The sequence below is a fragment of the Antechinus flavipes genome, chromosome 4 (genome assembly GCF_016432865.1).
Source record: "Antechinus flavipes isolate AdamAnt ecotype Samford, QLD, Australia chromosome 4, AdamAnt_v2, whole genome shotgun sequence".
Classification (NCBI taxonomy): domain Eukaryota; kingdom Metazoa; phylum Chordata; class Mammalia; order Dasyuromorphia; family Dasyuridae; genus Antechinus; species Antechinus flavipes.
This window is the reverse complement of record NC_067401.1, coordinates 191057806-191199145: the sequence shown is the minus strand read 5'-3', so window position 1 is coordinate 191199145 and position 141340 is coordinate 191057806. Positions and strand designations below refer to the sequence as shown.

General features: G+C 42.0%; 6 protein-coding genes across 13 annotated transcripts; 2 read left to right on the top strand and 4 right to left on the bottom strand.

The window, feature by feature from the left end:
- Positions 1 to 26767: 26767 nt before the first annotated feature.
- On the bottom strand, positions 26768 to 39560 carry LOC127561125 (zinc finger protein 501-like). Of its 3 annotated transcripts, none has more exons than XM_051996365.1 (4): positions 39161 to 39560; positions 37629 to 37977; positions 37041 to 37154; positions 26768 to 36462 (listed from the first exon to the last, which is right to left on the bottom strand). In XM_051996365.1, exons 2-4 carry the CDS (start codon positions 37807 to 37809, stop codon positions 35168 to 35170), a joined length of 1590 nt encoding a protein of 529 aa, XP_051852325.1. In that variant the 5' UTR covers positions 37810 to 37977; positions 39161 to 39560; the 3' UTR covers positions 26768 to 35167. The 3 variants fall into 3 exon arrangements, with proteins under 3 accessions (XP_051852325.1, XP_051852327.1, XP_051852326.1); XM_051996367.1 differs by having other exon boundaries at positions 26768 to 36165; XM_051996366.1 differs by having other exon boundaries at positions 37629 to 37700.
- A 287-nt stretch (positions 39561 to 39847) lies between these two features.
- RING1 (ring finger protein 1) lies at positions 39848 to 42964 on the bottom strand. 2 transcript variants are annotated; one of them, XM_051996369.1, is made up of 7 exons: positions 42849 to 42964; positions 42451 to 42601; positions 42112 to 42272; positions 41723 to 41938; positions 41151 to 41546; positions 40584 to 40857; positions 39848 to 40247 (listed from the first exon to the last, which is right to left on the bottom strand). In XM_051996369.1, the coding sequence occupies exons 2-7, from the start codon at positions 42526 to 42528 to the stop codon at positions 40146 to 40148; spliced, it is 1227 nt and encodes a 408-aa protein (XP_051852329.1). In that variant the 5' UTR covers positions 42529 to 42601; positions 42849 to 42964; the 3' UTR covers positions 39848 to 40145. The 2 variants fall into 2 exon arrangements, with proteins under 2 accessions (XP_051852329.1, XP_051852330.1); XM_051996370.1 differs by having other exon boundaries at positions 42803 to 42940.
- Positions 42965 to 44632: 1668 nt separating this feature from the next.
- Positions 44633 to 47127, bottom strand: HSD17B8 (hydroxysteroid 17-beta dehydrogenase 8). 4 transcript variants are annotated; one of them, XM_051996373.1, is made up of 9 exons: positions 46911 to 47127; positions 46424 to 46641; positions 46179 to 46295; positions 45932 to 46024; positions 45774 to 45859; positions 45498 to 45582; positions 45315 to 45370; positions 44984 to 45058; positions 44633 to 44811 (listed from the first exon to the last, which is right to left on the bottom strand). In XM_051996373.1, exons 1-8 carry the CDS (start codon positions 46954 to 46956, stop codon positions 45022 to 45024), a joined length of 738 nt encoding a protein of 245 aa, XP_051852333.1. In that variant the 5' UTR covers positions 46957 to 47127; the 3' UTR covers positions 44633 to 44811; positions 44984 to 45021. The 4 variants fall into 4 exon arrangements, with proteins under 4 accessions (XP_051852333.1, XP_051852332.1, XP_051852334.1 ...); XM_051996372.1 differs by having other exon boundaries at positions 45328 to 45370; XM_051996374.1 differs by lacking the exon at positions 44984 to 45058 and having other exon boundaries at positions 45328 to 45370.
- A 627-nt stretch (positions 47128 to 47754) lies between these two features.
- Positions 47755 to 51201, bottom strand: SLC39A7 (solute carrier family 39 member 7). The gene is made up of 8 exons (XM_051996364.1): positions 50852 to 51201; positions 49951 to 50574; positions 49660 to 49828; positions 49467 to 49538; positions 49152 to 49301; positions 48874 to 49017; positions 48483 to 48679; positions 47755 to 48034 (listed from the first exon to the last, which is right to left on the bottom strand). The coding sequence occupies exons 2-8, from the start codon at positions 50563 to 50565 to the stop codon at positions 47762 to 47764; spliced, it is 1620 nt and encodes a 539-aa protein (XP_051852324.1). The 5' UTR covers positions 50566 to 50574; positions 50852 to 51201; the 3' UTR covers positions 47755 to 47761.
- A 48-nt stretch (positions 51202 to 51249) lies between these two features.
- RXRB (retinoid X receptor beta) lies at positions 51250 to 59228 on the top strand. Its single transcript, XM_051996368.1, has 10 exons — positions 51250 to 51480; positions 52511 to 52758; positions 53146 to 53302; positions 53828 to 54007; positions 55236 to 55408; positions 55819 to 55948; positions 56145 to 56277; positions 56403 to 56494; positions 57535 to 57640; positions 57892 to 59228. The coding sequence occupies exons 1-10, from the start codon at positions 51462 to 51464 to the stop codon at positions 58037 to 58039; spliced, it is 1386 nt and encodes a 461-aa protein (XP_051852328.1). The 5' UTR covers positions 51250 to 51461; the 3' UTR covers positions 58040 to 59228.
- A 1070-nt stretch (positions 59229 to 60298) lies between these two features.
- Positions 60299 to 95823, top strand: COL11A2 (collagen type XI alpha 2 chain). 2 transcript variants are annotated; one of them, XM_051996378.1, is made up of 66 exons: positions 60299 to 60528; positions 63703 to 63852; positions 64026 to 64236; positions 64446 to 64608; positions 67214 to 67405; positions 68208 to 68285; positions 68915 to 68977; positions 69563 to 69742; positions 72006 to 72065; positions 72188 to 72229; positions 72749 to 72811; positions 73162 to 73236; positions 73734 to 73820; positions 74160 to 74216; positions 74448 to 74501; positions 74628 to 74681; positions 74885 to 74938; positions 75147 to 75200; positions 75789 to 75842; positions 75970 to 76014; positions 76160 to 76213; positions 76658 to 76702; positions 77176 to 77229; positions 77542 to 77586; positions 77803 to 77856; positions 78161 to 78205; positions 78393 to 78446; positions 78581 to 78625; positions 78879 to 78932; positions 79336 to 79443; positions 81018 to 81071; positions 81444 to 81497; positions 81913 to 81957; positions 82051 to 82104; positions 82273 to 82317; positions 82499 to 82552; positions 82736 to 82789; positions 83003 to 83056; positions 83589 to 83696; positions 83860 to 83949; positions 84173 to 84226; positions 84515 to 84622; positions 84873 to 84980; positions 85163 to 85216; positions 86037 to 86090; positions 86338 to 86445; positions 86771 to 86824; positions 87085 to 87138; positions 87391 to 87444; positions 87642 to 87695; positions 88152 to 88259; positions 88580 to 88633; positions 88940 to 88993; positions 89152 to 89205; positions 89673 to 89726; positions 90008 to 90115; positions 90275 to 90328; positions 90474 to 90527; positions 90832 to 90939; positions 91169 to 91222; positions 91544 to 91579; positions 91887 to 91940; positions 92082 to 92349; positions 93042 to 93154; positions 93443 to 93649; positions 93858 to 95823. In XM_051996378.1, exons 1-66 carry the CDS (start codon positions 60447 to 60449, stop codon positions 93996 to 93998), a joined length of 5211 nt encoding a protein of 1736 aa, XP_051852338.1. In that variant the 5' UTR covers positions 60299 to 60446; the 3' UTR covers positions 93999 to 95823. The 2 variants fall into 2 exon arrangements, with proteins under 2 accessions (XP_051852338.1, XP_051852339.1); XM_051996379.1 differs by lacking the exons at positions 68208 to 68285; positions 69563 to 69742 and having other exon boundaries at positions 60374 to 60528.
- The last annotated feature ends 45517 nt before the right edge of the window (positions 95824 to 141340 follow it).

The following is a 141340-nucleotide window of genomic DNA, read 5'->3' as shown; positions in this document are numbered from 1 at the left end:
TTCGGAGGGAGCTCTTGGAACCAAGCAGAGAGATAGGCCTCTAAGCTAACCGGGCTATATTGGAAATAATAAAAGATCTGAACTTTTATCACCTGGCTGCGTTTTAAGAAGAAAAAGCTCACCACACCTATCCTTGCTGACTCTTCTGCTTTATTTCTGCTTCTTAACTTACCTTGCTATTATTTAACCTCTCCCTACCCATGGACTCCTCCCTTGTCTTTTTCCTCCATACTTTGTTTCTCCCTCCACTATCCCTTCCCACCTTATTTCTTTATAGATTTTGGAGAGTACTATACTCTTTATGGTATATATGTAGTATTGCCTATTTAATCCATTCCTGGTGAGATTAGGTTTTCAGAACTACAAGTCCTTTTTCCCCCTCTAATGCCTCTGTGTCTTTCTTACTTTGAACCTCGTTTGTGTAATGTAATAACTATTTTTACCATTTCCTAGGCAGTTTTGCTTTTTAAAGTTAGATCATGCTCAATTTTGCCCCAATTTTTCTTTTGAGTTTCCCATTTGCTGATATCAATCTTAAACACTTGGTATAAATTTCCATGTAAAAAACATAAATAATTTGTCAAAGTTAAGTTCCTTGAAATTGATATTGCCTCTTATATGTTAAATTTTCAATTGAGTTTGGATTTGGTTAAAAGAAAGTCCTGAAAATTTGCAAGTTTGTTGAATGTCCATTTTTAAAAATTCATTATGGATAATTTTGTTGGACATGATATTTTTGGCCTAGTTCTTTTCATTACTGTTATGTTTCTAGAACACATGGTCTTTTATTGTGGCTGCTGATAAGTCTTGTTCAATTCTAACTGTAACTACTTCCATTTTCTATAAATATACTTATATATGTATATAATTGTATATTGTGATGTGTGAAAAGTTTGAGAGATATAATTTCTGGGTAATTAATCATTTTATTAATTATGGAGAGGAAATAATTAATAAAAGGATGGTCATGGTCTTACTCTCAGTAAACCAAAGATGGAGGCTTGTTGATGCTTATATGTCCTTGGAAGAGTGGGTGTTTCTGACAACTGGCAATCAGTTCTGATTGTTTAATAATTAGTGAGAAAATGAATATTATAAAGGAAGGTGGAAACTATTCTAATAAGGGACTGAATATGTGACTGATCATATCCTCATTGACAAAGATTTATCTCAAGCCAGACTACTTTTACATAGGATAACCAATTGGTGAATAATGTATGATGGTGGGATATGGATTCTACCTAGATTAAATTCTCCTTGAAAAAGGGATGGGATAAGAAGGATGAAGCCAGAGCATTTGGGTAATCTCATCTATCATCAAAGTCCTTCATGAAGATTGGCTATATAACCTAAAAAGGTTTATTTCAGAGTAAGGAAATTGAAAAGGGACAATCTTAATTAATAATTATTAATGTGAGAAAAATAATCCTTATTATAGATGTTTGTACATTTATACAGGGCTAGTGAATATTTGGATGGCTCAGTGAATAGAGTGCTAGGCCTAAAATAAAAAAGACAAGTTTGAATCCAGCCTTAAATACTTGCTGTATGATACTGGGCAAGTCAACTTTTGTCTGCCTCAGTTTCCTCAATGTAAAATGGGATTAATGATAGATTACCTTGTAGGGTTGCTTTAAAGCTCAAATGGGATGATATTTGTAAGGACTTAATAAACCTTAAAGTACAATACAAATGTTAGTTATTGTTACATGTATATATATATATATATATATATATTACATAGTTATTATATATAATCCACATGAATGAGTGAATAAAAAAATAATTTATTACATGCTTACTGCATGGTAGGGCCTGTGCTAAGTATTGGAGCTACAAGAACTATAAGGTATAAGAACAAGGGAGTGTGGTAGCTAGGAAGGAGGGATCATCTGATTTATCAATCTGGTTTGAGATAATAATTCTATAGTTTTGGATATGGAGCCTTCCATGTTAAGGAGTTGTAATCAAGTTTAAATTATTTATCTAGACTAACAATAGATGGGAGGGATAGATTGATATGGTTCTGACCTGGAAATCCCTCTTTCTGAGAAAAACAGAATGGCTATGCTTTGGCTCCAATCTCATGCTTTCCATTAGGCGAGAATCAAAATCTGCTTTGGAAAAGGGTAGGTGGATGAGACTTTAAAGCTTAGTGATATTCATGCCTCCCTGAGAGCCACATCTAGACACAGTCTATATGGACACACACACACACACATTCCTTTTTCCTTAAATTAATGATCTAGAACATTTTTTCATATGATTATTGATAGTTTGTATTTCTTCTTTTAAAAACTGCCTGTAGGTATGTGTATATATGTACGTGTGTATATGCATATATATGTATGTGTGTATAGATATATCTTTTGTCCATTTAACTATTGAAGAATGGCTCTTAGTCTTATAAATTTTAATTACTTTATATATCTTGGACATGAGTCCTTTATTAAAAATTTGTTACAAAAAAGTTTTCCTCAGTTACCCTATTACCTTCTAATTTTTATTACATTGGGTTTGTTTGGGCAAAACCTTTTCAATTTCACATAATTAAATTTTTCCTTTTTTTGTCATCTATTGATTATTTACTCATGAACTCTTCTTCCTTTATTCATGAATCTAAAAAGCAATTTCTTCCTTGCTTCTCTTTTGATGTGATTTTTTAATATCTCTCATAGATTCATTTAGATCTTACTTTGGTACATGATGCAAGCTACCTTATTGTTTTGTGATAGTAGGGGAAATCACCCTCAATGGCCAAAAGGGAAATTGAGGCAGAACTCTTAGCCAATAATACTTTATTAGAGGGATCCAGTTCTGCTCCAAAGAAGTTAATGCCAGTGGGTCTGAAGTGCCCACCTCCTTCTAGGGCCCTATTTTTATAAGACTAAATATCTAGACATTCAAGAACAGTTATACCAAATACAAAACAATTCCATTGGTTGACATACATAGACTAAAATAAAAAAAAAACCATCAGGGTCACAAGATTGTGAATTGGGCGAGGCAAAAAATATTTTCAGACTAGAAGGTCACAAGACAGATGAGCTGTCTCTTAGGTTGGGCAAGCAGAGATGGCACATGTCACAAGAACATTTTTGGGGGAAACTGGGGAACTCTCCATCATGTCACAATTGAATGAGTGAATTTAATTGGGTGTATTTGAACAAAACAAAATAAGAGATATTTCATGTCAGCAAGCTTATGGTCTTGTGGTTGCACAAGTAAGTTCCATAGCTGGTAAACAGGTAATATCTGTTATATTAAAGTATGAGGTCTAGTTATAAGGGTTTTAAAAATTAAAATCTATAATCCTATGTAACTTATACACAATATGAATTGCTTATTCTTTCACATAATATTAGATGATAAACTAAATATGTATTACTAGATTAATGAATTAACAATCATTACCTCTAATAAAGTCATTATGAACTGTCTCATACTGATTAGAGTTTGATCAGGGGTCATTAAGGAATCAACTTTCTCAATTTTTTTTTTCAATTTAGTGTTCTATGAACAATTGTACAGGTAGATAAAATATGGTTTCATTTAATTGAATAAAAGTATGAAAATATAAATTCATCTTCTGTAGATTCACCAAAAACATTTCTGGGACAATTTCATTAGCAAATGAGATGATAGAAATAACCTGGACCTCATTCTATTCTCACGACTGATTTATTCTTTGAAACTCTCTGTATTTTCAAATATTTTCATTCTATGGAATTTGGACATGATGGCATAGTGTGTATTTGGTATGGCAACTATCCAAGCAATTGTGGACAACAGTTGTGTCTGTGATAATACCTTAATTCTAGTTAATTGGTTGAATTCTTTTTAAAAAATATTTTTTTTTGAGAGGATTCTGGGAAGATGACAAAGTAGATCATAAACTACCAAGCCCTTCAAATTTCCCCCCAAAACAAGACAGAATTATCATCTCAAAGTGAATGTAAAGTAGCAAAAATTAACAAAAGTCAGGATAAAACAGTTGTCTTCCTAAAACACTCAGGAAAGTCACAGGAAAGACAGTCCCCAGAGGTGGAGGCCTGATCCTGGTGAAATGTAAACACTTCTGGGCTGACTCTGTTGAGTCAACAAAGAACGAGCCTTGGGGGATGGGGCCTTGTGAGCCCGGGCAGCAGAAATTTTCACCTTATGGATTGTGTAGGGGTTAGATAGCTGATTAGGAGAAGACTGAGGATTCCCTCACATCCTGCTGTCCTGGCATGTCAAGGCCAATTGGTCAGACTTGGTCAGGGTTTCTGCTATGGGTAAGAAGGAGCAAGTATATACCTGATGACTATGGTAGTAGAGAGGCATGTACTTTACTGGCTGTGGACACTTTCAGGAGACTGGAATCTCTAGTTTGGCTTTAGTTCCAGGAAAAAGGGGTGAATCAAAATTCACAGCCAAGAGACAGACCACAGGGAATAACATTTGTAAAACAGCATCCTGGAGGCCTACCCATGGCTTAGTGGGAAGAGGAATGCCTAAGGTTCGCCTTGGCTGGAGTCCAGAGAATAATAGTAAGGAAGGTTACCCACTCACATCATGGGTAATAACTTGACTGCAATAATAAGTTGCTAAGAACCCAATCATAGAAATTTACTATGGGGATAGAGAAGATTTGAATTGATATTGTAAGGAAGAAAGTGAACCAAAAAAACCTATTCCTACATTAAAGAGTAATATCAAATAATTAAAAGTCCAAAAAGAATTCTTGGAAAAACTTAAAAAGGAATTCAAAAATTATATAAGAGAGATCAAGGAAAAATTAGGGAAAAAATAAGTGGAATTCAAGAAAATCATGAAAAGAAAATCAAAACCAAAAATATAAAGAAGAAAATAACTCCTTGAAAACTAGAATTGGGCAAAGGATGTGAATGACATTATAAAACACCAAGCATAGTGGAACATTATGTTTCTTTTACATATATGTGTGTATGTATATATGTATGAAAACCTTGTAGACAGTCTGTCAGATAAATGTCTCGTTTCTCAAATATATAAAGAATTTTGTCTAATGTATAATAATGTGAGTAAATCCTCAATTGATAATCAAAGAATATGAACAGGCAGTTTTTCACTGAAGAAATCAAAACTATATAATGTCTTGTGGAAAAATGTTCTAATTCATTAATGATTAGAGAAATGCAAATTAAAACAACTTTGAGATATTATTTTATATGATATGTATGTGATATGCTTGTGCATGCGTGTGTGTGTGTGTGTGTGTGTGTGTGTGTGTGTCTGTGATTGTAGCCTTTTTTAGGATGGGGTAGGGAGGGAGGAAAAAAAAAAGCACAGCAGAGAACAAAAGAAAACTTAGAAGGAAGTACTGAAAAGCTGCTGTACTGGTACTTGAAAACTGGTACTGTACTGGTAGCTTGAAAACAATGTAGAGTTTTTATTACATAGTTTTTCCCAAAAAAAGTCAACAGTCTGAAATGGAACTTCATGGTTATATAGTGAATCCTCTATTTATGTCATGCCATATACACTGGAAGTGTTTTTTTCTTGTTTTTCTGTTTTTGTCTTTTTGTATTTGGATTCAAGTTGAATACAAAAAATTTGTTTTCTTCCCAATTACATGTAAAACAATTTTCAACATTCTTTTTTTTTTTTAAAATTTCAAGTTCTAAACTTATTTGTTGAGTTGTAAAGTATATATTAAGAACTGTATTTGTATTATAAAGGGTTTTTTAAAAAATCAGTTATATAGTTTCTAAGGCATAAATCTAGCCACCAGCTTCTTTCTTGACAATTATTTCAGACACCAATTTTTTTAATACTATGCAGAGATGTGTTGTACAGTTTCTACAATTTCTTTTCATAATCTGTATAAATTAGTAATTCCGACTCCAGTGTTCTGACAACATTGATCTGATCTGACCCTGAAGTCACACAATAAACCCCACTATCTTTATGTGGAGTGTAAAAAGACACTTTCAAGGTTTTTCTGAAGAATTTTAGTATCACTTCTGAAACATGGGAGACGCTGGCACAGAACCTCCCAGCACTCTTATCAAAGAAGATGTTGTGTTCCATAAGTGAAGCAGAATCTCAGTTAGCAAAGGAAACATAAGATTCAAAAATCTGGAGACATCTATATCCCATATGTTCTTGTGGTCTATTAGTGTCTTATTTGTATCTTTACTCCAATACCATGACGTCACTGATCCTTTTCAGGTACTGAGGATAAACAATAAGAACAGTGAGTATTCCTTGGCTCACTTTCTCAGAATTGGGCCTTGTAAATCACACCTCAGGTTTCCAGAAGGATATCCTTTGTTAAAGTTACCAGCACTCCCAGTTCCATTACACTTAAAATTGATTGGCTTGAACAAAAGACTATTTATTTAAAAAATATAGAAAGAACAAATGTCCAGATATTTACCTTAATATCTCAGGCCATACTATCCCTATGCCACCTCAGTCTTTAGGAAGAGGCAAACTCACAACTTTATTCAGTTGCCACATAACTGGTCCCACTAAGTTCATGTCCAGATGTGGCGTGACTCCTGGATGAGTCCTTATTTCAGTTGCAAAAGTAATTTCTTGCTTTTTGGGGCACTGATGCTGCACTGGCTTTGGATCCTAGACCCTAGAAATTGGGGTGCCAAAGAACCTTCAAGACCTTTTGAACTTATTAGGTAATAGAGGCTCCACTTTCTACACCTAAAACAGAAAAGAATAAATGCCAGAGGCCAAGAAACAAGGCCCTTTTACTGAGTCAAATGTCCATAAGACAAAAATTAGAGCCTTGACGGTGAAACTAAATTTAAAGAGATTGCAGGTGATAAGGAAGCTAAATCTCATAGCAGTTAAGTGAATTACTGAGAGCCACACATCTAAATAAGAAATTGTAGATATCCCTCCTACTATATTAATTCCTATTTAAAGATATTTTAAAATATCTTTATGCGAATTTTGCAGCCTGCCATGAAGCAGGCTCAAAAATCTCAATCTTGATCAGTATGGATACTGGGAGGTAAATTATTAACAGATACATTTTTCTTAGAATGTTTTGGCTATCATGGGGGTGAGGGGAAAGGCTTATTCCTGGTTGGGTATGTGTATGGATATAGGTAAAGTGGTCAGTCACAACCAGATTGCTATTTCTAGGCTCCTACCTTCTACCTTTCTAGAACTCTTTCCTTCTTTTCTATCTTCTACTCCTTTCTAGCACCAAAAAACATCTCTCCACACCATCTCCAAAGGCTGGCTATGGTTTATGTTCTCTAAATATGCTATTTGAGCCATATCTTAGACCAATACTATAGAGTACAGGCTAGCTCCCTGGAGGCTTCAAGATCAGCCAGAATCAGGATGAATTAAAGTCCTTGGTCTTTAGCGGGAGAAGTGAAGGAGTCAGGCAAGCAGAATCCTGGATTCGGGAGTCCAGAGTCACCAACTTCTCTCCACCTTGTTCTGCCACCAAGTGACTCTGCCAATTTCCCTTCCCCTCCAATCCTTGCCTCTGATTATCTTAACACCCAACATTCAGCAAGCAAAGAAGAGCCATTTATCCAAATATATGCTAATAGAGTCATTGTCTCACATTGAATGGGTAATTAGTCTTAAGGGCTTGGTTATTTAATTCAAACACACCTTTTTGGAGTTTCAGCCCTCCATACCAGGAGTCCTCAAACTTTTTACATAGGGGGCCAGTTCACTGTCCCTCAGACTGTTGGAGGGCCGGACTATAGTAAAAACAAAAACTATGAACAAATTCCTATGCATGCTGCATATATCTTATTTTGAAGTGAAGAAACAAAATGGGAACAAATACAATATTTAAAATGAAGTAAAGTTAAATCAACAAACTTACCAGTATTTCAATGGGAACTATGGGCCTGCTTTTGGCTAATGAGATGGTCAATGTCTGGTTCCATATTTGTCACTGCTGGTCGTAACAAGTGATGCAAGTGTGCATCCGTTAGTCTTGATCTGGTCGGAGATTTCAAATGTTTCATTCTAGAAAAAGTCTGTTCACAGACATAAGTGCTGCCAAAGATGGTTGCCATTTTGAGTGCATGGTTCCTGAGATGAGGCTATGTCTCAGAAGGGAGAGATGCATAGAAATTATGAAGGCTGCTTGACTTGAATGCATCTTTCAGAGAGTCACAATTCTGCAGTTCAGCCAGTTCCATTTGGTAAATTGTATCCACGTTTTCAATGTCAATAGAAAATGGGTTACAGAAAAGCTGCATGTCATCTCCATGATGAAGCTCTTTAAATCTAAATTGGAACTCCTTTTGCAATTTTTCCAGTGAATCCACACATGTTTTGTTTGGGAATGCAATCAGTGGTTTTTCCACTAACAGATTTTGAGTTGTGGGGAGATGGCAGAAGTTTTCCTCCTTCACTTGTTTGATGAGGAGGCCTAATTTTACTTCAAATGCTTTGACATGTGATTGCATATCACAGATGAGCTTCCCCTTACCTTGAAGTTGCATATGGAAATTGTTGAGTAGCTCTGTTACATCTGTCAGAAAGGCAAGGTGCCATTTCCATTCTGCGTCATTGAGCTCTGGTACTTCTTTGTTTTTTGAAAGCAGAAAAGTTGTAATCTGTGGAAGTAAGTCATAGAAACGTTTCAAACCTCTCCCTCAACTCAGCCAATGGACTTCTGTGTGATATAGAACATCTTCATACTCAACACTTAGCTCAGACAGAAATTCCTGAAATTGTCTGTGATTTAGTGCATTAGCTCTAATGAAGTTACACAATAATGGAGTCCCACTTCAGTGATTTACTACACAGCGCTTGTCAGTGGATGAAGCAGTGTGTGGCTATTGGATGAGAATGGTTATGTTTGTCCATCTCTTGGTTAATATGAGCAATTACTGCTTTCTTAGACTTCACCATGCTAGGAGCACCATCAATTGTCACGCTGGCTAGTTTAGCCCAGTCCAGCTCCAAACCATTCATAGTTTGGCAAACTTTTTCATAGATATCCTCTCCTGTAGTTGTTCCTTTGATGCTTTGTAGTGCAGCAAGCTCTTCTATGACTTCTAAATAATCATTCGTCCCACGAATAAACATTAGAAGTTGTGCAGAATCACAAACATCATTGCTTTCATCAAGTGCCAAGGAAAAATATGAAATTTTTTTTATGGAGTTTTGCAAATGCTGATGCAGATTGTCTCCCATTTCTTCAATCCTCCGTGTAATTGTAGGTCTTGAAAGACTCACTGTACTAAATAAATCGGCCTTCTCTGGACATATTTCTTTGGCAACAGAAAGAAGGCATTCTTTAACAAATTCTCCCTCCACGAATGGTCTGCCAGTGCGTGCTATTAGCTTGGCAACTTGAAAACTTGCTCGCAGTGATGAAATATTTAGCTGCTTCTGCTTCACAAAAGTATTTTGCTGAGTTGTCAATGTGTTTTTCAGTTTTAATATTTATCTTTTCTCATTTCTCCAACCAAACAATCATATTAATCTTTATGTTGAGTTTCATAGTGGCCACGCAAATTATATTCTTTGAACACAGAATATAGTATCTGGCATATCAGACACCCAGATCTTTCCTTGTCCTGCATGAAAAAGTAATCCTAAATCCACTGTTCTTTGAATATCCTACACTCTGAGTCAATTTTTCTTTTTTTTGACATCATTATTTCCTAGGGATTCCAAATTACTATTAATAAAATACCAATATGTGTATACAGCGCTACAAAAACAACATACCAGCAGTAACTTTGCCCACACAGAGACATACAGACTACGTGCCCAAGTTCCTCCAAGCTGCCTCTGCACTGTGACGCCTCTGTTTCCTGCACTCTCTCTCCCCCTCTTCGAGTTCCCGCTTCCAACCTTCACTGCTGCAGTGAATTCCCCCTGCAGCGGCAGTGACATGTGCAGCATGCACTGTACATCCCCTACGGGCCCTCAGTTCTCTGTCTTCTGCATCTCTCCCCCTTCCCCCCCCCACACACCCCGGCCTGGGAACTCACCTCACCTCGATACTGCCTCACACTCTATCTCCACCACCGCAGCCCAGTGCCAGGAGTGTGTGTTGCTAATGCAAGTTTAGATCAAACGTCACTTCTGGTCTAATTTTGCCATAACCCGGCGGGCCGCATAAATGTCCTCAGTGGGCCGTATCTGGCCCACAGGCCATAGTTTGAGGATCCCTGCTCTACACAATAGCACTTGCTCAGCTCCAGAGGGTTTGGGAGGCCTTTTTTTGTCCAAATGCCAGAAGTGGAGCCAAGATGGAGAGAAACCACAAAGTTTCCTGAACTCTCCAGTTTCTTTCAGAAACAACTTTAAATAAAGTTTCTGAACAGATTCTGAGCAACAGAACCTACAAAGAAATGGATTGAAACAATTCTCTAACTTAAGATAGTTTGAAAGGACTTTAAGAAAGAGCAATCTCACTGAAAGGGGAATGCAGCCCAGTGAAGACAATGTCCTGCAGGAGGATCTTACCACAGCATAAATTAGCAACAAAAACCTACTCAGACCTGGCTCAATAGGACATTAGCATAGAAGATCATCAGTGGAGCCTTCATTCCCAGTTCAGAAGGCAACTTTCTGGCCCCAGAAACCAGGCAACAACAGGTGAAACTTGGTTTCATAGTGAGCAAGTCACCAAACACCAGAGGTCTTAGCACTCAAAACCAATGACTCCACAAGCCTGGGATACGTCCTTTTGTACCCCAGGAGCAGAGTTCAATTTTAAAAGCTATGAAAAAGAAGAAAAATGAGTAAGAAACAAAAAAAAAAAAAGAACTTTGACCATAGAAATCTACTATGGGAACAGGGAAGATTAAAACAATGACTCAGAAGAGAACAAAATGTCTTCTTGGAAGGGCTCTAAAAGGATTTTAAAAGTCAAATAAGAACAGTAGAAGAAAAATTGGGAAAATAAACATGCAAGAGAGAGTCAACAGCTTGAAAAAGGAAGGACAAAAATTAACTGAAGAAAACAATTGCTTAAAAAATACAATTGATAGGGGCAACTAGATGGCACAGTGGATAGAGTGCCAGCCCTGAAGTCAGAAGGACCTGTGTTCAAATCTGACCTCAGACACTTAATACTTCTTAGCTGTGTGGCCTTGGGCAAGTCACTTAGCTCCAATTGCCTCAGCAAAAAATAAACAAACAAAAAAACTCAGTTGATTAAATGCAAAAAATATCCATTGAAGAAAACAACACATTTAAAAGTAGAATTAGCTAAATAGAAAAGGAAGTAAGAAAGTTAGCTCAAGAAAATCATACCCTGAGACACTAATACATTGTTGGTGAAACTGTGAATAGATCCAGCCATTCTGGAGAGCAATTAGGAATTATACTAAAGAAATTATCAAACTGTGCATATCCTTTGATTCAGCAGTATTTCTACTGGGCCTATATCCCAAAGAGATCTTAAAGGAGGGAAAGGGACCTTTATGTGCAAAAATGTTTGTGATAGCCCTGTTTGTAGTGGCAAGAAACTGGAAACTGAGTGGATGCCCCTCAGTTGGAAAATGGCTTAATAAATTATGATATATGAATGTTATGGAATATGATTGTTCTATAAGAAAAAATCAGCAGGATGATTTTAGAGAGGTCTGGAGAGACTTACATGAACATGCTAAGTGAAATGAGCAGAATCAGGAGATCATTGTATACAGCAACAACGATATTATATGACAATCAATTCTGATGAACATGACTCTTTCCAACAATGGGATGATTGAGGCCCGTTTCAATGACCTCATGATGAAGAGAGCCATCTACACCCAGAGAGGACTGTGGGAACTGAATGTGGATCATAACATAACATTCTCATTCTTTTTGTTGTTGTTCATTTGCATTTTGTTTTCTAATTCATTTTCTTTCCTTTTTGACCTGATGTTTCTTGTGTAGTAAGATAATTGTACAAATATGTTTACATATATTGGATTTAACATATATTTTAACATGTATAATATATATTGGATTACTTGCCATCTAGGGGGGAAGGAGGGGAAAATTTGAAACACAAAACTATGCAAGGATCAATGTTGGAAAATTATCCATGCATATGTTTTGAAAATAAAAAGCTTTAATAGTAATTTTTTAAAAATCATAATCTGAAAACTAGAATTGGGCAAATGGAAGCTAACAACTCCATGAGACATCAACAATCAATCAAACAAAATAAAAAGAATGAAAAAAAATAAGAAAATGTAAAATATCTCATTAGAAAAACAGCTGATCTGGAAAATAGAACCCAGAGTAATATTTTTTTAAATAGTTTTTTATTAATAATTAAAATATTTTTTCCTGAGGCAATTGGGGTTAAGTGCCTTGCCCAAGGTCACACAGCCAGGAAGTGTTAAATGTCTGAGGCCAGATTTGAATTTAGGTCCTCCTGACTTCAGGGATGGTGCTTTAAGCATTGTGCCACCTAGCTGCCCCCAGAGTAACAATTGAAGAATTATGTGAAAACCATAATAAAAAAAAAAAAAATTCTGGACAGCATCTTTCAAGAAATCTTCAAAGAAAACTACTCTGGTATCTTAGAAGCAGAGGGTAAAATAGTCATTGAAAGAATCCAATGATCACTTCCTGAAAGAGATCCTAAAATGAAAACTTCAAGGAATATTGTAGCTAAATTCCAGAATTTCAGTCATTTCACTCATGAAAAGGTCAGAACGAACCAGAAATTTCATCTTCAAATACAAGACTCAAGAGAAGCGTAAAAAAAGTAAATAGTAAAGAAAAAAAATGTTTTTTAAAGGTTAAACGGTTTACATCTTTACATGGGAAGATGATATTTGTAGTTTTTGAAAACTGTATCTTTATTAGGGCAGTTAGAAGGGACATATATATAGACAGATGATGTGGCTATAAATTGATGTGATGTGATGTGATATCAAAAAAAGATACTGAAGGGTGGAAAAGGGATTGGGGAAATAAAATGGGATAAATTAGATCATACAAAGAGACACAAAACATCTATTAGGATGGAAAGAAGGGAGGGATATGAGCATTGTCTTGGTGAGGTATGGATCGTGGCAGGAAAATGGGTTGGTCTCCTAGTTCTCCAGAACACCAAGTTAGGGCGGGTTTGCTGCGAGAAACGCTACACAAAAGGCTGTGATAAGAAAAGGCACTTTATGAAAGAGAGAGACACCAAGATGTTCTCTTAGTGGGCAATGTCAAAGAATTGCCAAGAGACATTTTCTCAGGGCTTACTCTTATAAAGAAACAAAACAATTTGGGTTTTGCAACCAAAAGGAACACACTTGAGATAGGGTGTGGGAAAAGAGTCTTTCTCAAGGAATGTAGGTTTTGCATCCAAAAGGTGCATAATGTGTGGGAAGAGAATCTTTCTCAGGGAATGCAGATGCTCTTCCGGGTGAGGCTGCATTGTCCTCATCATCTCCCCCCTCAAGCAATAAACACAAAATCTTTTGGAAAAGGGTTGGCGGTGATGGACAGAAGCAGCTATACTCAAGGAAAGAACACTGGGAAATGAATGTGAACTATTTGCATTTTTGTTTTTCTTCCCGGGTTATTTTTACCTTCTGAATCCAATTCTCCTTGTGCAACAAGAGAACTGTTCAGTTCTGCAAACATATATTGTATCTAGGATATACTGCAACATATCTAACATATACAGAAATGCTTGCCATCTAGGGGAGGGGGTGGAGGGAGGGAGGGGAAAAATCGGAACAGAAGCGAGTGCAAGGGATAATGTTGTAAAAAAATTACCCTGGCATGGATTCTGTCAATATAAAGTTATTATTAAATAAAATAAAATATTTTTTAAAATGATTAAATAAATAAATAAAATAAAAAATAAAGGAAAAGGGTCGTCTCAAATCTTCTGTATCTACTTCCTGCTGGAAATGGTCGTAGAGCTCAACCTAAAGGGGGGAAGAAGGGGAAGTGGTGCTTGGGGGAGAGAAGCAAGATCTGAAAGTGGTAGCCAGTGTCCAGTGGATGCAGAGTTTGCCTATCAGTTATTTCAGGGTTCCCGGGTCGCAGGAGAAGTTGGAAGTTTGTAGCTTGTAGCCTAGAAGAAACAAATCTCATGAGCAATCTGAAAATGCAAGGACCGAATATGAGCAGAATGATAATAATCAGAAGAGGGGTTTGTATAGGGGCCAGTAGGGACCATGTCCAGGAATCCCATTCAGAAGAGGACTTGGAGGGTGAGAAACTGCTCATGGATATCTTGCATCCAGGCAGCCTTCTTTCTTTCTTTCTTTCTTTTTTTTTAATATTTTATTTTATTTTATAATAACTTTATATTGACAGAACCCATGCCAGGGTAATTTTTTTTTACAACATTATCCCTTGCACTCGTTTCTGTTCCGATTTTTCCCCTCCCTGCCTCCACCCCCTCCCCTAGATGGCAAGCAGTCCTATACATGTTAGATATGTTGCAGTATATTCCAGGCAGCCTTCTGTAAGATTCTCTCTGTGCGCAGCTCAACTTTCCTTGAGTTGTTAATGTACATGCAGCAAGAGGTGTTTACCAGAGCACAGACACCTCCGCTGGAGGCTAGAAGATAATCTAAACCATGCGATTATCCAAAACCATATTAGCCAACGAGTCAAGAGATTCCTGAATCTCCCTCAATGAATGAGCTGTTTATTGGCTCATTGGCAAATTGGTGGACTGTGGCTGTCAGGTTGGAGAGAACACTTTCATGTTCTAAATATCCAACCCAAGGAAATAGCATCCCAGCCCCTTTCTTCAAGTACCACAGAGTGTTCTCCCAGAATCCCCGCTTATGTCTCCTCAGAGGAGTTGGGGCTGCATCTGGGGCACTGGCATTGTATACAGTGAAAGGGGTAATCAAGTGGCCCAAGATGCAAGACCCATAGTGTTTGAAGGGCGTCAAGCACTGGGTGGAGAGAGTCACAGGTGGGAGTGGGTTCCAATCAGAGGCATTTCTCTTAATAGGCCTCTGAGAGGTGCTGGAGGGGAATGGGGAACTTACTTTGCAGAGGGAGGCATATCCCTTAGGTGCACAGACGGTACCTGAGGTTAGATTCTGAAGCAGTCTCCTGGTTGCTCGGCCCCATGGATGAATGTAGTCGCAAAGCATTCTATCAGTTGGGAGGTTAGTAGCAACAAATACCAAAAGCAACTTAAAATCTCTACAAGGGGGGATGTGGGGGAAGTCTAGCTGCCAATCCTCGCCAGGGCACGTGCCTCCCCTCGGGACTGGCTTCGGGAGAGGTGGGGGCTTAACAGCTCCCTCGGGATTTACCTGGGCACAGACTGGGCAGGCCTGGCACACCTGTTTGAATGTTTCCCCCAGCTTGTGGTCCATGAGAATGCGTTTCCCCAGGGAATGGAGAGCATTTCTCCCCAGGTGCGTGGCCTGGTGGAGACCAGAGATCAAGTTTCCACTGACTTGCCTCCGGAATTAAGAAGTGTCTGAGGGCGTTTGAAACCAACCGGAGGGAGAAAGGGTGAACCCCCGTTCCTTTGCTAGAGCTGTTTAGGAAGGAACAAAAGACTCGGGCAGTTAGGGAATTAAAGGAGACACAGTCAGTGGTGAAAGGGCAGCAGACTTAGCAGCAAGGTCTGCCAGCCTGTTTCCGTTGGCCTGAAATGAATCCCCCCTTTGGTGCCCGTTACAGAATATGACCGAGACCTTTCTGGGTTCACGGACAGCGTGCAATAGGTGCATAATTTCTCCCGCATGTTTAATGGGAGAGTTTTTTGCTGTCAACAAGCCCCTTTCTTTCCAAATTGCTCCATGAGCATGTAAAATATAGAAAGCATATTTGGATTCAGTGTAGATGTTGCCTCTCATCCCCTTCCCAAGTTCTAACACTCTGGTTAATACAATGAGCTCCGATTTCGGTGCAGAGGACCAGGAGGCAATGGCTTGGCCTTCAGGGTGCTGTGAAGGGACACCACAGCATAGCCGGCCTTTCTCTCCCCATTCTCGAGAAAGCTCGACCCATCTGTGACCCACTCCCCATCGGCGTTCTCAAGGGGGGTGTCCTTTAAGTCAGATCTGCTGGAGTGGACAGAGTCTATAACTTCCTCACAATTATGGACAATCTCTTCTGATTGAGAGACGTCAGGGAGGAGATGGCAGGATTTAAAGTGCTCCAGCTGAAGTAAATAAATATGTCATACTTCAAAGCAAAAATAAAAAATAGATCTAATTAAAAGAGATAAGGAAGAAAACTACATCTTACTAAAAGGTACCATAGATAATGAAAAAAATATTGATATCAAACATATATACACAAGTGGTATAACATCCAAACTCTTTTTTTTTTTTAAATCCAAACTCTTAGAGAAGTTAAGTCAGTTATAGGAAGAAATAATAAAACTATATTAGTGGGGGACACCTCAGTAAAATGATGCTAAAGTTACTTCATATGAAATTTTCTGAGTTGTTCCTTGTAGGGCACCAATAAAAACATATTTTGAGTTAGATGCACAGCCTGACCATTTGCTAACCTTTCCTTCTCAGAATTAGATAAATCTAACCACAAAATAAACAAAAAAGAAGTTAAGGAGATGAATAGAATTTTAGAAACGTTAAGTATGATATATCTCTGAAGAAAATTGGATGGGGATAGAAAGGAATATAATTTTTTTTCTCAGTAGTACACGGCACCAACACAAAAACTGACCATGTATTAATATATAAAAATTTCATAATTAAATGCAGAAAGGCCGAAATATTAAATCCAATTCTTTTCAGATATGATGCAATAAAAATTACATTCAATAAAGATAGACTAAAAATCAATTGGCATTTGAGTAATCTAATCCTAAAATATGAGTGAGTCAAATAACAAATCATAAAAACAATCAACAATTTCATCCAGGAAAAGGACAATAATGAGATAACAACCAAAACTTATGAGAAAGATGCAGCCAAATAAGTTACTAGGGAAAATTTTATATCTTTAAATGCTTATATGAATAAAATAAAGAGGAGATCAGTGAATTGGGCATGAAATTTTAAAAGCTAGGAAAAATTTAAAATCCACAATTAAATATCAAATTCAAAAAATCAAAGGAGACAGATTAATGAAACTGAAAGTAAAAAACAAAACAAAACAATTTTACTAATAAAATAACTAAGAGCTGGTTTTATGGAAAAAAAAATCAACAAAATAGATAAATGGTTGGTTAATTTGATTTAAAACAGAAGAAAGGGGCAGCTAGGTGGTGCAATAGATAGAGCATGAGCTCTGAAGTCAGGAGGACCTGGTCTCAGACACTTAAACACTTCCTAGCTGTGTGACTCTGGGCAAGTCACTTAACCCCAATTGCCTCTGGGGGAGGGACGTGTGTAGGGGGGTGGGACCCAGAAGAAAACCAAATTACCAATATCAAAAATGAAAAGGGTGAAACCACCACTAATGAAGAGGAAATTAAAGCAATATTTAGGAACTATTTTGTTTGCTTTACTGTATGCCAATAAATCCGATGGTCTAATTAAAACAAATTATATATAATTTATATATAAAATAAATTTCTCACATTAACAGAAGAGGGAATAAAATACTTCAACAGTCACATTTTAGAAAAAGAAAGTAAATGAACCATCATTGAATTCTCTAAGAAAAAATCTCTAGGGCCAGATGCATTTACAAGTGAATTCTACCAAACATTTAAAGAACAACTAATTCCAAAACTATATAAATTATTATATAAAATATTCCAGTACTATTAAAGAATCTTTTCATGGCATGCTAAAGGGTCAAATCAGAAGAAAATTACAGATCCTATTTCCCTAATGAATATTGATGCAAAAAAATTGAATAAAATATTAGCAAAGTGATTATAATGATTTATCACTAGAATAATGCATTATGAGCAGATGGGATTTATACCAGCATTTAGGACTGGTTCAGTATTAGAAAAATTATCAGCATAATGAATCATATCATTAACAAAACCAACAGAAATCATATGATTATAGCAATAGATGAAGAAAAAATCCTTGACAAAATACAGCACCCATTCCTATACAACTCCCATATCCAGTTCCTATTAGAAACACTAGAGCTAGAATAATAATAAGATTCACTGGGAAGAACAAAAGATCAAGAATGTCAAGCGAATCAATGGGAAAAAAACTGCAAAAGAAGGTGGCCTAGCCTTCTATAAAACTATATTATAAGACAGCAATCTTCAAAACTAGTTGGTTCTGATTAAGAAATAGTTTGGTAGATCAGTGGAATCGATTACACTGTTTGATAAGTTCCAAGACTTCAGCTTCTGGGATAAGAACTCACTTTTCAACAAAAACTGCTGAGGAACTGGAAAGCAGTGTAGCAGAAAATAGGCATAGACTGACATTTCACACCATATACCAAGATAATGTCAAAATAGGTACATGATTTAGACATAAAGCAAATTAGGAGAGCAAGGAAAAGTTTACCTGTCAGATCTATATAGAAGGAAAGAATTTATGACCAAACAGGAGATAAAGAACATTATGAAATGTAAGATTTCGACAATTAAAAAGGTTTTGCACAAAAATGTTTGGTAGGGAAATGGCTGAGTAAGTTATGGTATATGAATATAATGGAATATTACTGTTCTGTGAGAAATGATAAGCATTTCACAAAAGCCTGGAAAGACCTACATGAATTGATGCTGAGTGAAGTGAGCAGAACCAAAAGAACATTATACACAGTAACAAGATTGTGTGATGATCAGCTGTGATGGCTGTGACTCTTCTCAACATTGCAATTCAATTCAACTCGAGACAATTCAATAGACTTGGGGTGGAAAATGTTATTGGCATCCAAAGAGAGAACTATAGAGACTGAATGTAGAACAAAGCATAGCATTTTCACCTTTTGGGTTTTTTTTTTTTTTCTGTTTTATTTTTCTCTTTCTTTTTTTCCTTTTGGTCTGATTTTTTCTTTACACATTGTAATAAATATGGAAATATGTTAGAGTTCAAATGTTGGAGTTTGTTCTTCTCAGAGCACAGCCGGTTTAGAGGCTTGGAGCCCTTTGGATGTCTCCAAATCCAAAGATTCTGTCCTTCAGCCTCTGCCTCTGCTTTCTTCTGCCTCCAACCAAGACAGAGATGGAAAGTCTCTCTTATCTCCCTCTGGGGAGCCCAGCCACCAACTTGCCGCGGAGAGAGGGCTTCTGGCGTAGCTCCCCTGAAATCCGTCAAAAGTGTTCTCTGCACCAGAGTCGTTCCTCTCGAGTCCAGTGCGATCAGCCAGCCAAGAGGAAAAAGTGTATTCTGGAATGGCTGTCTCGCCTTATATCTGAAACTTCTGAGAGAATGGGATTATGGGTTTTCTCCCATAGTGCTCTCTGGCCCAAAGAGCTTTAAGGTGTGGACTCCCTTGAAGTTAGAAAGTGTACTTTGTGAAGCTAGCATACTTGTGGACTCCAATGAGTAAAGGTGGGAACACAAGCCTTGTCTTGATTAGTTCTACTTAGTACCTTGTTTCAAGTTCTGGCCAAAACAACTTCTTGTAAGATTAGATCAACTCTAATTACTTAGCAGTTAGTAAGGATTCCAACAGAAATTTGATTGCACATAGCAGATTTGCTTGCTGTTTGGGGAAGGAAGGAAAGAAAGGAAGAAGAAAGCCACTACAACCAAAATTAGAAGGGATGCAGAAAGACACATTGGTCCTTAAGCTGAGTTTCTTTTTCAAATAATTCTTCTACTTTTCAAGCACTGAGAAAATCTCCAAATTTGAACTTCTCTGAATCTATTATTCCTAAAATATCTGGAACATAGTTGTTACTGCAGAGTCACTGTTTAAAATAGCAGAAAACATTGATTCTTCAATTCTCAGTAATGTGATAAACATGAATAATTTTTAACTGAAATATTGCCTGGTGTCACTTAGGCAAAGAATCCAATTATCTGTATTGTACATAAAGTGTAGTTCTACTATTGTAGAGGGCCAGGAGATAAGAATTCATTCCAGGTCTTGAATCTTACAGTAATTTGGCTCATCAAAACTCCCTTTTCTTAGTGAAATAGCAGAGACAGCTTGTCAATATAATAAATTAATAATCTGGCGACTGAAGCAAAATGCAAATATGACTTTTTGGATTAAAGGCAAACCTTTGAATTTAGTACAGGAAAAACAGTCCATAATAGAGACTAAAGGCATTTGGGAAAAAGATACTTGAGATAATGGTATGATAAACTTTACACTGATGTATCTCAACTATTTGCATCTCTGTTTAAGTAAAAAAGTAACCAAGTTCTGGGGCTTAATCATTTACAGTTTAGTAGATTTTGTTTGTTAGAGAAAACTATAGGAACTTCAAAGACTATGAGTATATATGTATATTTGTCTCTCTGATCAATAAACTTTGAAGAGTTCATAATTCGAACTTCTCTGCCTAGTCCCGGAATGTTTTCACAACCTTAAATCAGTACAGGAGCTGGACTCCAATATACTATAGTTATTTCTCTTAAGACTGGAGAAATGAAATGTGAAGGGGAAAGAAAATAGGGGTGAGAGGGATAGTCTCACCCTAGATAGTGGGGAGGATAAGGTTTTTGTTTTTTTAAACATGCTTGTTGGCCACTAGAAAGTGCTCAAAGCTCAGCCAGCCTCCTTCTGCAAAATTCTTAAGGTTTTTCCATCTTCAATAGGGTGCCTTTGCCAGTTTTCCCTTCTTCTCAGTCTTAAAACTGAAGATCAAATATTAAAATGTATAACATAAGTGTATTTTTTGGATCTATTCCTATGCCCTTGAATTTGTGAATTCTATCTATATCTTTCCCTGTTAATAGATTTAGTCATTCAGCATGGAATCACTGCAACTTTATTTTATCTAGACGAAAATGAAAAGGGAAATGGATAATCTTTCCTCCACCTATGAGGAAATAATTAGTCATTGTTACGCTCATTGTTAATGGTTCTCCTCTTTATAGTCACTTCTTTTCTGAGTTTCATAGAAATAAAATTTTTCAGGCAAGCAAAAACTAGCTCCTAAATAAATGGGAGAAAATGCTCCTTTTCTCTTAGGAACAATGACATGTAGGGAGAAATCTTCTAATTAGATAATGAATGAGATTCTTTAAGTGTTCCTAGTACTCGAAAATTCTGGGTAGAAATGATCTGCCCAGGACAGGTCCCAGTTACTCCAGTATCCTCAGCCCTTTTGCTTAAGGTTCCGTGCTTCCACCATGTGCTCCATTTCCAAGATTCTTTTCTCTCCAAACGCTGGAAATCCAAATGAGACTAGGAAGAAGTCACAAATACAAATAAGATTCTTTTTATCTTGTTCATGCTGCTAGTTGTCTCAAAAAGGATCAGACAAGTGGCAGCTCGGTGGCACAGTGAGCATGAGCCCTGAATTCAAGAGGACCTGAGTTCAAATGTGACCTCAGACACTTAACATTTCCTAGCTGTGTGACCAAGTTACTTAACTCCAATTGCCTCAGCCAAAAACAAAAACAAAAAACAACAACAACAAAAATAAAAATAATAAAAATAAAAATGATCAGACAAGCTCTCAGAACTTGTTCCTAGTGGCTAAAAAGTGCAAGACCACAAGTGGCACCTTTCTTACCCCCATCTCTGCTTCCTCAAGCAGATAAAATTGGCTGTGTGGAAATTAGATTTGTGGATGAATGACTGTACTAAAGAGAGAGAGACCCAGATAAAGACAAACAGCATTTATTAAACACTTATTGTATGCCAGGGATTGTGCTAAGTACTGAAGACAGATAAACAATCAAGCAAGAAAGTACTTGCCTGTTTATATTTCAATGGAAAGAAGATGAAATGTAAAGGAGAACTGAAAATGGGTTGGTGTGAGTACATATGCAATAGTATATACATTTCATTCACATGCCCTTCCAATTCACAACTGTAGGGGGAAAAACCCCAGCAAAATCCTTTTGTCTGACTCTTAACTGTGTGGATCTCTATGATGGTTAGATGACCCCTGGAAGAAATGACCAGGCACTGGTCTAGCAAACAGAAGGCTTGTGCTTTGTGAGCAAGATAAAACTCTGCTTTGGTCTCAGTATTTTTGTTATTGTTGTTGTCTAAAATGCTCTTTCTCTACTTTCAGGATTGATTGGATGTTTTAAGTAAATGAGTTTGTGTTTTTCCCACTGGCCAAGCATAGACACACTAAAGAAAGCAGGATAGTGTGGTGGAAAGGGTTCTGAATTTGGAAGGCTAAACAGTGCCACAGGACTAAAGTGCTGGCTTAGGAGTCAGGACCTTGGCTCAAAAACCATCTGTTAATATTTGGGCTCTTGGGAAAGTCTCTTAATTTTTATGGGCTTCAGTTTCCTCATTTGTCAAATAAAAGGATTGGACCAGATGGTTTCTGAGATCTCTTCCAGCTCTAGGTCTTCTGATAATTATATACAATATCCCTAGCACTTGAGTCAGCTTACTGTCATTTATGCTGTTCCTACAGGATACCATACTCCTGATTTTGACTTTCAGCATCAGTTTCTCCAATATTAAAATAAAGTCAGAGGATACATATTTATCCCATTGGGAGAGAGGAATTTCACATAGGGATCTTTGGTACTCCTGGAACGAACACAATGAGTAGTCAATATCACGAACATTAAAGCCCCATGTTCTCAAGATGTTTTGTTTTTCATGTCTCAATAATGTCTAACGCAGCAAGTCCTCTGAGCTTCCTAATACTTGTTTTTGTTTTACATTGGGTCCCTAGCATGATTGTGGCATGTTCTACGCAGCCAGCAAAGACTTCCTCTTTAGCCAATTGGTCATGTCATAGTGAAAATAACCATAGATGATCAGAGAGCCTCTGCCCCACTGTTCAGTCTACAGCAGTGTAGAGCAGTCTGTAGTACCAGTAGATAATTTCCTCTTCCAAAGAAGGTTATCACTGAGTCCCTGATTTCTGGGGAGAGTGACTCTCTGTAGGATCTCTACACCTTCTTCCATCCATCCTGATGACAATGAGAGTTTTAACTCACTCATCAGTTCCTGGACAACAGTTGGCAAGAAGGGAGAGGATATTACTAATTTCTCCTTATTAGTTTTCTCTTTGAGGTACTAAGAAAGAAAAACTTTGAGATTCAGGCAGCTAACACAGTAAAATACTGCATCTGATTCCTCTTCTTTCTTTTGCCCAATACTTTATATTCTTCCCAAATAGTCTGCAGCAATCTCTTTCTCATCACAATATGTGAGCAAGATGCCTGCCAACTGATAATCTTTAATGAAGATCTGACCTCCCAGTGAACATCATTTCTCCAATATCCAAGTAATTACTAGTGATTCTTCACTTAGCAAAAAGGCAAGTAATATAAAATAGGTCAATTATGTAATTTCAAATTATATATATATATATATTTAGATAGATAGATACACAATTTATACATGAAATTATATCAAATCCTGATCTATGTGTACATACACATGTACATGTATGTAGAGATGTGTGTATACGTGTGTGTACATGCACACACACACACACATATATATATGCTCTGGGTATGTATAAGTTATAGTATATGAATAAAATGGAATATTATTGTTCTATAAGAAACAACCAGCAGGATGATTTCAGAAAAGCCTAGAGATGAATACAGAGAGGACTGGCGAGACTTACATGAACTGATGCTGAGTGAAATGAGCAGAACCAGGAGATCATTATACACTTCGACAACGATATTGTATGAGGACATATTTTGATGGAAGTGGATTTCTTTGACAAAGAGACCTGAGTTTCAATTGATAAATGACGGACAAAAGCAGCTACACCCAAAGAAAGAACACTGGGAAACGAATGTGAACTATCTGCATTTTTGTTTCTCTTCCCGGATTATTTATACCTTCTGAATCCAATTCTCCCTACGCAACAAGAGAACTGTTCGGTTCTGCAAACATATATTGTATCTAGGATATACTGCAACATATCCAACATATAAAGGACTGCTTGCCATCTAGGGGAGGGGGTGGAGGGAGGGAGGGGAAAAAAAAAATCGGAACAGAAATGAGTGTAAATATAATGTAATTATTAAATAAAAAAATTAAAAAAAAAATTAATAATGGAGAATTTGGACTAGCAAAGCCAGACTAGTTGGCTGGATGGGACTCTTGTCTCAGAGCATCCAGCAATCAGCAAGTAATTCCAGAGACTTTTATAGGGCTCCAGCTATCAGGGAAACAAAGGTAAGGGGGAGTAGAGCACTGGGTGAGTGGAAATTCCAGGAAAGGACCATAAAATTTTAATTCTGACAGGTTGGGGGTCAAGAAGATGGTAGAGCAAGAAACAGGAGTCTGAGGCAGAAGATAACCAGGCATTTGAAATAAGCCATCTGGAGTTTTATGACTCACTGGAATGTGAGAGTGGCCAGAGCTTCAGAAACTCTAATTCTCTCAGTCCTAATGGCCAGGAAGGGGTTGGGGGATGGCCACCAGGGAAACTGAGGCAAAACAATTCAGGGAAACTAAGGCAAGGAAACAGATATTTTATAATCTATATTGGATTACTTGGTATCTAGGGAAGGGAAATGGCAGGAAGGGAGGGAGAAAAATTTGGAACACAAGGTTTTGCAAAGGTGAATATTGAAAACTATCTTTGCAAACTCTGGGAGAGGACTAAAAACCATTACATTGAATTCCCAATCCCTATATTTTTGCCTGCCTGCATTTTCGATTTCCTTCAGAGGCTAATTGTACAATATTTCAGAGTCTGATTCTTTTTGTACAGCAAAATAACAGTTTGGTCATGTATACTTATTATGTATCTAATTTATACTTTAATATATTTAACATCTACTGGTCATCCTGCCATTTAGGGGAGGGGGTGGGGGGAAGGAGGGGAAAAATTGGAACAAAAGGTTTGGCAATTGTCAATGTTGTAAATTACTCATACATATAACTTGTAAATAAAAAACTATGAAATGACAAGTCAAAAAATACTTTGCAAGTATTTTGAAAATAGAAAGCTATTATTAAAACAAATAAAATATATTTTGGGGTCTCTATCAAGATTTACAGGAACTATATGAACACAACCATAAGACACTTTTTAAAGAAATAGGAAAGGAACAGAATAATTGGAGAAATATTAATTACTCATTACTAGGTAAGGCCAATATAATAACAATGCCTATTGAAATTAATTTACTTATTTAATCTTTCAACTATTAAAATATCAAAGAATTATTGGATAAAGTTAGGGAAAAAATAAATTCAACTGGAGGAACAAAAGGTCAGTTATTTGAAGGGAAATAATTTTAAAAAGTGATAAAGAAGGAAAACTCGCAGCACCAAAACTCAAATTCTAATACAAAACATAAATCACCAAAATTCTTTGGTAGTGGTTAAAAAAAAATTAAAGTAGTTGATCAGTAGAACAGATTAGGTACATATCATACAGAAGCCAATAGTAGCAAAGTTTTTGATAAATCCAGAGACTTAAGCTACTATGATAAGCACTCAATTTTTTAAAATGCTGAGAAAACTGGAATATAGTTACACAAAAATTGGAATAGACCAAGAACTCACACTATAAATATAAATGTACTTCAAATATGAGGGAGACATTTTCTCTAATCTTTATTAACTCTCAATCCTTCCCCTCAAAAGAGAAAGTATGTGTCAGAACTAGAGCAATTGTGTCTGGCTTTAGGAGTTATTGTAGAAGTCTAAGAAAGTAATAGTCTTATGAATTAACGGTGGGGAATGTTAATTCCTAAATTGCTCATTCAATCAACTTTTTCTCTATATTAGCTTCTATTTTTTATCTGAACACCTGACTCAACACACCAATTTGTGTTCTAGGACTCACTCAAATTTCCCTGCTGATGCTTGAATCTTTGTAAGAATACTTGTTTCTGCTCTAATTCCACCATTCTGTGGCAACAAACTGTGGATTTTAAATCTGTTCATCACTTGCAATATAGGGGGTGATACAGAGGGATAGAACTGTGGTGGTATTGCTCAGCCAGAGGGCTAAAGAACAAAGGGAAATGGGGCATGATTCTAACATTTAAGTTTGCACAAGATCTGGAGTAAAGGATGTCTAAGTCGTACCAGTTCTGTTCTTCTACAAATTGCCTAGGATTGGGAATGAAGCCAGTCAAAAATGAATTCCTCAAAGTGAGAGGAAGTTAGGATAACTTTGAAGTAAAGTTCCACGAGTAAATTTACTATTAACATAAAAAGAATCAAAGAGTAAACAATAGGGGGATTTCAAGGGAGGGGGAGGAGGGAGAGAGTACTAAAGATTTTAAGTGGAAGAAAATTTAGTTAACAATTTAAAGCACAAGCAGATTGATCAACAACTGTGCTACAAAAATTGGAAGAGAAGATGGTAACTGTAGCATCTAAAAGACAGCAAATGTCTTTACAAAATATAATGCAAGACAAAGGAAATTCAACCAATACCTGATGAAACACAGAACCCTGTGGATTCCCAGGAGGATATAGAACAATAATAGGATGGTCCTGAATAATTTGAAAGAAAAAACAAAATCTTAAAGATTTTTTTGGGGGGAGGGTGGGTTTTCAAGGCAATTGGGATTAAGTGATTTACCTGAAATCACACAGTAAGTATTAAGTGTCTGAGGTCACTTTTGAACTCAGGTTTTTCTGATTCCAGGGCCAGTGTTCTATCCATTCCACTATCTAGCTCCTCCTAAAAGAAGTTTTAAGACAATATATGGTATAGTTTATTGCCATAATAGGAAAACTTAAATACATAAAGGCAAATCTCTTAGAAAAAGCAAATGAAAGAATGAAAGTGTTGAAATGGGGAAGAGGGAATCCCAAAAGTTTTGGGTCACAGACTGGTGTCACAAGGTATCTCAAAAGAATTTGCAGGCTTGAACCCATCTCCTAGTCAAGGGGCAAAATTTATTGTAAATAATGCCATTACAAAGTGGATTTGAAGTTCTAAAAATAAATTACCAGAGAAACAGAAGCAAAGAGAGACATTTACCCAGGTTCTATCATTGATGTAAAATACAGATTTCTTGTTTCTCCTCTATTTTTATCTTTGTTTGCCCAACACTTAATTTATTGCTTTCTTTATAGTAAGCATTTATTTAAATGATTGGTAAACTAAATTCACCTTTCCTCAGTGTAAAGTACACTTCTTGCTTGGGGTATTGTGCAACCCATTCCTGGCAATATCTTATGTTCTTCCAGAAGGTAAAAACCTAAAGTATTGGGTAACATATTTTGATATTCTAAGAGTACTCCCTATAGATGGAACAATAGCTATAGTAACCCTTTTTTGTAGTAACAAAAAACTGGGTTCTCAAAAATAGAAAATTGTGGGGATGCCTATCAATTGAGGAATGGCTAAACAAGTTGTATGGAATGTAGTGGAATACTAATGTGATATAAAAAAAGATGAGTAGGTGGATTTCAGAAAAACCTGGAAAGACTTAATGAAAACTGATGCTGGGTGAAGTGAGCAGGACCAAGAGAACATTGTATACAGTAACAGTAACATTATGTGATGATCAACTATGATTGATTTAGCTCTTGTCAATAACACAGAGATCAAAAAGATTCAGGATGGAGAATGCTATCCACATCCAGAGGAAAAAAAATATAAACTCTGAATGCATTTTAAAGTATACTATTTTCACTTTGGGGTTTTTCTTTCTTGGGGTTTTCCCCTTTTGTTCTGATATTTCTTTCCCAACATGCTTAACGCAGAAATATGTCTAATATGATTATTATACATGTATAACCTATATTAGATTGCTTGCTATCTTGGGAAGGGAGGAGGGATGAGGGAGAAAAATTTGAAACTCAAAATCTTACAAAAATGAATGTTGAAAATTACTTTTAGGTGCAATTGGAAAAAATAAAATACCAGTGAGGACGGGGTGGGGGTGGGGGTGAAGAATGTGAGTGTTCATTGACTGGGCTGAACAAAGTGTATATGAAAGCAATGGAATATTATTGACAAGAGCAAATGACAAATCTGAAGAATTCAGAGATACTTATGAAAATTTGCAGAAAGAAGAGAGAAAAACTAGGAAAATGATTTGCATGATCTCACCATAGTAGTGTAAAAGAAAAGAGCCTTGAAAGATTTCACAACTTTAATTAATGTGTTCAGTACTGCCTTCACAGGGTTGAGGGTAAAGCATACTTTTTGGTTCTTAATAGAGGTTAAGTGACATAGCTAGTGTCAGAATCCAGACTCAAACTGACGTCTCCAAAAAGTTCTTGTTCTATTACAAGGAATATATCCAGACAAATCAAAGTGAAACCAAGAGTTGCTCTAGAAGCAGTAACATTTTAAGCAGAAACTGGAAGGAGAGAGTTGATTAATATCTGATTCTTCATACTATAGTTATTGGTTGGGGTGTGAGGTAGGTAAATGTTGAACAAGTGGATCTCTTTAAAAATGTACCTGTCATTTTAAAGTTTGATATGAATTATCAATATTTTCCTTATAATTTTCTTAAGTCTACACCTCAATAATTAACAATAAATCAAACTCTAATCTAATGTTAACTTCTGGGTATAAATATTCACACTGAAAATTTAACAATTTGTTCTCCTTTGACCTGACTCTAACACTTTTAGATGTGACCAGAGACAGGTCAATTTTTTTTTGTTCTGTCCTGACTCATTTTCTTCCTTTGCTTTCAGTCCTATCCAAAGTGATAATGATGGAGTAAATGGACTCCAGCAAAAGACAATGTCTTTGGAAGCAACCCAATATCTGAGAGGCCCCAGTATTGACTCTGTAAAATTATCATGCATAATCTTGTACTGACACCTACAATTACCTTATACAATATGGATATTAAGTTATAGACATCTTGTCTGTCTTGTATAGACAGCCATGACCATTAGTTGATTTATTGATGCACACAACTGGCATAGTTAGCATACCTTGCTTATAATCCTTTCCCATAAAAGGTCCCAAATCTGCCTTTGTTAATTGTAAGTTCATGAGGAATTTTTCCCACCTTATGGCAGTAGAATAAACCTGGAGATGGTTCGAACCTGTGAATTCATTCTGGTTGACTCCCCATCTTTGCGATTTGTTGTAGCTCATCATGACTTGAACATCATCAACAGTACTTCCCTTGATGATAGAACCCTTGTAGCTCCCTACTTGTTCACTAATTTTGATCAGGGTGATATCGAGATAAAAAAACCTGGAGATCAGGAGTTCTAGGAATATCCATGATGCAGGATAGGGAGAAGCTGGGTAAATTTCTCATTGCCAGAATGAATTTCATAGTATTTAGAGTTGAAAGTTATTTATAACTCATTTAATTCAATTTTCTTTTTTTACAGATGAGGGAACTGCGGTCCAGAGAAGGGAAGCAACTTGTTTGAGATTCTAGTTAGTGAGGAGAAGAGATAAGATTTGAGCCCAGGTGGTGGTTGTTCATCCTTCATTCTCAAAGAGGACCACTGACATCATGCGGATGATGTCTTGATTTTCGAGTGGATTAGTGAATGAGAATAAGCACTGTTTCCATTGAGGTAGAATTACCCAAGAATGGGTCTGGACTAACATAGTACTCCAAAACTAAGCCTGGGGAAGTAGAAGTTAAATTTCAGGAACCCCAGCCAAAACTTTTCCTTTTGCCCCTTGAATTCTAAGAATCTACCCTTCTTGAGTTATTCTGCTTCCTTGATGCTTCCCCTGCTTCCTCTCCTCTCCCATCTAATACATATTCAGAGAAGTCTTGGATAGAATATTGACTACTGGAAAACAGGAACTGAAGGGAACCAATGTCCACACCACATGATTCTTGAATTTCTATTCTACTTTCCCCTCTGTACAAGCAGAGACCCTATCCAGGAGACCTGCTAATAATGATAAAAAGTGAGGGAAAGCCTTCTCATTATGAAAAATGTGTTAATATGACTACAATGGTGTTCAAGGATCTTCGTGCCCTCTACATTTGGTGTCTGTACATCCAGATCCAAGTAGTTATCACTTAGGTTTTCAGCTGTTCTAACCTAAAAGCAGCACTGAGTTCATTTCCTTCCAGATCTTATTAGATGATACATTTCTCTCCCTCCCCCCCGATATTTTATTTTTTCAATTACACTTAAAGATAGTTTTCAATATTTTTGTAAGATTTTAAGTTCCAATTTCTTTTCTCCCTCCTTTCTTTCCCTTTCCCAAGATAGCAAACAATCTGATATAGGCTTATTTACAAACATTTAAAACATATTTCCATATTAGTTATACTGTGAAAGAAAAACAAAAAAAAAAGGGGGGGGGAAGCCTGAGAAAGGAAAAAAAAACAAAAAACAAGCTAAAAACAAGTGAAAAATAGTATGCTTCAATCTGCATTCAATCTCCATAGTTCTTTCTCTGGATACAAATGACATTTTCTTGGATCTTAGATCACTGTATTGGTGAGAAGAGCTAAGTTTATTGTAGATGACCATCCCTTAACCTTGTTACTGTGTATAATGTTGTCCTGGTTCTGCTCACTTTACTTAGCCTATTCATCATTCCTTATAGAACAATAATATTCCATGACATCCAAATATTATAACTTATTCAGTCATCCCCCAATTGATGCACATTCTGCTAATTTCCAATAATTTGACACCACAAAAAGAACTGCTACAAATATGTTTCCCTCTTTTATAATCTCTTTGAGATACAAGACCAGTAGTGACACTACTAGGTCAAAGAGTATGAACAGTTTGGTAGCCTTTTTTGGACATAGTAGAAGATACATTTCTTGTTGCCATATCCTTACTCCCTTCTGAACTTCAAATCTTTTTACCTTTAACATTCCTCTTTATTCATAAAATATCAAGTGATTCCCTTCACATGTCCCTACATTTCCTAACCTAATCTGATGCCCTTCAAATCCAAGAAGTTTATGGGGACATAACTCAAGTTGTTTCAAAGATGGATTTGTTCACTGGATTTGGAGGCAGCTCAGTGGCACAGTGAATGGACTTGAATTCAAATCTAGATTTTTATTATGTGATCCTAGGCAAATCACTTAACCTCTGCTTGCTTCAGTTTCCTTATGCGTAAAATGAGGACAATGATAGCAGCCATATCTAAAGTTCAGAGGATCATATAAGATATTCTTTGTAAAGTGCTTTGCAAACTTTAAAGCACTATATAAATGCTAACTATTATTTTAAGTTCATCAGTTACTTTTTCTTGGCCAAATACAATGATTTTTAAGTTTTCATCTTCTTTTCAGATATTATTGAACATGCCTTTCCTAATTCTTCCCTAATTGATCTTACTTTCTGGTTTTCCTAGTTTTCTGGCTAACACTATTAATTCTCATTTTGCTTTTCTTGGTTCCCTGTTTTTCTCCTGCTACATTTATTTCCCATTCCTTCAAATTACATTCTCTGTCATCTGAACATTTAAATTTTTATCCTTTTCTAATTATCCATAACTATCAAATGGATCCTTGCTATTGATCCTTTCTTCAGGAAGAGATCCATATCATCAGGGTGGCGATGCTATGAGATGCAAGTGAATTGGATTTAAATCAGGATAGGCTGGGCAAAGTCACCAGCCTCACTCTCTTCACTGGGTCCAGTGGCAGGATGTAGATCAGAAGCCAGAGTGATTTGGATTTAAGGCATCATTCTAGCCCATAAATCCCAAACTATCTTGCAAGGTTTTACCTATCAAAATTTACATTCATTTGGGCAGAGCACTCATAGGTAAGGGTATGATATCCCAAGTGAATAGAGGGAAAGAAAGGGAAAGAAAAAGAAAGGAGAGAAAAGAGAAAAAAAAGAGCTGTGTTGTCCAACTGGCCAGTTAACAATTGGGTCCCCAGTGGGACAGCTGCTACTATTACTCACAGAGGTTGTTGTTTGTCTTGCATTCTTGAAAAAATTTATGACATCAGGAAGGTGATGCCATAACATGTAAATAAATTGTATTTAAATGAGGGAGGGTCACCAGTCTCACCTTCTCTTCTGGAGCCATCTAGGTCCGGTAGCAAAATATAGATCAGAACTATTAGAAATGGTCCTGAAAGCAGTGGAAGATCTTGTCCTTTTTATTTTAAGGTTTTTAACAGGTCTCAGTTTGCCTCAGACAAAGTCTATGCAGTGATTAAGGCCTATAAATCCCAAGATATCTGGAGAAATTTTAGTGAATATAATGTAAATAGCATCACTATTATTTTATTGACTCACAGATCTATAACCTATAATTTACTTTTTATTTCTTCTCCTTCATTTTCCATACTGCCAAAACCAAACTTTGCCCCCCCTCTGGTTTATTATTCCCTGATGAGCAGGGCTCTCTTATCTGTCCCTACACTATCTTTGATGATCTCATCTGCTTTCATGAATTTAATTGTTGCCTCTATGCAGTTCATTTTCAAATCTACATATTCAACTCTCATATCTCCTGTATTCAGACCTCCAGCTTCCTCCATAGTCATCTCAAACTCAAAAAGAATTTCTTTTCCTATAAACTCATTCTTCCTCTCAACTTTTTCCACTACTTAGACTCCTATGTTCACAACAGGTTTTGCTACTGATTCTTCCCTTTCCCTCAACTCCCATATCCAGTAATGTGATCTTGTCAATTCTACCTCTTTAATCTCTCTTACCAGTTCTCCTTTCATTCATATGGTCACCTCTCTAATTTAAGACCTCAATATCTCTTGCCTTAACTTTTGTAATTGCTTTCCAATTGGTCTCTCTTCTCTCACTCCATCTTTCACCTGCTACCAAAGTGATTATCACTAAAGCACTGCTCTGACCACTCATTCCCCTGCTTAAGAAGCTTCAATTGCTTAGGATAAAGTTGCTCCTTTGTTTGATATTTAAAATTCTTCACAGTTAGGCTCTTAACTATCTCTCCAGAATAATTAAATACACTTCTAGAAATCTAAGTTCCAGGAAAACTGACCTATTTGCTGTTTCCTATATTCAACATTCTATGTCCCCTAGGGGACAACTTATAAAAGACATGGAGGCAGGACATAGAATTTCCTGATGCAGACGTTGCTTTAGAAGGAATGTATGACTCTCTCTTTTCTACTTACCTGTGTCCTTCCTCTCCACCCTTACCTCCTTTAGGAAGCATTTCTTTGATTCAGATCGCTTGATTACTATATATGGTTCATATTATAGCTTGATATTGTATTGCAATATAACTTCTTTCCCCTCTCTAGACCTTCATTTTCTTATTTGCAAAGAAAGAATTTTGGATGCAACTATCTCTAAGCTTAAATATCAGCCATCCCATAGTTCTTTCTTGCACTTATCAAAATAGTCAACCAATAAGCATTTACTAAGTGCTTACTATGTGCCAAGGTCTTGCCCCAATATTGGAGATACAAAGAAAGGTAAATCCCTTTGACACATTCTAGGAGAGATTCCAACTCAAATATTTATTATTTACTGTTAACAACCCAAAAGTTACATTGAGGAAAGATAATAAATTAACTAAAATAACTATTTATACCTTATTATTAACAATAAGCACAAAAGATATTGCAAGTATGGACTTTTCTCATCCTAGTACCTTCTCCAAGGACAGATGGAAATAGTTTCCTCCTTTGGTGTCAACTTTGGCACTAGATCCCATTTTCTCCACTGTGACATGTCTGTATGAGAACTGCATATCCCTCACTGGAAACTTTTATGGAAACCATGGACTGCTTTTCATACAGGGGTAAGAGACCCTGTATGGATAGGAAATGTAGGTTCTGAGGAATGTAAATAAGGGGGCCTCACTGCATAGTGCTTTGTCCTTATATATTGCCTTCTTTTTTTTTTCCCCCTAGATATGTCCTGTTTTCTTAAATACGCTATAAGCTTTCTGGTGACAGGACCAAGCCAGCTAGTGTACTAGAAGTGGTATGGACATAGTGAAACATCCATCGATGTTCAAATCAGAAGATCCAGTTCCAATCCTGGTTTTTCCTTTGGCTGGGTATGTGAGATTGCCCTTTCCTATCCCAGACCCCATCTTAACAAATGAAAATGAGACTATCTACCTCACAGGCCTATATGAGGATCAAATAAAATATGAAAATTTTTGACTATAAAATACAATACTATATGGTGAAATTATTACTTTTTAACAAGTGATACCCTGTCTCATTCCCTTATTTCTATCTTCTAATCTCTCTCCAACTTCCCTTACTCCACCCCCCCCTTTTAGTTTTTTCAACCAGACCCTGCTATTGTACTTTTATCTTGCTTCTGATTTTCCTAATTATATCTCCCAACATTTGTAGGCTTTAATCTAAGGGAACATTCTAATACAGTCTTATTCTGATGCCTTATTTTGGTATGGAGGTGAGGCTAAGTTCTTTTAAGATTTTACTACAAGAGCAATCCATTTAAATTTTGACAGGTTTTACCAAATCAAAAAGATGTTTGAAAGTATAGTCTAACAATCCACTGAGTCTGTTGCACTAGAGGCAATCTAATTAAGTTTGGAAGAGTTCATCAGCTAAAGGTTGGCAACTGGGTGATGCTTTTTTTTGGGGGGGGGGATGGTAATAAGAATTGTCATAGACATGGGCAATGGCAATTTTTGAGCTACATCACTGGAGACAGCATCTACAATATGGAAATCCCAGGTTTTCTATAGAACGTTAGTAATGCAAGGGAATGTAAGCAACTGGAAAGGGATAGCTCGATTTGCCTGTGTTCTTGACTCAATGTGATAAGGAGTTTTAAGATCTGGCACCTTTAGAGAGCTACAGTCAGTGTAGATCACATTGTCAAAGGAAGCTGTGGAAAGTACTTTGGTACCCATAAAAGAAAGGATCCCAGGTAGCCTCCAAAGCATCATGGGATCAGTCAGAAATAAAGAGATGGTGGTTAAGAACCAAGTGCAACTTCTGAAAGTATTAGTGTGATTTTTTTGTATCCCAGGCAGGGGTTATCACAGGGATTCAGTTTATCTTCCTTGAAGTTTCCTGCAGAGACCTGTAATTGCCAGCTATTCCTGAGACAGCCTCAACAAACTCTTTAGATAAAGATGAAGAGAGAAAAGAACAGGGAGCGTACTCTCTTTTGGGAAACACTTTTCCTTAGGCAAAGGGAATCAGCCCCTAGAGGAGGTCTCATAGGCATAGTCTCAGAGAGACAAGGAGGGCACTTAGGAGCTCTCACTCCTGGCATGGGCATGGGGAGTTGGTTACCTGTTCTCTGAGGAAAGACAAGGGAAGAGTAATCATCTGGGTTACAAAAAAGTGGCTGCTTTGGGAGTCACTACAGCCAAAGACTGGGCTGGAGTAAGACTCAGTTGCTCCAACCGCAGGGAACAAATAAATCACTCTGGCTGAGATAGGGTTTCACTCACTTGGACAGTGCCTCCAGAGTCCTTGGGAGATTCCTGGCTTAGGGAAGTTGCCTTAATTGTCAGCACAGGGATCCCTCCGGGCCTACAGTCCTCATCTCCATCCTCCCCACCATGTGTGGCACGGTGTCGTAGCAGGTGAGAGCTACGGGTAAAGCCACGATCACAATGCTCACAGCGGAAGGGGCGGTCCCCAGTGTGGCCCCGGTAATGTTGCGCCAGGTTGGAGCTATAGCGGAATCCACGCCCGCAGTCTGGGCAGCGGAAGGGCTTCTCACCAGTGTGAATGCGCTGGTGCTGGACCAGGCCGGAGCTCTGGCCAAAGCCTTTGCCACACTGACTGCAGCGGTACGGCCGCTCCCCACCATGGCCACGCTGGTGGCGCCTCAGGTTGGAGCGGTGACCAAAACCCTCCCCACACTGGGTGCAGCGGAATGGCTTCTCACCACCATGATGGGCTGCCTGGTGACGGACCAGGGCCAGAGCCTGAGGGAACAGTAGACCACAGTCAGCGCAGGAATGGACAGGAGGGGGTGGGGGTGGGGGTCCTGAGTGGTGGGTCTTCCGGTGTGCCACTAAGCGAGGGTGTTGGCTAAAGCCGCGCCCACACTCCCTACACAGGTATGGTGTCTCTCCAGTGTGTGTCCGAAGATGGCGAGCAAGATTGGCACTCTGAGTGAAGCGCTTGCCACACTCAGGACAGGGGAAAGGACGTTCCCCTGAATGGGACTTTTGGTGGCGGATAAGGCTGGGGTGACGGCCAAAGCCTCTGCCACAAACAGCACAAATATAGGGACGCTCGCCGGTGTGGACAGTGGCGTGCTGTAGGAGCCCAGAGCTCTGGGAGAAACCCTTGCCACACTGGCCACATCGGTAGGGGGGGTCAGGCAGATGTGTGCGTCGGTGCCGGGCCAGATGGGAGCCATGGCGAAAGCTTCGGCCACACTGACCACAAGAATAGGGTCGGTCACCTGTATGGGAACGCAGATGCAAGGCCAGGTGGGCACCCTGGGCAAAGCACTTTCCACATTCAGGGCAGGGGAAGGGGCGCTCACCGGAGTGAATCAGCCTATGGCGGGAAAGGTGGGAGCGTCGTGAGAAGCAGGAACCACATTCAGGGCAGGAAAAGGGTTTTGGGGGTGGGGGTGGGGATGCTGGGGGTGGGGAGATGGTTGAGCCACAGGGTATAGCTGGTAGTGGGGAACTCTCCAAGACAGAAGGAAGGTCAGGGACTGATTCTGCCTCTTCTTCTTCCTTGGTCCTCATGCCTATGAGACAAACAGTGATGAAATGAAGGGAATATAGAGGAAGAAGAGGATCTTGTAGTGAACAGGAGAAAGGTGGTTTCAATCCCTATGGAAATTGTTTTCCTCCCCTCTGTGATAGATAGCATTCCTGAAGGGACATGGAGTGGACCAGGACATCTCATACAGCAATTTGTATCCTTGGAGGCACAAGGAGAAAGGGATGGGGGAGAGGGGCTAAGGTTAGCCCTCTCTACTGATGGCAGGGGTAAGAACTTTGATGATTCCTGCCAATTACTGGAGAACAAGAGTATAGTTTAGGATAGTGAGGGGGTATAGTAGAGTTCCATCCCTGGGGCCATGTGATACAGTGGGAAGATTGATGGTTTTGGCACTGGAGAACCTCAAACTCTTGCTCCTGCCACTTTCTAGTCCTTTGGCCTTGGGCAGATATTTTCCTCTAAATCTCAATTTCCTCCTGTGTAAAATAGGTGACCTCCAAAGTCCTTTCAAGCTCCAAATCTTGGAGCTGATAATTCCCTTTTTGGAACATGAGGAGGTAGAGGGAAGGCAAAAGGATATTTTCCGTGCTGGTTACTCACCTGGATAGGATTCTTTTGGGACTCCCATTTCTTCAGATTCTTGAGATCCCGGACCCCATGGCTCATTCCCTTCCTCCAGGTGAGGGATCAGTTCTGGTTTAGGGAATGGAAATCCTGGGGCAAGAAAGAACAAGATTCACTATTCTATCTAGAAAAATTTCTCCTCCAAGCCCTCCCTGGTGCTGAATCCTAACAATTCTTCAAGGCCCAGTTCAAGTGCTCCATGAAGTGTTTTTTGTTTTTTTTTTTTTCATAAAGTCTTTCTTGACCACTTAGTGTTCTATCGACTTCTGTAACTCATCTCTCCCAAAAGCCAATAAAACACATTTTTTGGTGTATTCTTGTATTCTTTGCATCTGGTACAGATACTTGCAAATTAAAAGTGCTTGAGAAAAATCTGATTGCTGGATTCAGGAAGACTCAAGAGATGGTGAAGTAGGATGCCTGAGGGTGAATCGAGAAGAGAGAGCTAGGGACCTCAAAGACTGAAATGCTGGCAGAGAGTACAGAGAGATCACCTCTCAATTTGACATTTCACTTTAATTCAACACCCCTAATAGAATAAATGTTAGAATGGAAGGTACTCACCTAAGGAGATGAGGTCCCTGTAGCTCTCCCACATGACATCTCCAAAATACACAGCCACGTCTGTGAAAGTCACTGGCATAGGGGGTGGAGGATTAAGATGACCAGTGGAAGACAATGAGAGGGAAGGTGGAGAAAAGTGAGAAGCAGAGAGGAGAGAAGGATGGGAAGATGTAGGTGACATAAGAGCTGGAGGAGAAGGGGAGGGACAAGGACATGGGGAGGAAGGGGAAGGGCAGGGGGAAAGGGGAATTATGGACTGCGCCAGGATGGAGTAAGGGGAACAGGACTGGGAGGAAAGAAAGGACCACTGGGAAGTTAGGTTTAATGAGAAGGGGAAGGAACACTGTCTCTGGAACCAAAACAGAGAAGAGGGGAAATTCCACCATTTTTTTCCTCATGTATATCTATCTAGCCCTTCTCTCCCCCGCGCCCCCCCCCCCCCCCCCTTTCTCCATATCATCTAGCACTTCCTTCTGCCACTATGAAATTAGCAAGCTCAGACCACTGGGAGGCACCAGGTTCAGGTTGAACAAACATCTCAATTCCCAAACTAGTCCCATCTTCCTTTCCCCCAGCATGCCAGAAACACCACACTTCTCAGATCGGGAACAGAGGAAAAGAAGGCAAACTGGGGGAATTAGGAACAGGATGCCCAGAGAGAGAGAGAGAGATTGGCTTCAGGGTTTTGAGAACAGGAATTTGGATGACTTATTAGGAAGCCTGGGAAATGGGGAGGTGCTGCCTGGGTTTGAGGTTGGGGGGTTGGAAAAGTATAGGTGGTCATTAAATGACCCTCAAAACTAGAGAAGACATATATCGAAGGGTGCAAATGGAAATTATTGATATTAGGAAAACACTGGGAGAGTGCACTGGATCATTCCCAGAGGCTACAGAAAGTCTTTGGTTCCGGGGAGATTCCCTAGTTCTGGTACTGTAGGAAGACACAAGAATTCAGGGAGAGATTTATGACATTGAGAGTTCTACTGGGAGAGTTTTGGCACTGGGGGTCTTTAAAAACTGTCTGAAGGTTACAGGAAAGGAGCTCTCCCGTGTTAAAGATGCAGCAATAGAAAAGTCCCTGATACTGAAGCTCCCTGAGGGCTCTGGGGGTGTCTTCGAGCTGCGTAAGAGGCTGGCTGATATCGAATCGGAGGCTGAGAGTTCTGAGTCTGAGATGTCGAGTACGGTAGATGTGTGGGAGAAGGGGCAGGTCTCTGGTATTGGAGGTTTCAGGGACTGGGAAGTTTCTAACACTGAGGTCCGGAGGCTATAGGTTTCAGAGGCATGGGCGAGTCCCTTATTGATTTGGGCAGAGGGATTCACGAAATCGAGGATCCTGGGTCTCGGAAAGGGTCTCTAATATTTAAGGTCCATGGCCTAGTATTGAAAGTCCCGGGGGTGTGGGAGGGTCCCTGGTATGGAAGGTCCACAATATAGGTCTCAAGGTGTGGGAGTCCCTGGTTTTGAGGATCTCGGGGCTGAGGAGGACTGACGGCTGAGATATTAGGGAGAGGACCGGGCGGACCAATTACCTGCACCACCAACTCGACTGCCAGCCAGACAGCGGACTGAGCTCAGACACGGGAATTTGGGGACGGGGAGAAATGAAAGGAGTAGCGGAAACAGGAAGTGAGAGGCAGAGTACCCGAAGAAGGGGCGGGGGCGGGAGGGGCTCGATCCCTCCCAAAGCCATCCAGCTTTCTACTAGATTTCCCGTTGAGCCCTGACGCTTATCAGCCCCTGCAACTCTGTCCCGGGTAAGCTCACATCCCACCCATCTTGCAGCAAGAAAGGCGAACCAATGATTTCCACGACCCCCTCCCCCACTACCTGGGGAAGTAAAAACCACAATCCCCATAGGCCTTCGGGACAGTAGCGTTCTAAGGTCAGCGATGCCCTACTCTGAGGCCTCATGGGAACCGTAGTCCTGGCTACTGCCCCTCTTAGACGTCCAGGGAGGCGGAGCGCCATGAAGCTGTAACTGTGACCAAGGACAAGGGACGCAGAACAAGCAGGGCAGCGACGATATCTGCTAGCCACTCTCGTTTATTGGGGAGATATTTTTATCTCTTCCACTTTGCTCCTTCCGGCTTTCAAACTGTATTAGCGATCTGATTTTTTCCCACGGAGGCAACATTCAAAATTTTTCATGGTCGATACTATTTCCCCTTCCTTCTTTGGTCCATTCCCCCCTCCCCCAACACACAGACAGACACAGATTTGAAAGAAAAAAAGCAAATGCGTTGTTGGCGGGAGGGGAGGTTTTCTTCCCTCCATAACATCCCATTACAGAAGGGAGGTGACTGGTGAATAGAAAAGGAAGGAATTGGGGGTGCACACCCCAATCTGTACAATATAGAAGAATCTGATATAGACACTTTATATAAAAGCCATTTGTCCTCTTCGGTGTCCTCTCTCCGCCGGCCAGGCAGGGTAAGGAGTGGGGTAGGGGGAACACAGACCTGGAGGCAGAGCTAGGACATACACACAGAAGCCCCATGAGCCCCATCCCTTGGGTCACTTGGGGTCCTTAGTTGGGGCATAGCACAGCTCCAGGGGTCTGGACACCTTCCAGAACTTCTCATTCACCAACTCCAGGGTCAGTGAGCCATTCAAAGTCTAGGGATATGAAATAAATCAGAAAGAAGGTAGAGGGAAGGGGAGAACAGTGTTAAAAGGAAGGAGAAAAAAAAAGTGGGATCAGGGGGAAAAAAAAGACATGAGTGATATAAAGAAAAATCTCCAAGTATGAAAAAAGAGGGAGAGGGATGGGAAGGGAAAAAAAAGAATAAAAGAGGAAGGTAATGGGAGATAAATGGAAGGACAAAAAGAAAAGTGGGAGAGAAACAGCATACAGAAAACTGATTAGTGACAAGATGAATGGAGCATGTTTTATCTTAAATTTTTCTCTTGTTCCCAATACCCCCCCACAATTATTCCCTTCCATTTTCTCACCGTGAAAGCTCCTCCCCCAGGTGCAATGTAGATGGTATACTGCTTCTCACTGACACCCTCCAGGCTGGGCAAGGCTGGCTCCTCTGTCCCATCAGTTCCTCCAGTTCTGGGTGCCTCCCCCCCACCTCCCTCAGGTCCTCCAGCTTCTGGGACTCCTCCACCTGGCGCCCCAGGCTCCCCTGCCTCTTGTTGCTGCCTCCGTTCAAGTGCAATCCTTAGAGCCAAGTACTTGGAGAGGTGGTCAACTGTGGCATTCCCTGTTGTCTTCACATATCTGAGGAATTGGGGCAAATGATCAGTGAAAAAAAGCAAATATGCTTTGATACAGCATATATGTGAAACAGGAAATATGTTATATTGAAAGGGCATCTTGGGGGTTTTCAGGAAATTGTTTAAAGTTTGGAAGAAATCATGATTTTGCATTAGGTATGTTTCTGAATTTGGGGGAGTCAAAGTGATAGATGGAATTATCCTCAGGACTGGACAAGGAAGCCCTGTGACTTTGGGGTATCCCTTTTGGTCCCTGGTTCCCCAATTTTTAGACAGTTGCTGAGGGAATTTCCTCACCTAGTCTGACTGTATTCTCCTTTTTCAACCAGCAAAGGATGGGGCCGGAACACAAGCTCGATCTCTCCTCCTGGCTCAGGAGGACTGGGAGCCCCAGGTGGGCTTGGTGGACCCAGGGTCCCTCCACCCAGCGGGGCACCCCGGTCCCCAGAATCCTCAGAACCTGCTCCCCCACCTATACCTCCAGTAGCCCCTCCCCCTGTTCCTCCACTGTTACTTCCCGCCATCCCTGGCCGAGGTCGCTTGGGGGCAGGTCCAGGAGTAGAATCTGGGGCAGAATCTGAACTAACATCTTCCCCATCCCCATCCCCCTCTCCCTCACCAGGGTCTCCCTCCCCACCACTCATTGTTGTTGTCTGGTCTGACTCTGGCATTGGCCTTCTTACACGTTGGGCCCTGTAGAGGCAAAGAACAACAATTAGAAATCAGTATGTAGGAAGGCTAGGCAGTCAGAGGTCAGATGTTAGGAGGCCAAAAAACAAGAAAGTGAAAATCATCAATTTTTGCCTACTACATGCCCAGAAACCTCCTAGAATTTAGTGTCTAGCACTTCAGTATCACCACTTTTATACCTGTGCATTGCCTGCATTCGGAGCCCCTCCTCAATGCTAGAGCTCAGTGCTTGCTGGTTATGCAAGCGGCTAAGCCGAATAAGGACACGATCCTGGTGGGCCTCATATTCCTCTCGACTCGGGTAGATTTTGGAGATTAGCGCATCAAAGTTTGGATCTGGCCGAAGAGACCGCTTTGATACCAGTTTCTTCCTACAAGTAGGGCACTCTTTGTTCCTGCATTGAGTTAGAGGAAAGAAACCACTTACAATGCAAAATGGTAACTGGAGGTTTCTGTTACTTTCACACACTAAAAAGGGATTAGAAGATCATCCACAGGCATGGAACCTCACCATCCTCACACACCCCCACACCCCACCCCTCCAATTCTAGCAAGTATCTCCTGATACCCGCTCCGCAGCGCAGTGACAATGCAGTCTGAGCAGAAGCGATGCAGACACTCCTTGGTGGTCATGGTATTCTTGAGCATGTCCAGACAGATTGGGCACATGAGCTCTGAGTGTAGGGATCGTGGGGAAACAGCAATTTCTGTGCCATCCATGATGGCCTCCTGCAGAAACGGAATTAGTGAGAAAGATCAGGATGGAGAAGCATATAAAATATGCAGTCTTTGGGTCGCCTATAAAGATGAGAAACTGGATACAGGCAAGATAGGGGAAGTTAACAGTAAACAGTATAGGATGCGGTGCGAAGGAGAGATGCGCGTGAATGGGGATCCCCTTCCTCACCTGTGGAGTCCGATGTAGCTCATAGAGACTTAGTTCCCACGTTTTGCTGGCGCTCTGTGCATTTGCTGGGGTCGCCATGGTGACAAGGAGCCGACCACCACTCCGGAGATCTGGGGGCAGACTGGGCCACTAAGGAGCTGCCGGAGTTTTCCTGGGGGTGGGGATGAGAGTGGGAGTGGGGGTTAAGGTCCACCTCTCTTCGCTCCGCCCCTTCTATACGCGCTCCAATCCCCGAGGCCCCGCCCCCTTACATTTCTTTCCCTTCCCCCCTCCTCTTCCCTCCTCCTGCCCCACATCCCGCCCACCAGCCTAGGTTTCTCTTCCAGGGTTCCCTCTGCCGCCGGCGTCCTACCCGATCCCTGTCCCCTATCGTCGTGTATTTTCCGGGCCAAACTCACTCAATCCTCGGTCCCTCCCACTCAGGACCCCGGTCCCACCGCCGCCGATACATCTCCCGGTGCCGCCATGGCTGGGGCGCTCGGGCCCATGCGTCACTTCCGCCTTCCCATTCCCTCCCCTATCTGACTCAGAACCATGGTTACGTCACCGGGCTGATCCGGAACGCGGGTGGAACTTGGATCGAAGGAGGATCTCCCCCCAACCTCTTTCGCACACGTGACACATGCCCTCCACGTGAGGGTACGGGCGAGTGTGCCGCTTTCTTGCTCCACGTGGGGCTCCTTCCCGATGGTCACGCGGGATAGAGACGGGACGGGACGCACCTCCACCGGCTTCCTGCACCTAAAGGCACTGGGAGGAAGGACACACTCCTCCCGGTGAGGCCGCTTCTTTTCGGAGTGGGCTGGAGATGTGACATCGCCTGCCTTCCGTGGGAAGAACGCGGAGTGGCCCCAAGCTGCCTTACACTGGAGACTAGAATGAGAAGGGCCCTCCATCTTTATCCTCCAGCCCTCCTGCCGCTCCTAGCCCACCCTTCTCTGTATCCTCATCTCTAGTTGCTGCACTCAGTACAAGCGTCTCCAGTCCCGAAGGCACGCCACGGAGTCCTCATTCCCACCCGGCTCGCTCCGTTTTAGGGACTCCCTTCTTCTGTGTCAGGCGTCCTGAAGTCCGCGCCCCCTCTGCGAGGCGGGGGCCCGCGGCTCGGGATGTCCAGACCCAATTCTCGAGGGCCGGAGCCACGAGAATTGCGTTTGGACAATCAGGAGCCGCTGCCCGAGCAGGATGGTTACTAGGGGGATAGAGAACCCAACCTATGGAGGGCCAGAGACTGCTGTGGTGGGGTAAGGGGGCCGTCTTGGGGGGAATGAAAAGACTGTAAGATAAAGAGGAGAGCCGATAGAGACCTAGAGGTGTCAGGGGATGGGAAAGAGGAGAGGATGGGGAGGTAAAGACAACGAGGGGATCCCAATTCAAAAAAAGTGGGCGCAGGAATGATACGGGAGTTGGAGAGGAGCCTAGACCTCCTTTCCACTGGAGCAGGTGCACATGGACCAGAGATCAAGTTGGGGACCGAGAGAGGGAAGCTGTGGAGATGGGGGAGTTGTTCTTCCCACACCCCAATTCCCTAGCCCGCCCTTTTTTTGCTCCAGTCCCCCCTCCCTTCCGAACCCACCACTTCCCTGTCCTCTCCGTCGTCCGTGGCCAGTCCTTAAGTGGGCTCCAGAGGCTATTCGCCCCTGGCCCCCTCATTTCCCCTCCCCATTACCCCTCCTTTCTTCTCCCCCTCAGTCCCTCTTTCATCCCCTCTGGCCCCTTTCAATGGCTGGTCCCTTCCCCTAATCCTGGCCACCTCCTCTAATCCCCCACCCCCTACTCTGATCTCCAGGCTGGCAGCACTATTGTGAAGCATCAAGAAGAGGGGGGAGGAATAGAAAGGGGACTGAGAGAAAAAGGATGAAAGTTGAGGCATATATTCCACATTGTCCCCCTTTACACTAAGGCCAGAGTCAGAAATACGCCCTCATCCCAGTACCCCCTTGCGGGACACAGGGATGGGAAAAGTTAGGGGGGAGGATTCTGGACATTGGGGCAATCTAAAGGAGTGGGGACAAGACCCCCTCCTTCTGCAGGCCTTGTATCCCACAACCTTTCCCTCTCACACCCGGTGGCTAGGGTTGCCCTGGGAAACGAGCCAGTGAATAGGAACAATCCCACTAGGAGAAGGGAAGGAGGAAATGGGGAGGAGTCTGAAGGTTTGGACACAAGAAGAAACGAGAGGTGGTACAAAGATTTGAAATTTATTAGGGTTTCAGATACCCTTTTCATATAACTTGTCTCCCCAATATAAAGTTGCTGGTCTCCTGTCCTATATTTGAATCTTCCTTTGCCTGGCTATGATACTTCTTGGGGGAAAGAGGTGTGTCCTGGGACTCTGTGGGGGTTACATGAAGAGACCTCCTGGAAGGGTCAGAAATAGAGAGAAAAGACAAGAGCTTGGAATAGGATTTCTCTAACCTCTCACATCTTCCCCAGTACTTCAAGACTTCCCCAGTCCCTAAGAATTGTTTCAAAGGTATCCGTTAACTTCCCAATTTATTGGGTCCTGTTTCCAATTTTCTTTTCATCATACCAGTGACCTCCAGAGTGGTCCCTGTTATGTATCCACTGTCATCTGATGCCAGGAATGCTACCACATCTGCCACATCTGGGGAAAAGGTTCAGAAGTCTTATCACTGCTGCCCATTGTATCTTGGGAAGTATTACACCCCCCCCCAAAAAAAAAAAAAAAAAAAAAGACAACAACCATAATATTTAACTTCCAACCTTAAGGCCACCATCTCACAAACATCCTAGTCCTTGTGTCTAAAGATATCTTTCAGTCTCCACTTATTTAAACTCCAATTTCTATTTCTCCCTTCCACTCACTCTTTCTCTTTCCATATTTTCTATCTTTTCTTTACCCTTGTTTCTCACCCTCTGGAAGCCCCAGATGGCCCATGGGGATTTGTGGAGTTATCTGAAAGTAGACAAAGTTTTAAAAAATTATGAATAAGTAGTTTCTCTGTCCTGGGTCTTGTCCAAAATTTTCACAATGATAAGGTTTGCTAAGTGGTGAAGAAAGGGAGAGTTTAGGTGACCCCTACCTGGTCCAATACTTTCTGTGGTACTTTCTTTGTCATGGGTGTTATGATGAATCCTGGAAGGATAGAGTTACAGCGGATTCCATGTCTGTGAGGAGGAAGAATTATCACTAACCTCTGATAATAGCTAATTCCCCATTCTGACACTAGTGATTGCCAGGCTGGCATCAATTTATTACTATTAGCTGATCTGGGATCAATCATACTACACAGGTGGCAATTATTTTGCTGATGTAAAAAGTAACCAGCTTAATGATCCCTCTCGTCACCCAAGCTAACCGTCCAAGTTCTCGAGCCACACTTCGGGTCATTCCATCCACTCCAGCTTTGGATGCTGCATAGTTTGCCTGACCCAGGTTCCCCACCTGTGGAAAAGTCATGATCAGAGATCACAGGGGAAGCTGTCTTTCCTCCCATTCGCCTTGTCCCAGGCTGACCTTTCCTATGATACTGCTCATGTTGATAATGGAGCCACCACAGCCACTGGATACCAGAGCTCTAGCTGCAGCCTGCATGACCAAAAAGGTGCCCTGAAAATGAAGGGAAAGGATGACAAAGGTACTGATGGTCACAGTACTCAACACTTCCCTTATTTTGGGGACCCTGTCTCAATCTCTCCTAAACAGATAAATTCGGGTCAGGGTCAGGATGTCCACAGGATATGAAAGAATCGCTGCTCAAGACCTTGAGGTTGACAGCAATGACTTCATCCCAGTAATCCTCAGGCATTCGGAGCAAAAACTCATCCCGAATGATTCCAGCACAAGAGACCACCACTGATGGTGGGCGTGAGAAGCAGCCCTAGGGGAAGCAGGCAGGAGAGATTACTGGCCGCGAAACACAAAAACACACTTAGGGAAATAGATCCACAAAAGCAATTGCTTTTCCTTTTCCCATTGGACAGCGGGGCTGCGCATGCTCTGTCTCACCTGGATTTGCTCAATTACCCCCTGGGCGGCTCCGGCCTCGGCCACATCCACCTGAAAAGCAGCGTGACCCTTGGGGACGGCCCCAGCCTCTTTCCCCATCACCTCCAAAAGCCGTATAGTTTTCTCGGCCGCTGCCCCATCCCGGTCACTTGCAGCTATTAGTGCTCCTTCCTTGGCCAGGCGCAGGCAGACTGCCTGACCGATGCCACTGCCTGCACCTAGGTAGTAGGGATAGGAAAGGAGTACAAACGCATGGTCCTAGCGTACCACGTCAAAAAGACAGACCCCGGCATCGGAGGTGGGAGTACTCGGAGAACGCGCCAGCACCTAACACCGGGCAATGGAGCGGAACACTAGCACTCTAAACACTTTCCTGGGAAACCCACCCTCCCGCGACCCTCGCGTGACATCACCCGCCAGAAAAAGCATCCCCCTCCCCACCCCCAGTCGGGAAGGCGGATGGTGGAGTATGGTTAGGTTCCCTAACCTGTGACCAGAGCTAACGCCGAACGCAGTCGGAGCTGGGCCGCCATGGTAAAGAAAACTTCGGCCCCAAGCCAATGGGAGCAGAGAAAAGGGCGGGGCTGAGAACTTGAAGCCAATCAGAAGAGAACCGAGGCATATTAGTTCTCCGGAGCTACTAACTAGAGTTCCACGGGACCCAAGCCCCAGGGAAGAAGTGTTAAAATTCTCCTGGTACCTGAGGCCAGGGTACACATCCGTTCCTTCCCCGAAATTAAAACAAGAGACCAGATGGGATAAAAGAGCCGATGCCTTTATTTCCGGTCACTTCCTCTTCCCCCCAATTCCCTCCCTCCCCCTCCCCCCCCCACGATATAAAAAAAGCAAAACCTAAACAGTTATAAGTTCAATAACAAGACTTCCCTCTTCCCCACTCCCAATCACTACACACGATTGATCTTAATCCTGACCCCTCCCCTCCCTTCCTCGGTCTAGGGCTCTCAGGCCTTTGAGAAAGGCACACCGTCATGAGAGAGATGGGAGGTGCAGCTGGGGGCAGCTTAGTCCCTTGAGAACAGGTATGGGGAACACAGGTGCTAAGAGTCCTTATTCTGTGGCTCCCTCTTCCTTCTTGGAGTCAATCACAATTAGTTATGCCTCCTAAAACCTAACTCAATTCTCAATACTACAGCCGTTCTTGCCTCTCATTCTCAAGACTATTGCTCCCTGGAACATTCAGCCTTGTAGGGTTAACACAAGTTTGTTGACTTTTTAGACATTTGTCTTTCTAGTACTTGGCTCATTCTCCCTTTGGCTAATGCCCCCCATCCAGATGACCCTATTCTTCAAGGTTTAGGGGAAGGGGTCTCCCACCTCTCATTCAAGGTAGGCAATCAAAACCATCATAGCAACTCCACCTAACAGCCCCAGAACCTCCAGCAAGGACTGCAGGGGAGAAGCCTCTTTCAGTAGTTCAGGCAGTACAGACACAGTTGCCACATAGATGAAGCCACCAGCTGTAAATGGGAGGACCCAACCAGGGCCATTACCACCAGCAGCATTGTTTGCCTGGGATCCTCCTTCAGCCAAGAGGGCACAGGTTGTGCCTGCTAGAGCTCCCAGTGCCGTAAGCAGTTGAAGGCCCATCGCCTAAAGTAGGGATAGGGGTTTGAGGAAGGGAAAGAAAAAAATTAAAACCTTCAAAATCATCCCTGATGAGGAATAAAATGCAAGTTAATGTCCTGGAGCTTGTGGAAAGGCTTGTAGCATAAAAGTAAGAAGAGAGACATGGAGCATTTTGTTTCTAAATGCTAAAGAGATCAAAAGGAAGAAACAATTTCTATACCAGAGAAAAAAGAAAGTACAGAGACTTCTGCTTGAAACAGTAGAGAGAAACAAAGAGAAAAAAGAAAGTACAGAGACTTCTGCTTGAAACAGCAGAGAGAAACAAAGATATAGAGAAGCTAATTTCTCAAGATTATAGGGAGGTAATGTGGGGGGATGGGAGACAGCAGCAAAAATGAAGAGCTAGGGGTTCCAGAGGCACCCTGGAGGAACAGATGTCTATGGAATGTTCTTGATTCCCCCAATCACTGACCTGCCTCTTGCTGCAGCCAGACTGGACAAGGATGGCAAAATCCCCAACTTCATGGGGTACCTCGTGTAGCAGGACAGTTAGTGTGGTCAAAATCCCTAGTCCCCGGCCCCCTCTGAAAGAGGCCCCAATTGCTAGACCATCCGTGAAGTTGTGAGCCAGGTCCGCAGCTAGGTTCAAGTATCCAGATACACGCAAGTCTGGACAGGAGAAGCAGGGAAGGTGAACTGAGTAAGATACTCCAAACTCCCTCAGCCACTTCTATAGCTCCCATGTTCATTCAGACATGACCTTTAGATAAACAAAATCTAAGCATAGTGGTTCATGAAAATACCACTCCTTTCCCCCAAGCATTTTTTTCAGAATGTTTCAGACACCATTCCTGGTCTCTCACCTGAACCCCCTTTCTTCTCTTCAGAGTTAAGCTGTTTTATTGGACCATCATTCAGTTCTTTCCCTGCTCCTCTTCTCTTCCTTGCTTCTCCAATCTCTTTCTTTTTCTCTTCCTCATCTGAGCTCTGTTTTTCCTTTGAGAGTTCTGAGGAAAGAAAAGAGTTCTCCCTGTTTCACTCAGAAACCCTAAACTAGGAAGACTCCTAGATTTCCACCACCATCCTGAAATCCCAAGACAGAAGAATGCATTGTAGAGTATATGTCATTTCTAAATCTTACTATGTTGCCCATGCTTGGGTCCGTGTCCATGTCCATGTCCATGTCCATGTCCATGTCCTCCCTTCACATGTGTTACAAATTTTTCCACCACAAGAAAGGCAACGATTCCACCGAGAACCCAGAGTCCAATAGAGAGAATTGGGCCTTGGTCTGAGGGCAGAAAAACAGAAAAAGGATGCTAAGAGAGAAATAGTTCCCTGAATTCCCCTTCACATCCTTTGGCATGAAGTTGGGGAAAGCGGGAGAGATAGTTAAATACCCTCCACCCTATTTCAAACCCAGTCTTTGCCTCCCTTCCCCCAATTCCCTCCTCACGGCTATGGGATTGTTCGTGTCCTGGCCTTTCCTCAAAGTGATGTTCTACATCCCCATGATGAGAATGAGGTTCTGAGGAAAGATCAGAAATATTACAAATTTGATATAAACATCACAGGTACCAGGGAGACTCAAAATGTGAGGCAGAGTAAGATTGAGAGGAAGTTAAAGCTAAAGGTCAGAAACCACTCACCCAGGGCATGAGGTATGAGATGAAGGAAGGCATCTCCCAGAAGTCCCCCAGAGGCAAAGCTGAGTAAGATCTGCAGGAGTGAGCGGTGCTGGGGGGAATTGGATTCCACAGGTACAAGAAAAAGAATGAAAAATGGAGCCGCTGAGATCAGCACTGTCGCCCCCAGAGCCTGGTAAGTATAAGTTTGGGGTTAAGGAAATAAATCATGAATGTAAGTTAATTATTATATAAGGATGAGAGCCCAACCCCTACAACCCCTTCCACTATCCCCATTGTTTTCTGGGAACTCACATATGCCCAAAGACTGACAGTGTCTAGGTCCTGCACACCGCCTAGAACCTCAGAATCCCCTATGCCTTTGGGGCTTTGTCCATATTCATGAGCATGACTGTGTCCATGGTCATGAGAGTGACCTCTGTGGTGGGGTCCATTTCCTTCATGTGAATGCCTACTGTGCAAGGGGTCAGCCTCATAATAAAAACTCTCATGTGTGTGGCCATGGTGTCCTGGTGTGTGGCTGTGACCATGATGGAAACCATCATGCAAATATTCATGGCCATCATGCTGGAAATCTTCATGACCATGATCACGATGGTAGAAATCTTTGTGCAGGTGACCATGGCCATGATGTTGGAAATCTTCTTGGGAATGTCCATGGTCTGGATGGTGGAAATCATCATGTGAGTGCCCATGGCCTGGATGGTAGAAATCCTCGTGCGAGTGTCCATAGCCAGGATGGTGAAAATCCTTGTGTGAGTGCCCATGGCCAGGATGATGGAAATCTTTATGCATATCTTCATGCAAGTCTGCGTGGCTCCCAAGCCCAAACACCAGGAGCTCTAGGGCAACCGAAGTCACCAACCCCACAGCCCTCCAGCATCTGGCTCCAGGGGCTCCGTGGGCCATCGTGATTACCTAGAAAGAAAGAGACAGTGATTCTTCCGGATCCATCTAACGAATCTATTCACTAGTGTGGCTGTTTTCCTATTCCCCCTAAACCATGGTCCTTAGAATGCCTCTTTTAGACTCCTTCCCCGCCCCCCTTCCCCATCCCTCTCCGGGCTCTCAGATGCCTGGGAAAAGTCTCGTTAGTCTTCAGGTCTTCCGGCTTATTGTTCCCTCTGGGCCACCGTCTCGATGGTACCTGGGAGGATAAGGGAGCTGTGAATGCAAACCGAGGCTGGGGTCTTACCGCTCCCGGGATCTCCTCTCTCCTCGATTCACACAGACGGACGTGGCACTCCCGCGATCCCCGTTGCTGAGAGAAGAGGAAGTTCCACCTTTTCTCCGCCCCTTTCTTTTACCCAAACATCGGCTCTCAGCTGCAGCTACGGGGATACGCGTCCTTTGATACGCATGCGTGTACGGAGGAAGTGAGCCAGCCGGAAAGAACGGAGCGGCCTCCTCCACCTTGGTAAAGGGCGGAAACTAACTCAGCAGCTTCCTGGCCACGGTGCTGCCATCTTGGTTTAGGGCAAAGAGAAGTACCTTGTTCCGCCAGATCTGGCGCCCCATCCCAAGATCCTGACAGTATGTTATCCTTCTCTTCCGATTCCAGAGCTCTGTAGGTATCTTCCCCCAAGTCCTTGCACACCTCCTTCTGGGGACCATGCCATGGGCAGCTTTGCCCTCCCCATCGATCCTTCTCTAGCACCCATGCCGCAGGGCAGTGTGGGCCTGTGGGGGAGCGTGACGCGAAGCATTGTGGGGCCGGGACCCGGTGGTAGCGGCGGCGGGTGGAGGTGGCGGCCGGAGAACAACAAGCCCCGGAGCCGGAGCCGGGGGAAGCGGGACGGGACGGGATGGGCGACAGCGGGCGGGGTGAGTGGTAGGCAGGGTAGAGCCGAGCGGGGATGGGGGGGAGGTGGGGGGCGGGTGAGCGATGGTGTTAACTGCATGTTTTCTTCCCCTTCTACATCCACCCTTGGGTGTCTTTGCCTACCGTCTCCCCTCCCCCTCCCCTGCCGAACGCCCAGTTTCGGGATAATCCAAATGTTGGGAGGATCTTGCTTCCCATTAACTCTAGAGTCTCGAGTGGGATGGAGGAGCCCGGTCAGCACTCTGTTTTACTCGAGAGGGATTGGCGAGAGGGAGGACTGGGGGGCGGAGCAGGTGTCAAGTTGGGGTCAGCATCTTCCAGTCTCCCCCTCTGGGTGAACCTGACCTCCGAGTTCAGGCTGCAGTAGCTGTGATAGAGGGATTGCTTGTGTATTGCACTTAGGATCCCACTCACACTGATAGGCTCCAGGTCACTCCCCACTAAGTTCTGCTCTAAATGGCCAGGTTCATCGTTCTATTACCCACAGACCATTCTTAGTACCGTCTTATGCCTCCAACTCATCTCTGGAGAAAATGGAGCTTGGGAGACCCGAGTTAGAATGTTGGCGTCAACTCTTAGCAGCTTTGGGATCCTGAACAAGTCACTAGTCCTTTCTGGGCCTCAGTTTCTTCACATGTAAAATAGACCTTTAAGCTGAGTTCCAAATCTTTTCCCAGTTCAAGAAAAAGAATTTGTCATTTTATTTCTATTCTCCCTCCCCCCCTCCCCCCAAGAAAATCCAAAGCACTCTGCAACTTCCTAACCAAAAGGAGTGTCTTATCCCTGGTCCTGGTCTGGTTTGGGCAAAACGAAAAAATGATGAAAAGCTAAGTGTCTTCATCTGGGGTGGAGGAAATTTAGTCTTTAATTTTGTATTCCCAATGCCTACTACAGGGACTTGCGCGTAGTAGACTCTAAATAAATGTTGAATTTGAATAGAAGTAGTTGACCAGCTGAAGACTGATTATCTTTTTTTGTTGTTGTTTCTCGCATCTTTGTCTCTGTTTCTCTCTTTCCTCTCTTCCCATCCAGACTGTAGAAGCCCAGACAGCTCCTCCCTGAGCTCATCCCCACAGCCTCCTACCCGGGGGGGCCCTCCCTCTTCTCCTGGGCCCCCCCTGGCTCCCCTACCCTCTGCAGCTTCATCCCTTCTAGGAACAGGAGGCCCGTCCCAACTCCCACTTGGCTCCCCCTTCCCTGTCATCAGCTCCTCAATGGGGTCGCCTGGGCTGCCTCCCCCAGCCCCTCCTGGACCCTATGGCCCTGTCAGCAGTCCCCAGGTGAGCTGTTGTGATTCCATGATCCTCTTGAACTATAATGTGATCCTTGACCTTGGTTTGAATTTTCATATAATCTGATGCTCTTTTATGCCAACAGACCCTAGTGTGAATCTCTGTTCCTTGTGACCTCTGAACATCTTGATCCATGATGTCCTTAGTCCTTTTTTACCTTTCAGTATAACCTTTCAGTCACTCTTAAAGTTGACAATTGTATTTTGCTCCCTTGCCTTTCCCTTCCCATCATCCTTGGACCTGTACTCAGTCTCCTCTGCCCTCTTTTCTACCTCAAAATATAGATAGATACATCATATTAAAAAAAATAGATTTAGGCCATTGTGACTTTCACCACCAGCCCTCCCAACAGGTATCACTGTAATATCCCCTCAGATTAACTCCACAGTGTCACTCCCTGGGGGAGGGTCCGGAACCCCAGAAGATGTGAAGCCACCACTGTTGGGTGTTCGAGGCCTACACTGTCCACCTCCCCCAGGAGGTCCAGGGGCTGGCAAACGTCTTTGTGCAATCTGTGGGGACAGGAGTTCAGGTATGGTGTCATGGGGTCACTTAAAGCTCACAGTGGAGAGAAGGGCCAAGCCATAAGGAATTGGTGGCAGTTAGAACTTAAATAAATGACTAGTGGTCATCTAAGAGGCAGAGAAGCAGTCTGGTGAGAGCTTTAGGACCCAGGTGGATGAATTGGAGAATATGTCCCACAGATTATCTGGTTAAAGGTTAAAGATGGTAAAGAAAAGGCAGCCTGATGTATATGAAGTAATGGTGTTAGAATGAGATGACCTGAATTTGAGTCCTAGTTCTTTTATGAACTGGAGCACATCACTTGGCCTGTATGTAAAATGGGTGTAATTAAACTTGCATTTGGCTGTAAGTAAAATGTCAGTACCCCGGGTCCTGGTCCCTATTCTTGTTTTAGACAGTACCATGGGGCGCATGTTCGCAGGGGTTCAGAAGGGAAGGTGATTAGTCTCTACAACCTGGAATCTTAGGGTGGGGAAACGTCTCTTTCTAGTCCCTTGTGACCCCGTTTCCTTTTCATTACCTGCCATTCTAGGCAAACACTATGGGGTCTACAGCTGTGAAGGTTGTAAAGGTTTCTTCAAGCGAACCATCCGAAAGGACTTGACCTACTCATGTCGGGACAACAAGGATTGCACTGTGGACAAGCGGCAACGGAACCGCTGTCAGTACTGCCGCTACCAGAAATGCCTTGCCACTGGCATGAAGAGGGAGGGTAAGAAGACAACTTTTCCCAAGCTAATGCAGTTCCCACTCCTCTTCTCATTCCTTGGCCTTCTTTCCAATCCTTCTTCATTGAAGTTATGTGGGGGAAGTGGATTAAGGTCCACTAGCTTATATTTTACAATCTTAAAAGAAAGAGAAAGAGAACCAGAGTAAGGAAACTATCCCATCTGCCCCTTTCTTCCTCCTCAACCATGTGTTTTCTTTCCTCATTTCCCCTTCTAGTTGGTCTCCCCTAAGATTCTGATCTTGTTTCTCTACTTTCTGTCTCAACGGTTTTTAAGGGGGTGGATAGTCCCTCTGGAACTCAGTTAGCCATGCTAGCTCTTTGACTTTCTCTGTGGTTCTGCCTGCTCTGCCACTCTATCAACCACTACTCTCTAGAACAGATGGCTTTTCTGACCTTTTTCTCCATTCTTGCTGTTTGTTCTTTGGTCCTGTGGTTTAAACTTTTCTTCTCTATGATCTCTGAGGGATTTTTCTGCCCTCAGGTGGTACTAGTTTTGAGGAGGCTTGGGGTAGTCTTATTTCTTTTTTCCTTTATGATCTGAGAGTCTCACTATATGAATCCAAATATATCAATGCTGGAAGGCTCCTTAGAGATCATCCACTCCATACTTCTCATTTTAATAGATTGGGAAACAAGCTCATCAAGGGGGTAGTGACTTGCCCAAGGTCACAGAACCAGAACAAGAACCTGGGTCTCTTGAAAACTGCAGGTTCTGACATTTTTTCCAAACATGGACCAATGAAGCAGTGATATTTTTCCTCAGCTGCATTGGGAATCATTTGACCTGTGTTCTGATACTGGCTCTATTGCCTACCTGGTACATGATTTTTATCACTTAACATCTCTGAGATTAAGTTCCGTCACATATAAAATTGGAGTCATGGTACCTTACCTTCCTCATACAATTGTTGGGAGGATCAAATGAGATAATATAAAAATGCTTTTTGAAAAACCTATCTAAATAAGAAAATGTTATGATCTACTTATAGTTTTTCTGACTCTGTTAGGTGACCCCTTCTTCTCCTTCCTACTCTCTCCTTTACCAGGTCACCCATCCCTACCTTATCTACATTCTTTAGTTACCTTGTTGGTTCTCAGGTATCTTAGTTTCCTACAACCCCCAAGAACATGACTGACTCTTATGCTGATTCCCCCTCTCCAATAATCCAAGTCTGACTTCCCATCCATTTTTCTTCCTCCACCTCCCCAGCGGTACAGGAGGAACGTCAAAGGGGCAAGGAGAAGGACGGGGAAGGGGAGGGGGCCGGGGGGGCCCCTGAGGAGATGCCTGTGGACAGGATCCTGGAGGCTGAACTCGCCGTGGAGCAGAAGAGTGACCAGGGCGTAGAAGGGCCCGGGGGGGCCGGGGGCGGCGGCAGTAGCGTGAGTGACCAGGGAGAGCCATCCTCTCAAATGACTCTGGGGGGAGGGTGTTCTTGAATATATGTCTGAGGTCCCCCTAACTCCCAATAATCCAAATTGAACCAGGAATTTCCAGAGTAGGAATGCTTAAGACACATAAGCAAGCTTCTCTCTTAACCCCAAAGTATATTCTTCCCCTCCTTTTCAAACCCTCTTCCCTCTCCCATCCCTCATTTCCATCCCAGCAATAAGGAATAGAATAGAAATTTAAATGATGGGAAGACACTAGCCCCGGTGGGGGGAGAGAAAAGGGCCCCATTGGGCATCGGGGGAGGGAGAGAATTATGTAAGAAATGGTTCATTCTCACAAGACAGCATGAGAGTGGGTTCTAATATTTCCCCAACCCTTTGTATACTCATTTTTACTTCAGCCAAATGATCCTGTGACCAACATCTGTCAGGCAGCAGACAAACAGCTGTTTACATTGGTTGAATGGGCAAAGAGGATCCCACACTTTTCCTCTCTGCCCCTGGATGACCAGGTCATCTTACTTCGAGCAGGTCAGTGATTTCTATCATATGATCTCAGTGACTTTTTGACCCTGACCCAACATGACTCTGGCTTCCTGGGACCTTTACCCTAAGTCACCTTTAGTTGGACAAATTGTCCTGAATAGGGAAACTCACTGCCCCCTTCAACTTCAATAACTCCCTAGCCTGGTCTCTGGCACCTGACCGAATGGCCTCTGCCTCTTAGGCTGGAATGAGCTGCTCATCGCTTCCTTCTCCCATCGTTCCATCTCCGTCAGGGATGGCATTCTTCTTGCCACAGGACTCCATGTTCATCGAAACTCTGCTCATTCAGCTGGTGTTGGAGCCATTTTTGATCGGTCAGTGTTTCCTGGGGCACTCATGGACTAGGCAATTGGCTGGTACAGAGGAGGATGTGGGGTGATTTTTTTGCTGGTTGGCTTCCTGAGCTGGATAGAAGTGTGACTCCCATGCCTTACCTTAGGGTGCTGACTGAACTGGTGTCCAAGATGCGTGATATGCGAATGGATAAGACAGAACTTGGCTGTCTGAGGGCAATTATCTTATTCAATCCAGGTAGAGAGATATACTTGTGTATGAAATACCCCTATCCCTCCTTCCCCCACTCTCAATCCCCAGATTACTTCCAAGTAATCAAGCGCCTCTCCCTAAATATAATTTTCCTGTTATGGAACATTTTGTAGTAGTGGAAAGAACTTCAACACTTAAAGACCCTAGGGTTGAAACAAGGTTGCCCACTGTCACCATTATTATTCAATGTTAGCTTTGGCAATAAGAGAAGAAAAAGAGATTAAAGGAATTAGAAATAGGTAAATAGGAAACTAAATTATCACTCTTTGCAGATGATATGATGGTATACTTAGAGAACCCTAGAGAATCAATTAAAAAACTACTAGAAGCAGTTCACAACTTTAGCAAAGTTGCAGGATACAAAATAAATCCACATAAATCATTAGCGTTTTTACCAACAATGTCCAGCAGCAAGAAATACAAGGAGAAATTCCATTTAAAATAACTGTAGATAATATAAAATTTTGGGAGTCTATCTGCCAAGGTAGTCAAGAATTATATTAATACAATTACAAAACATTTTCCACACAAATAAAGTCAAATCTAATCTCTTGGGAAAATATCAAGTGCCCAGAGGTAGGCTGATTATATTAAAAATGACAATACTACTTAAATTCATAAAGACCCAAGCTTAAGTCCTAGATTTGCCAGTTACTAGTTATGTGACCTTAGACAAGTTATTTCTTTCTGGACTTCAATTTTATGTATAAAATGATAGGTTTGGACTAGATGACCACAAAGATCTATCTCTAACAGCTTCTAAATTTCAAAATGCATCCTGTTAGCTTGGATGGGGACAAATGTCCTATTTCATAACCCAGAGACATTTTTTCTCTCTAGAAACATGGAAAAACAAAATAGAGGCAATACTTATAAAACAATACTAAATGTAGAGGTAGAGGATTCCCTAAGAGTGAGAGTGATAGGGGAAGGACCCTTGACCTTAGTATTACTCTTATCTTCCTCTTTCAGTTGTTTTCTTCACTTAATCCTCTCCCATTCTACTTCCTCCTTCCTTCTTACAGATGCCAAGGGCCTCTCCAACCCTGGAGAGGTAGAAATTCTGAGGGAGAAAGTCTATGCATCTTTGGAGTCATACTGTAAACAGAAATACCCTGAGCAGCAGGGACGGTGAGATGGGAGGCAGGGAAGAATCCTGGAAAGTATTTGTGTCAGTAAAGTGGGGAGGAGGGATGGGTAATGCCAGTAATGGTGTGTGTGTGTGTGTGTGTGTGTGTGTGTGTGTGTGTGTGTGTGTGTGTGTGTGTGATTTGTCTGTCTGTCTGTCTCTCTCTCCACACACATTTTTATGGAGGGATTTCTGATGTTCTTCCCTTATCTCTTCTGACTCACATCTCCTCTGCTCTTCTCTCCCATCTCAGGTTTGCAAAGCTGCTCCTTCGCCTCCCTGCCCTCCGCTCTATTGGCCTCAAGTGCTTGGAGCATCTGTTTTTCTTCAAGCTCATCGGGGACACGCCCATTGACACCTTCCTCATGGAGATGCTAGAGGCACCACACCAGCTTGCCTAACATTGATAAATAGAGGGAAAGGGAGGGAGGGCGGGCAACTCTCCTCTGAAGGGAGGCTGGAATGCAAGATGGGCCCCAAACTATAGGAGGTGATGGTGGGGAAGAAATCTTCAGGACTTTGGAAAGAGAACAAAGCTAAACTGAAACCCCCAGGGGGGTTACAGCAGTTCATCTGATACCACCATTCAAGGAAACCCTAGAACCCTGAAAGAGATGGGGTGGTCCCTGTCTTCAGCCTGCCTCGTCCTCTAACTTATAGGGGATATCCAAGGTTTGAACTGAGTTCTCTTATTGGTAAAGGAATCCCCCATCTATTTCCCTCAATACAGCACCGGGGATCTGCTGTGCTTTTCTCCGAGGATCCCCTGTCTGGGGGACCTTTTGAAATCTTCCCCTTCTTCCCCATTTTTTTGAATAAGACATTTGAAATGGGGGCTCTGTTCTTCACCCAGAGAAATGGACACTGGGGGGCAGGACCCCTCCAAGTGATGATGGACATTGGCCATGATACACACCTCTCCCTTAGGAAGACATGGAAAGACTGTGGGAGATGGTAATTAGTGACATCATAGCCTTGCTTTTCACATCCTTTTTATGGCCATTTTTCTTTCTAATCAGACTGAAAGAGAATAAGATGGGGAAGAAAATAGACTAGCTTTTCCTGTCCTTGGTTTGCTGAGGTTTTACAGGAAGAGCCAGAGGTTAGTCTCAAAGTTCTTCCCACTAGTGAGAGAGACATTTTAGGGAAAGGGTGTAGGTTGTATCCATCCTTGAGGATCTCCAAGCATGAGTGATTTTCCTCCCAAAACTTCTTTTCTACCTGCCCAATCTAGTTGGGCAGCCAAACCAGAGAGAAAGGTGATTTGAATAGGGAGCTGTTGAAGAGAGAGGCTTTTGAGATGATACAGTTATCATTGACATCCCCACCCCCAATTCCTGATTACACCATCTCCCCCCATAATCATGTCTTCCCAGTACTCACATAAATTTTTTGCTCTGCCCTCCCTGACTGGGAAAGCTGATTTGAGGAGGCAGGGTTGCTGCAGGGATTGGAGGAAAGTGTCAATCCCAGGGAAAGGGGACGGGGTGTTTTCTGGGGCCTGCATGATTCTCTAGGTTCCAGCTGTCCGCAGGACTCCCCCCCCCCAAAAAAAAAATGCTTTCAAATTAAAGCCGCTGCTTTTCTGGATATGGGGGTCTCTGTGAGGCGGGGGCGGGTGGAGTGGGGGAATAGGGACTGTTGTCCATATGTGGTGACTTCAATAATGGGAGAAAAATAACCACTCCGATTTCCCTGACGCTGCAGCGTTTCCCTGGGGCTTGAGGGGCCGGGACAGGGTGGGAGTGGGGGGGACAAGGAGTGCTTTGTCCGGGGGTGTGTGTGTGTATGCCAGGTTAGGGGCGGGGCAGGAGGCCGTGGAATGGAGGGTGTGAGTGTGGAGAGTCGGCTTTCAAAGGCCCCTTGTTTCCCTGCCACCTCCGCTCCCCTCCCCGGCGGAGGCGGTGGCGAGCGGATAGTGTCTGCTCTATCCCAGCTTTTCACCCGGCGCACCGAGGGCTCCGGGCAGACCCTGGCAATGTGCGCCCCGCTGGTGCAGAAGATCCTAGGACAGCGGCGCTTGGTCACAATCCTGAGTCCATTTCTCCCAAACTGATTCTTTTCTGTCCCCTTGTACGACCCTTCTCTATCTCTTTTCTGCCACTCTCTCAAAGTCTTGGGGTTATGTGCCTTGGTCTCTACCCTGCGACTCTCTGACTTCTGGTCTCTTCGAGTCCTTCATACTTTCCGTTCTCTAGTACCCTTGGTCTCTCTCTGTCCTTCCAATGTCCTGCCCATCACTATCTTTAACTTCTATAAATACCTGGACTCTGTAATTATCTCTGCGGGCAGGGGCGGGAGTGTATAACTATAAAGAACTGATTATAGGGGAGACCCCGCCCCCTGAAATCCAGACCCACGCCGCCAAAACGGGGCTGGAAATAGAATTCCTGGGTTCTCAGAAGGGAGGGAGCGGGGGGAGGAGGGTACCTGGGGCCCTAGAAAAGATGGAGATAAGAACAGGATGCTTAGATCCTTGGGAAGGCAAGAGGGGTAGGGTACCTGGGTCTCCGGAAGGCCCTGGTTCCCTTGGGCGGAGTTGGGATTTCCCCCTGAGAAAGTGTAAGGACGGGGTGGGATTTTCCCTTTCCGAGTACGGGAGGGGCGGGGGGCGGGGGCGGGGGCTCTTGACTGGTAGGGTGGCCGAGACACAAGTGCATCCAGCAGAGGAGGGAGCAGCCGCGCTGGAGCACTGACATCTTCCGTTCAGTGCATGGTAGTCTTAGAGTTGGAAGTTGCAGCGGTCCCCAATCTCCCTCCAACCCCGCTTCCTGGCTCTCGGGAACTGGGTGTCCCGGCTGTCCAGATATGGAGCGGTGCAGCTGCTGTAAACGTCTCCTGTTGGTCCTTTTGGTGCTGGGGCTGAGCGCACCTCTCCCAGCCGGAGCAGGTAAGTGAGACCAGGTAATTAGACACCGCAATTGGGAGATGGAAGGAGCTTTGGATCCGAGGGAATCAGGCAGGATAGAGGAATTAAATCCCTGGATAGTTGTGAATGTTAGGCTCTATTGAGGATAGAGGACCCCTTAAAATTTCTGTACCTAGATTTGGGGCAGGATAGAGTTCGGTGTGAGGAGAGTCCTGAGTCAGTATCCCTGGGGAATGGAGATGAGACATACTGCTCTGGGGAGGAAAGGCCAAGGAGATCGAGCCTGGGAGTCAAAATTTCAGGGCTGAGAGCAGGATGGACAGGAACACCTCCCATTTTACATCTTACCTTCCAAATAGCGGGTGCTGGAAAAGACGCATAGGGTAACGTGCATAGGTGGAGAGGAGAACTGGAGAAGAGGTGGCAGAGTCGCCATTCAGAGACCTGAAATTGGAGGCTATACATCGGAAGTGGGGAGGGGTGTTAAATAGGTGAAACGACTTGTCCGGCTAACTCTACAGGTCTCCTGGTACTTGGGAGCTTGAGGATACTATTAGGGAAACCTGTCCCTGTCTCAGTGTGTATTTTTCTCTCTTCTGGTAGTGTGGAATGAGGATGGGAGAATTAGGGGCTGAGTCAAAGGTTACGGGAATTTCTGTGATATTTCCATGTTCCTTAGTTCTCTCTGTCCCTGTTCTCTCCCCCCCAAACCCCGTACCCCTGCTTCCCTGTGCCCTCGCTGCTGCCACGCGGCTGGCTCTGGAGAGCGCTGGGGTCGCTGCCAGCGGGCCGGACTGGGCTGGGATCAGGTGTCTGAGATCAGAGCCAACTCTCTGCATTCCTACTCCTCCCCTCCCCCTCTTACGTCCAAGCTTGCTTTCCCGGGACCCCAACGTCCAAGACCCCAGGCTTTCCCCCAGATTTCCTGAGATGAAAATGTTCTATCCTCCAGGGACCGCAGTGAGTATGGTTTCACCGAAGAGGAGCCTGGAGAATAGACTCCAGGATCCTAAGTGATAGAATGAGGGTTAGGATCTCCTTTGAAAAGATTAGATACAGTTTGCATTCAATTTGCATATTGATTTATTCTCTTTCCTCCATTCTTTTTTCAAGAAGTAAAGCAGGTCAGAAATTGCAAAAAAGAAAAAAAAAAGGATTTTAGTTATAGTAGGAAGAATCCCCAGACACTATAAAGTGTGAAGTACATAGAATCATAGGTCTAGAACTAAACTCGAGTTCTATTTCAGTCCCTGCTTTTTACAGATTAAATAATTGAGGCTCTGGGAGATTAAGAATTTTGCCCAAAGTCACACATAGTAATCATTAAAGTATGATTTGAACACAGGGTCTTCTGATTGCCGAGCTGGCACTCTTAGAAGTAGAAAATTTAAGGAATAAATTTCCTATCCCTAAAATTAGAATAAAAAAAAAAGCATGTTTTTTTTTCAGGACAATTTATAGTTGAAGCAAGGGGAAATCACTCTACCTGTAGTAATGTATACACACATATGTGTGTGTGTAGGCATGTATATACACACACTTAAGGTGCCATATATATGTGTGTGTGTGTGTGTGGTGTGTGTGTGTGTGTAAATTATATGTAAAATTTGAGATGGGGAACATGAAGTCCATAATGTTAGAAGAGAAGATACATTTCTCACTACCACTTGTGAATTGTGAGAACTCTGTGGGACAGGTATGAGGAATCAGTGGGGAGAGGAAAAAGGAGAGGGGAATACATGAGACCAGATGTGGGATGTGGGCACAGAGGTGGGGAGTCTGTGAGGTCAAATGGGAGGAGTGTATAGGGCCAAATACAAGGATTCCATGCTATAGACATGAATCTTGCTAGTTGTAAGGAACTGAAAGGACTGAACAGCATTCTCCTAGATGGGGTGTGTGTGTGTGTGTGTGTGTGTGTGTGTGTGTGTGTGTGTGTTGAGATGGATTAGAGTCTGAGGTCTCTTGGGCTTGAGGTCTCTGTGTGTGTCTGTCTCTCTGCTTCCCTGTCTCTGTGTCTGAAAGCTGCCCTTGTGAGTTGGTGTTTGCTGAGCTGCCACACTCGGGGGCCAGGGAGGGTGGGGAAGGGGTGGGCAGTCCGTGGTTTCCCTAGCTCCAGAACTCAAAGGGCCTTTTCTCTGCCCCACCCTGCCCAGTTCAGCATTCCTGATCTCCTGGGCACCTCTGTGTGTCTGTCTCTGTCTCTGTCTCTGTCTCTATATCTCTGTTCTTCTGCCAATTTTGCTATTGGCATTTCTTCAAACTTGGGGCTAGAGTGAATTAGAGAGAAAGGGAACAGGAAGAGGTGACTTCTGCCTCAGAGAATTTTGATAGCAGAAGCCTGAGACTAAGAACAGAAGGAGGTGGTTAGCTGGCTTCCTGGTGGTGGGATGGTGTTTTAGGCAAGATTCTTAAGTCCCAGGTATAAGGGAGGGGGGAAGCATTGGGCCAGCTGGTTCCTGGGCAAGAACTCTGACCATTGCTGATGGGTTCCCCAGATGTGTGGTGGTGGCTCAGGGCCCTGGGTCAACTCAGATTTCATGTGGCAGTTCCATTGCCCCCATTCCTCCCCTGATTCACTCCCTTTCTCCTTCATGCTCGGAAGCATGGACTTCACTGAAGCCTGGGATCTTGTCTCTTTCTTCCCCTGTAACAGCCCCAGCATTGCTTAGGGATTTGCCCACTCTCACATTAAACTTCAGTCTAAATAAATTACTAAGACCCTTCTTTCTTTGAAGCTCTGTGTTCCAATTTCCAATACCCCTTCCCTTCTCACACATGCACACCTTCCTGTGCCTAGACTAATTGATTCTCCAGATGTTGTTTGTGTCAAAGCTGGGATAAAGGCCAGAGGCACAGAGAGAAAGATATGGAGGAGAGGGAGAAAGACAAAGAGAAAGACACAGAGGCAGACAGACAGAAAGTGACACAATGAGACATGTAGAAAAAAAATGAAATAAATTGGGAATAGTGAGAAACAAATAAAAATAGAGAGAGGCAGAACACATAAATGAAGACAGAAGGAAATTGAAAGGGACAGAGTGGGAGTTTCTGAATCCTGGGAAGAATTTAAAGTACAGATCTGCTCTGATTTAAGTTATTCCTCTCTATCCCAAATACCACCTTTCTGTGGCTAAAGCCAAATTACTTTCTTCATAATATAGCCCTTGCTTTCTGATCTTCCTTTACTTCCAGGGGGTCCCCCTGTGGATGTTCTCCGTGCCCTTCAGTTCCCCCTACTCCCGGATGGTGTTCAGAGGGTTGTTGGTGTTTGTCCAGCTGATGTGGCCTATCGAGTGACCCGGCCTGCCCAACTCAGCGCCCCTACCAGGCAACTGTTCCCAGGTATAGGAATAATGGGGAATTGGAAGAGAACCAGGGACCAAATATGATAATGGAGGAAATATCAGATCCTTTCTGATAGGGATCTGTGTCCATTCTCCTTATCTCTTTCTCTCAGTTCTCTGTGATACCATTTCTCTTTCCATCTCTTTCTCATTGCTTTCCTCTTCCCTCAGGTGGATTCCCTGCTGATTTCTCACTGCTATCTGTGCTCCGGCCAAATCCTGGTCTCCATGCCCCTTTGTTGACTCTGTACAGTGCCCAAGGTGTTCGGCAGTTGGGACTAGAGCTTGGTCGGCCTCCTCGATTCCTGTATGAAGATCAAACTGGTCGGCCAAGACTCCCTGCTTTGCCTACTTTCCGAGGCATTAGCTTAGCTGATGGCAAGTAAGTCACCTCTGCCTACTGATCATTTCCCTCACTCTGATTTTTTTTTTTAACCACCCATTCCCTAATTTCAGTTATGGATGACTTCTCCCCCAAACTGAAATGAACTACTTCCCTGATCCTTCAACTCCTCATTGACTTACCTGCGTGGCCACTTTCAGGCTTTACTATGTTCCTTGGTCATTCTTTTTCTTGCTTCCCTTCCACAGGTGGCACCATATAGCTGTGGCTGTTAAAGATCACTCTGTCACCCTGATTGTTGACTGTAAGAAGAGGATCACCCGGCCTCTGCCACGGAGTGCTCATCCTATTCTAGACACCCGTGGAGTCCTCATCTTTGGTGCTCGAATCCTGGATGATGAAGTCTTTGAGGTAACTGGGAGTTTAGAGGTATTTCTTGCTTCCCAGGTTCAGCTCTTCTCTTCCTCTCCATCCCTCAGAGTTTTTACCTTTTGGCCTATCTTCCTTCAATTCTTGTGTCTAGGGTCTATTCTACACTCCACGCAGACTTGGTAGCTGCCTGCCTGTTACGATGTGAGAACTTTTCTGCCCAAATATTCATTCAAAAAGATTTGCTGTCATCTATTATATGAAAAAACACTGGGTAGGGGGTGATGGTAGGGTGGGTAGGACAAAGATGGATATGGTGTGGTATGTCATCCTGAAGGATGATGAGGTTAATAATGCTGTACTGAACTTGGAGCAGCAAGAACAGGGTTCAAATACTGCTTCAGACATTTAGTATCTGTGTGATCTTAAACAAGTCATTTAATCTCACTTTACTTATCTGTAAAATGAAATCAGACTCAATAACCTCTGAGTTCCCTTCTAGCTCTTAAAGCTATAAAAGTGTAACCATCATAAAAGGCCATATATGTTAAATGCCATGTGAGCATGGAATCTCTTCTGGCCATGGGGATCAAAGGATGCTTCCTGGAAAAAGTTACACTTCAGCTGATCCCTGAAAGAGAGAGAGGTTTTCAATAGTTAGTGATCAAAACAAAACTTTCTTTTTTTTTTTAATTTTATTTTTATGGTGGAATAATATTTTTTAAAAATTAAATCTTTTTCTTTCTTTTTTTAAAAATAACTATAACTTTTTATTGACAGAACACAGCCTGGGTAATTTTTTTTACAACATTATCCCTTGCACTCACTTCTGTTCCGATTTTTCCCCTCCCTCCCTCCACGCCCTCCCCCAGATAGCAAGCAGTCCTATACATGTTAAATATGTTATAATATATCCTAGATACAATATATGTGTGCAGAAGCAAACAGTTCTCTTGTTGCACAGGAAGAATTGGATTCAGAAGGTATAAATAACCCGGGAAGAAAAACCAAAATGCAAACAGTTTACATTCATTTCCCAGTGTTCTTTCTTTGGGTGTAGCTGCTTCTGTCCATCATTGATCAATTGAAACTGAGTTAGATCTTCTCTTTGTCGAAGAAATTCCCTTCTAATCTTGTTTGCTTTAGTTTAAACAAGACTTTCTTAAGAGAGAGAAAGGAATGAGCACAGTCAGGGAAATCTATGATTTACTCAGAGGGCACCAGTGATATGTGGAAGGGGTAGTGGGAGATGAAAAAGTAGATTGGCACCAGATACCAATAAAAGTTGTATTAATATAGGTAACCTGTTAAAGATCTAGTCCTGGGTCTTATTTATAGGCCTTGTAGAACCTAAACCTTAGCTGAAGGTTCTGATTCATTCAGCAAATGATTCAGGAAACGTCTGCATTTGGCTCCAAGGATTTTTATTTTTCCCAACTTTCAGAATATTTTTCAGATCCCTGAATCCTAAATGAAGATAAAGGGCACCTTAGGTCTTCCTAGCTCTTGAACCTGTTTGATTTCTTTCAAGGGATTTGCCAGAAGGGGAATCATAATTAAGCTAGCTTAGGAATATTTAATTATAAATATCAGCTATCACTTAGCTGAGACTTTTAAATTCAAACCTAGTCTAGTCCTTTTCTAGGACTTAAAATTTTTTTAGACCTTTAATCACTTTACTCTGCTGCATTATTTCAGATTTTGTATTTGGAATTTGAGAAGAGAGTATGGTCTATGGTATAGAGAGAGAATGTGAAAGAGAAAGATATAAATGGCTGCTGAAAATGGGTTCTGAGATATGATAGTTATAGAAGATCAAGCCTGAGAGATTTCTGTTAACATTTTTTTTTCCCTGAGGCAATTGGGGGTAAGTAACTCACCCAGCCTCACCCAGCTAGTAAGTATTAAGTGTCTGAAATTAGATTTGAACACTAGCCTGATTTCGAGGCTAGCTGACTCCACTGCACCACCTAGCTGCCACTATTGTAGTACTTTTTAACCATAATTGATCCTTGAACTCCAAATGCAAGCATTGAACCTCTAGTATCATCCTGAACTTTGGACCAGTTTATCTACTTGGATTAGAAATCTCTCAGTTCAAATCTGGTCTCAGACAATTTAACACTCCCTAGCTGTGTGATCCTGGGCGAGTCACTCAACCCCAGTTGCCTCAAGGGGAAAAACTACAACAATGGCCTTTTGGCCTTGAAATGCAAAGTTAAAGCTCCCCTGGAACTACAGGCTAGATATGCTATTGGGTCACAATCTAAGCTAAAGGTATTTGAGGAGGTAAATTAGAACAATGCATTAGGACTCTGATTACCTGGGCCCTAAGAAATGAGAAATGCAAGAAGTGGAAGATTCATTGGGAGGAACATCATAGAGACATGGCTTAAATACAGAGGCAATGATGAGGGTCGTGTAGAGTCTGGATGTGATGACTTCCAAGGATGGCTGCAATGAAAACAAACTTCTATTTCACAGCCCCATGTGTCTTGCTTCCTCCTTCTAGCTTCTTCTCTGTGTACCCTTTTCTTCCTAGTCCCTGTCTTCTCTCTCACTACCTCACTCTTCTGTGAAAGAGAAAAGTGGAATGTCATGTTGCACCTCAGCATGCTTCTCCTCCTTCCCCTTCCCAACCTCCCAGGGTGATATCCAGCAGCTCCTCATCATCCCAGGAACCAAGGCTGCCTATGACTCCTGTAAGCAACCACAAACACAGTGTAAAGGGAGCCATGTGGAGAAACCCCAGAATCAAAAGCACCAAGGAAACCACAAACCTCACAGCTGGGGAGTGCACAGACTTCACAGGCCCCAAAACCAGGAACCCCAGAGACAGGTGAGCAAACCCTGCAATGGGCAATTCCATACCTGTCTCCATGAAGTTTCCCTCGAAACTATCAGCCACCCCTCCTGGATGATGTTTTATCCCTGGCAGTCCTGACCTATCTTAACCTAGTTCTAGTCATCTTCTATCTACCATGCTCATTCACAAAACCATTTTTATTTTCATTTTTTAAAAAGTGTAATGATGAAGGAATCTGGGGGAAATGGTAGGTGGGAACTGCTCATCCCGCTACCCATTGTCTCCTTCTAGCTTTAACATGTGCCCCTGTCCCTCCACTGCATCCTCACCTCCGAATTAAGAGATTGGCGGAAGGAAGAAGTTGACAGAAAATAGAAAGGAGAGATGGAGAAATAGACAAAAAGATGGGGAAACACAAATTCAGAGATAGTAATAATATTTGAGGCTCTAGGGAAGATGTGTATGGGGGGATCTAGTCTATGAGAGCCTAGAAATATGTGGATAGATAAGCCTCAGAAGGGAGAACTGTAGTAGAAAACTGAAGTGAGGGCTGATTAGTGTGAGAATTCTGATGAGGGGTTGAGGGTTTCAAGTGTTGAATCAATCTCTTAATTATGTTTGCTTCAGTCCACATATGGGACTTACCCTCAACCTGTTTTTTTACTTCCTCTACCACCCATCCTTTTCTCCTCTTCATCTCCCTTTGCCTAATGCCTCTTCATTTGTTGACTTCTTCTGGCTACCCTTCCTTTCTTTTGTTATTCCCCCCTCCTCCCATCTCTTTACTCTTGTCCTGTCCCTATCTGGTTTCCTATTCCCCTTACCTTATTCCCAGTCTCCTGATTCTTTCTACTATGATTACGAGCCCCCTTATTATGATGTAACGACCACAGGAATCACCCCTGATTACCAGGTAGGAATCCCTTTAGAGATCCCTCTTTTTAATACCCTCTACTTCAGATAGCCTTCCTGACCTTACAAATGTGGGGGATGCTTTGTATTGGGTGGTAGAGAAGATCACTCACTCATACTCCTTCCCATATCTCTTTCCTGCCACAGAGGCCTCAGAGCCCCTCTCAGAAGGCTTCCCCTACCTCCGTGGGCCGCAGGGTACCCCCACGCCGGCTTTCCCGGCTTTCCCCATCTGCCAAGAGGTCAGCGGCCCAGAGGGCCTCCACCTCATCTGCCCGGCAGCCTCCCCATGGTAGGAGTACAGGGTCAGCAAGGGACCGGGTTCCTCTATCCCGACACCCTTCTCGATGGGCAGCTACCCCACAAGCCTGGGGTCCCCCTCGGACTAGACGCACCGGTTATCAGCAGGTAGAACGGGGGATCCAGATCTCTGCCCTCTCCAATTTCCTAAATTTACACCTTCAATACTCTTTTCCAGAGGAGTTGCAAGATCTGAGATTTACCCCCATCCCCAGTGCGGAGAGGTTTCTCCAGATGAGGGGATATCTACTGCTTTGCCCTATCTACATTAATCCTCTCTCCCCTTTGCTTCTGGCTGTGCTCTTCCCTTTCTACCTTCCTTGAGGTCAGGACCCTTCCTTAGGTGAAGAAGATGGGACTCAGGAGTCCAACCCCCTGCTACTCCCCGAAGAGGTAACTATGCACCCTTCCATCCCAGTGCACAATCTGGACCACTCTGACACCTCCCCACTTCATCTTGATGAATCATTTTCTCCTCTCCTGGCCAGAGGGCTAGCAGATAGCCATTTGTACTCCAGTCTTATGTAGGTCCATCTTCCTAGCAGCTCCTAATGCTGTGCGTTTGTCTTGTCCATTGTCCTGCTTATCTCTCTTCATTTGGTTGAGTTCTCATTCCCTCCACACCCATTTGTGTCTTTTGACTATTTTCTGGTCTCCTTTGCTGATCCATCTGATCACCATTTCTTGCTGTTCAGCCCTCTGGCCACCCTGCCCCTCCATCCACTCTTATTTGTAGATTTTTTTTTCATCCAAACGCTCTTTGAATCTTTGGTGGCTGTCCTTTTCCTTGTGATTAATGACCTTGACCCTTCAAAGGGGCAAGTCCTTCTTCAAACAACCCCAAGCTCCAGTGAGTCAAAATCCTTACTTATTCCCTTCCCCATTCCCAGCAACTTGTCAGCTTCAAAGGGAGAGGGCAAAAAAATCTTAACTGCCTCCTCACTGTCTCCCTCTACCTTCTCTTCCCATGCTGGGAAGGAGCAGATAGACCCCGAGGGTCCCCCCAGTGCTGGCAGGTTTCGAGCTGAGGAATATGGAGAGGGGACCACAGATCCCCCTCCAGGTCCCTATGATTACACCTATGGCTATGGGGATGATTATCGAGAGGAGACAGAGCTTGGGCCAGCTCTCTCTGCTGAGACCATCCATTCAGGACCTGTAAGTGATGTGCATCTTCTCTACCTTCTCTCTATAGCCTTCTAGCAGAGTTGTGAGCGTCACTTCCTGTTATTAATGCATCACTTTCTATTGTGAATGCTTTATTTTTTGGTAACATATCACTTCCATTTGTTATTGCATCACTTCCTGTTGTAAATGCAATTCCTGTTAATGCATCTCTTCCTGTTGTGAATGCACCAGTTAATGCTCTTGTTAATGTACCACCTCATTATTGCATCACTTTCTGTTGTTACTGCATCACTTACTTTTGTTCATGAATTGCTTGTTATTGTTAATGTATCCCTTCCTGTTGGTTGTGAACCACCTCCCTTCCTATTTATTTAGGGGTAGAGGAAGGGTCTGCAGTGCTTTAGGAGATTATTTCCTGATTGCCTGCCATTCCTTGCCTACCTTGATGCAATTTTGCATTTCCTTCTGCCTAGGGTGGCTGTGTCAGTTTTTCCCCCTTATGCGACCATTTCGTGTTTGTTTTGGACACTTTCTATATGTCTAGGCTGATACTTTTCTGGGGCAACTAGCCTCTATCTTGTGATCAATTTCCAATTGTTTCCGTAGCATGTTGCCCATTCTTTCTTCCTGTCTGCATTGTGTCAAAAGATTTAACTTTCAATGTCATGTTACCTTTCCAAAACTAGGCCCACTTCCTGCCCACAAATCACTTTCTATTTGTCTTAGTCATGGTATCCATCTTCATGTTGTGTTGGCCGGAGAGCCCCTTGTTTATGACTGATCACTTCCTGTGTGTACTGGCTGCAGTATCCATGTTGTCTCTTCCCATTTCCTGTGAATAAGACATTTCTTGTGTATGTCAGCCAACGCTAGTCCTATTGCTCTTGTCATGATCCTGGCTCTTTCTGGTTACTTTCTATGTCTCTTGTATTTTTCTTAATATTTTTTTCTCACATGTAATGCCTTCTTGAAAGGAGCCATTTCTTATTTATCTTATATGGTTTCCTTTTTCTTTTGACTGAAAACTATATTCTTCCTGAAAAGTATCCCAAAGATTCTTACCTCATTGTTTCTTTCTAGTCTATTGGCGTCATTTCTTGTCTATCCTGGTCATTTCTTGTTTGCCTTAGTCATAGTATACATGTTTCTGCCATATGCCTCCTTTTTCCCTCATGTCTCCAACCATTTTCTGTTTTGCTCATATGTGTCTCAGTATAACCTATTTCTTGTGTTATTGGGTTGTGTTTGGAGGGGGAGAGGAGGGGGGCTCCTGTGTGTCCCTTGTTCCTTGCTTGTTGTCATAGTTGCCTCTTTCACCCTGCTGTTTTACCATTATGATTATTTTCTAATATTCTCACCCCTAACCCCCTACTCCCTCCTGCTTCCTCTGCTGTTGTGTATTCATTTGGGAATATCCAAGGAGCTGGGAGAGTTTGGTCAATTGATTCTTGTTATTTGTGGGGAAGGACTTTCCTGGGAATCCAGAAGACCTTGAAGGGGACATCCAGCCAGTCCTACTATGATCATGGGGGTAAAAGAGGGGAAGGTATTAGAAACAAGGATTGGGGGAATAGGAGTGCTTAGAATAGGTTTAGATTTGGGGCAGTAAACACAGGGTTTTATGTAGGATGCTGATGGGGGATGAGCTAGGTGAGTTGTGAGGTAATCTTCACTGAGGGTGGAAAGCTTGGGTCAGGGAACCTGGAAAAAGCAGGATGTGAGGCCTGAGTTTAAGGGATTACCTCTAAAAATCTCCTCAGATGAATCCAGGTTTGGTGTTCTTATATGGTTGGGGTTAGGGTAGGAAAAGAATCTGAGGTAGGAAGTAATTTTTGGGGGGTTTTGCAGACTCTTGAGGGAGTAGCTACTTGAGGGAGAATCCTTAGGTAGAAAATTCAGGAGGACTGGGTTTGGGAAAGATTGAATATCCCGAGGTAGGCCTTGGGGTTTTTCTCTGAGGGACCCCTGTAGAAGTCAGAGTGGGGCCTGTGTAGATATCTTTCCTGGCTGGTGATGGGGCATACAGGGATGAATAAGTTAGTAAGTTCTAATTAATGTTGAGGGGTTTCTGGTGAAAGTATCTGGGGTTAGGAATTTGTAAGAGGAGGCTAATCATGCCAAGAGAGATCCATACATCAGAGTTGTTTTGGTGTAGGTGGTATTAGTGGGATAGAAGAGAAATGGAGTTTAGGGTATCTGTGGGGGTGGAGCTACTTAAAGGTGTTGTGGGGGGTTGTTGGATGGATATCTTGCTCATAGACCCCACTTGGGGTTATGTGTGTATCTCTCTCAGGCTACCCATGGAGTCCGGGGGTTGAAGGGAGAGAAGGGGGAACCCGCTGTTCTGGAACCTGTAAGTCATGCCAGTTGCTGGCTCATCAAGAATTACTGGGGTGACAAGTGCTTGGGGGACCTGAGGGCAGGGGAAGGTATTAGGATGGTAATGACTTTAACCTCACATCTCTGTCTTCACAGGGAATGCTAGTAGAGGGGCCACCAGGCCCTGAAGGACCTACAGTGAGTCTAGACTTGATTTTACTTCAAGTTCCCAATAAATTCTTCCTACTCCATCTTCCTGATAATCTCTCTTTAATATCCAGTTGCTCATTTCTCCCCTTATCTTCATATCCTTACCCACCTCACTTGTTTCCGTAAGTCCCACAGGGTTCCTTAGAGACAGGACAATCTGAGTTTAAATCCTATTGCTTGCATTACTGTCTGAGTAACCATCAGGGAACCTCTCTGAGCCTCAGCTTCCTTATCTGTAAAATTGGTAAATAATAGCTTGAATATCTACTCCATAGGATGGTTATGAGTCTCCAACAAGTTAATAATTGACAAAATGCTTTGAAGATTGTACAAAGTTTATATGTCAGCTGTCCTTCCTGATCATACCTTCTTTGAATTAATCATGAGCTCCCTTGAGAATTCTTTCAGAATTTCTTTCTTTCAGAGGTTCTCCTTTGCTTCAGACTCACCTTTCCTGAACTCTTGCTCTTCCTCTTATCTCTGAATTCCTTCCTTCTGTCTTCATAGGGATTGACTGGTCCCCCTGGAATTCAGGGAAATCCTGGTCCTGTGGGTGATCCTGGAGAAAGGGTAAGAAGGTGGTAGCCTGAGTGGAAGGGCTGGGGGCTAGGCCCTAAAATATCCTTGGTGTATTGAGAATAAATATTTTCTGCTTGGTAGATTGATAAGGGAAATGTGATATCACCTGGAAGGGAAGATGAAATTAATGTTTAAGGAGGAGGTGCCTGGAATTTGCTGTCTTGTTTTTTTTTGTGGGAGCTGGAAAGGGGTTGGAGGACACTTAAAGGGATCTTCTGGTCTTTATATTACATGGCAGGATTCTCGAGGGAGATGTCGATTTTCCCAACTGTCTCCCTATTCTCTTTTCTTCCACTCTAATTTTATCCTTATTCCTTTGTTTCTTCCCCTGTCCCCAACAGGGGCCCCCAGGCCGGGCAGGGCTTCCTGGATCAGATGGGACCCCTGGTCCTCCTGGAACATCACTTATGCTTCCTGTGAGCTCATTTTAAACTTCAGAAGAGGGTGTCATTGGTGGTGGGCTAGCTAGAACCCAATGTATCAGGAACCTTTGATACTGGGAGACTTGAAACTAAGGAGGGCTAAATGAGGAGAGTTGAATGTGGAAGACTCTAAACTAAAAGGGATTCCCTAGGATAAGATGGGATGGGGAGCAGTATGGATATGAGTTAGAAGCAGGGATGGTTTTAATTTATACCAGAGAGAATCAAAGAATAGTATACCTTGAAGAAAGATGAATATAGCTGGGATTGGTGTTAAATTCAGTTCAGGGACTCTATGTTGTTATACCTAGAACTCAGAAGGCTATTTGAAGGATCAAGGCTTGGGGATTTAGAGATGATGTAGGAATGGCTACTTGGGTACTCTAGAATGGGAGAGAGGTGATATATAAATGGCTTCTAGGCACTGAATTGTCTTACTTTTTTTTTTTCTTTTCCATTTTACCTGTTCCATTACTTCTCACACTGCCTAGTTCCGGTTTGGCAGTGGTGGTGGGGACAAGGGTCCTGTGGTCGCCGCTCAGGAGGCTCAGGCCCAAGCTATCCTGCAGCAGGCTCGGGTGAGCAGAGAATGTCATGAGGGACTCAGCTGGGTCTCTGCCAGCTCTCCTTATTGGGGGAACATGTTGGGAGAGCCTGGGGAAACTTAATTTGTTGGGGTTTAAGTATGAGGGGATGAGGATGGTGAGGATCAGAGGGGTTGGGAAGGAGTGAGGGCAAAAGGTAGTTTCTGAAGGAGTTTAGCTGGTGTTGGAGGAGAGTTGGGAAGAGATCAGAGACGAATTTAGGACCAGGGTTTTAGTACTTGGGATGAGATAAGGAGGATAGATATTGGGAGAATGTTGGGAGTTTTTTCTTCTGCTTCCTCTTCTCAGTTCTAATATTTCTCTACTCCCTAGTTGGCACTACGAGGTCCTCCTGGCCCCATGGGATATACGGGTCACCCTGGACCCCTGGTGAGTGATGGGAAAAGGTATGGGGCAGGTATGGGAGGTGGAGAATTTTTTTTTTTTTTTTGTGGAAAAAAAAAAAAGAGTATGGAAAGTCTTAGGATATAATGTTCTCAGGGGAATCTGGGTTGGGGATTAATCTTTAATGTTGAAGTCCTTGGGAGGGTACTGGGGAGCCTATTCCCCACATATCTTCCTTTGTCTCCTATTATCTTATGCTATCCTTTTTTATCTCAGGGTCACCCTGGGAGTCCTGGACTGAAGGGAGAATCTGGAGACTTAGGCCCTCAGGTAACAGCACTGACCTCTTATTTATCTTCCTCTCCCCCCATTCACCTGGACTCTTCTATCCTCAACCTCTTCATAAGTGACCCTTTCATCTTCCTTTTCCAATGATCTCTTATATCTTGTCACCAGGGACCCCGGGGTCCTCAGGGCCTATCGGGCCCCCCAGGCAAAGCTGGACGCAGGGTAAGTGGAAGGGTTAAGATGGGGAGTTGGTGGGAAAAGTCTGGCTGTCTCATAGTAGGAGGAGATGGCTTTTCTAGAGGAGGGTATAGAGATGCTGGTATATGAGAGGAGCAATACAGTGGTGGAGATGAGGGGATAAGGATCTGTAGAGGGCTATCCCCCTCACTTGAATCCAATTGCATCATTTCCTCCTATCCCTTCAGGGTCGTGCTGGAGCTGATGGAGCCCGGGGGATGCCAGGAGAGCCTGGGATAAAGGTAATAGAATAAGAGATGCCTCTGTGACCCTCTTGTGTCTCTACAATCCTTAATGCCCTCTTGAGCCCCTCAAGCCTCTGATTTCCCATTCTCCTTCCTTACTGCTTCTTCCTTTCATTTTCTGTTTATGAGCATGTGTCCCAGACTCTCATTCAAGGATTTCTCTTTGAGATGGGAGTGAGTTAGACTATCACATTTATACTCTTAGGGTGACCGAGGATTTGATGGGCTCCCAGGTCTTCCAGGAGAGAAAGGACACAGGGTAAGCATTTCCTGGATATGGGAAAAAGGATTGAGGGGCTGATTACAAGAGAAGTGGGAAGGAAAGAGAGGACAGTTATGTTTGGGGACTATGTGTTTGGGGAAGGGATAGAGTTTCAGTGTCCTTCACCATCCAAGAATGAGTCCAAATGGACCTACAGAACCATCTGGACCACATGGAGTTAAATGTCAAATATGAGGGGGATGTGGGGAATGTGTGAACTCCCAAAGGAAGAAATTGGATTGGGGTAGTACTCACTGATGGTGCTGAAGTACTTATTAAAGGAGTTTCTGATCTTTTTTGGATCATGGTTTTCTTTGATTATCTGGTGAAACCTATGAACTCTTCCTCAGAATAGTATTTTTTAAATGCATAAGTGGAACCAATCAGATGATCAAAAAGGGAACCAATCATATTGAAATAGTTATCAAAATATTTTTTAAAAACAAGTTTGCAGGTCCCAAGTTGAAAACTTGGTTCTTAGGAAATTGGTTGGGGAAGAGGAAGTTGGTTTCTGTTTATGGGGTGTGTAGTCGGTGGAAGGAATTGGCTCTGAGGTCCCAGTGACTCCTGTATTCCTCACTCCAGGGTGAAAGTGGATCCCAAGGTCTTCCTGGTCCCCCAGGGGAGGATGGAGAGAGGGTAAGTGACAGTGGGAACTTCTGGGTTGGCAGGAAAGGAGAGAGCTAAAAGAGGGGAAACATGGTGTTTGAGGAAAAAAGTTTAAGGTTATGTCCTTACTCCTTCCTTGTTCCTTTCTACCCATTAGGGAGATGATGGAGAAATTGGACCACGAGGCCTACCTGGGGAATCTGTGAGTATGAGAAGATACTGGGTGAGGGGACAGGCTAAATTGGTAGTGATTGTGGTGGAATTATGGATTCAGGAAGATTGAAAGTCACAATGCTAGGCTGTTGTTTTTGATACTAGTGTTTTCTTCTGCTCTATCCCTAACCTAGGGTCCCCGAGGTCTCTTGGGTCCCAAAGGTCCTCCTGGAATCCCTGGCCCCATGGTAAGCAATCCTTCCTCACACTTTAATCTATTTCCTGAACTTTCAAACCTCTGACCCTCCAAAATTTTAGCTTCCTGACCTCTTCCTCTTTCTCTTTTTCTTGGTTCCTAACTGACTGTACTGTTCTCTTATCATTTTTATGCCCAGGTTTCAAATGAACATGTTGTATAATTTACTGTCTGCTTCATGTGTTGCCAAGACAAAAAAAAAAAACCCAAACCCTCTAGAAAAACAAAACGAATATACAAATCCACAAACCCACACCCTGCAGAGAGCCAGGGACATGAGTTTGCTTGGATTTTGAGTGAATGGAGCACCTGAGAGATGGAGGGGACACACCCATACCCTGGAGTGAAACTCCCTACCCAGAAACCCACAGACTTCCCCAGTCTCTACATTTTTGCCCCCTTTTCTTCCTTCTCTTAATCTCTTTTTATATTTCAGGGAGTCAGAGGCATCGATGGATCCCATGGCCCCAAAGGGAACTTGGTAAGCCTGCCGTGATACCTAGTCCATAATAGAAGTAATATAGAAATATCATATTTATATGTTCTATACAAATATATCTAACATAACATATTTAAGTACATAAATACTTGCTGATGGAAAGCTAATTGATTGATGTACTTGGGGAGGCTACTTGGATCGCTACTCCCACCCTGCCAAAATCTTCCTAACCCTGATTTTCCATGGGCCTTTCTCAGAAGCTCCTTGGCCCTCAGTTATGGTCATGGCTTCCAGAACCCTAGTATGTTAGAGACCTCAGACAGATCCCTGTCTTTTACAGAAAAGGAAACTTAGACTTAAACAAGCCACATGGTACATCTGTGCTAAGAGACTAGAACTGAAGTCTCCTGATTCATAGTCCAGGGTTCCTATATTCTTTTCTCTGTTCTAGTGACCTGGGAATTAACCCTCATATCACCTTCCCAAGTGACCCCTATATTGTTATCTGTCTCTAGGGTCCTCAGGGAGAGCCCGGCCCTCCTGGACAACAGGGAACACCAGGAACCCAGGTGAGTAGCCCCATTATTTTATCTTCTAAACCGTACGACCTGCTTCACCCACTCTACTTTTACACATTTCCCTTTTCTCCCTCCTAAGCCCAAATATCTTTGTGTTAGTTAGGACAGACTGAGAGTTTATGATGTCCCTGATCACTGCAGTGGGGTCAGTACACAGACTGGAGCAATGGAGTTAGGGCGCTTGGACTCTTATAGCTCTTGCTATACAATGGTAGGGGAGGACATGGAATGTGGTCAGGGTTGTGAGGATAGAGAGCAATATAATCTACAACCCTTCCATGACACCCCTCTTGTATACATCAGGGTCTTCCTGGACCTCAAGGTGCCATCGGCCCCCATGGAGACAAGGTGAGTGATGGGTGTGGCGGGGTAATCAAATGATAGTCAGGAAGATGGGGGTCATGGGAAACAGGAAAAGAGCATATTGAGACTATGCCAATAGAGTAATGGGGGAAGAATGAGGACTGAGGTATGCTAAGGGAAAGGACTATACAACTGTTGTAGGGCTCTATTTATTCATACCTTTGCTACCTGTAGCTCTGATTTCCTCAATGTCTTTTGCAGGGTCCGCAAGGGAAACCAGGTCTTCCAGGGATGCCTGGCTCAGACGGACCTCCGGTGAGTGCTTTTCCCAACCCTTCATAATTTCTTAGAACCACCTTAGCAGTAGCTCATATGCTGTTATTTCTTGTTATGACTTGGAACCAATCTCTTGACTTTCCCCATTCTCAAAAATCTCAAAATTTCTACCATCTTGCCTCATCTCCTCTCCCTAGATTTCCCCCTCCCATCTTTTTTGTCTTGAAAGGTTTATGGCTATTCATGTGGATTTGATGGTTAGTTTTGATTTGGGGATGTAGAGATGGGGAGGTATGAGAACTCATGGTATGAGATCTCATTTCTTTTTCCCTTTCTCTTTTAGGGTCATCCGGGAAAAGAGGGTCCACCAGGAACCAAAGGGAACCAAGTGAGATACTTTGCTTTCTTTTTTTGTGTATCTTGTGATTCTAAAGTCACTATGATATCCCAGCAGTACTTACTGCCATCTTCTTCCATTTCTTCCATCCTAGTCTGTCCATCTATGTTCCTCTGACCTCCTGGTGATTGCATTCCTCAAATCTTCCAGTGACTTTTCTTTTTCTCTTTCCATCTAGGGTCCATCTGGTCCACAGGGTCCTCTAGGATACCCTGGACCTCGAGGTGTCAAGGTAACATGTAACCAGAGTCAGGGAGATGAATTTGGCAGGGGTGGGAGTGGTCAGGAGAAGGATTCCTGTATTTTAGGCTTCTGTTTTCCAAACCTGAACTTTATCTCTTGATCATTCCCCATCTGTCTTCTCAGGGTGTGGATGGAATTCGGGGTTTGAAGGGTCATAAGGGAGAGAAGGTAAGAGAAACCCCATTGACTCCCACTACCCTCTCCAGGCAGCTTTATCCTGATATATCCTCCATCATCTAAGCCTCTATTCCTTACCTCTCACCCTCTAATCTTTCCTTATCCAATCCTCCCAATATTTATCCTGAATTGCCACCATGACCCTCCAAGCTCCTAATTTCTGACCTCAAAACAATATTGCTTACACTTCTCTGTGGTCCTCCTATGCCCCTCCTACCTATTTCTTTGTCTCTGCCTTTCTCAGGGGGAAGATGGTTTTCCTGGTTTCAAAGGTGACATGGGTGTGAAAGGTGACCGGGTAAGTCAGTAGGGCTCTCCCTTAGCTCCCAGTGCCCCCTTGACACCTTTTGGGTTATCAGCAATACTATTCCCTATCTAGCTTCTGAGTCTCCAATTCCAAATCCTTGGGCCCTCCTTCATACCACAATATTACATGTCCCCAGTGTTCTATGCTGTTCATATCATCCAAACACCCAATCTTATCTTGATTCCATCCAGAGGCAGTGCCTTGGGACTCTCTGCCTCTTTTTTCCTAAGAATATGCCCTCAACCTCCTATTATGACTCTCTTATCTATTAGAGATTCCTATCACCAAGGTCTTTCCCCACTTGAATAATCTTTTTTATACCAAATGCCTAAACTTTCAAACTCCTACTCTGAGCTCTGACCTTCTGTTCCTCACTTTCTTCCCACCCCCGTAGGGTGAGGTTGGAGTCCCTGGTTCAAGAGGAGAAGATGGTCCTGAGGGGCCAAAGGGAAGAACTGGACCCAATGGAGACCCAGGCCCCATAGGGCTTGTGGGAGAGAAGGTAGACAAATCAAACAGATATGATGAACAGCCTGGACAAAGGCATGCAGAAGTAAAAGTATACAAGAAATAGTATAATAAAAGCCAGTTTGATTGAAATATAGAACGTGTGAGGAGGAATAATGTGTAATTAACCTGAAAAGGTAGAAAAGAGCTGTGCTGTGAGAGACTTTAAATGCCAAAGCGGATGTCATAATTTATCCCAGAGACAATAGGGAGTCATTAGTGCTTTTTGAGTGGGGAAATAGCATGATCAGCTTATGCTTTTGGCAGAATTGGAGAAGAGAAAGGCCAGAGGCAGGGAGACCAGTTGAGAGCCTACTGTCCTAGTCCCAGCAAGAAGAACTAAGAACCTAAATTAGGATGGTAGCCGTGGGAGTAGAGAGGAGATGGGAGAAAGGTTGTGGATGAAGGATTGACAAGACTTGGCAACTGATCTAATGTGAGGAGTGAGTCAGAGGAAGGAGTGAAGGATACCTGAACTTTTGAGCTTCCATCTAATGTGGACTGACTAACCTGGATGTGGTAGTAATGGGACTGGAGTTCAGGAGAGAGATTAGGGCAGGGTATATACAAGGATACTTGAACCTATGACCCAGAGGCTTCAGTTTCTGGGAGAAATAGTAGTGTGGGGAGTAATCGACTTTGGCTTACCACAGAGACAATTTGTTATTTCAGCAAATCAAGTCACTGGCTAGTTACTGAGCACAGCAGTGTACCCAGCCTATGCTGGATGCTCTGGGGAGTTTCACGTGGCCCAACTGGCAATTGATTTATGCAGATGAGTTGACTCAAGAAGTATGCAAGGTTATAATATGTAACCACGTGAGATGTGGCACTCTGCATCCAAAGGGTGCTTAGAAAAGGAAGAAGTCAGTGCACTGGGGTGACCAGAGAAGGTTTGAAAGATGGATGGAATTTGAGAAAATCAGCGGAAGCAAAGGGCTGGAGGTGAGAATGAAGTGTTTGGTGTTGGTGGGAGACCAGCTTAATTTGAATGGACTGAATGAGTTATGGAGGTCATAGCTAGAACATGAAGGACTTTGAAGATCACTTAGGGAATCTAGATTTTCTTTTTTGGATAGGGGCAGGCATTGAGAGTTGTGGAATGATCTGATGAGAGGGCTGTTGTAAGCTGGTTGATCTATTAATACATGCAGATTGGGCTGGAAAAGGGAAAGGCTTGAGGCTGGGAGACCAGTTAGGAGGTTGTGAGAATAGTATAGATAGATGAAGAGCACCTGACCTAGGGCAGGAGAGAAAAGGGCAAGCATCTGAGAGACTACAAGGAAGAATTAACAGAGTTTAGTGACTGATTGGGAAGGAAGCTAAACCTCTTTTTATTTATTTTTTTTTTTAATCCATTCACAGAGATAGAGAAATTAAGTAGTTAAGCAGATAGATGTGAAGGAGGGCGAGGGGAATTGGGAGATCAGGGCCCCTTGGAGGAAGCAGGAAGCTAAGGGCCTGAGTTTTGTTGGAGTTGGGAAATTAATTCCAGGGATCTAATTCTGTGAAGGCTTGGCTCCTTCTCCCCCAACCCCATCTCTATTGCTCTTTTTGTCTTCTCCACAGGGCAAACTGGGTGTTCCTGGTCTGCCTGGATACCCAGGACGTCAGGGACCCAAGGTAAGGCTTAATCTATGAAATCCCATTTCTATTCTATTTCCTTCTTCCACCTCCCATGTTTTTCTCTCCTTCACCAATCCCCTATTTCAAATCGACAAAAACTACAAAATGCCAACCCATTTAATTTACAGAGGAGGAAGCAGGTCCAGAGAAGAGAAATGAGTTTTCCAACTTAGCACAGCTAGTCAGAAGCAGAGCTGGGGCAAACCCCAGGTCTCCTGACTCCTGGCCCACAGTTCTTTTCACTTTGCTTTATTTACTATATGTTATCTCTGTTAAACTGTACTTGTGAGAGACCTTCTAAGGCCCTTCTTATAATCTCATTTTTTACCCCATGACTCCTCCATGTCTTCTTCTCTCTCCCCCTCTTAGGGGTCACTTGGATTCCCTGGATTTCCTGGTGCCAATGGAGAGAAAGGAGCCCGGGTAAGAAGGGAGGGGAGTCTATAAAGGGAAAAAGCTGGAGGGTAGAGTGTGTGATTGAGGAGTGAGACAGGGTGGGCTTGAGAGAAAGAGTTGTGAGAAAGGTTTAAAAGAAGAGTTCTAAAGGATCTGGGGAGCAGAATCTGTGGGCAGAGATGGTAGCATTGAAGGAGGAACTGTAGAATCCTGAGTTTGTCACATCATAGATCCCTTTGGTAGTCTGATGAAACCTATGGACTTCTTCTCAGAATGCTTTTAAATGCATAAAATAGAATATACATAGGATTACAAAAGAAACCAATTGTAGTGAAATAAAGATATAATTTTTCCCTCCAAGTTCATGGATCTACTCTGGATCTACTATGGTAGTCTGAATGGCAGGCGATGTATTCACTTCTCACTACCCCTTTTTTCACAGGGTCTGTCTGGGAAATCAGGTCCTCGAGGGGAACGTGGTCCCACGGTAAGTGAAAGGAAGAAATGGTTGAGTGGAATAGGGGGGAATCCATTTTTGTGTCTATGTCTCTCTCACCATCTTACCCCAATATTTTGCTAGGGTCCACGAGGTCAACGAGGATCTCGAGGAGCCACAGGGAAATCAGGAGCCAAGGTCAGTGATATCTGCTTGGACCAAATCATGTTTCACAATCTTTAACTTTCATTACCTTTTGTCACTCATTCATTCAGCTTTCTCTATATCTCCTCCTACTTGACTGCCTTTGCCCTCTGCATAAGGAAGGCTTGTTAGTATCCCTGAAACTCTGTTCCTTTCCCACAGGGAACATCAGGTGGTGATGGTCCCCATGGTCCTCCTGGAGAGAGGGTGAGTCTAGACCCAGTAACTGCCAGTCCTGTTGACAACCAACATGTCTGAGTGATATACAGAGTTAGGGTTTGGGTAGCCAAGGCTTCTGCTGTGGAGAGGATGATCTATTCCCCCAGGTTCACACTTTCCCTCCTTTATCCCACTGACTTGCCATCCTATTCCTGTCTCTTATTTCTAGGGACTTCCTGGACCTCAGGGTCCTAATGGCTTCCCTGGTCCTAAAGGGCCCCCAGTGAGTATAAGTTTGACCTGTAAAATTCCAACCCCTTTTTCCTATTCTGGAACTGTTTCCTCCTACCAGCCTCCTTCAAAGGCCTGGTCTCTTTCCTTTGTACTTCTATGGATGCTGCCTTTTAACTCTTTTCCCCTCTCTCTATCCTTCCTTGTCCTTGTGTCTTTGGACCTTTTGTTCTAGGGCCCCCCTGGTAAGGATGGACTTCCTGGACACCCTGGCCAACGAGGAGAAGTGGTTAGTGACTATTCCTTTCTTGATCCTTCCCCCAGAACTCCCTTCCTTCCTGCCCCACACAGCTCCAATTTTAGTCATTTCCGAATGGATGTACCCAGCTCATATAGAACCATTTATATAGCCCCAGTGGTGACCCCTCTTTTTTTGTTAGATATCAATGATAATTTGACAACTGTATAGCTCTTTAATCTGTCTTTCCCTCTTCCTCTTCAGGGTTTCCAAGGAAAGACAGGCCCCCCTGGACCTCCAGGGGTGGTGGGATCTCAGGTATAACCATCCCTAGGGGATGATAGGCCACAAACCTAAGAATTTGTTTTGTGTCCATTCACCTCTCCCATTGCTATCTCCTCCACGCTTCCATTACTGTCTTCTTGCTAGGGAAGGGCTAAAATAATTCCCTCTGTAGTTACTGAATGAGACAATGATGCCGGGGAGGAGTTGGAGGTGGGAAGCCTTGGGCAATCTAGTCCAACCTTCAGTTGCTTTTGTTTTTGAAAACTTTGGGGACAGAGGCATGTGGAATCTTCCACATCTTTCTGTTCTGAGTAACTTTGCACTATTTCCTTGGGACTCTTTGGGAAAATGCAATTTCTAGATATAGCCACAAGATGGCACATTTATTTGCACACATAAATATTCTTCTTCACTCCCCAAAGATAATTTGAGAGTGGGGAATCTCTCAGAACCTACTGTCCCCCAAAAGATCATGGGAATCAGAAAGTGAGGGTATTGGAGAATAGACAATTTAGGGAATTGTTGGGAGAGTTCATGATGTGAGATTGCTGTTCCCTTCCCACAGGGAGCTGCAGGAGAGTCAGGACCTATGGGAGAACGAGGGCATCCAGGCCCCCCAGGTCCCCCAGGAGAGCAGGGCCTGACTGGGCCATCTGGCAAAGAAGGAACTAAGGTAATTCTGGAGAGGAATATAGGGAATGTGGGAAAGACAGACTGGGAACCAGGGATTTAGGGGAAAGGAGGCTGAGGAGGAATAAGATAGTGAGAATATCTTGGGCATCCTCTCCCAAGGTGTGGAAAGACACTTTCTTATTGCTTCATTGTTCCACATTTAGGGAGATCCTGGCCCCCCTGGAGCTCCTGGAAAGGATGGACCAGCTGGTTTGAGGGGTTTCCCTGGTGAAAGGGGCCTCCCAGGCACTGGAGTGAGTATAACCCTAATATGTTATACACAAATGCAAATGTTTTCAACATTCTCAGACCCTCTTCACTCCCTAATCCAATGTTTGATTTCCGTGTTCTCTGACCTTTTTTGCTCTTACCTTCACAATTGCTGACCTTCTCTAGTGTGCTGCCTGATTCTCTGACACTTTCCCTCAGTTTCTCTGATTTGCCATTTTCCTTATCTCTGTCCCTCTCACCTTACAGGGAGGTGGTGGCCTGAAGGGAATTGAAGGTCCACCTGGTCCCCCCGGCCCTGCGGTGAGTCTGAATTCTTTGAGGGAGAGGAAACTTAAAATGGGAGGTCCTGAGAAGGTTACTGAGTCCTTTTTCCCATTCCATGTGGAGGAAGAGCCAGAAATGAGAGAGGAGAGTACTCCTCTTAGACGCATCAGAATCAAGGGGTAGAAGATTGTTGGATAAGGGGGGGGTTGTATGGACTTTCCCAATTTTTATAGGAAGAATCAGTGTAAAATAATCTTCTCTAGGGAACTTCTAGATTAGTAGTTCCTCTTGGTAACCTATATTTTATCCTGTCTCACCCTTTAGGGCTCTCCTGGAGAACGGGGTGTGGCAGGTACAGGGGGACCCATTGGTCCCCCAGGAAGACCTGGGCCCCAGGGCCCCCCAGGTGCTGCTGGAGAAAAAGGTGTTCCGGTGAGTGTGTGTAAGGGGATGAATCAGAGATGTTTGTGCAGTCTTTGGGTTGGAGTTACTGGAGGTGGTTTCTGAGCTGAGAAATGAAGATGCTTCTGGATAAGACAGGGCCCTGGGGGAACATACAGGACTATGTTTGTATATTGAGTAATGGAGGAGGGGTTTTTAGTGAGAAGGTTTAGTGGAGAAAGAGTTAATATGTCCCCCTTGATATCTGACTTTCCTTCCCAATCCCTTCCTCCTCTCACAGGGTGAGAAAGGTCCTATTGGCCCAACTGGCCGAGACGGTGTCCAAGGGCCTGTGGGGCTACCTGGTCCTGCTGGCCCCCCCGGTGTAGCTGGAGAAGATGGAGACAAGGTAATTCATCCCAAACCCCCTTACTTCCTACTCCACTATCCTTCCCAGGTCCTTCTTGAAGAGGATAGGTTCAAGATAACTTATCTGTGGCTCTCTAACTCTGCTGTATTAATTGTCTCTCATTTTTCATTCATTATTATCATTGTCTACTAGCCGTAAATCTGACATATCTACCCTTCCAGGGTGAGGTTGGTGATGCTGGACAGAAGGGCAGCAAAGGGAACAAAGGTGAACATGTGAGTAACCATGCCCTCTGATTTCTTGACCTCATTTTTATTAAAAGTATACATTTTTATTGATATTTTTATGTGTTATTCTCTGTATTTTCCATTGTTTCTTTCTTCTATCCTTTCCCAGAGAGCTAGTTTTATAATAAAGAATTTTTTAAAAGAGTAAGAAAAAAAAGTTCTGCTATTATAACCAACATATCAAAGAAGTATGATGTCATTTGCAGGATTCTATATCCATGCTTTCTACACCCTACCACAAGAAGAAGAGATGTCTTTTCTTAGTTCTTTTTTGGGGGACAAACTCGGTCATTATTATTTCAGTTTCAGTTTGTTATATTCTTTTTTCATTTATATTCTTGTCATTATATACAGTGTTTTCCTGGTTCCCCTTACTTCACTTTGTATCAGTTCACATAACTCTTTCTGTGCTTTTCTTTATTCATCACATTCATTATTTCTTACAGAATATTTCATTATATTCATGCAACTTTTTTTAGCCACCCTCTAACTGATAAACTTGCTACAAATATATTGGTTTTATAATGCCTACCTTTTAGTCACTGACAATCTTTGTATATACTTTATGGTGGAATCTTTGGGTCAAAGGGAAAGGACATTTTAGCCACTTTCTTTGCATGATTCCAAATTGCTTTCCAGAATGGTTGGATCATTTTATAGCTCCACGAAGAGTACTTATCTTTCCATAGTCCCTCCAACAGTGACCATTCTTTTGATCTCTTCTTGGATATATTTCTACTCTATTTGTCTCTCTTTTTCTTTCTGTACTTTCTGGTATCTCTGATTAATTTTCTCTCTCCCTTGTCAGGGCCCTCCTGGACCCCCTGGACCACTGGGTCCTCTAGGTCAGCCTGGAGCAGCAGTGAGTAATCTGATTCTGCCACAATCTTTTCCCCAAAATTTTCCTCTATTCGTAGTTATTACTGTCATAGTTGTTATTGACATACTCTTTCCCAATACCTGTCATTTACTTATTCCTCAGTGAAAGTGCCTCCCTACTTTGTTTCGGGGACTCCCTCAGTTTCAAGATTTAGGACCTCTTTTCTTCTCCCCATATGGTTCTCTCTCTGTATATATGCAATCCCTAGATCCCTTCTCTCTGTGGATAGGGAGTAGATGGAGAACCTGGTGCTCGGGGACCTCAGGGACATTTTGGAGCCAAAGGGGATGAAGGAACAAGAGGATTTAATGGCCCTCCTGGACCCATTGGCCTTCAGGTAAGTTCTTTGTGAGTATATTTTTGTTGGAGAGATATACCTGTTGAAGATATGGTGGATAAGGAATGAGGAGGACATAGGGCCTGTCTTCCTCCCCAAACTCCAACTGCAAAACTGAAGGTAGAAATGATATGGGGGAGTAGGGATTTTGGAGAAGTAAGGGGCAGCATAGAATTAACAGAAGATGAAAGATTTTAGGGGAAGAGATAATAATATTTTTAGGGAGGTGGAGATGCCATCCAAATATTGGGACCTTGATCTTTCTTTAAGGAAAACTCCCAGTCTTTTTCTTCATATCAGGCTCTGTATGTTTGTTTACCTACAGGGTTTACCAGGCCCTTCAGGAGAGAAAGGAGAGACAGGAGATGTGGGACCTATGGTGAGTGTGACTCCATTCCAATTTCCTCTCTATTGACCCCTGAATTATTATACCCCAACCTTTCCTCTGTAGTCCTTTTACTAATTCCCAAAGATCCTTTTATTGATTCCTTGACATTTCCATTTATTTCCCTTACCCTTTCACTCAAAAGTCTAACTTTCTCCGTTTTGATCTTATCCTATTTGTTTCTTTGTCTCCTTGTATCTCTTTCCTTCTTCTTCTCTTTTTCCCTCTCTTTATATGTTTCTGTCTCTCCCCAGGGTCCACCTGGTCCACCAGGACCCCGAGGCCCTCATGGACCTAATGGAGCAGATGTAAGTATCTCTCATCTCTCACCTTGATGTCCTTCCAGGTCACTTGGCTCATCCTTCTGTTTTTCTTTATTGATAATAAGTCTCTTTGGAAGAAGAGTTTTGTTCCTTTTAACTCCTTTATCCTACCATCTAGGAGTCCCTCCAACTCCTCCTCCTAATTATCTGCTGTGTCATTAAAATACATCTGTCCCCTTGCATCTCTTTGAACTGTTCCTTATCTGGATGATAACTATCACTGTGTCCCTCTTTTAGGGTCCACAAGGCCCCCCAGGAGGTGTTGGAAACCAGGGTCCTCTTGGAGAAAAGGTAACTGTTGAGGAAGGTTTGGGGAGCTGAGCAGGGAAAATCAGAGGGAGGAAAGGAACGGAATCCTTCTGGTTATTGGATAAAGGCGGGTGGTAAATAATGTGAGGAAGTGGGGTGAGAAGGCTGATGGAGAGGGAATATATCTAAGTGGAAGTAAGATGGGGAGGGCCTGTATTTGATTCCTGATCTCATTATAGGGGGAACCAGGAGAGTCAGGCTCTCCGGGGATCCCTGGAGAACCTGGAGTCAAGGTAAGTGACAAATTTAACTCCCAACTGATACCCACTTTCCCTAAACTTTAACCTCCTAGGGTACTGAAAAGCCCAATTGACCTTTTCTTTCTTTCCTCCCATCAATGATTCTTTCTTCTATACTATTAATTCTTTCCAGGGAAGCTAAGGTCTCCCCATTTCCATGGCTCCCAGGCCCCATTCCCTTCTTTCCTCACTGATTATTAAGAGGATCAGAGCACATAGATTGTCCTTTAACTGGATCAATCTTCTATTTCCTGAATTTTTTCCTTCACTCCTATTCCTTCCAGGATTGGGGGAGGGGAGGTATTAGAGGAATATAGAGAGAATGGGCAAGAGCAATTGAGAGCATGAGCCTTGGCAGTTATTCTTTGGACGCCCTTAAGAATTTTCCATTAATCTCAATTCTTTCCCATCTTCCATTTATGTTTCTTCATCACCTCTGTCCCTCTCCAGGGCCCTAGAGGAGAACGGGGAGAGAAAGGAGAGTCAGGACAACCAGGGGAAGCTGGGCCACCTGGACCTAAGGGCCCCACAGGTGATGATGGCCCAAAAGGAAACCCTGTGAGTATGGAGCAAGGGTCACCCACAAAGTTTAAGAGAATGAGGATGGGAGGATGTGGTTCAGGAGAACCCAATTCTCATGGACTTCAACATGTGGAAGAGGGTACAGTAAGATGGGGAGGGGCATGAGGACTCTGGGAAGGGACTTCATCTCTAGAGGGGGATGCAGGGGATGCACATGTGAAATGACTGGAGTAGATGTATCAGAAATGGTGAGTAGGTGAGATGTCCCTGTGTAGGGTTGGGACAGCGCCAGAGTGAGGGATGAATCTGTGCAAGGCCTTATGACTCTGAATTCCTTTCTTTTCCTTTGCCCTCAGGGCCCTGTTGGTTTTCCTGGTGATCCTGGTCCTCCTGGAGAAGGGGGTCCCCGAGTAAGTCTCACCCTTAGAAAAGGGGGTAGAAAGGAATAAGGGCAGGGGTTTTGGTAGATTATTTTGGAAGCTGGACTTATTTCTTAGGTTTTCATAGTCATAATGATTAGAAATTATTTCATTCTTTGTCTTTCCACTCCCAGCTTCTAGCACAGTATCTGGAACAGAGCAGGCAAATTATTAAGTTATTGTTTGATTGACTAATGGTTAATTGAGGGAGCAATAGAATTGGAAAGACAGAAAAGCATGAGGGTTAAGGCCTCCCTTTAAGCCCCCTCCACCATCCTTCATCTTCCATCTCTCCAGGGTCAGGATGGTGCTAAAGGTGATCGAGGAGAGGATGGAGAAGCTGGACAGCCTGTGAGTGAAAGTGTTTGTTGACCACCTAAACTTTCAGATTTGTCAATGCTCGCAACCTTTGAGCTCTTTTTCTAATCCTTCCATTTTCATCATCCTCAATTTTCACCTTCCATGATCTCTTCACTGTGGATACCTCTAGCTCTTTCTCCTTTTTCTAGGGATCTCCAGGTCCTACTGGAGAGAATGGTCCCCCTGGACCTCCTGGCAAGAGGGTAAGTGGCATAGTGGGTAGAATGCTAGACTTGGAGTGGGCAAGACCTTTATTTAAGTATTATCTTAGACATTTACAAGCCATATGATCCTGGGCAAAGCACTTGATCTCTCTCAGACTCAGTTTCCTCATCTGCAAGATGGAGAATGATAATGCTTTTAGGATAATTCAAATATCAAATGAGATAATATGTTTAAAGCATTTTGCAAACTTTAAATGATTATATAAATGATAGCTAAAAATGAGGAAAGAGGTCTGGACCCTTGGGTCCCCCTTGGCCACCAAAGGGATATAGTTCCTCTTGGGGTAGGGGTTTGAAATAGGGCTGGCAGTAGTGTTCCCATACCTGGTTCTTTCTTTGGGGTAAAAATGAAGTTCTGTATGTGAAGTAGAAGACAGATAATTGTATTTAGCTCTTCTCTCTTCTTTGTCTAATCCCTTTTCCTCTTTCTCACCCCATATCTCTAGGGTCCTGCAGGTACAGCTGGCCCTGAGGGGCGACAAGGAGAGAAGGGAGCCAAGGTAAGAGAGAGGAACTCTTAGAAGATTTTCATATTCTTTCAAATCTCATCATGAAGACTTGCTTGCTCCTAAACTCAGTTCATTACTTCCATAAAATCCCTTCTGTTGTCACTCTGGTCATATCAAAGTGCCTTTGCTCAGAGGGCTAACCACCTTTCTACTCCCCCAAATCTTTCATGGAAGCATTAATCTCTTTTTGTCCTCTAACCTGACCTTTTCCTGCCCTTTGACTGTCTCTTACCCTTTCCTGGCCTTCTCTGATCCCCCTCTATGTATTTTAGGGGGAGCAAGGTGCTGTTGGTGCTCCTGGGAAGACAGGACCAGTGGGTCCAGCTGGAGCTGCAGGAAAACCAGGCCCTGATGGTCTGAGGGGAATCCCTGGGTCAGTGGTGAGTCACAGAGAACTGAAGAGGGGAATAAATAGAACAGAAATGGATGATGAATGATGAGAATGGAAATGGGAATTCAGTTATCAGTTATTTGATGAGGAGAAGACTCTTGAGGAAGGCATTCTTCTCTAACCTCTATTTTCCCCCTCATGTGTATAGGGACAACAGGGACGACCTGGAGCCACTGGACTGGCTGGGCCTCCAGGTCCTGTGGTAAGTGACTCTGAGGGAAGAGTATATATGGGGGAGAGCAGGATTCTGGGGATGGATGATCTTGTAGGTGGCAGTTACAGATATGGAAAAGAGAAGAAATTTAGGGGTAAGAGGAAATGGGATCTTCCTGTTTGTCTCCATACAGGGACCTCCTGGACTTCCTGGTCTCAGAGGTGACCCTGGAGCCAAAGGAGAAAAAGTAAGATAAACTATGTGGCAGCCAACTTTGGATGGACTTCTCATCTTTCTTACACTCTCCAACAAGATGCAAAATATCCCCTCATCTCAATGTTTTGGGTTCCCTTGCCTTTCCCTCAGCATTTCTTTTGTATAAAGATCACTGACCCTGTCCTCCAAACAGAACCCCTTTTCTACTAAGGGTAGCAAGAAGTCTAACTGCCGTGGTTATTGGTGTCCTTCCTGTCCTGTGATCCCCTCATGTCCTCTCCCTCACACCCCTGCCCTGTTTGTGTTCCTCTTGTCTTATGTAATCCCCCTCCTAGGGTCACCCTGGTCTCATTGGCCTCATTGGCCCTCCTGGAGAACAAGGGGAAAAGGGTGATCGAGGACTCCCCGGTCCCCAAGGTGCACATGGACAAAAGGGAGAGACAGTGAGTATGAGGGAGGGGCCTGGGACTGTCTTTCCCTAAACACTCTGTGGACATCTATTTTATCCCAGCTTGAGGGCTGGGAGAAGTGAAAAGAGGAGGGGGAGATTAGTATTAAAGTCATTGGAGAGAAGATTTTATTATAGTGGGGTAAAGTGAATACATTTGGAGAAGACTTATTGTGGGAAGGGGGTCAACAAAATAGGGTTAACTAGACTTTTCCTTCTTTTAGGGTATACCTGGAGCATCCGGCCCAATTGGCTCTGGAGGACCCCCTGGTCTTCCTGTGAGTATCCCTCCTCCCCTGCTTCTTCAAATATTCCATCAAGCAACCCCCAGTAGTGCCATTCTTCCCACTCAACCTCAATAACTTTATCAAATCTCTCAACTTCTAATTGTCCCCAGGAATTTGAAAATATTTTTCATACTCCTTCAATATTTCTAAAATTTTCCTAAATGTTCTGGCCCAGCCCTCATTATTCCACACCCAGAAGTTCCTCCACTTATATATAGTCTGTGTGATCCTATGATCATTCCTCTACTCATCCATCCCTCTCTGTCCTTTCACTCCTCCATGATAACTCTGTCTCCTATGTCTCCTCTATAGGGACCTGCTGGCCCCAAAGGTGCCAAAGGAGCTACGGTGAGTAAGCCTTCCTCGTCCCCATTTCTTTCCCCCCTTCCTAGCTCACTCTGTCCTCTGGTCCATTCTACAATCTCCAGATTAGACTAGACATGACTCGCTATTTTGGTATAAATAGCATCTCTTAGAGATGGACCTTGATACTTCACGCTCCAGGCTGGGTTGGACGCCAATTCCCTAATCCTTCTGACATCTTACTTCTCACTGCCTGATTCTTTATCCCTGGATTCCTCATACCTCTATGAATTCTTTGAATGATTTTTTGAATTGTCTGACTCTCTGATCCCTTTGTGTCTCCCCACATCAGGGTCAAGCTGGACCCAAGGGAGAAAAAGGCGTTCAAGGTCCACCTGGACATCCGGTGAGTGAGGGGAAGTGTGCTTTTTCCATTTGTCTCATTTTTTTCTCTCTGCCTCTTTCTTTGTCTGTCTCACCATTTCTCTCTTTCAAAGTTTTAGTCTCCCTCTTTTTGCTTGCTCTCATTAAACTTTCTGTCTTTCAGGGTCCTCCTGGGGAAGTGATACAGCCATTGCCCATCCAGATGCCCAAGAAGTCTCGGCGTTCAGTAGATGCGAGTCAGTTGGTGCAGGAGGATGAGGCTGTAAAGGTTGGGGCCACCCCTGGAGCCTCTGGGGGTCTGGAAGAGATATTTGGCTCCCTGGATTCCCTCCGGGATGAAATTGAACAAATGAGGCGCCCTGCAGGAACTCAGGAGAGCCCAGCTCGAACCTGTCAGGACCTGAGACTATGTCACCCTGAGCTTCCTGATGGTCAGTAGGGAACGTGGAAAAAATTAACACAGAGTGGGCATCAAAGGAAAAGGAGCTGATATGGGAAAACAGAGACATGGGTGATGTAGAAATTTGGGTGGTGAATGAATGATTGCAGAAATGAATGAGAAAGCATCAATTAAGAATTTATTATGGGGGCAGCTAGGTGGTACAGTGGATAGAGCACCAGCCCTGAAGTCAGGAAAACCTGAGTTCAAATATGCTCTCCAACACTTAACATTTCCTAGCTGTGTGACCCTGGGCAAGACACTTAACCCCAATTGCCTCAGCAAAAACAAAAACAAAAAATAACTTATTGTGTACAAAGCATTGTGATAAGCTCTGGGGGGAAGAGAAGAGTGAGTTAGTTCCTGATCTCACATTCTAATGGGGAAAGCAACACATATTGGGGGTTTCAGTCTCAAGCCTGAAGGAAAGAGAGAAAAGAAAAGAAAGAGAATGAGGTGGGGATGGAGAGAGAAAGAGAGAAAGAGAGAGGAGAGAGAGAGAGAGACAGAGAGACAGAGACAGAGAGAAAGAAAGAGAGAGAGAGAGAGAGAGAGAGAATAAAAAGTAGGTTGTGGGGCTGAGAATGTGGAACAGAAAAGGAAAGAGAAATGGGTGATGGTACAGACAGTGAGGAAGGAATAATTCTGATCCTTTCATCTTTTCCTCCCCCCTTACCCAATTAGGTGAATACTGGGTTGACCCTAACCAAGGATGTCACAGGGATGCTTTTCGTGTTTTCTGTAACTTCACGGCAGGAGGAGAGACCTGCGTGTCACCTAGGGATGATGTCACCCAGGTGAGTCTACCCTCCCAACCTGTGAATCCCCATTATTCCCTGAACTTTACTGCTTCTTTCCCTGTTGTTTCCTTTCTCTTTAGTCCTTCTCCTGACTCTTATCTCTTTCTCTTAGCTGGTCTCCCATCTTTTTTTCTCTCTCTCGAAGCCCCCTTCACATTCTGTTGCCTCATGTCCCCTCAATTCATTGCCATTTCCATGTTTCTTTCCTCTTATTTTTTTGCTTATTTTCCTGGACGAATCCCCAATCTTTGTCCTAATGGTTCCCACTCCTACTTTTCTTTCTAGTTCTCCTATGTGGACTCTGGGGGATCCCCAGTGGGTGTCGTGCAGCTCACATTCCTGCGCCTGCTCAGCGTATCTGCTCACCAGGATGTCTCCTACCCGTGTGCAGGAGGAGGCCGGGATGGGCCCCTCCGCCTCCGGGGAGCCAATGAGGATGACCTGAGCCCAGAGACTAGTCCCTATGTTAAAGAATTCAAAGATGGCTGCCAGGTATGGGAATTGGAGACAGGAAAGAAATTATGGGTTCCAAATAGGGAAACTAGAAAAGCCTGAGGTGATGTAGGCCAAGGGAAGTAGCAAGTAGCAATCCTATCCAGGGTGGCCTAGGAAAGAAGGAGCCTAATATCCTACAATCTAGAGTTGGGAGTTGTAAAATGGAGACCCCATTTTTGTTTTCATCTTTTTTATCTTTTCTAAGACACATCAGGGCCGTACATTGCTCGAAGTTCGGACGCCCCTACTGGAGCAACTTCCTGTATTGGATGCTTCCTTCTCAGACCTGGGGACCTCGCCTAGGCGGAGTGGAGTCATGCTGGGACCTGTCTGTTTCCAGGGCTAGGATGCTTTCCTGCCCTTAACCCTCCCAACCCTTAAAAAAGCCAGGATTCCCTATGGCTAAATCAGAGTCATTGCCTGAGAATCCCCTTCACCATCCCAGGAGCCTCAAGGCAAGACAGAAAGTATCCTCTATCCATGGGGGTGCCATGGAGGGGGGGAATTTGGAGCGTTAGATCCCTTGACGTGATGGGGTTTTGGAGGACCTCTCTGACCCTCCCTAAAATCCCTTTGCCCATTGGAAATGAGATCTATATTTAAAATCACCTCAAGCAAACAGAAGAGGAGAAGAGAAAGAACAGCATGTATTTTATATTTTAAATTAATTATATTAATTATTTAACAACCAGAAACTAAAAAGAAATTCCAATAGAGAAACCAGATGAAGGAGATGGGGCTGAATGCTCCACCCCTACCTCCAATTCTTCAGCTCTCTTTGTGACTGTAGGGAGAGGGGAGAGAGACCTCTCCTCCGCCACCCTATCTGTTATCTCCAAGGTGGATGTTGGAATACGTTGTTTCCTTGTGTCCCTTGTGCTCTCAATCTCTCTCCCACAGCCAAGACTTTTTTTTTTTTTTGATTCTCCTCCAAATTCTTATTTCATTCAACAAATTTTTAATTAGTGTTTACTATTTTACTATGGCTCAGGATATTATTAGCATCCCAAAAGAAAGAAGTCAGGGCAATCTGTTCTGGGGCTTCTCAATAAAAGTCCTTGTTCAGACAACTAGGATAGAGAAGAAATAGAAGACATCTTGCCTTCTGGGAGCTTATAGTCTAAATCAAGATGGGACACACAAATGAACCTGAATGACTATTACAAAATCACCTGTTGGCAAATGGAAAATTATATCACACACAGTGAAGGCTGGGCATGCCCAGTGATCTCTCCCATCTAGTGGTCTTTTATTTTTCTGTGTGGAAGATGGTTTGTGGGGAGTTGTGGTCCTTCCTGACCTCAATCTCAAACATCTCAGGATTCCTCCGGGATCAGCTATGTTTATATTTCTCTAAGGTTTTACCGTCACAAAGTATTTGAACATCCTTGCAATAAACACACACATACACACACACACACACACACTCTCTCTCTCACACACACACTCTTTGATCATCCCTAAGAATACTGTGACTCAGGTAGCGTCCACATTATGACCTCAGATCTTATAGATGAGGGAATTCACATTCAGAGACATAAGGCTCAAGATTATAAAGATACTAATGACAGAACTGAATTTGAACTCAAATCTTTGAACTCAATGTTCCATTATGAAGGGTCTTCCCACACACATCGACAACCCTGCTGTCTGTACTTTCAAATTAGCATCACATAGGGGCAGCTAGGCGGCACAGTGGACAGAGCACTGGCCCTGAAGTCAGGAGGACCCAAGTTCAAATCTGACCTCAGACACTTAACACTTCCTAGCTGTGTGACCTTGAGCAAGTCACTTAACTCCAATTGCCTCAGTAAAAAAAAAGAAAGAAAATAGCATCACATAATGAGAGATCTTGAGCCAAAGAGTCTTCACAAACTAGTCTCACCCCTTTATTTTAGAACTGAGGCCCAGGGTTATTTTGTCCAAGGCTACACAGATAGTGTCAGGGGCAGAATTTTAATCTACGTAGTATTTATATCAAGGTTGGTGCCAACTTCTAACCACTCTATACCACAATTTCTTGTGTTTGCCTCTAATAGGATAAACCTACTACACCTTAGTTCATTTGAATATGCTGTTACCATTACTAAGTCACTCCCCCTCTCTCTGGGCATCAGGTTCTTCCCCTGTAAAAAGAGGAAACTGAAATAGACAACTCCATCTTGAAATTCTAGGATCTAATGATTTATTTGATGCGACACGCAAAGCATTGTTTTTTTCTGTAACAATCCCAGCTTCTCTCAATACTCTTCTTGGGCATTCTCATGGTCGTCCTCCTCTCATCAGCTGTCGACATCACATTGAAAGGAGAGTGCTCCTAGGAAACTATCCTGTAACCCCACCCCCCCTCAGAGATTACCCATTGCCAGAATTGCCTAGTCCCGGGTCTTCAGAGATCTCTGGCCGCTGCCTCTTCGAGCAGTGGTTCTTGTGTTCAACAGAGTGCCCGGACACAGGGGCGTGCTCCACCATCACGTCCTGCACTCCTCTTGTACTCCTCCTACAGATAATTTTAGTCTTGAATATTCATTGGTTCATTCACAAGTATTATGTAGCTACCACCTTCTAGCTAATATGTAAAACTCCGAGGCTACCAAGACAAAAACAGTATCTATTCTCAGGTTGCTGACATTCTGTCAAGGAGAAAAACTACACATTTACCTGTTGAATTTGAAGTACCTGTGGTATGTTCATGTGAAGGTGCTGAGGTGTGAGAAATGAGGGGTGACAGATTACCCTAGCAGCAATGGAATCCCCAGGCCACTGTCACAGGTTTTTTTGTGAAAGAATTCACGTCCTGATCTGCAGGCAAGGGTTTTTGGCAAAAAAAAAAATGGGTTTATTACACTGAGAAACAACTTCTCAGGGCTAGTTCCAAAAGGAATTTAGCAAAAGTAGGTTTTGGCAAAGATGGGTTTACATTGAGAAACAACTTCCCAGTGGGCCAAATCCAGAAAGGAATTTTAGCAAGGGTTTGGGGTACAGCCTTTGATTATAGTGGACTTTTATGGCCTGGGCTAAAAAGTGATCTCAAGATGAATTTGAGGCACTAATTTTCTTTTTCTTTTTTTTTTTTATTATAGCTTTTTATTTACAAGTTATATGCATGGGTAATTTTACAGCATTGACAATTTCCAAACCTTTTGTTCCAATTTTTCCTCTCCTTCCCTCCATCCCCTCCCCTAGATGGCAGGATGACCAATACATGTTAAATATGTTAAAGTATACATTAAATACAAAATAAGTATACATGTCCAAACCGTTATTTTGCTGTACAAAAAGAATAGAACTTTGAAATAGTGTACAATTAGCCTGTGAAGGAAATCCAAAATGCAGGCGGACAAAAATAGAGGGATTGGGAATTCTATGTAGTGGTTCATAGTCATCTCCCAGAGTTCTTTCCCTGGGTGTAGCTGGTTCAGTTCATTACTGCTCTATTGGAACTGATTTGGTTCATCTCATTGTTGAAGAGGCCACATCCATCAGATGTGATCATCATATAGTATTGTTGTTGAAGTATATAATGATCTCCTGGCCCCGCTTGTTTCACTCAGCATCAGTTCATGTAAGTCTCTCCAGGCCTTTCTGAAATCCTCCTGCTGTCATTTCTTACAGAACAATAATATTCCATAACATTCATATACCACAATTTACCCAGCCATTGTGCACATGCCCCCTTGCAGGGGCTTTAAGCTATTTTTTGACACCTTTACTAACTGGATGAATGTCTTCTCTTGTAAAACTAAAAAGGCTCAGAGTTTTTGCTAAAAGAGATCATATTCACTTAAGATTATTATCTCCACTCTCATTATCTGCACTCTTTATCCAGTGCTTAATGCCTTTTAAACAGTATGGTCCTGCTTCTTAGACCACCTGAGGACTCCTTTCACTTTGTATAATGTCACTGTTCCCATTGCCCCTACTCTTTTGAGGAAGCAAAAGTAGGGATTTGGGGAAAATGTTCTTTGGTGTATATCCTAGGAAAAGCTATCTAGATGTGAGACATTCATGATAGCCTGAGGGGTTTACTCAGTCTTCCTCTGGGTGGGGTTCCTAGTAATCCCCATATTAATTCTACTCTTAGTTATTTTTTTTTTTTATTATAGCTTTTTATTTACAAGTTATATGCATGGGTAATTTTACAGCATTGACAATTTCCAAACCTTTTGTTCCAATTTTTCCTCTCCTTCCCTCCATCCCCTCCCCTAGATGGCAGGATGACCAATACATGTTAAATATGTTAAAGTATACATTAAATACAAAATAAGTATACATGTCCAAACCGTTATTTTGCTGTACAAAAAGAAAAGAACTTTGAAATAGTGTACAATTAGCCTGTGAAAAAAATCCAAAATGCAGGCAGACAAAAATAGAGGGATTGGGAATTCTATGTAGTGGTTCATAGTCATCTCCCCAGAGTTCCTTCCCTGGGTGTAGCTGGTTCAGTTCATTATTGCTCTATTGGAACTGATTTGGTTCATCTCATTGTTGAAGAGGCCACATCCATCAGATGTGATCATCATATAGTATTGTTGTTGAAGTATATAATGATCTCCTGGCCCCGCTTGTTTCACTCAGCATCAGTTCATGTAAGTCTCTCCAGGCCTTTCTGAAATCCTCCTGCTGTCATTTCTTATAGAGCAATAATATTCCATAACGTTCATATACCACAATTTACCCAGCCATTGTGCACATGCCCCCTTGCAGGGGCTTTAAGCTATTTTTTGACACCTTTACTAACTGGATGAATGTCTTCTCTTGTAAAACTAAAAAGGCTCAGAGTTTTTGCTAAAAGAGATCATATTCACTTAAGATTATTATCTCCACTCTCATTATCTGCACTCTTTATCCAGTGCTTAATGCTTTTTAAACAGTATGGTCCTGCTTCTTAGACCACCTGAGGACTCCTTTCACTTTGTATAATGTCACTGTTCCCATTGCCCCTACTCTTTTGAGGAAGCAAAAGTAGGGATTTGGGGAAAATGTTCTTTGGTGTATATCCTAGGAAAAGCTATCTAGATGTGAGACATTCATGATAGCCTGGGGGGTTTACTCAGTCTTCCTCTGGGTGGGGTTCCTAGTAATCCCCATATTAATTCTACTCTTAGTTATTTTTTTTTTTATTTTTTGCTCATATTTAGCCACTGCATTTTTTTTAACTACTTGTGAGAGTTATTTCTTCCAAATTCCAAGCCATGAAATTCCAACTACTAGGTCAACCTGAGTATCACCGGATAACTGACTCTGACACTCAGCACTCCCCTGGATGCTGCTTTCCCACCTTCAAGTCACTCGTCAACTCTCTTTAGTCTGGACTCCATTAGGCAAGGCCAGCTTTACATCTCTTATCAGCCTGAAGCAGCTCCAGAAGATGTGACCTTCATTCCTTTGTCCCAAATGAATTTGGAGTTCAAATTGCTGAGAGGGAAATGAAGAGAGTATAGCTTCTAAGGGAAATCCCCTGACCTTACTGTTTTAACAATTGTTTGGAGGGTGTTGTTTTATTGTTTTAACAATCTGTCTGTCAATGATTCTAAAATCTTCTGGTCCTAGGATAGTTTTACAAACATTGCTGACAGTCAGATAGACAAGTTCCTAGGATAATAGTGACATTTCTCAATTGTACTCCTGGGCCATAAAATTAGCATATCAGTGACTTGAAGAACTGTCTTTTCCTATAAATTTGTTTTCTTGCTCCTGGTTCTTTGCTAAATTTTTTTGAAACTTAGCCTACTTCAATTGGCATTACAATTACAATAAACTTTGCCCCTTGATTTGGAGATGGCTTCAAGCCTGTAAGTTCTTTTGAGACACCTGGCAGTACCAGTCTGTGACCCCAGCCTTTTGGAGTCTTTTTCTGAATCTTAACACTACTTTTAGAATCATGTTTCATTCTTAAATAGTATTTGATTAATGGCATCTTTTATAAATTTCTTTTTTTAAAATCTAAATGCGCGCCCTGTGTATCCACAGCCATCTTTTCAGTCAGACCCCTGAGACCCACCCTGTATAGGGTCTCAAGCATCCTCACCTTGCCATATCCTGTCAAAAATCCCAGTCATGCTCCTAAGGTTAAATTTTCTTTTCTTTCTTTCTTTCTTTTTCTTTTTTTTTCCTGAGACAATTGGGATTAAGTGACTTGCTCAAGGTCACACAGCCAAGAATTGTTAAGTGTCTGAGGCCAAATTTGTGCTCAGGTCCTCCTGATTTCAGGGCTGGTGCTCTATTCACTGCACCACCTAGCTGCCCCTAAGGTTATATTTTTGCTATAAAATCTATTTATGGCCAGCCCATAGCTGCTGCCTTCCTTTGGGTCAGTCCGCCAGGCACTCTGCCTTGTGGTGTCTTTCCCCTTCCCCTTCCCCCATGCCACATGGTATCTCCCCTAACTCCACTATGTTTCCCAACTGTAGAGTATGGGCTAGCTCCCTGGAGGGCCTCGGGTCAGCCAGAGTCAGGATGAATTAAAGTCCTTGGTCCTCAGGGGGAGAAGTGAAGGAGGCAGGCAAGCAGAATCCTGGATTCGGGAGTCCAGAGTCACCAGCCTCTCTCCTCCTTGTCCTGTGGCCAAGTGCCTCTGCCCTCTCTCTCCCCCCCCCCCCAATCCTTGCCTCTGATTATCTTAACACCCAACATTCAGCAAGCACCAACTGTGAGAAGAGCCATTATCCAAACATAATAATAGTCATTGTCTCACATTGAATTAGCCTTAAGGGCTCGGTTGTCTGATTCAAGCACACCTTTTTGGAGTTTCAGCCCTCCACACCCAACCCCACCTCTCCTTATAGCTAATTAATTATTTTAGGGTGCTGTCAGCTAAGAGCACGCTCCAACCTCATGGGGTGCTCTCTTTCTACTGGGTAATTATGAGATCCACTGAGCAACTTGTCTTTCATATGCTCTCTCACTGTTTCATTTTTACTCTTCCTGGTATCTAGTGTATCCCTTCACTTTCTTATTCCCTTAAATAAATCTACCTTTTGCCAAAGAGAATGGCCATTGCGAATTTTTCACACGACTGAACCCCATCTTTTGGTGCTTGCCATCATTTGATGACAAATCCCACACTATAGATCACAACCCATGTTTACAGGATAGGAAGATATATAGCAGCAGAAACATCCAGAAATTCATTTGAGACAAAAATCAATAAATGGAGATCAACAATAAAACCCATGGCCTCATGTGTCTATATGCAAATGCAGACTGTAGACCAGTGGTTCTCAAAGTATGGCCTAGAGAATCCTGGGGATCCCTGAAATCCTTTTAGAGGGCCTACAAATTCAAAAATAGTTTTTATTTCCAATATGGTAAATATCTATAAATATAATCCAGATAAACAAAAACGCTTTGGAGATATCCTCGATAATTTTTAATAGGATAAAGATATTGAAAACAAAAGTTTGAGAACCACTGACCTGTAGATAATAAGAAAGATGAAACAGAGCCTCTGTGCAAGGAGGGAAAAAGCATTTACTAAGTGCCTAATATGGGCCAGGCACTGTGTTAAGCACTTTATAAACATTATGGATCCTAACAACCTTGAGAAGTAGATGCTACTAATGAAGTGTGAGAATGTAACAATTCCTGATAAACTCTAAGGCTACCAGGCCTTGGGAGTTACTACAAATAATGCAGGCTGTCAGAGAACAGTAAGCTGATGGGAATTACCCCAGTCCTAATGATCTTCACTTGTCCCTCTAAATCATAAGATTAGCATATTAGTGACTTCTTTCTTATAAATTTTTCTTACTTTCCACTCTTTGGAACTTCAGCCCACTTCAATTAGTGTCACAATCATAATAAATCTTTGCCCCTTAACATGGAGACAAACTGAGTATGTGTATTCTTTTGCCAAACCCAAGACTTGGGAGTCCCTAATATTGTTGGGGCATTTTATGTCTCAACATTATTATAATAATCCCCATTTTATAGCTGAGGAAACTGAGGCAAACAGAAGTGACTTTTCCAGGGTTATAGACCTTGAACTTAGATTTTCCTGACGCCAGTCCCATTGCTCTATCCACTGTACCATTGTGTAAGTGTTGGAGTTCAAAGCAGACTCCAAAAGGTTGAGGTTTCAAGCTTGTGTTGCAAGGTACCTCAAAAGAATTTGCAGGCTTGAACCCATCTCCAAGTCACAGAGCAAAGTTTATTATAAATGTAATTTCAGTTGAAGCAGGCTAAGTTCCAAAAGAATTTATCAAAGAACCAAGAGCAAGAAGGCAAATTTATAACAAAAAGTTAGAGAGAGAAGAGCATCATACTGCTTATTTGCTAATTTTATGACTTACAGGTGATCTATTCACTGGAGTCTCAGGAACTTTGTTATCACTGACCAACGGATCTGACAGTCAGCAATGTTTGTAGAACTATAGTACTCCTAAAGTCAGTGGACCTCAAGGTTATTGCTATGTGTTCCCTAAACACTAAGGGAAGAAATATATAACTATAGTATTCCTAAGAGCAGGGAACCTCAGGGTTATTGTGACATTTCCCTAGAAGCCGTACCCCATCATTTTCCATTCAAGCAGTTGATATCCTATTTTATTTGGGATAAAGGGACGAAGATCTCATCTTCTGGAGTTGCTTCAGGCTGATAAAGGGTATTCCTTTATTATAAAGTGTTCCTCTCAGGAGGGGAGACACACGATTTGAAGATGGGGGCAACAGCATCCAGGGGATTCTGAATGTCAGTGATAGGTTGAACAAGTAGTTCATGGCTTAGAATCTGGAAGAAACAAATCTCACATGTAGATTAAAAATGCAGAGATCAAAAATGATTAAAAAAAACAACAACAACAAAAGGAGGTTTAGTATGAAGGGTTACTAGGGACAGTAACCAGGAACCCCACACAGATGAAGACTTGGAGGGGATTTGACAGCCCTTCAGGATTTACCTGGGCACAAACTGGACAGACCTGACAGACCTGTCTAATGGTTTCTCCCAGTATGTGACCAGTGAAAATAGGTTTCACAAAGGATTAGAGAGCCTTTCCCCAATTCTAAAGCTTTGTCAAGGGCAATGAATTTGACTTCTGAGCAGAGGTCTCAGGGGAGTGGTTTAGGCTCCTAGATGCTATTGAAACCCACCACAAAGTAAATTGCTTTCCTGTCTCCATTTTCAAGAAAACTGAGCCTATCTGTAAACTATTCACCATCTGGGCTGTGGAGAGGATTGTCCCTCAAGTCAGGCTGACTGGAGTAGACAGAATCTAAAGCTTCCTCACAGTTGTGAATGATGTTTTCCGACTGAGTGTTGTCCGGGAGCAGAGTGGCCGGTTCAGATTGTGACACACTCTCGTATTGGGAGTGTCTAACAGGAGAGCCTGACACCTGGTAAGCTTCCCACCAGCAAACCTCTGATGAGGGGAAGTGTGTGAGAGCCTAGAATAGCTACAAATAGCTATGCCCAGGAAAGTACCCAGTTGTTTCTTTGAGGCAAATTCAAGGAATGACAAGATCTAAGCCTTTACTGAAGCTGTTTCAGATTTTGTTTCAATGATCAGTAGAATAACAGTTAGGTCCCATAAATAGTGTATCAATTTAGGGACCTAATTTCATACAGGTATATATCTAGTCATTTACCTAATTATTTAGGATGGAATGAATACTTGATTTCAGATTGAAAACAGCAAGATTTTATGCTCATGGCTTCTACTGACCACTTGCTCTGATTATAGCAGATTATAGCTCTTTTTTCAAAGAGAAAAGCAGGGAGAGGAGTATAATACCATCAGGCTTCTTCCTGAGAGCACATACATGGCAGGATAAAGCCTCCTTAGCTCTGTTTGACAACCATTCACGCAGTAACAATTCTACTTCATAGCCAGACTCAGAAATAATCAGGTGGGAAACAAAGAAACAGAACTGGGAAACTGAGTCAGAAGGCTTCGACCTTGAGCAAAGGCCAAGGTTGTCCACCCAACTCTTGCCCAGACAGTGTGACAATTCAGGATGGCATCCCTCTAAGTAACTTATACCATTTCTCTTGATTTGTGGGTTATTGACAATGATCCATGATCCATCAGACAATCATCAGTCACAATCCTATGAGATTTTACCTCTAATAAATTCTGCTAACTCAGGGCTAGATACATTATTTTTACTCTCATGAAGTTGCAATAAGCAATAAAGTCTACCAGGACTCACACACATTGGAGACTTTTTTTTTTTTTTAACATTTTTAACATGTTTTTCCCTTCTTCTTGATTGAAACTCATCCTGATACAAGGACAAATGATTAGAAATCATTTCTATATAATAAACAATCTTATAGATCTTTAGTAAATGCATTCCTTGTTTGGGAACTATATATTCCAAACAAATTCATTTCTCAGGGCTGATGACCTTGCTTACTCTGATAGTTTCAAGAAAATAGACAAACTTACAAATTAAGGGGAGTTGACAGAGACTCCCAGAGAAGGGGCTGGGCTTGCTGTTCCTATGTGCCCAGCCCAACTATCAGCTTCCACGGGCTATGTTGTTTGATTATCTCCCCTCACTCTGTGAAGTGAGAAAATGGTTCTGCTAAAAACCCATATAAATTATTAAATATGAAGCAATTACATCCAATAATACAGTTAATATTTCTATAACCATTTGCTTTACGCTAAGCACTTTTTGCCTATTAGAACTTCACAACAACCATTATTATTTTCCTTTACAAATTAGAGAACTGGGCAGAGATAAAATAATTTGCCATAAATTACATAGCTAATATATTTCTGCAGCTGAAACAGAGACTGACTGGCTTTTTCACACCGCTCTGCCGTGCTGGGTGTTGCCAGGGACACCCTGATTCTTCCCAGGCAATTGCTGGACAGAACCTGCTAAATGCTGGAGTGAGTGGTTGGTACCAGGATCTCCTCTTGAAGGTAGTTTCAGATGCCAAGGCTCAGGAAATGCTGACCATGGGGCCTGACCCTCATGCCACCCTCTTCCTATAAGCAGGGTTCGGGAGGTGCGTGGGCAAAGTCGTGGGGTCCCCACTGCTGTTGCTGCTTCCCCCATATCCACAAGTGGGGCAGAATTTGAGTTTCCCTACAGTTCTTCAGCATCCTCTTAAATCAGATCTGAGATGAGAGAGGTTAAGAAAGGGACATGGACTATATCAATCTTGTTTGCAGTCCCCACAACGGAGATACACTCAGTGGAGCATGCTGAGTGATCAAGGCTGTGCAGAGAACTCCCCCAATACCTTGCAGGGTGCTTTCCCCTGTCAGCATTTTTACCTTAGCTTTTATGTAAAGTGGACCACATTTTCCTTTCCTAGTGGAGCAGAAGACTCCAAACAAGTGAGGAGTCATGAAAGAGCTAGCAAAAAATTGCTATTTATGTAGTTTCCCCCCACACTCTCTTCTTTCAGAATGGAGTAAATTCCTGAACTATTCCCAATGTCTCAGAAATTTTCCCCATAATCCCCAAATGACTAATTGCCAAACTCCTGAATCATTGCTCTGCCAAGATGTTACTTCAGTGGTTCTATAATTTAAGTAGCTACCTTTATTTCTGTAGCTGTCAGCTGGGGTCCACAGGGAAAAAAAAAAGTCAGGCTTCTGCCTTTTTAAGGTGGGTGTCAAGGATGTTAAGAAAGCTTTCCCAGTCTTTCAACTATAACTTAGAAGATTTTCTTGCTGGCTGTATTTTAAATCTTTCCAGGTAATCAAAATCTAATTCATGGAACAGACATGATACAGACATTCTCTACAGAGACACAGACACAGGGGGAAAAAAGGACATGGAAGAGGACTGTCCCTTCTTTGGCAAAAGCTGTAAGATTTCTATTCCTGTAGCACCTCGACTCCTTTGGTGTTCCAGGGAGAGTGAAAAGTGGCAAAGATTCCTTAGTTAGGGGAACTATGCCTGGAATTGCAAGAATTTCCAAGCCTAGGCATCCCCAGTCAAGGAAAATTTTCTAAGAATGGAGCTCAAGACCACCCAGACAAGCCTTTCCTAGGTGCTTAGGATCGAGGGGAAAAAGAATGGGGGATTTACAAGGAGGAGGTTAAGTGAGGGGAGACTAGACTCTCCTCATACAGGGCCGCCAAATATTGGAGTTCAAAGGAGACCTCAAAAGACTGGAGTTTCAGACTATTGTTGTGAGGTATCTCAAAAGAATTTGCAGGCTTGAATCCATCTTGAAGTCAAGGGCAAAATTTATTATAATTGTAACATCCATTGAAGCAGATTAAATTCCAAAAGAATTTAGTAAAGAACCAGGAGCAAGAAAATAAATTTATAGGAAAAAGTTAAAGAGACCAGAAGCTTCATGTTACTTTTTTTGCTAATTTTATAGTTTACAGATAGTTTGAGGGGTGATCTATTCACTACTGGCTCAGGAGCTTTGTTAATCACTGACCAATAGATTGTTTATCTGGCAGTCAGCAATGTTTATAAGATTATAGTATTCCTAAAACCAGGGGACTTCAGAGTTATCACTTCCCTAAAAGTTAGGGGAAGAAATGTATAACTATACTATTCCTAAGACCAGGGGACCTCAGGTGTATTGTGATATTTCCCTAAAAGCTACACCCCATCATAAACAGCAATGAAGCAAATTTAACTCAATAGAAATCACTAAGACTTGATGAGAAGAAATCCATGGCTGGACTATCGCTATGGAAAGTCATACTTTACTTAAAAGAAAGAATGCAGGTTAAAAAAGTGATGTTGATGGGGATAAAAGTATGATTGTATATTATGATTATAATATTATATATTAATGTAACAGGAAATGTTACCTCAGCCTTCTCTCTCCACACAATCTTTGAGAACTAGGATCATGTGCATTTTGGCTCAATGCTGAAAGTTTGATATTTTGAGATGATGCAGTAAATCCCAAGTTTTCTCTTGTTTCCCCCCTTGTCCTACCATATGGCAGCTCTATCAGTTTTTGATACCCCAGGGAAGGTACTACTATGTTTTCATCCTTCAAATAGATTCCTTAAGGGCAGGCACTGTTCTATTTGTATCTTTGCCTTCTCTCAGTGCCATGTATACAATAGATATTTAATAAATTCTTGTTTTGTTGGATAGGTCTGACCACAGCATGATAGAGACCATCAGATTTTTGGTTTTTGGTTTTTTGTTTGCTGAGGCAATTAGGGTTAATGACTTGCCCAAGGTCACACAGCCTCTGTCTGAGGTCAAATTTAACTCAGGTCCTTCTGACTTCAAGACTGGTGCTCTATCCACTACACTAACTAGCTGACTCCAAACCATTAGGTTTTAGTAGATAAATTGGTAGGTTTCTAGAAATTTACTTGGTAATCTTAGAAGTATTTTAATCTTTCCATTACACACAAAAAAACTCTCAGGATTCCAAGAGCAAGAAGACTTATTTAAAGAGTAAAATTTAAAGTTTGAAAATAAAATTGAAAAGCTATTTCTCTAATGTAGAAAAGAGACTATTGTAAAGAACTGAAAACTAATCAGAATTTCAAAGAGCAGTGATCCCTCTCTGGTGCCAGCAGTCCTAGTCAGCAATGCATTCACAACACAATGTCTCCTTGTCTCTCTCTTCATTTCCTTTTCTTTTCTCTGCTATTCTATTTCCCTTTATTTCTGCTTCCCCAAAAGACCACAATATAGAATTCAAATGATTGTCATTTGGGGGGAATAGTTCAATTTTTAAAAACTTTTAATATGGATGAATAGATTCTTAGGCTCCCTCTTTTAAAATAATTAAGTTGCTTAAACTTGTGACTTGGCTTATTTTTGCCTTATGGGTCATACAACAGACTTTATGTCAACCTCCAGGAGAAAGCCTACCAAAATGAAGTGTGTAAGAGTCACAGTTCATAGCTGAATTGAAAGAATTCAAGGAGATTCTCTTGTAGTTCCAAAAGATTATTATGTCCAAAGTGATGGACTAGTCTCTAAGGTTCTAGCAATTAGAAATAGTTGGAGGAGAGTTTTTATATTTGGCTTGAATCTTTGGCCTGGAGATGGGGGCCAACTCCTGAGAGACTAATTTTCAATTCAATTTAACATTGAATGAGATGACTTAACTGGGAGTTTCAAGCCACTGAGAGCTGTTTGTGGCAATTCAATGGAGGGTGATTGACCAAGATCTCCAATTGAATGAAACCACTTATCTGGAAGTTTGCAGGCTTTTCCCAGGGTCTTATTCCAAGGGATACACATCCAGTCCCCCCAAAAGATCTCAATTTATGTCATTCTCCCTTGGGCCTCTTTCAGAAGAGAGTTTGGAGAGTTTCAGGGTTCACCTCCTTTACTATCACTTCCCAATTCTAGTAAGTCTAGTTTTGGTACCGACAATTCCACTGAAAATGCTTCCTCTAATGTTGCCAATAATCTTTCTTATTTTCATCCTTTTTTTTTTTTTTTTAAATTGGGGACTTGACAAACAGCAATAAACACAAACATTTCTCAATATAAATGTAACAAGGTACATAAAGTATTCACCAAGATTCTTTACTGCAGTCAGCCAACCATACTAAGACTGTTATGTATTAGGAACAAGAGCCAGTGTCACCAAGGGGCTGTGTGTGGATTCAGCCTGCAAATCTAGACTAAAGCCTGAAGCTAAATAATCCTGAAGCTTTGGGCAAGAAGCTCAGACCAAGAGTGAACCTGTAGTTTTGTTACTTTAAACCTGAAGAACTGACAGTGTCTGAGAACAGTAGTGGTCTGTTGCAGCACCAATAAAGAGCAAGTCTGCAATTGTGTCACCCACATCCATACTGAAGTCAGGAGTTTGCCAGGATCAGATGAGAAAAGCAATGATCAAATTGTGCCCTACATCAGACTACTGATTTAAGTCTCCAGGTCTTCAGCCTGCGTCATTCCTGAGAACATTGAGGAACACAGCACTTAATAACTGGAGAAAGCAGTAATGGAATCCCAGACAATACAAATTAGAATCAAATAAAGCTCCAATATTCTTTTCAAAAATGTGTAAAAAAAAAAAAAAAAAAAGAAGGGAAAACCGTGGGACTGGATGAATGAGTACATTAAAAAAAAAGACAATCCTGATAAAGAGCTATTAGGGGAGCAGGAGACACTCATACCACAAACCCAGAAGAGAAAAATAACTTCAGAATACCTACAAGTAAAGTCACAAAGAAAATACAACTTAATCAGAAGATCATTTCCTGGAAGAAATGAAACAAGAATTAAAAAATCAAATTATAAATAAAATAAAATGTTTTGAGTAAGCAGTTGCAAAAGAAATGAATAGTAGAGGAAAGACTTGCAAGGAGAATCAAAGCTTTACCAGAGTAACAGACTTTCTGAAAATTTGAATATAGTATACAGAAGTTAATATTCTTTCATTAACTTGAAAAATAAATGCCAAATCCCCACCCTACTCCTCTGAAAGAAAGAGAGAGAAAGAAAGAGAGAGAGAGAGAGAGAGAGAGAGAGAGAGAGAGAATGGGCTAACTTACTTCCAAATTTTCTGGATGAAAAGACCAAAGCCTAAATCAGTGGAATTGATAGACAATGGTTGTTTAGCAGGGTGCTTAACAGTTCTCTAGACGTACTTAGTACTTACTACAATTCCACAAGAGAGCATATATAAGCTAGGAGCCTCAACCATGATTGACTCCAGAAGATTCACAAGCTAAAGATGGCAGTTGGGCTGAACGAAGGAAGACAGAGAAGAGGTGGTAGGCTGTCCTGTGGAGAACACTGAAACCAAGATCCAGAAGGCCTCCAAAAAACTAGCTGAGCCCCAAGTGAAGGAGATAAGATTTTGGAAAAGACAATAAAGATTTGGACTTTAACACCTGGATGCATTTGAGGTGATTATTGCACTGAACTGAAACTAAGGCTGCTTCCAGAAGCCCCCCAAGAAACCTGCTCTCAGAGAACTTTACATTTTAGAGGAGAACATTACAAAAGCTGAGTAGAAATTCTAAAGTGTAAACACAGGAATAAAGAAAACAACAACAAAAAAGTACAAACATTTGAGCAGTTAGAATGGTCTTTACAAGTTTGAAATTTTTATGTTCTAACTGGGAGAGAAGAAATAAATGGCATTAGGGATCACAGGGAATGAAATAAGAAAAAGAAATTGAAAGAGATTTTGTTATATTTTAATTATATTTTTAAAAAAAGAAATTAGAGGGAGAGAAAAAAGAACATTCTAAAGATGAATGGGAATACTTACTATTTTACAATATCTGGGCTCACAAATAGAAAATTATTTAAACAAGTAGGAAGGCATGTTGAAGAAGCAGGTGTTTTTTGAACTTCATTTTTATCTGAATGTTTCAAAATTTATTTTGCTTTGGCTAATTAAAAAAAGAGGACTAATAATCATGATCTCTGTGAGAAATTAGGTTTAGATCAATACCTCTGATGGGGATTAGCTCAGCCTTATAATCCTACCCTTATGGAGATTTTGGGTAACCCCACCTATTGTATTCAATCAGAAAGCCAAATTACGATTCCCAACAACTTTCCACCTAGGATGTCTTTCTTTCCATCCTTCTCCCCCAAACCTCATGGTTTCTTTCTCCTTGTATTAGCTAACTAACTCTTTAAGACTGCTAAATCCCTTTTAGGATTAAGCCTGCCAGTCAATGGCCTATTCCCACCTCATGGGGTTTTCTCTTTCTTCTGGTTAATTGTGAGTTTCACTAAGAAACTTGTTTTTTCCATTGTTAATTTTTAAAAATCCTTGTTTTGATTTCCCAGATATAATTCATATTTACCACTCCTGGTGCCTATTTTACATTTTCATTTTGTCAATAAAATCTTCATAAATAAATGTATCTTTTGGTAAAGAAAAGGCCCTTACATATTTCACAATATGAATTGCTCCCGAACCCATCATTTGGTGCCAAACCCCAACATCAATCTCATCACTTCATATCATAGAAATGGTTCACTGATAATATAGAGAGGTGAATCTAGAAGTGAGGAGTTCCTGAGAGAGATTAATTTCTGTTGTCAGTTTCTATTAAGGTTGTGTGGGGCTAATGTGTCCTAGGTAGGAGGTAGAGAGCTTAAGGTAGGCCAAAGAACAAAACATTCATTAAGTACCTATTATTTTCCAGGTAGTATGCTAAAAAACTTTACAAATATGATCTCATTTGATCCTTGCAATAACCCTGGGAGTCCGCAATTTACAGATGAAGAAACTGAAGCAGACTGAGATTAGTTGATTTTACCAGGGTCACAACCTAGCATCTGAAAGCACTTTATCCACTATCACCTAGCTGCCTTTAAGCATTTGAGGAAGAAATCTGGAGTAGGCTATAGTATATATATTTGCATATTTCTGGCTTTGAACTCTCTCTCAATACTCTATCTTTCTGCTTTCTTGAGGCATTGAAGCCTTTGAAAAGTCAATAAAAGTTTGAACTTTTAAAGGTCACCAAAAGTTTTTAAGCTCAAATTTGCTAATGACTAGTAAATGGACCCATGGAAAGAATCTGTGATAGATTCTGGGGAGAAAAGACCCTTGGGAGGGCAGGAGTAACTTTTAATATTGAATCACAAAACTTCTTTCACAAAGTAACTCCGTATTTTTCCTCTCTCCTGTCTTTCTTATCCTGTCTCTTTCTCTTCTTCTATCACCATTCTTCACCTGTACTCTAAAGGAACTTGGAGTCTTGGACTCTTGGAGTCAGTTATTATATAGATTTCCTTACTTTAATGCAATTAAGATTGTGGTTAGGATGGAGAAGCTATGCTATGGAAATAAGGAAGAAAATGAAACAAAATAAAGCCCCAAATCTGTTCCTGCCAAGTCTTCAAAGATGTAGAGATCTTCATTGTCATTCCTGTCTGAAAAGTTAAGATTCTCTCCCCCCTTTTACCAATTGTAAAAACATTTTTACAGACATAATTTTTATTGATATAACTGCCATAATATATCCTTGTCTTCTTTACCTAGTGAACTTCCCCGACCTGCAGGACAGGGAGTGTGTAGGCCCTGAAAGAGAAGAGAAGGGGCAAAAGACAGGAGACGCCTAGAACGGAGACAAGACAGGCTTTCTGATCAAGTCTCGCTTATCGTGGGCAAAAGTACAAGTATTTATGGTGGGTTGTGAGGAAGTGGGGGTCGTGTGAACTCAGTACAGAGGGGACCCTAGACAAAGGATTTGTTTCCCGCCAAAAGACAAATTGATCAGAGGCCTTTGATGATGTAGTAAGCTCCAGGAGGCATCTAGATGTCTGTTTATTCAAGGTTAGAGTAGTCTTATGAATATGGCTTTATCACCTGTAGATTAGTGCCCGCTCCCCACAGTGAACCATACCTTGTAAGAAAAAAATTAAAGAAAGATAAAAAAGAAAAGCATTTCAGAAAAATTAAACAAGACATCAACCATATTTGATAAAAGAGACAATATTCCATACCCATAGTTCCCAGCCTCATCAAAGAAGGAATTTCAATTCCTTTCAATCTCTTCTTCAGAGATAAGCTTATTATTATAATTATATGGTCTTTAGCTTTTACATTTACATAATCATTTTAATATTGTTTTCCTTGTCCTAATTTCATTATTCAGTATTAGTTTATCTAATATTCCTGTGATTCTCTGAATTTCTGATATTTATTTCTTACAGTGTAGTAATATCCCATTCCATTCATGTACCAAATCTATATTGTCATTCCCTAACACATAAGCATCTACTTTATTTCCAGTTCTTTGCTGCTATAAAAAGTACTTCTATTAATATTTTGACATACGTGGAAAATTTATTTTTATCTTTGACTTCATTGGGATATATGCCCAATAAGACTGGGGCAAAGGATAGGGATATTTTAGTGACTTTATTTGCACAATTCTAAATTGTTTTCTAAAATGTCTGGACCAATTCATAGCTTTTCCTTCTACCTTGACTATCCCTATTGTTTCTTTATTCAGTATTTTTTTTTCTTGTCCTGACCTTCTATTATCATATCTTGACTACTGTTCAGTAATTTATGGTCTTAGAGAGAGTTGCCTTGAAACAATGAGAGGTTAAGACTTATCCAGGGTCATGGTGATGTAATAGGAACTGTGTTCCCCTGATTTTGGGGGAACTGGATTTGGGTTGGAAAAGACACTAACCTCTCCTGACCTTTGGGAGCAACCCCATTCTCCTGTTCTTAGGGGAAACTCCCATGATAATCTCCACCTACAAGTCAATTGGAGATCTTGGCTTGTGGCATAATTACATTATTGATTAGTTCCTCAAATTCATTTGAAGATTACTCCCTAGCCCTGGGCCATAAAAACCTAAATATAATCAAAGGCTATGTACCCAAACCTTTGGTAATTCCTATCAGGAACTGGCCCACTGAGGAAATAGTTTCTCAATGAACAAACACCTCCCTTTTTTTTTCCCCCCCAAAGACCTGACTTGGAAATTCTGGACTGAATTCTTTTGCAAAAACCTGCAACACTGGCCTGGGCAACCCTATCACTGTTAGGGTATCTCTCACCCCTCAACATTTGGTGGCAGATACAGGGATCCCCAAAATTTTGGCTGAGGTAAGCCTTCTCTTGCTGCTGTTGTCTATTCTATAGTTGGGATACTCAAATATCCAGGAAGGTTTGGGCTGTTGGGAGCTCTACACTCAGAAATGTCTAGACTGGAAATTCCTGTGTCTTTTAGCAGAAGTACCTTTAACCAGGGGAATTTCTGTCACCTGTCTCCCTCTCTAAGGACGCCTGAGAGAATGTGGCACTATAGAATCCAGAAAATTTAGGACAGGGAAAAAATGGGATAATCCACCTCTGTCTCTATTCCTAAAGATTATCCCTTAGGCTGTCTCTTAAAAAACTGAGATAAATTTGGCTTAAAAGATCTCAAAACTAAAAAACTTAAATTAAAACAGCACTGCAGGATGATGCTAAAATTTATTGGAGTGAAATAAAAATTAGACATTAACTTTTTAAATAACCCCCTCCTTCCTACTCCTTTAGGGACATAGGATCCCTCCTTTGAGCAGTTCTTATCAGCAGGCCTGTGAATTTCTTCCAAAACCACCTCCTTATCAAAGACGGGACCTTATGTCTGACAATTTCCTCAACTCTATCCCTCTCACCTTCTGAACCAGATCCTGAGACCTCCCCACCATCATTCCTCAATCCCTCTGATACAAGGAGTGGGACCCCTTTCTTTCCTCCTTAGGATCACGATCCAGCTATCCCCTTTAAACTCTGCCCCTTGAGAGAAGGAGCTGACTCTCAGAGAGGGGCACTCAGGGTAGAGGTGCCTTTTTCAATGTCAAATCTCTCCCAAATTAAGGAATAACATGGCCATTACTCTGAGGGCCCCACCAAGCTTATTGAGGGGTTTAATACCCTCCAATTTGAGCTTTCCTGGGGAGATGTTAACATTAAACAATCTGTCCCAGATATGTGGAGGAAGCAGCCAGCTTTGGGCCCTCAAACATCTCCAACTCAGCTGTTAGAAACAGCTTTTGGAATCTTCAATGATAGGGACCAAACTATAACAGAGGAGAAAGACTGCAGAGTTAAAGTGAGAAATGTCCCAAATTTTAGCTGCTGCCATATCCGGGAATTATAGGAGTTTGTGCTGCAGGTGTAATGGACAGGGCCATCAGGCTTAGAGCTGTCCTCAGAGAAACCCCCCTTGTCCCCCAGTCCTTGCCCCAAGTGCAACCAGAAGGGGCACTGGAGAAGAGATTGCCTACAGGGGACAAGCTGCCCCCCCCAATACCCTGCTCTCCAGCAGGAGTTTGGGGCTCAGTCAAGCTCCCTCTTAGAGCTCCATTACAATAGCCAAAATCCGGGTGTTCTCGGCTGTGGCTGGTAAGACCATTGAATTTCTTTTTGCTATAGAGTCCTGCTTCTCTTTCTGTCTCACGTCAACATTCTGGTCTCAGCTACCCTTCCCCCTATAGAATAATGGGGATTGAAGGGAAAGTTAAGAGTTGTTTGGAGACTTTCCCTCTGCCTTGCCAATTTAATGACCTAGTGTTTAAATATTCCTTTCTTATTATTCCCTCCTGTCCTGCTCCTTTATGGGACGTGACTTAATGGTGAAGTTGGGGACCCAATTTTCTCTTCTCAGGTCTCCAGATGACCTTTTTGTGCTTCTTTCAAAGCTCTCAGAGATTCCTTCTGAAATCTGGGAGAAAATAGATTTCTCTGTCTGGGACCAAGGAATCCCTGGGCGAGCCACTCACGCCTCCCCAGCCTTAGTCAGGCTGCGGGACCCCAGTGTATTCCCCCACAAACCCAATAAAGGCAGCAGCTCGGGAGGGATGGCAACCCCTGATTGAGAAATTTCTTAAACATGAACTTTTAGCATTGGCTAAAGATTTAAGGGATTTGTTGCTGCTTAACAGCAGTCTCATCCAGTATGTGGATGGTATCTGACCTGCAGCTCCAGGAGAGACTTCCTTTCAAGCAGCCATAAAACTCTTAATTTTCTGGCCTCTAGGGGTTACAGGGTCTCCGTATCCATAATCCACATTGCCTGTCAATCTGTCCAAATATTTGGGCCATAACCTAAGCTCCATTCAAGGCCCTGCCAGCCTTCCCCTTGACTGGGTCTCTGATCAGGCCGAGTAATTTAAGACTCTGAAAGCCAAACTGACTTCTGCCCCTGCCCTGGCTCTACCTAATTTAGAAAAGCCTTTCACTCTGTATGTAGGTGAAAGGCAGGACCCCAGACTGGTGGCCTACTTCTCAAAGGAACTTGACTCAGTTTCCCTAGGCCAGAAGAGCAGTGGGGCTGCTACAGCCCTTCCTATTGAAGGAGCCTCAAAAGTCACCCTAGGGCAGCCATTGGTCCGGGTTCAGAGCATTTTGGAAGCCAAAGGGCATCCGTGGCTTGGTGGTGGGCCGCTTACTAGATATGAGGCTCTCCTGTGAGACACCCCTGGCCTGGCTCTCTGGGTGTGTAACACCCGGAACCTGCCACCCTCCTCCCGGACAGCGCTCAGTCAGGAGACATTGTCCATAATTGTGAGGAAGCTTTAGATTCTGTCTACTCCGGGCGACCTGACTTGAGGGACATTCCTCTTGACAACCCGAATGGAGAATGGTTGACAGATGGGTCCAGTTTTCTTGAAAATGGGGAAAGAAAGGCGGGTGATTCTGTGGTGACCCTCAATGGCACCCTGGAGGCTAAGCTACAGCCCCCTGGGCTTCTGCCCAGAAATCTGAACTCATTGCCCTACCCAGAGCTTTGGAACTGGAGAAGGGAATGAGAGTGAACATCTACACTGACTCCACACGTGCTTTTCATATTTAGCCTGCTCATGGAAAGAAAGGGGACTTTTGACATCAAAGAAGTCTCCTATTAAATATGAAGGAGAAATTGTACAGCTATTGCAAGCTGTCTGCGAACCCAGAGAGGCTTCAGTCGTATTTTGTAAAGGATACTAGAAGGGAGATTCACTTCAGGCCAAGGGGAATGGGAATGAGCTGCTGCTCATTCACCCCCGACTATGGCACTTTTAATCCCCCAGCTCTCTGATTCTTATACCCCTTCATGCTCACAGGAACAAGTCTTTGCAGAAGAAAGGGGATACACCCTTTCTCCTTCTGGCTGGTTTCAAACATCCTAGAGCCAACTTTTAATCCCAGAGGCAAGTCAGTGTAAAGTTATTTTTGATCTTCACCAAACTACCCACTTGGGAAGAAATGCTCTTCAATCTCTTGTGAAACACATTTTTACATAAATGCTGGTTACAAACAGGGAGAAATGATCAGGCAGGTCTGCCAGGCCTGCCCAGTAAATCGTGTGTGTGTATGTGTGTGTGTGTGTGTGTGTGTGTGTGTGTGTGTGTGTGTGTGTGTTTGCAGTTTTTTAAATAGCTTTTTATTGACAGAACATATGCATGGGTAATTTTTCAACATTGACTCTTGCATTCACTTCTGTTCCAACTTTTCCCCTCCCTTCTTCCCTCTCCCTCTCTCCTAGATGGAAGGCAGTCCCATACATGTTAAACATGTTAAAGTATATCTTAAATACAATATATGTGTACATATTTACACATATTCTTGTTGCACAAGAAAAATTGGATTTAGAAAGATAAAAATAACCTTGGAAGAAAAACAAAAATGCAAGCAAACTAACAGAAAAAGTGTAAATGCTATGTTGTGATCCACACTCATTTCCCAGTGTTCTTTTGCTGAGTATAGGAGGTTTTGTTCATCATTGATCAATTGGAATTGAATTGGATCCTCTCCTTGCCAAAAAGATCCACTTCCATCACAATTGACCCTCATATAGTATTGTTATTGAAGTATATAATGATCTCCTGGTTCTGCTCATTTCACTTAGCATCAGTTCATGTAAGTCTCTCCAGGCCTTTCTGAAATCATCCTGCTGGTCATTTCTTACAGAACAATAACATTCCATCATATTCAGATACCACAATTTACCCAGCCATTCTCCAATTAATGGGCATCCATTCAATTTCCAGCTTCTAACCACTACAAACAGGGCTGCCACAAACATTTTGGCACATACAGGTCCCTTTCCCTTCTTTAGTATTTCTTTGGGATATAAGCCCAATAGAAACACTGCTGGATCAAAGGGTATGCACAATTTGATAACTTTTTGGGTATAATTCCAGATTGTTCTCCAGAATGGTTGGATTCGTTCACAACTCCCCCAACAATGCATCAGTGTCCGAGTTTTCCCGCATCCCCTCCAATATTTGTCATTATTTTTTCCTGTCATCTTAGCCAATCTGACAGGTGTGTAGTGGTATCTCAGAGTTGTCTTAATTTGCATTTCTCTGATCAATAGTGATTTGGAGCATCTTTTCATATGACTAGAAATAGTTTCAATTTCATCATCGGAAAATTGTCTGTTCATATCCTTTGACCATTTATCAATTGGAGAATGGCTTGATTTCTTATAAATGAGAGTCAATTCTCTATATATTTTGGAAATGAGGTCTTTATCAGAACCTTTGACTGTAAAAATGTTTTCCCAGGTTGTTGCTTCCCTTTTAATCTTGTCTGCTTGCCCAAGTAAATCCTGAAGGAGCTATTAAACCTCCCCCTCTCCTGAAGCCTATTTAGAGAAGGGCACATACCCAGGGGAAGATTGGCAATTAGACTTTACACATATGTCCTCTTGCGGAGGTTTCACGTAGCTTTTGGTCTTTGCTGACACCTTTACTAATTGGGTAGAAGCTTTTCCCTGCAGGACTGAGAAAGCTCAGGAAGTATCAAAGTGTTTGCTTAAAGATCATATCTTGCTTTGGCCTACCTAGCTTCTTACAGAGCAACAATGGCCCAGACTTCACTTCTCAGGTAACCCCAAATGTGGCTGAGGCACTTAAAATCACTTACCACCTCCACTCTGTCTGGCGTCCTCAGGCTTCTGGGAAGGAGGAGAAAAATCGAGTCCTTAATACACTGTGCTTAGAAACTTAGGATTGGGTGGAGAATCTCCCATTAGGGCTTCTTAGAGTCCACTTTGCACCTTGGGAGAACATTAATCTGAGCCCCTTTGACCTTCTGTATGGGAGACCCTTCTTAACCTCTGACATTCTTGTAGATCCAGAGCAGCATCTGGTCACCCAGTTTGCCACATAGCTTGGTGAGGTCCAGAAAGTCTCTTCTGAATACGCAAACGAGCATCTCCCTAAACCTACAGATACTCATACTCAGATTGTCTCCCCTATAAATCCCGGGGACATGATATATGTGAAATCTTGGATATCTCAAAGAGCTGAGCCTCTAGGTATAAAGTGGAAAGGACCATATAAAGTCAGAATGATTATTCCAACATCAGTCAAACTGGACTCATATTTCTAGGATTAAAGATGCTGCTTCTGTTACCTCTCCTTCAGATATTTCAGAATATTTTTGTGAATCCATAGAGAATCTGAAGCTCCTTTTCCACAGGACTCCTGAAAACACTCTGGAGAAAAAAGGGTGAAATTGTCTGTGTCCTTCTTTCTCTCACTCTAGTCTTCTTTGCTTTTTTCTACCCCAAGGATGAAAACTTTGCTCCTAGCATTTTCTCTCTAGATTTTCTTGATGTCCTTCTATGGCCCCTGCTAGTAGTTAACTCCTTCTTAACCTTTCAGCTAGGGGGCAGTGGGGGCATTCAGGATTGTTGGGTGGGCCATCAGACTCCTCAGGGGAGCCTACAGATAGGACCTGATGCATTATTTGCAAAGGCCCCATTTCCAAATGTCACCATTTCCACCCTGTTTGCCATCCAATTTTTTAACTTGCTTGTGAGATTTGTTTCCTCCAGGCTCCAAGCTATGAACTTCCAACCACTCATTCAGTCTGAAGATCATGGGACATCATGGGACAACTGACTCAGACACTCAGCATCCCCTAGATGTTGCTGCTGTCGTGTTCAGATCTCGCACTTTCCCTCCTGGCCTGAACAGTATAGGACAGCTCTACAGCCCTTGTCAGCTTGAAGCAGTTCCAGAAGATGAAACCTCTGTCCCTTTGCCCCAAATGAATTTGGGGGTGATTGTTTGAGGGGGGAATGATATAATAGGAACTGTGTTCCCCTGATCTCTGTGGAGGAGTGGACCTGGTTTAGAAAAATCCTAATCTCTCCCAACCTTTGAGAGCATCCCCATCTTTCTATTCCTAGGGGAAACTCCCATGATAATCACCTACAATTCAATTGGAGATCTTGATCTGGGGCATAATTATCACCCATTATTGATTAGTCCCTCAAATTCATCTGGAGATTGCTCCCTAGCCTCGTGCCATAAAAACCTAAATATAATCAAAGATTGCATACCCAAACATTTGCTAATTCCTATCAGGAACTGGCTCACTGAGGAAATAGTTTTTCAGTGAATAAACCCATTTTTTGTTAAAAACCTGGCTTGGAGATCCGGACTTCAAATTCTGTAAAGGGCAGAAACTCTGGAGAAATATACTTAAGGTTCAGTATGATTGATTTAATCCTACAACAAGGTGTTAACTCAGTAGAATTGATAAGACAATGGTTTTCTAGTATAACATGGTGATTAATAGTTCTCTAGTTCAGTATGATTGATTTAATCCTAAAACAAGATGTTAACTCAATGGAATTAAGATAATGATTTTCTAGTTTACATGTACTTAGTACTTAGTATAATTCTACAAGTTGACACCTATTCCACAAGATTGATACCTATGATGATGTACTGAGGACAAAATCAGCCATAAGAGATTCCATCTTTGATCAGCCTAGTGGTGGCTCTCCTGCCTCCTGCATTCCTCCACTGAAACCAAGACCCATTCCGGAGGACCTCCAGAAAGCTAATCTGGCATCAGATGAAGCAGGTAGACTGTGAAGGAGACAATAAAGACTTTATCCTTGACTATTCTCATGGTGATTATTCTGCTGAACCCAAGGCTGGTCCCAAGACTCCAGAGAGCTAACCAGAACATTACAAAATTCTTTTGCAAAAACCTGTGACACTGGCCTGGGGACCCCCATCGCAAGTGAGGGTATCTTTCACCCTTCATCTCTCACCTCTCAACAATAGTATGTTTTAAAGCAGATTTTATCCCACATCTCCCAGTTTAGAGGACTGATTCACTAGCTACTAAACCACATTGTCTTTAATGTACAATATAGAATAAGAGTAATAACAATTCACATTTCCATAGCACTTTTAAAGTTTAAAAGTAAAGTGATTGGGGTAGCTAACTATCCCAGTGGGGAGAGCACTTATCCTGGAGTCAGGAGGACTTGAGTTCAAATCTAGCCTCAGATACCTACCATTTACTAGCTGTGTGATCCTGGGCGAGTCAGGTAACCTTAACTGACTCACCAAATAAATAAATAAAATAAAAGTAAATTTATTATTTATCTTGATCCTAATAACAACCTTGTGAAGTACTACAGTTATTACCTTCATTTACAGATGAGGAAACTGAGGATCAGATAAAATTAAACAATTTCCTATAGTCACATGGTTAGGAAATATTATAGGTTGGACTTGAATCGGTTGAATTAGTTATCCTAACTCCAAGTCCAGCACTCTAATGCTCTAACTAGAATTAAGATTAGTTCATCCTGTAGGGAAATTTTTTTTTTTAAATGTCACTTTCTAATTAATGACTTGGGAACTAGTCTGCCTATCCTTTAATGACTCTTCTTCTAATGTTCATGAATAGCCTGAATTCACAGATCTTTCTTCCACTCTTCAGGAAAACACTATGATGCAACGGAAAGAATGCACTATTTAGAGTTAAAATACGTGATTTCAGATCTTTGCTTTGTGCTACTTATTACCTATGTAACACCTTGGTTCAGTCACATCTTAGCCTCAGATGTCCAGTTTATAAAAACGATGATATTGGAGTAGCCAATCTTTAAGATCCTACCTCTGAATCTAAAATTCTATGATTAGACTTGACTTTCTTTTCTGGTTTCAAAGCCCAGGCCTTTTGTACCTTCCACTTTGTTCTTACTCTAGTTCCTGAGGGCACACTCCTGAGCACAGGTGCAGTAACAGATGCATTACATCAGCCAGATCTGGACACTTCCCTTTGTTCTTGGGCTGTTTATTTGCTTCTAGGGAGGGATTTCCTGCTTATCATTCTGAAAGAACTGGAAACAACTAAAGAATTGCTATCAGTCACCTTGGAACTCATAGAGGAAACTAGCACTGAGAGGTACAAAAAGGAGAAAGTGAATTCTTCAAATTATAGGCTGAAAACTTTGATACTGACTCTTGGCAAAAATATAAGCTATTTTATTAAGTGGGGGTTTGTAGCACCTAGAAAGAAAGATTGTCAGAATCATATTATCACAGGGTTTTTTTTTTTTTTTTTTTGACAAGGCCATTAGATTTATAGGTCAATGGAAGATTAATAAAATATAACTCTGGATTTCAGCAAAGTGATAGGCAAAATCTCTCATCCTATTCTTTCATACAATGTGGAGACACAGGCTTCATCTTAACATAGTTAAATTAATAAGCAACTAATTAGCAACCAGAAGTGAGGAGGGCCAGTGCTGAATAAGTCCATGTACAGGAAGAGTTTGATCCAGATCTTGCTTGAGACCTGCTCTGTATAAGGCCTTCTCCAGTTCAAAACGTAGGCTCACCATCTCCCCTTACAGTGATAAAAACATGCCTAAGATAAATTTAAGATTTTTTTTGTTATTATCATTTTTTATTATAACTTTTTATTTACAAGTTATATGTATGGGGAATTTTACAGCATTGACAATAGCCAAACCTTTTGTTCCAATTTCCCCCTCCCTCCCCCCATTCCCTTCCCAAGATGGCAGGATGACCAGTACATGTTAAATAATGTTAAACTATAAATTAAATACAATCTAAGTATACATGTCCAAACAGTTATTTTGCTGTACAAAAAGAACCGGACTTTGAAATAGTGTAGCCTGTGAAGGAAATCAAAAATGCAAGCGGAAAATTTAAGATATTTTGATGAACAATGCATGTAATAGGAACAAAGCTGTGCAATTTATGGCTTTGTTACAGCAAACAGATTGTTACTGCTAGTTAACTGTTTAAAGATAATGTCAAGCTAGAATCTTGGGCAGCGTATACACACTAACCTGGAATGTACACAGTGCCACCTAGAGACATTTTATGTTATTGCAAAACTAGCTTAAAGTGTATAAACTCTGGCTCTCAGATCAATAATCAGGTAAGAGGTGAATCTAGTTTATCACCAGACTAACACAAAGACAAATCAGATATAAAATTGAGTTTTATCCGTTGATATCAATATAGTGCACATATTGAATTGGAATGAAGCAAAACCCAACCAGGTGGCAGGGATAGAGAAAAATATTGAAAGTTTTGAAGAAATTAGTTAAGGAAAGAGAATTGGGAATTACTACAGGACAGTTCCAGGAATTCTTCGAAACTGTAGAAGCCTGTCCTTGGTTTCCACTAGAAGGAACGCTCAATTTAGAAGAGTGGGAAATAGTGGGAAAACAGATAAGAGAATATTTTAAGGAAATAGGACCAGGAACTTTTCTGATAATGATATTTTTTATTTGGAATATTTTGAAAATATATCTTCACACTCCAGAGAGAGTTACATTAGCTGCAAAGGTCCTTAAAGTAAATCCAGCTACTAGCACCCTGGAGGAAGAGGAAATGGCCTAAGTTATGGAATAGTCAAATGTTAATGAGAAAGAAGAATCCATACAACCTAAGACTCTCTGTCTAGAACCTTCACAAATGAACTAAATGGACTAGTTTATGAAACAATTAAGAGAGCCAAAGAAAGGGGAAAAGATGTCCTTCTAAAAATGCAGCTAGCTTTGCCAGTTATTAAAACCCACATTGTAATAATTCAGGACAAAACAGGAGAGAATAGCAAGCTATAGATATTAAGTTATTGGAAAGAATTATGTCAACTGTTTCCAGTTACCCTGTTGGACTTAGTGTCCCAAACGCTTTGACATCTTTTGATTAGTGTTCAATGGCAAAAACCACCTCAGAAAGAGGAGACTCATTTAATATGGAAGTCAGTATTTTTTTAGAAATGCCAAGAACAACCATAGATAAATGATTGTACCAGGGACAGAATCACCTTTGTGATGCTTAGTGGAATGGGAGTATTTGGTCAATTAAAAAGGAATTAAATTATGAATTAATAGCTTATGAACAAGTGAAGACAGCTAGAGTGCCATGGGAAACATGCTAGAGTAGCTGGGAAAATTGGCAGAGGGACATCTTATACAAAGATCATTCAGGGACCTAATGAGACCTTTGCTGACTTTGTTAGTCACTTAATGATGGCTCAACATTCTCTCAGTGATGGGGAAGCAGCCCAAATTTTATGGAAACAATTTGCCCTTGAAAATGCTAATGCTGATTGTAAGAAGGCATTAGCTGGGGAAAACCAAAAATGTCTTTAGTAGATAGGAGCCAAAGGTGTCAGAATGTTGGAACTTCTACTTTTCAAGCTGCAGTAATGGCTGCTGCATTAAATCAGGAAATATCACAATCTCAAAATTTTTCTAATTCTCATAATGATGAGATTAGATTCAGGGAACCAAAATGAGATTAGGGCTCCTGGTGGTAAATGATGAGGTCAGTGGCAGATTTGGGGTTCAGGGAACCAAATGAAGAGGTTTGGCTCCCCTAAATCCCCTTGGGAATTAGACATGGGTAAGGAGTTTTGGAAACCCCCTTCTGGCGGCACAGAGGTCCTTTGTAAAGGAATTTATGAACCCAAAAAGCTAGACTGATAAAAAGAAATTTACTATAGGCTTTGGGATGTAAGCCTTTGCTATGGATGAATAGAAAGGCTGAATTCCTTAGTAGCAAAGTCCCTATAGAGAGATATAAAAAGGTCCAGACAGAGAGATATAAAGTCTCATTAGGGAAATAGGTGAAGATAAAGAGAGGGTAATGTTGCCAGCAGGCAGAGTTTGCTATGTCAGGAAGAAAGAGAGTTTTCTTGGCATATTAGCTCCTCTGCTAGGAGTGAGTTCCAAGTTGGCTCTCTTTATCTACAAGCTGGGTTTCAGCTTGAGCTGGAATTGAATACAAAATCTTCAGTTGAATAGAATTGGAATTCTCCAGCCCAGGACTCAACCAGCCCCACCCAGATTATAGAATGAAGCTGTTTGTCCTTGGGTGGGGTCTTTACAGTGGCAGGATTCAAGGAGAATTTGTCCTTCAAGGAGTTTTAGAGTTTGGGGGCTCCGCTCATCAATAGATGCTATAATTGTGGACAATTGGGTCATATAAAAAATGTATCCAAAAGATTGTACCTTATTGCAATCCAGCAGATAAATAAACCTTTGGCTTTATATCCAAAATGTAGGAAGGGCCAACATTGGGCTTCTGAATGCTTTCTAAAATGATAGGGTAAGCAATCTGGTACCTAGAAACTATCCCACGCCAGCTCTGGCCCAGTCAAATAATGGGAGCTTCATTGTCACTTATTCCCCCTCATATGGTACCTGCAACTGATCTATTAAGTTATACATATTGATAATATGGGATTTGATACATGCTGGCCTTAATTTGTCCTCTGTGGTATCACACCAAATTACTGACAATATGGGAGTATACTCTCTTCCCACTGGAGTTTGGGGTCCTGTTCCTTCAAATATGCTAGGTCTCATTTTAGGACATAGTTCCCAGTCATTGCTAGGGCTCAGAATTACACCTGGAGTAATAGATGCTGAATTTTTAGGGGAAATTTGTATTCTTTGCTATGCTGCTCCTCCCCAGGACATTTTAATAAGAAGGGGGAAAGGTTAGCACAGTTACTAATAATACCTTACAAAAAAGTAGGAAAAGAATATAAAAAATTCAGGGTGGTAAAGGTTTTGGGAGTACAGGAAAAGAGGTGTTCTGAATGCAACCTGTAACTGATTTTAGGCCAATTTTAAAGGTTTATATTTGCTATAAAAAAGAAATCAGGAAAATGGAGAATGTTAACAGATTTAAGGCATATTAATAATAGAATGGAATTTATGGGCAGCTTATAGCCAGGATTTAACTCACCCAGTATGATCCCCGATGCATGGCACATATGGATCATTGACATTAAAGATTGTTTATGCTCTATTCCTTTAAGATCTGAGGACTGTCCTTATTTTGAATTTTTATTATCATCCCTAAATTTGAAGTAATCTTACTTAAGATTTCAATGAAAGTCCTTTCACAGGACATAAAAAATAACTCCACTATGTGTCAACAGGTATGTGGCAGAAATTATAGTTCCTATAAGAACCAAATATAAAGAAACATATATTGTGCATCCATGGATGACATCTATGCGTTCATTATGATCAGTATATTGAACAACAGATATTGAGAGACACAAGACAGGCTTCAGAAAAATATGGACTGAAAATAGCTCCTGAGAAAGGGCAATTAGACCCACTGTATTCATTTTTAGGACAGATAATTGGAAACACATTAATCAGGCCTCCAAAAATAGAAACTAGAAGGAATAATTTAGTTACTCTAAATGATCATCTAAAACTATTGGGGGATATTAGTTGGATAAGATCATCTTTGAAATTGGGAACACATGAATTGACTAAATTATTCAAAATTTTTATGAGGAGATTCTAATCTGAATTCAAAAAAAAGTCTGACCAAGGAAGCTGAGGATCAGTTGTAAGTAGCAGAAAGACCAATAAGTTCCTGTTATTTAGATAGAATAAATTTATAGGAAAAAATACAGATATCAGTAATGGCTACTCCTAACATTCCTTTTGCAGTTATATATCAGACTCAAGCTATTTTGGAATGGGTATACTTAGCAAATCATTCTCATAAAAGAATGTCCACTTACTCCTAGATGGTGGTGATATTGATTCAAATAGCCTTAAAAAGAATATTTCAATTAACTGGGAATCTTCCACAAGTTATTCATCAACCATATTCTAAAGACCAGGTTGATTCCTTACTAATTGCTGATAATGAGTGGCAAGTTTTATTGACCATGTACTTTGCTGATAATGAGTGGCAAGTTTTATTGACCATATACTTAGGTTCAATTGATAACATCTTTTAGCTACCAGTTTTACAATTTATGTCAGGATATCAATAGATATTTCCATGTCTGACAAGAGCCAATCCAATTATTGATGCAACCATGGTAATTACAGATGCTACTAATAAAATAATTGGCTTCTTTATATATTCCACTTACTACTAAATATGTTTTTCATACACTGAATCAACAGCAGAATGAGTCATATGCAATTATTACCGCACTGCAGACTATTCAAGAACCTCAACATTTTTTCAGATAATAAATATGCTGTTTATATGGTTAATAATATAGAAATAGCTCAAGTAAAGTTTTCTAGTAATTTAATGATTTATCAATTGTATGAGCAATTGTAACATGTCACAAGGCATAGGAAAGCCCCTTTTTTCTATATGCATATCTTTTTTGCTTCCTGAACTTCCAGGAGACATAGCTGCTGTTGTCAATTTTTTTTTTTTTAACACAACCCTCCTTATTAACTATGTCTCTTTTTGACATCAGTCTAATTCATATTGACATATTGTCTGCACAAATGTTACATCATCAATTTAATATTACTAGGGAACAGGTCAGACAAATAGTTTGATCTTGCTCTCATTGTAATTCTTATTTACCTTCCCTGAAATCTGTAGCAAAAATCCCTTATAGTTTAGCTCCTCTTGATTTATGGCAAATGGAGGTTACCCATTATCCAATTCATGTCATTGTAGATACTTTTTCTTTTTTTATTCTTGCTACCCTGCCACACTGGGGAATCCACAATAATGGTCACTGATCATTTGCATTCATCATTTGTTATTCTATTTTTCTGTTATGAGAGTTCCACGCAGGATAAAAACAGATAATGGCCCTGCTTACACTAACATTGTATTTTAAAAGTTTGGTCTTTCCTTCCCATATTCAGCATCTTACTGGAATTCCCTATAATTCTACAGGCCAAGCTATTATGGAATGAAAACATAGAGACTAAAGACCATTTTACAAAAACAAAAAGGGGAAAGGAGGATTAGTAGATGATTAACAGTAGCATTATATACTCTAAACTTTTTAACACCCACAGAAAAACAATTTAAAATTCAAAAACAAAAACATAACACAAAGGATCCAATAATGTGGAAAGATTCAAAAACTGAAAAATGGAATGGACCATATAAATTACTAACATGGGGATGCTTGTATCTTTCCAGATCATGCAGAAAAACCCATTTGGATACTAGAAAGATCCTGTGAAGATATTGACACAAAGAATGCAATAATTGGAAATATGGCCCAGGAAAAAGAGAAAAGAAAGGAGAAGCAGAAATCAGTGGTCAAGACACAGGAGACCTAAAGGAAGCAAATCTTTACTTCTCTTGTTGCTTTATTCACTATTCAAGCAATGGGAGGACAACAAGAATATATGCATTGAACTTACGTGTCTTATCCTCCAATGTTTCAAGTAGTTGCAGGAAGATAAATTGTTGTATTAGCTATTAATTTTAAGCTGTTGGGAGAGGTGTGGAAATAATATTTAGAAGAAACAAAGGCTGTTATTAATATTACAGGCATTTAGAGTCAGGAAACCTACATATTTTTATAGAATTGATTTTTATAAAACCTCAAATTGGTCAAAAGGGATTGATTTTATAACTATTGCTGATAACCTTGGTACTGCTTGTCAAAAGTTAATATATCACAATAAGGGGTTGTGGAAATTGTGGGGATAGCATGATGGTAGATTATTACTAAATTGTATATTGATATCATAGATAATGATGAAAAGGTTTCAAAACCTCAATACTCACCATGTCCAGAGGCTAGCCCAATTTTATGGCAAAAAACTACTTTTCCTTCCTGGAACAAATGTTCCATGGCTACACAAAATGCTTTTGGTAATCAATCTGTTTTCCTGGTCAGGATCTGGTACAGAAACTTCTATGGGAATGTTTGTGGAAGACATCATTTATTCTAGGGAAGAGACAGTTTATGAAAACTTGTGGAGAATTATGGCAGCCATGGGATAAAATTTCACATTTCAAATGTGGGATTTCATGCTGTTTCAGGTCCCTCAGAAATATGCTGTACAGATGCCATTTTAAGAAATGGCACTATAATCCAAATCATGAATGTACCAGGGGTTATATTTTAAAATGTTACAATTGTGTTTTATCCCAGTGTCTTCTAATTCATTACCTATGGTTCTTATTATTGAATATCCATCTTATATAATGGTGCCTACTAAGATCAATTAAAATTGGTACAAATCAGCAGGTGAACAGGTTTTGGATAAGATCAAAAGAAAATTAGATAAAAATAAAAATAGGGAAAAAAAGATTTATAGGATTATTCATTGCTGGAATTATAGCAGCCGTAGCAATTATTATTTCACTTGTCGTTTCAGCTACAGTTCTAACTGAATCTGTTGAGGCTGCTAATTTCACAGATCATTTAGCAAAAAAAAAAAGTATCACAAGCTCTTAAAGAACAAATTAATATAGGTAAGTAATTTTAAAAGAACTAAACTTATTGGAATAATCATTAATATTGTTGGGGATAGTATAAACAATCTGGAAATTTGATTGTAACTGCCTTGCAATTATAGATTTTCTCATGTATGCACAACTGTATAAATGTGATGGTACCACTAAGGTGACATGGAATCAGATAAGGAACAGAATAAATGGAGCTATACATAATTCCAACTTTATTTGGGATATATCTCAGTTAGCTGCTTCCACAGATAAAATGACAGAAAGTAGTGTCACTAGAATTGATCCTGATAGCATAGCAAATCAAATATTGGAGTGGTTAAAAAAGATAAATCCTGTTAATAACTTTTATGTTTTTGCATTTTGTTTCTTTTGCATGTGGTGTTCTTAAAATTATTGGCTTAGCCCCTTGTGCTTCCTGATGTGTTTTTCAATCATCTTTGGAAACTAAAGTTCATAGATGTTATGGGCTAGAACTCTGAACTTGAAACAAGGATTCTTACAAAGTACTAACTAAGTGGAATTGATGAGACAAAGGTTATCTAGTTTAGCTGCTGGCTCTTCTCCTTCGTTTCTCCACTGAAACCAAGACTCAGGAAGGCTCCAAGAAAGCGAGCCCAGGCTCCAGGCAAGGAGACAAGACTTTGAAGGAGACAATAAAGGATTTGGACTTTAAACCTGGCTATTCTTGTGGTGATTACTAGAGACCATAAGAAAACCGAACCAGAAAACATAACACATAGACTTAAACTTATGAATAAAAAGGGAGGAGATGTAGGAGGCGTTACTTGAGACCTGCTCTCTGTAAGGGCTACTCCAGTTCAAGCATTGGCTCACCATCTCCCCTGACAGTGATAAAAACATGCCTAAGATAAATTTAAGATATCTTGATGAACAATGAATGTAATAGAAACAAAACGTCATGAGCTATGCAATTTATGACTGTGTTACAGCAGATTGTTACTGCTAGTTTAAAGTTAAATTGTTTAAAGTTAATGTCAAGCTAGAATATTGGGCATGGTATTTACATTAACCCTGGAATATACACAGTGTCACCTAGAGACATCTGATGTTATTGCAATATTAGCTTAAAGAGTATATAAACTGGCTCTCAGATCAATAAATGCACTGCTTTGATGGATCCCACAAGGCTCACATACTTTCATTTACACACTCATTCTATTCACTGGATTTGGCCTCCACACTACACTAATGTGATTTAAAGTAAATGAATTAACTTGTACAAGATGAGATTTGTCTTTGGTACTGTCTTTTTATCAATGACTTGGATAAAGTACTAGTTGATGAACTTGTCAGATTTGCAGAGGAAAATAAGCTGGAAAAGATAGCTAATATGTTGGATGACAGACCCCAGATCTCAAAAATGTTCTGTAGACCAAAATGATGGTTGGAATTTATTAAGATGAAATTTAATAGGGCTCGTGTAAAGTTTCATGAGATTTAATAGGGATAGTGATAGTTCCATAAAATCAGCCCCTCAGATACCAATTGAGGGAGGCAGGACAAGACAATAGTTCGTGTACAAATAAGTAAGGTATGGGAGATTTTACTGGACTGCAAACTCATATATGATAATAGTATTATGTGACAGGCAAAAAAATTAGATTTCATTGATAGAAACCGAATCAAGCATGAAGAGGCCTATAGTTTTGCCCTATTTTTCTCTGCTCATCATTGGGTAATCAATTGCATTTTTTATAGGAGGAACAAATTACAGTTATTCCTTCCACATTGTGACTTTCTCTATTTTGGTGTCAAAATATCTCGAGTCCACATAAGAAATCAAATGTAAATTTTAGGGGAATTTTGTGGCAGTCACAGGTAACACATGAAGGCCAACAGACAACACAGAAAAGTTTAAAACATAGAAATGCATAAAATATGTACATATTATTGCATAATATTAACATATTTTATATTTTAATATTACTGTAATTCAGAATTCTTCTTTAGTATTGATGAGGCGCAAATGATGAGGTGCAAAATAGAGAGAAAGAGTTCCTTTAACAGCAATGGAATCCCCTTGGTCTGTGGCAGGCTTTGCAAAAGAATTTGCAAACCCTAATGAATATAGGCACAAGATTTGTGGCAGAGAATGGGATTTAATTACACTAAGAAGCCAGCTTGCTAGGAAGAGAAACTTCTTAGTGGGCAAGGAATATAGCAAAGGTGGGTTACACTGAGAATAAAATATCTTCAGCAGTGGGCAAGGTCCTGTTAGGATGACTGCAAAGATTGGGGTTCAGAGTTGTTTTTTATTAGTGTCTGAGTTTGGGGCTTCAATTCAATTCAAAATTGAATGAGATTACTTAAGTGGGAGTTTGAGCCACTGGGAAGATGTTTAAGGCAATTCAATAGAGGGTGGTGATTATGTCCCTGGCCAAGATCTCCAAATGAGTGAGACCACTTAATTGGGAGCTTCCTTCATGGAAGAAGGGTGTGCTTTTCCTAGGGTTTGAGAGTCCCTCCAAAGGGGACACAGTTTACACCCAGCCCCCTCCCAAAGATTAAGGGGGACACAATTTATATCAGTAGGAAGAGAAAGCCAAAAAAATTTTACATGGATTTTTCAGATCTTAAGTGGTGTCATACCCCTATTCTTGTGATGTAGGAGGGATAGCTGTATCATATCTAGGAAACTGTTCAAAATGAGGAATTGTTAGAGACTATAGTTGTTTGGTCTGGAGAAGAGAAGGGGGATGGGAACAACACCTGTCCTGTCCGGCAGGACATCAACAGTGGGTCATCGAAGGGAACCAGGGCCGAGGGGGAGCAAAGGCTCTGTAAGACAATCAGTCTGTAAAGCACCACGTGCTTTGGAATGGAATCGGAGAGACAGAGAGGCAACTCAAGCTTTAAGATGGTGAATGTCTCTGTTTAATGAATGAAGAGAGTTTAATTAAATAGGATTTCTGAGTGGGGGGTTACAATGAGAAGAATGTCGGACCATAGGTGTGGCGGAAATCCTAGAGTATACTGTTATCTAGATCTTGGGCGGAGATGACCGATTTCTTGGGACACACATTATCTAATCTCAGGAATTTAGGGTGTTTGCTGCTCTTCTTAGCTCTTTGTCTCCTGCGTCCAAGGACATGGCCTCTGGCAGTGTTCAAGGACATGGTCTTGAAGAGCATGGTCTCTGGCATATCCCCCTTTCCTTATTATTAAATAGGTGGGAGGCCTGTCTTAGGCTATGTGGCCGGCATCCACATTCAGTACCCAAGTAATCCGACCTTAGAAGGCCAGAGAAGGGCAGGACCCCTGTCTTAGGCTATGTGGGCGGCATCCGTCCCAGCACCCCAGCATCAAACTTCCGGGGTGTGCTTCTGGAAAACGGGCCCACAATAATCCCGTCATTGGGTGTTCCTGCAGCCAGAGGGTATGATGATCCTGAAATATGGGGCCACAATAATCCCGTCATTGGCTCACCCACAGCTTATACTGAATGCAGGGGGGGCAATACCTGAGACCAGACCTTGTATGGATATGAGGAGGAGGTGGGGCAAGAGTGCTTAAGGCAAAGTGAATAGGAGCTAAGAGTTCCCATTCTTTCAGGTATATTGAAAAAATATACCAGTTTCCCCAATGTTCTATCTCTACCTCCCCTTTTCAAATGACCATTCCCGATATAAATCCCAAGAGCAAATCAAAATCCCTATACATAACAGACTAATACAGTAGCATTTCCTAAAAAGCCCTCAAACATAACAGCAATTACAGTTTTAACAAATCCCATCCCAAGTCTTAAACACACAGTAATAGATGATCCAGGTAAGGTTTAACAGTCAGTCATCAACCATTCCCAAAGTCCCTCATATCAGTCCAAAGTACACTCGATGCAGGATCAAGTCCATGGTCTCATTTTAAAACTGCTGCTTCAGGCTGTGAAGTGATAGGAGGCTCTCATTCCTTGCAGAGTGGGTGTGTCATGCTGGCAATCAAAGCTGATCAAAGCTGATCCAGGTTCCAGAAGCAAGTCAATATCTGTAATTTGACCAAAATCTAAAACAAAAACACAAATCTAGCACATAAAGATTGGATCAGTCTTTGATAGACTCAGTTCACCAAACTGTTGCAAAACATGAGGAGGCCAAAATGGATTGACGAGCAGTTTCCTATGTGAAGAGATGAGTTTGCTTTACAGGCCAAGCAAACAGCTGCAGTCTTACAGACCCTTGTTAATTGTCCACTTATCCTGTAGAAACCTTAAAGGAACAAAACACAAATATCCAGTAACAGACAGTTGACTAGGCGAAATAGTTGCCCAAGCATTTAGGATACAATGATTACATATGACCAGACTGAAAATAGCAAGGCATGACATAATTGAATTGCATTAACAATTCTATTGACCATTGCTCTGATCAGAGAGAACAGTTACAGAAGGAAAAATTCAAGAACATAACTATAACATAACATAAGCAATTGAGTTTTAACAGCTTATCAATCAATTGTCCATTAACTGTCACAGGGTGGAGCTTTAAAACTCCCAAATAGCATTAGCTAATTAACTCTAAGCCCAAAAACTCCAATGACAGATGTCATCAAATTTCGGATAAATCTTAAAGAGTTACCATAACCTTACAGTAATAACAGAAAGAAATTTCGCCTCAGTAAGTTCACAACTTAGAACAATTATCATATCTAGGTAGATGTTACATGAGTGAACATTATACATACAAATCATTTTGCTTTTAAAATACCCAATACATAGAAAAATATCCCAAATTGCATATTGTCCATAACAAACATTTTCAAAAGGACAAAGAGAAAAAACTATTATGTTCAGAGACCCTTTAAATAACCTCAGAATGACCCAATACAATCAATTTAAACTTTATACAAAAGACCCAATTCCACATAAAAGAAATTTTTTAACATAGCAATTAAACTAGAAATACTCGGACCAAAGTATGGATCACATTTACGACCATATCTCTTAACCAAGAAAACCTTTATGAAGAAACAAATATTCAATCAATTAAGCTAAAGTAAGCATGTCCTTAAAAATCACACTTTGCTGCACTGGCTGTAAATCAGTTAAGAAAAAAAGCGGCAGGAACATACTCAGGGAGGTGAGGGGCGGAGAAGATTCCATATGGCCATCCTTCCCCCACTCCTGACCCCCTAGAAAAACTTCCCTCAGGTTCCCCACTCAATTTTCTACATGGGGATCCTTTTCAAGATTTAGCCCATCAGTTTCCCAATATCAGGTTTCTTCCCAAATCCACCCATTTCCAACTTTCTCTTTCCTTCTGACTACATACTTAAACAATCTCCTTAAAGAACTTTCCTTCCCAGATACTCCTTTGGTAAAGTAGCAGAAGGCAGTGGGGGTGGGTGACTCCTTCCCCCACTTCTTCACCTACTCCCAAAAGTCTTTCTTTCACCCTTCTGATACCAATCGAACCTTTAATTTCCCTAGCAAATCAGTCCTTCCTAACTCACCTGCATTCCTCTTTCCTTTTTCCCATCAAAAACCTGTAAGATTCAACCTTATAGTGAATAATAAACCTCCAAAAATCCACACATGTCCAGCAGAGCTGGATTTAAAGTATTAACTCGTGTTAACAAACTTCAGAAGGTAACAAACTGAATCAAAGTAATACAGCTGTTTTTAAAAGTTTTACCACATTTCTTCTAGCAGCGATTATCATCTTATCTCTAGAGCTATTTATTGCCTAGGTCAGGCTAAGCTTGAATTTTATAGTTCTTTACTCTAGCAGGCTTTTCCTTAAAGACATGCAAATTATCCTTAATCATTGTTCTTAAAACTTAACAAAGCTTTTAAATCAGCAAAAACAGATTAGGGGCAGATTAGTCCTGGAAAAACTCCCCACCCTCAGAGAGAAATGTTTCACCTTGAATTCCTTTTTCCCATTCCAAAATCCAAAGCGGCTTCGGTGAATTTCCAAGGAAGCCCATTTAGTGTTTTACTCTGCCTTCACAGAGAATGCCTAGATATTCTATTCAAACGTCTTTCCTTTAAATGTTAGCATACTGCTGTATATTAACTTTCCAAACTTTCAAATCCCTTTCAATCTATATATATATATATATATTTTTTTCTTTTCTCTCCCTTTTTCTCACAGGCTGCTGCAGTCAGCCAGAGACAGAGAGAGAGAGAGAGAGAAAGATTTTTCAAGCTTCTTGATATTTTCTAAGTCTGCAACACAGAGGCTGAATCCTTATCTCTTACAAGCTTATTTTAACTTTTAACACAAACACACACAAACAAACATGGAGCTCCAATTTACTATGTACAGTTGCAACGTTGTTTTCCAAACAACAACATAACAGACAAACCACACAGAACATGGAACATATATGACAGACTACAGTTATACAGATTCCATGACATTCAAGATTAAACATGAGAACAACAATTTTCTCAATCGTTGACACCCTGTCTGTTTCAGGAGCTGTTCAGTGAATTTGAGTGGTTCGATCTTCTCTTTAGGTTCCAAGGTGTCTTGGTCTCGTAACTGATGATAAAAGATGTGTCTTTTTGTGATCGCAGAATCTACTTGAGATTTAACGAAAGTGGTTAGTTTATTAAAGGCCCAAGGGCCAAAAGAAAGGAGAAGGAGTCCCACAAGAGGGCCGAGAATACTAGGGAGAAGAGTGGATAGCAAGGGGGAAGTGGAGAACCAGTTCTTATGCCAGGATTCATTTTTTTTTTTTTCTTTCCTGTTTTCTTTTTTCCAGACTGTCCCTAACTTTTGGTAGACTGTTTTCAACAAGGCCAAGTTTATCTGAATAAAAGCAGCATTCCTCCTTGAGGGCTGCACAAAGACCTCCTTGTTGTAAGAAGAGAAGGTCTAAGCCTCTTCTGTTTTGCAGGACGACTTCAGCTAAGGATGCTACTGAGTCTTTAAGGTGTTTAGGTCCTGCTTGCAATTCCTGTAAATCCTTATCTATAGCAGCGCTCAATTGGGAATATTGTTTGTCATTTTGTATGAGGGATGCTATACCCGTCCCCCTTCCTACCGCTCCTAGGCCAAGGAGGACGGTCAGGGTTAATGCAGTAAGGGGTTCCCTCCTGGTCCTGAAATTGCCAGTACTTTTTCTTTCCCAGATATCAAGGAAATCATCGGCCTGGTGTATATTAATATGAGGGAAGAGAAAGACAGAAACGCAGTAATCGCGTTTTTTGATAAAAGATCGGGCATCCAGAAATGTAGTAAGGCCAGCAGAGCAGGCAAAATAAGAGCCGTCAGGAGCGGCCACCTATTGCCAAGTCAGGTTGACAGGTATGGTGTGGTTGCAAACGCCTTCAAGCTGTTTGGGAGGAAGCATGTTAGGTCCTAGGAGACAAATTCCAATGAATTGATCAAACTGTTCTGTTAGCCCAGTGGGGTCTTCTATCAAGGACCTCATTTCCTTCTTAAAGGTCCTGACTTCTGTGGTGCTCAGAGGAGCATTCACAAATCCTATACCTCCTTGGGCCGAAGGAACCTCTCTTAAGGGATATAATTTAGGACTTGGGGTTTTAGTTCCGGCAAAGGATAATTTCGGATATCTCTTTGAATTTGATCTAATTCCTTCCTAAAAGAGGAGAATGATTCTTTTTGGAGTCCAGGTGGGGTCAATCGAATTAAATCCTCCCGTGCCCTGAGGGGCCCCGGAGGAGCTGATGGGATTAAGTCCTCACCTTCCCTTTCCTAAAACCATGGCTTCTTCTGGGGGTGGGGATAAGTATGGAGGAGGGAGAGATAACAATGGGTCCCATTGCTGGGTCTTTAAAGTTTCCTCCTTCGTGTCCTTTACACTTGGACTCTTACTCAACATTATAGAAGCCCCGGAAAGCCATAGTCCTGCATATAGAACCTCCTCTGGATTAACAGGTTCTTTGTTATTAACACACAAATTCAGTATTTGGCACACCCAATCTTCAAGGGAGCCAAATTTAGGCCAAATAGTGCCTCCACCAATGCCTTTGTCACCCCAGACAAAGCAGCAATACCTTATCATCTTTTTCTTGCTTTTTCCTTTATATTTTGGCAGTTTGTTCCAATTACTTAATTTGTTTCCCAAGGGACTATCTACCGGTATTCTCTGATCATTTTTCTCATTTCTCTCCGCGAGGGCTGGCTGGGACTGGGCCACACCCATTGGATTTGGACAGAATCTAAATTCCAAAAACATCCAAACACGCCAATTGTCGCCAATTGACTCCAGTCACCCTAGAAGGCCTAGCCAAGCCTACCTGTCCAGAGACCTAGAGTTTAAGATTCAGGGCCTCACAGAGTCCTATGAGCGACAAATCCCCCCAAGACTGCAAGAGTTTCCCAGCGAGCTCAAATTAGCCCGGGCATTTGAGCCGCAAGTCAGGGGCCTAGCCCTGCCTTCCATCAACATACATTGTAAAAGGCCGGTCATCTTTCTCAAAAGGCAAGGTGGGAGTGGCCCCAAGTACTTGGGCGAAGTAAACCTTTACATAAAGAAACTCTAGCCCCAGGAAAAAAGCTTAGCAACAATCATAGTGTGGCCACAAATTAAAATAGTTATTTAAGGCAGTTCTACTTCTGGTCTATGCAATCACACTTGAACTCAAAACTCCCAGTAAATATTAGCTGCAGTCCCAAAGGATTTTATCTTCTACATCAGTTATCATTAATCAAGGACTTCAGATAAAATCTAGTTCAAGAATCACAGTAAAGGGTTTACAGCTTATACAACTATTTTTCTTATCTAAGTAGATAGTTTTAAATTTAACATTACACAGATCTTGAAGTTCACAAGTAACTGAACCAAACTTCATATAACTTACAATTGCCCATCAGAGATGACAAATTTTAAGGCATAACTCAGTTACAAATTACCCAATACCTCTAGAAAACACACCATCTAAGTAGGAAGGTAAACTATCCCATCTTAGTCCCTCAGTAACTTCTCAAAGAATGGAGGAGGGAAAACAGGGAACAAGTCTAGAGAACATAGAAAAGCACACAGGAAAGGCAGACTTCTTTCCTAAGGGTATTCACCGAATTCTTGAATGGCTTCAGTTTCTCTCATTTACTCATTTCTTGCTGCAGTCAAGGAATGAGGGGAGAAAGGAAATAAAAAGCTATCTTCTAAAGAATTTAATTTGCCTTGACCTAAAATTTTATTCCCCAGCCATCATTCCAAAGGTCTTTCTTGAAGCTGCAACCTGGCCAGGGTTGGAGCCCAGGAAAAAATCCTTTGTTGGCAGGGACATAGAATGCCAATCCAGAAAAGAATAGAAACCAAGTGTGCTAAAAGCAAAAGGTTTTAGGACTAAGAAAATTAGGAGCAAAAAAGAGTTCCCACCTGTAGGGTTAGGTAGGAAAGTGTGAGACAGACAGACCTAGCCTGGCTTACCTAGATTATCTCTCCATAAGCAGCTAAGAAAGTTTTAAGTAGTGCCCTGAAGCTAAGAAAAAAACCGAGAGCAGTTTAAAATCCCATCTTTGTAGACAGCCTTGATGACCAAATCAGGGAAACTGAGTCCCGTTTAAATGTATAGGACGAGCACACGTCCCGAGGGCTAGAAGCTGCGGCTTTAAGAGCCAGGTAAATGTCTGGAAGGGGCGCGGCCCACTTGTCCAAATTGCTAGCAAATTTCTATTTTAAAAGTTGGTGATAACCTTTCCGGAAATTAGAGAAGATTAAGATTGAGTCCCCAATCTCCCCACTGTACAGTAACCCCAAGGAGGGGGCAGGATAGAAGCATTTAAACGGCAGGTTGCCAAGCCACATGGGAGAGGTCCGAACCAGGCCTCGAGTTCTACACTCCCCACTCCATGGAAGAAGGGGGAGGAAAGGCCAGAACGAGGGTTGGGGAGGAAGAGATGCCATCTTACCCAGCGCAGTGCGTCTTGAATGGCGAGGGCTCCTCTGGAACTTGAAGGCAGGGCAGCTCATCTAAGTCCCCAAATCTTACTGGGAGAGCAAAACCTGAAGGGAAGACTGCTTACCCCTGTCCAGGGAGTAGCTGCCGTGGGCAGAGACATTCTCTAAACTCACCCCAATTTAGTGACCTTTCTCCTCGTGGCTACAGCCTGACCATTAGAGACTCCATTGCATTTAACAGTGGCATGGGAGAAGGGCTCAAACACAGCTCCTCTTACGTTTCTCCGGCTATCTCCCCAGAACAGAGCAAAGAGAGCGCTGGCCTGGGACCCCCGAGAAGGGAAAGGTCCCCAGAACGGCCACATGACCACTCTTTGGTCTGGGGTGGTGTTAAAGAGACACTTCCTCTCGTGTCTCAACAGTTCCTGCTGGACAGCAGGACTATCTGGTGACAGGAAAAAAAGATTAGAAATGCATTGAGATGCAAAGGAAGGGCCTTTCGCTTTCTAAAGGATTTGGTCAGTGGAAGTTTCTTCAAGCAAAGCATCTGCTCCATGAAAAGACTTTAGAGAAGCCTTTTCACCTGAAATGGAAGTAGGGTGAGACGGAACACAGATATTCTCCCCACCACCTTTAGAGATAGAGTGAGACCAAAGAAAGAACGCAGATTCTTCCGGAAGAATACTGCTTGAACAGCTCAAAACCCAGATTGGTTCTGAGTGTGCCCCGAAAAGGTCAGGGTCCAGTTTGATCGCCAAATTATCTAGCTTCCGGTGTTTGTTGAGGTCTAGCTTTGGGGTACCTAAATGAAATTAGGGTTAAGGTCTAGTGGCAGGTTTGGGGTATTTCAAGCGAAAAGGATCTATGGACGGCGCAACATATTTTCTTTGGAAAGGGGCCACTGGTCAAACCAGACTGGAGTGTTTTGATCCGCCTGCAGGCTGGGCGGACCAGTGGCCCTTATAAAAAATGGTTCTGAAAACCAAGGCCAGCACGGCCAGGGTACGGCTGTACTTGTAAAGGCTGATTGATACCTTGGTTATTTTTCCCTAATCCTTGTTGAGGGAGAAAACCCTGGCTTAGCATTTGTCTTGTGACTACAGAATTGGGGCTGTACATAATAATATCCATTTGTGAGAGAATATCTCTTCCCCATAGGTTAATAGGTAGATTAGGAACTATGTAAGGGCGGACAGTGCCTTTATTTCCCTCAGCGTCTTCCCAAGTTATCTGAGGACCCGGGGGGTAATTGCCGAACCTTGCGGTTGTTAGAGGCTCCTTCAATGACTTCATTAATTAATGCCCAGAGGGGGAAAACATTTACAACGTTTGGCCCTTCTCGTTTTAGGTCTCGGCCAACCTTCTGCCATTTCCCGGGGTGTATTTCAGGGCCATTTACAATAAACCAAGGACAGACCTTAACTATGTATATAAAGAATTTTATAAGGTCCTTCTTTTTTACTTTTATGCCTCTTTCCTTAAGATTTCCTTTAAGATCTTTAAGGAATATTTGTTCTTTAGATAAATACGATTCCATATTACCGACAATCGCTAAAACTTACCTCTACCCTTATGGGGTTCCGTAGAGACCGTGAATTCTCTCCCGGAATGCTCGGGGGCGATGTCGGGCCGAGGTCCACTTAGAGCCCCACGTTGGGCGCCAGTTGTCCTGTCCGGCAGGACATCAACAGTGGGTCATCGAAGGGAACCAGGGCCGAGGGGGAGCAAAGGCTCTGTAAGACAATCAGTCTGTAAAGCACCACGTGCTTTGGAATGGAATCGGAGAGACAGAGAGGCAACTCAAGCTTTAAGATGGTGAATGTCTCTGTTTAATGAATGAAGAGAGTTTAATTAAATAGGATTTCTGAGTGGGGGGTTACAATGAGAAGAATGTCGGACCATAGGTGTGGCGGAAATCCTAGAGTATACTGTTATCTAGATCTTGGGCGGAGATGACCGATTTCTTGGGACACACATTATCTAATCTCAGGAATTTAGGGTGTTTGCTGCTCTTCTTAGCTCTTTGTCTCCTGCGTCCAAGGACATGGCCTCTGGCAGTGTTCAAGGACATGGTCTTGAAGAGCATGGTCTCTGGCAAACACCTGATAATTTCCTTTAAGTATCTGATAGGCTGTCCTTTGGCATAAGGTTTAGAAATGTTCTTGGTTGGGGGTGAAGTGGATGGAGCACCAGCCCTGAAGTCAGGAGGACCTGAGTTCAAATCTGGTCTCAGACACTTAACACTTCCTAGCTGTGTTACCAGACAAGTCACTTAATCCTAATTGACTAAGCAAAAAAATGTTCTTGGTCTTTAAGATCAGAATTAAGAACAGTAGGTAGGTGAAAGGTGCAAAGAGGCAGATGTAAGGAAGTATAACAAATAAATTAAGAGCTCTTTCCTTGCTTTTAAACAGACAATTCCTAATACCCTACTCCCATTGGAAGGATTCTCCCAATATCAAAAATCAAGGTTAACTTCTTCTGATGGGGAGAACCCTGAAGCTGTCCTCTGACTTTGGGGGGAATGCTTGAGAAATTCTCCTCGAACTTTTGCAAAGCTCTCCCCTGCAAAAGATCCATCCCAGGGAATCAAGATAAATAGTTTCATTCTGTCACACCCTCTATTGACTTTGAGGGACACTCATTCAATTAGGAGTCTTCTATTCAATTGGAAGATTTCAGTCTGATTTCAACTCAAACTGCCCCCAGCCCCAAGCCAAGATAAAATAGGTTTCTGCTAACTCATTTCTTTGCAGAGGCCCAAAGCAGAACATGCCAGGCCAAGGGACTTCTCCTTGGCATAGCTGCCTGCGCGGACCCCTGCCTTCTGAGAAGACACCCTTTTTTCAGTGTTAACCCCTCTTTATCTTTCTGTCAGGACTCCCCTGCTAGACCTTTACTTTTCTGTCAGGACCTTGCCAGTAAGGAAGTCAGCTTCCTAGCAAAGGTTGACTTCTCAGTGCCAATAAATTTCTTTCTGCCAGTCTAACTTTTCGAGTTCA

What these genes read in the sequence shown, in the direction of transcription:
- LOC127561125 (XM_051996365.1), bottom strand. Translation starts at nt 37,809, where the DNA reads ATGTCACCTACATCTTCCCATCCTTCTCTCCTCTCTGCTTCTCACTTT. An exon ending in CAGGGACCTCATCTCCTTAG is followed by an intron (nt 37,155 to 37,628) that starts GTGAGTACCTTC and finishes TTCTTGCCCCAG; the next exon opens with GATTTCCATTCCCTAAACCA. An exon ending in CCCAAAAGAATCCTATCCAG is followed by an intron (nt 36,463 to 37,040) that starts GTGAGTAACCAG and finishes TTTGTCTCATAG; the next exon opens with GCATGAGGACCAAGGAAGAA.
- RING1 (XM_051996369.1), bottom strand. Translation starts at nt 42,528, where the DNA reads ATGGCGACCCCAGCAAATGCACAGAGCGCCAGCAAAACGTGGGAACTA. An exon ending in GTCACTGCGCTGCGGAGCGG is followed by an intron (nt 41,939 to 42,111) that starts GTATCAGGAGAT and finishes AACTCAATGCAG; the next exon opens with GAACAAAGAGTGCCCTACTT. An exon ending in CGAATGCAGGCAATGCACAG is followed by an intron (nt 41,547 to 41,722) that starts GTATAAAAGTGG and finishes TTGCCTCTACAG; the next exon opens with GGCCCAACGTGTAAGAAGGC.
- HSD17B8 (XM_051996372.1), bottom strand. Translation starts at nt 46,956, where the DNA reads ATGGCGGCCCAGCTCCGACTGCGTTCGGCGTTAGCTCTGGTCACAG. An exon ending in TGAGCAGTATCATAGGAAAG is followed by an intron (nt 45,860 to 45,931) that starts GTCAGCCTGGGA and finishes ACTTTTCCACAG; the next exon opens with GTGGGGAACCTGGGTCAGGC. An exon ending in GTGGCTCGAGAACTTGGACG is followed by an intron (nt 45,583 to 45,773) that starts GTTAGCTTGGGT and finishes TCCTCCTCACAG; the next exon opens with ACATGGAATCCGCTGTAACT.
- SLC39A7 (XM_051996364.1), bottom strand. Translation starts at nt 50,565, where the DNA reads ATGGCCCACGGAGCCCCTGGAGCCAGATGCTGGAGGGCTGTGGGGTTG. An exon ending in ACACGAACAATCCCATAGCC is followed by an intron (nt 49,302 to 49,466) that starts GTGAGGAGGGAA and finishes TTCTGCCCTCAG; the next exon opens with ACCAAGGCCCAATTCTCTCT. An exon ending in ACCCAAGCATGGGCAACATA is followed by an intron (nt 49,018 to 49,151) that starts GTAAGATTTAGA and finishes TTCTTTCCTCAG; the next exon opens with AACTCTCAAAGGAAAAACAG.
- RXRB (XM_051996368.1), top strand. An exon ending in CTGTGGGGACAGGAGTTCAG is followed by an intron (nt 53,303 to 53,827) that starts GTATGGTGTCAT and finishes CTGCCATTCTAG; the next exon opens with GCAAACACTATGGGGTCTAC. An exon ending in GTTGGAGCCATTTTTGATCG is followed by an intron (nt 56,278 to 56,402) that starts GTCAGTGTTTCC and finishes GCCTTACCTTAG; the next exon opens with GGTGCTGACTGAACTGGTGT.
- COL11A2 (XM_051996378.1), top strand. Translation starts at nt 60,447, where the DNA reads ATGGAGCGGTGCAGCTGCTGTAAACGTCTCCTGTTGGTCCTTTTGGTG. An exon ending in CTGGCAAAGAAGGAACTAAG is followed by an intron (nt 83,697 to 83,859) that starts GTAATTCTGGAG and finishes TTCCACATTTAG; the next exon opens with GGAGATCCTGGCCCCCCTGG. An exon ending in CAGGAGATGTGGGACCTATG is followed by an intron (nt 86,825 to 87,084) that starts GTGAGTGTGACT and finishes GTCTCTCCCCAG; the next exon opens with GGTCCACCTGGTCCACCAGG.